The sequence below is a fragment of the Strix aluco genome, chromosome 6 (genome assembly GCF_031877795.1).
Source record: "Strix aluco isolate bStrAlu1 chromosome 6, bStrAlu1.hap1, whole genome shotgun sequence".
Taxonomy (NCBI): Eukaryota; Metazoa; Chordata; class Aves; order Strigiformes; family Strigidae; genus Strix; species Strix aluco.
In genome coordinates this window covers 36,800,900-36,945,078 of record NC_133936.1, presented here as the reverse complement: position 1 = coordinate 36,945,078, position 144,179 = coordinate 36,800,900, and the positions used below count along the sequence as shown (strand labels likewise).

General features: G+C 39.1%; 4 protein-coding genes across 6 annotated transcripts; 3 read left to right on the top strand and 1 right to left on the bottom strand.

Moving 5' to 3' along the window:
• The first annotated feature begins 1,699 nt into the window (after positions 1–1,699).
• Positions 1,700–14,211, top strand: ZC3H15 (zinc finger CCCH-type containing 15). Of its 2 annotated transcripts, none has more exons than XM_074829661.1 (10): positions 1,700–2,001; positions 4,270–4,371; positions 6,833–6,944; positions 8,682–8,834; positions 9,912–10,003; positions 11,053–11,235; positions 11,929–12,075; positions 12,238–12,342; positions 12,560–12,683; positions 13,411–14,211. In XM_074829661.1, exons 1-10 carry the CDS (start codon positions 1,924–1,926, stop codon positions 13,602–13,604), a joined length of 1,290 nt encoding a protein of 429 aa, XP_074685762.1. In that variant the 5' UTR covers positions 1,700–1,923; the 3' UTR covers positions 13,605–14,211. The 2 variants fall into 2 exon arrangements, with proteins under 2 accessions (XP_074685762.1, XP_074685760.1); XM_074829659.1 differs by lacking the exon at positions 1,700–2,001 and adding an exon at positions 2,174–2,497.
• A 13,727-nt stretch (positions 14,212–27,938) lies between these two features.
• ITGAV (integrin subunit alpha V) lies at positions 27,939–79,528 on the top strand. Its single transcript, XM_074829658.1, has 30 exons — positions 27,939–28,329; positions 32,528–32,655; positions 44,396–44,487; positions 44,991–45,105; positions 46,386–46,447; positions 48,052–48,097; positions 49,621–49,746; positions 50,453–50,497; positions 50,687–50,730; positions 50,818–50,874; positions 51,326–51,378; positions 51,797–51,999; positions 55,469–55,660; positions 55,774–55,819; positions 56,412–56,513; positions 57,233–57,291; positions 58,284–58,438; positions 60,463–60,600; positions 61,325–61,392; positions 62,579–62,726; positions 63,856–63,948; positions 64,979–65,058; positions 67,221–67,301; positions 68,349–68,454; positions 69,375–69,533; positions 70,489–70,602; positions 72,176–72,289; positions 72,382–72,489; positions 73,521–73,643; positions 74,017–79,528. The coding sequence occupies exons 1-30, from the start codon at positions 28,166–28,168 to the stop codon at positions 74,110–74,112; spliced, it is 3,117 nt and encodes a 1,038-aa protein (XP_074685759.1). The 5' UTR covers positions 27,939–28,165; the 3' UTR covers positions 74,113–79,528.
• Positions 79,529–81,717: 2,189 nt separating this feature from the next.
• FAM171B (family with sequence similarity 171 member B) lies at positions 81,718–130,108 on the top strand. Of its 2 annotated transcripts, none has more exons than XM_074829656.1 (8): positions 81,718–81,948; positions 105,730–105,963; positions 106,672–106,764; positions 107,063–107,221; positions 109,064–109,231; positions 112,076–112,192; positions 113,013–113,136; positions 113,410–130,108. In XM_074829656.1, the coding sequence occupies exons 1-8, from the start codon at positions 81,780–81,782 to the stop codon at positions 114,731–114,733; spliced, it is 2,388 nt and encodes a 795-aa protein (XP_074685757.1). In that variant the 5' UTR covers positions 81,718–81,779; the 3' UTR covers positions 114,734–130,108. The 2 variants fall into 2 exon arrangements, with proteins under 2 accessions (XP_074685757.1, XP_074685758.1); XM_074829657.1 differs by lacking the exon at positions 81,718–81,948 and adding an exon at positions 92,387–92,473.
• Positions 130,109–132,183: 2,075 nt separating this feature from the next.
• ZSWIM2 (zinc finger SWIM-type containing 2) lies at positions 132,184–140,939 on the bottom strand. Its single transcript, XM_074829973.1, is given in 14 exon segments — positions 132,184–132,232; positions 132,234–132,426; positions 132,429–132,511; positions 132,513–132,867; positions 132,870–132,879; positions 134,435–134,490; positions 134,493–134,679; positions 136,429–136,513; positions 136,859–136,904; positions 136,907–137,141; positions 137,369–137,604; positions 139,497–139,537; positions 140,166–140,831; positions 140,917–140,939. Coding segments are annotated over 14 exon segments (2,265 nt in total).
• Between the last annotated feature and the right edge of the window lie 3,240 nt (positions 140,940–144,179).

The window sequence follows — 144,179 nt, the reverse complement described above, 5'->3', positions numbered from 1 at the left end:
GCACAGAGAAAGACTGCTTATGTGCAAGGGATGGTTTATTAGCAGAGTTGCCCTGGGCAGTAGGTACCTAATGTTCAAACATTTGAGCTCTCTGCAGTACCAGAGTCTCTCCTGTTAATCCTTAGCGAGCGTGTGTCTATGCACCCAACACAAAGTTCAGCACTGGGGTTGTTTTTTGGAGGCAGTCTTTAAAGAAAAAACATATCCCGTGTGGGCCAACAGTGATTCAGCACTGGGGTGCTCCCTGAAGACAAGGTGGGTGCTGGTTGTTGCCCCACATCTAGTTGCTCTGAAATCCACTGGCAGGCTGCTCCCCTCAGGCCTTCTGAGCGCTGTGCCGTGGCACTGATGAGGGGGCCTGACTCCCTAAGGCTGGCCCTTGTCCTGAGCCTTTCCTTGCACCTCTGCAGGTAACACAAATATGTACCCAACCACATTCTGCATCCATTTAGGCAGTCATTATGCTTCTTGCTGCTTTCCAGATTGCTGCCAGTCAGAGAGGGACCTGGGGGTGTTGATTGACAGCCGGCTGAACATGAGCCAGCAGTGTGCCCAGGTGGCCAAGAAGGCCAATGGCATCCTGGCTTGTATCAGCAATAGCGTGGCCAGCAGGGACAGGGAAGGGATCTTACCCCTGTACTCGGCACTGGTGAGGCCGCACCTCGATGACTGTGTTCAGTTTTGGGCCCCTCACTCCAAAAAGGACATTGAATTACTGGAGCGTGTCCAGAGAAGGGCAACAAAGCTGGTGAAGGGTCTGGAGCACATGTCGTACGAGGAGCAGCTGAGGGAACTGGGGGTGTTTAGTCTGGAGAAGAGGAGGCTGAGGGGAGACCTCATTGCCCTCTACAACTACCTGAAAGGAGGCTGCAGAGAGCTGGGGATGAGTCTCTTTAACCAAGTAACAAGCGATAGGACAAGAGGTAATGGCCTCAAGTTGCGCCAGGGAAGGTTTAGACTAGATATTGGGAAGTATTTCTTTACAGAACGGGTTGTTAGGCGTTGGAATGGGCTGCCCAGGGAGGTGGTGGAGTCCCCATCCCTGGAGGTGTTTAAGAGTCGGGCTGACATAGCGCTGAGGGATATGGTGTAGTTGGGAACTGTCAGTGTTAGGTTAATGGTCGGACTAGATGATCTTCAAGGTCTTTTCCAACCTAGACGATTCTGTGATTCCTTGAGGCCCTGACGCTGGCAGAGGCAAGAGCTGGCTGCCTACAGGGCCTGCCGGTGTTTAGCCGGGTCCAGGCTCTTCACGGCAGCAAGTTCAAGAGGCTGCTCTCTGACAGGTCGCTGTCTCTGAAGGCGGTGGCAGGAAGCGCGTCTCCATCCAGCCACCGCTCATGACGGGAACAGGGTACCGTTCCCACTGGGGAACCGCTCCCTGACCCCCAGAAGGCGGCGTTCCTCGTGCTGGGCAGGGATTCGGTCGGGGGGCTGCCATCGCCCCGGCCGATCAGGCGTGACCAAGCAGACGGCTCGGGGAGTCCGCGCCCGTTACTGCCAACGGCCCCTTCGCCAGGCCCAGAGTAGGCGGCGGCGGGAAGGCGCCTCGGGGACACACGCGGCGACCGACGCCACAGACCGTGGCCCGGCCTCCCGCCGCGGGGCGGGGCGGGACAGCGCGGGCGGCGGGGGGCCCGCCCCACCGTGACGTCAGGCGGAGCGCCCGGCCGTCGCCCCGCTGCGCGCTGCCTGCCGGGAGGTGACCGGGCCCTCGCGCGCTGCCCAGCTTTCAGCGCGCGGCGCGCCCCGCGCTGCTTTCCCAGCGTGCTCCGCGGCCGCCGGTGTTGCGAGCGGCCTCGGTTGCGCCTCCCCGGCGGCGGCGCCGTCCTGTCCCGTCCCACTCCGCCCCGCTCCGCTCCGCCCTCCCCGCGGCCCTGAGAGCCCCCGAGCGAGAGCCGCGGCCGCTCCGCCCTCCCCGCCATGCCCCCCAAGAAGCAGCAGCAGCCGGCGGGGGGCAGCAAGAAGGCGGACCAGAAAAAGAAGGAGAAGATCATCGAGGTGAGGCGAGCAGGGCCGCGCCGGGCCCGGGGGGCCGCGGCCGGCACCGGGCGGGCCGCTCCCGCGCCGCGGCCCTCTCCCTGCCTTGCTGGGGCCTGCCTCTTCCTGCCCCTGCCCCTGCGACGCGGACAGCTCTCTGCTGGCCGCCTGGCTGCGGGAGCAGGGATGCGGCTGCCGGCGGCAGCCGCCCTCCCCGAGAGCCCGCTGTCGGGGCCCGCGGGCAGCCGGGCCCGCAGGCCGGCTCTGAGCTGAAGCGGCCAAGGAGATGGCTGTAAAGCCAACAACTTGGCCCGCAGAGTCGATGGGTGTCGTAGCCCAGCCCAGCAGCACCGCGCCGGGGGATGCTGGTTCCTTTCGCGGCCCCGGCGCTGCCCACATCTGTCAAGTCACTGACTGTCGTCGCCCTTTAAGTTGTGCTGGTGGCTGCTGCGCTTCTGGGCCTGGGGTTTGGGTTCGCAGCCTGGACGTTTTCAGGCCAGAGCTGTCTGGACTGAAGGTGATCTGACAAGAGTGCTCTTCGTTTTTTTCTTTCTTGCCCTTTCACTTCTCTTATCTCTATATGTTTGTCTGCATCGGAGTCCAGCTCTCTGAAGCGTAGGTTTGCATTTCTCACTCAGTTTAAAACACGTGTGGTTTGTTTTGGGTTTTCTTGATACAGTTTGACCTGTGTGGCCAAGGAGGCATTTCCTGGAATAACAGTTTAGTAAGTCTTGCGTAGAAGTTGAATGCAAACCGATTTGAAGATTAATCAGTAATATCTTATACTCTAATCAAACTTCTGATGCTCAATTCCATGGTAAAACCAGATTTTTTAAAAGCTGCTAGAGGTGTGTGTTAGTTATTAGGATAGTTAGGCAAATCTTATGCTACCCAAAAAAAAAGTTGAGAGTACAAGAAGAAAGCAGTAATAGAAAATTAAATGTTTGCGTGCATCTGTTGGCATGAAAGTTAGTAGTTGCTCAGCTGTTTAGGCAGAACATCCGTGTAATGCCAGTGTTCTTTTAAATCTAGCACTGCAGAATATTATTTCCATGTTCTCTGGAAATGTTAGGTTAGAGTGGTTGTTCTTGCTCTCTGTTGGCTACATAGGAACATTCTGCTTTTTTTACCAAAAAATGCAGTTGAAAGGGGAAAAAGTTGCATTGATTATTAAAAATAATTTATTACATAATTCAAATACACAAGGATTACATACCCCATGTGGCATTTGCCACAGAAATCAAGTGTGTGAATGATCTATTCTTTCTCAACTAGTTATTTTGATAAATTACAGACTTTTTAAGTTAGCATAATGTAACAGAGGACTAGCTGCTGTTGATAGAGGATACATTGTAAATGAAAACAAGGTGATTCTGGAGACTTGGAACTGTTTGTTCTATAATCCTTTTATAATATATTTTTGGATTGTTAGGGTTTCCAAAAGCATGTTTGAACAGAGGTATTGCCACTGGATGAACATACTGCTTGTTTCTGGAAGGAAAAAAAATGTTGGTATCAAGTGAAAGGCATGGATAGGTTTTTAGTGTAGGTATCTCAGTTATAAAAAATAACTTCTGCTTCAGATACTTGTGTGAGAGTGAGCTGTCTTTTTTTTTTTTTCTGAAATTTTTAAGAGGTTTGGTATAGAAACCTGTCTCTTACAATAAAACTGGAGATGCAGAGGAAGATTTGGTTCAGGCAGTAAACAGAAACTTCTTGCAGTGGAGTTTAGGAAGTACAACCACCTGTGTTGACTTGACATAGGGGAAGGGCTTATCTTCAGATTAGTACAGTTAGAAAATGAAAAGCTTAAAATACTTGAAAATAGAAAGTAATATGTTACATATGGCAATATTAATCTGCATAACAAATATATAACATTTATGTATGAATACTTGAAGATAAAAGTGATAAGGTGATTTTTAGGTAGATAGGTGGAAAAAAGCAGTATTTATGGTTATACAGTCTTCATATTGTCCTCAGATGTCACTAGGGTAGTCACCAAACACTGTACATATTCACCCTAATGCTTGGACTCAAGTAGGTCTGGTGATGAAAGCAGTAACTCTCAGAAAAGTAGCATATAGTTGGTTCTTTTGAAAAGCAAATTTTAAAGTTGATGTGAGGGCTCTAAATATTGTCTGTACTGTTTCTTGGATTGCTTGTGTTGCTAGAGGAAATAGTCTGTTGAACTGAAAACCTGAGAGGAGTGGCAAGTCTTTTTTTTTTTTTTTTGTAACAACTTCAACTTGTTTCAATTAATGTGGCTGTATTTATCTCTTGATTTAGGACAAAACATTTGGTCTAAAGAATAAAAAAGGTGCAAAACAACAGAAATTTATTAAGGCTGTGACTCACCAGGTTAAATTTGGTCAGCAAAATCCACGTCAGGTAAGCATTTATTCTGCAATGTTTTCCCACTGTGTAGGCAAATCATCTTTCAATATAAAGTAGATCATCATATAATGCTGAAGTAGTGAAAATTTGAGATGTTACTTGCCTAATGTATTGTGACTAGCACAGTTTTAACTAATAGTCTTCTTGCAAAACTTGTCTAGCTGAGAATTATGTACTTATGTAAAGGTAGTACAGAGTGTGGGGTTTTGCAGGTTTAAAAAATACAAAATTAAAACACAACCCCCACAAACTCAACTAACAAGGGTTTTTTTTTGTTTACATAGTATTCTAATAGTGACGTAATGAAGTTTAAGGTATACCTGAAATAAAATTGTAGAAACTGGCCATCAGCAAAATACAGTTGCACATTATTTCATTTTTTTCTGTTTAATTCCCACCTAATCTAAGAAACAGTGAACACTTACAAATAACAATAGTTATTACTAATACTAAAACTGTAATTGGGGGAAGATTAAAAAAAAGTATAAGCCCATATGTGCTTGTGTTCTACTTCTGGAAGTATTTATTATAACTTCAAGTGGAAGCAAATATGACAAGTCTGCATCTATTTGGTGAACTGATCAAACAAACTGAAATTTTGAACCAGTGTCTACTACTGTGCTGCTCTTTTGTATGATGAAGTAAAACGTGATGTCACTGAGATACAATGTTTAGATTATGCTGAATCAGAAAGCACGGATTTCGTGAAAATATTATTATCCTGAAAGTGAGCCAGGTTTCTTATTTGTGTAGTGCTAGGGAAGCTAGTTGTTAAGTATTTACACAGCTTCCTGTTCTATGAATAAGCATGTAAAATAATTGCATTTGTGTCAGCTAAATTCATGATGGCATAATTTATGTTAAATTCCTTACATAACATAAGGATTAACTAACAAATGTCAAGTACAACTTTAAAAGTAAAGTTGATATTTGGGTCACCAGATCTAATAATTTCTTGTAGTGGAAAGGACTACTTGATGTCACATCAAAAATATTGGCGTTACGCAGACTGTTGTGAAATTTCTATATGAAATCCCTGAATCTGTAGCATGTGTAGGATTACCAATATGTAAATTAGCCAACCTAAAATAATTTGTTTCTCAAATGCTTGTAGCTATTGACTGATGGATGTCAGAGCCACTGTCTACCACTCTGCTCTTCTTTTGTATGATGAAGTAAATCATAGAAAAGTAAATATAATTTTTAGACCTGATTATACCTTTCTTACCTTGTAAAATAGTTTTCACTTAGGGCTGTCCCTGAGAAAGACAGAATGCTTTAAAGCAATTTTTCTTGTGTCCTGAGATACAAATGTAAATGCTGTCAAGGTTTTGTTGTGTGTTTTGGGTTTTTTTGCTGTGTTTTTTTTTTATTTAAAAAGCAAGCTTTATCTTGATGCTTTTAGAACACTAGGGTAAAACAAAAGCATTCGTAAAGTACTGCTTTTTGTAGTTGGCATATGGGGGTCTGCATGTTATAAAATAGGATTCGTGAACTTACAGTACAAAAACTGACCAAACTAATTCCCTTTTAAAACAATTTGGTGTGTTTTTTTGTCAAAATCACCAGAACAAAGCTCCTTTTTTAATATTACACTGTATTTTACCGATGAAGTACCCCATATATTTGTATAGTGGCCTTAGTCTCACTTCGCTTCCCTTAAGGATAAGAGTCAAGTAATCTAATGTTTTTGCTCTGTCCTCTTTCATCTGTCTTCATCCCTCTCTACCACTCTGGTATTGATAAGGGTCTTTTCTGCCTTATCCAAAAAGAGTAAGGCAGAGTCAGTTTTTTTTTCTTATACACAAACTTTGCATTTCCTAGGTGAGCTTGTTTTTCAGTACTTGGCCTCTAGTGCCTATGAAGTAAATGTTCTTGTCTTAAAAGCCACTGGTTATCTATGAAACATTCATATGCTGAATTGATATAAGTTCAGACAAATGGTGTTCTAAAAGCAGTTCCCAACTTCTACAGACAGAGTTCCTGGAATTGCCACTGGTATACGTGAAGAGAAAGAGCAGAGCAGCTCGTAGGGGACTAAAGATGGGCTTTTTGCACAGATCCTGAAGCAGCTGCATTGAACAGTTGCACTGCTAAAGTATCGCAAAGGAGCACCTAACTTTTCCTCTCCCGGTCTCAATATCTTTCACTTGATTTCCTAGCCTATAAAGGTGGAATAGAGGTAACTGTGTCCTCTAATGGTACCAACCAGCATCTCACATCTCTGACAAAATGCATTTGAAATCTCTTCTGTTGGAAAGGTCAGTACCACTAGATGGCACTGGCCATGCATGCAAGGGCAGGAATTCTGAGAAATTCAGCAATCACAGGTTCTTGCCCTTCTTCCCTTGTAAACTAACTTAGAATGATTTGCTATTTTAATGTACAGTTCATGTGATGTGAGTAATGTCATTCTAATTTTATACTAATAACTTCAAATTTGGGGTCGTTACAGGCTGCTCAAACAGAAAGCGAGAAGAAATTAAAGAAAGAGGATAAGAAAAAAGAATTACAAGAATTAAATGAACTCTTCAAGCCTGTGGTTGCTGCACAGAAAATTAGCAAAGGTATGAGTAATTAAATTCTCTCCATTTATGTTCTCTTATTCATATATCTACTTCAGGTAAAACAACCCTTTAAAAATGCCAGTTTGTTTTTTTATAAAGTAGGTATGTTTGTTTCCTTTTCTATCTAGTGTACCAAGTAGTTTGTCAGTAATGATTTGACTTTTTTTTTTTTTTTAGGAAGTCATCTGGGGTTACTAGATCATTAGAATATCAAAAGCTACTTTGATATCAGCAGAGCGGCTGTAGATAATTTGCTGTATTCAGGTTCATTAATTAGATGTCTCTGAGTGGCATGATTTTTTTGTGTGTGTGATGGTATTTAAGGCAGCCTATCTCCGCAGGGAAATGTGAATATCCAGGTATTACAAGGAATATGATAACTATTGTCTTCACAGAAAACTTGGATTCAATTAGGACAGTAAAATTTTTCCAGTTACTTCTGTCCCACTTCACACGCAACAGTGGGACTTGATTTTGGAAGCGTGGTCTTACTTGAGCTCAGTTATGGAACAAACTCGTTTTGTGATGAAATGTAAGTTCAGGAGTGTTTGATGCTTTTAGGAAACTCTACAGTTGGCTGCCATGTGGGAGAAAAAAAAAATAAAGCATACTTTTCGGAATAAACCAAATGTTATCAGCTCTCTGCTTTATTTATCTTCTGGAACTAAGGAAACTATGCACAATAATTTTTGATTAAAGAAGTGTGATTTCCATATATGTTTTTAAAGCAAACCTGATATTTGCGCGTTGTGGCACTTAGTACCAACAAAGGCCAATTTTCTGTTTATGATGTGCAGTGTTCAGCTTTCTCCAAATAAAGGAGCACTTAGACTTCAGAAGACTAACACTGTCCTAATTAAAGCTTTGGCTTTCTATTGAGATAGTTCTCCTTGTTGGTAATATTACCTGAAGTTCTTTTATGGATCCGCTCAGTGTTTAAAACTAGATTTTTAGATAAGATTTTAACAGGTGTTGCTGTACATACTTAAGTCACTGGTGACTTGCACCAAATGTAAAATCAGCAAGTGAAAAACTTGAGCTTAAAATCTTACATGAGCACTTAAAGAATATTACAAGTAAAGCATTTCTGATTTAGTCATGTTCAATAAATACATTTCTACTTGCTTGCTTTCTTTTTCTCACCTCTTAGTCAAATTATTCGTTTAGTGGGACAATATTCACTTAAACTGTAGTTAGGTTGATTGAATAGTTCATATTATAACAACAGTTGCTTATTTTGGGGGCTGTGAGCAGCTGTCTTATTTCTATTATGAGAGAAAGTAAGTGGTCTGAATGAGTGCAGGTTAGATTATTATAATTTATTCTAGTATGTTGTTGATCTGCTAAGGAAAGGCCGGCAGCCAGAAGATACTTTATTGTGTATTAGAGGCAAAAATAGCTTATTGTATAGCAAAGAAGTTGCACAGAGTGATATTTCATATGTATTTTATTATATGAATGAATAATTCACTCAGGCACTACTATCCATATTTCTTCGAGTCAAGTGCCAGCTTTGATACTGAATGTAAATATCCTGCTATACAAAGTAAATATGATGTGTTCAGGACATGGAGTATTTACTTGTGGTGAACTTCACATTAAATAACTTTCATTTTTAAAAACATGTTTCTCTACAGACCCTAAAGATTGTATGATCCTAGACCTTGTTCTCAGAACTTGTAATATACAGCTTTTGCCTAAAAATAGTATTAAAATATAAAAACTTTGTCTACTCAGGTGCTGACCCCAAATCTGTAGTTTGTGCTTTCTTCAAGCAAGGACAATGCACTAAAGGGGACAAGTGCAAGTTTTCTCATGATTTGTCTTTGGAAAGGAAGTGTGAAAAACGAAGTGTCTACATTGATGCAAGAGATGAAGACCTGGAAAAAGGTATAATACTTCTAGGAAATGGTTACTAAACTATTCTGAATCCATAAAAAATGGGTTTTTAAGGTCAAGAGTCATGTGTTGTGATTATGATCCTGAAGAGCCTGGTCAATGACAAAGGCAACCCATACCACTATGTTCAGAATTATGAACGACAGTGAAACTTGCTTTAAACAGCGTGCTCACAAGTATTCTTTAGACTTTGTTTAGAAAAAGAAGTATGACCTAGTGATACTGGATGGTAGTTTTTTTAATTCTGCTGTGTAACATATTGTACATACAACTAACAAGTTGTACAGTATTTGGTTTGTCTTATAGTTGCTAGTTTCCAGGTTCTATAAAACAGAAGTGCAAAAGGAGGAAGGGTGATAGGCAACTATAGCTGACTTCCAGAGTATTATTAGTGTTTGCCCAAATGTGCACACTTCTAGAATTCAGGATACTTAGGAATTTTTTCTGTGACTATCTCCTTTCCCCAGACCTTAGCCAACAAACTTAGCCAGTTTGTTGGCTGAGTACTCTGGATTTTACTTTTACTTAGCAGGGGCTAGAGGTTTTATAGTCAAAATAATTTTTTTTTTGTTTTTCCACAATTCATCATGTCCCAGTCTTTATTTAAATTTTAGCCTCTGTCATCCTAAATGAATATGATAGGATCCCAGAGTTTCACTACTACTGTTACCACAGAAAACTTGATACTGTCTCTTTTGATCCTTAAGCTATGTTACCTGCATTTCTGGACATTAGCCTCTAAATTCAGCCTCTCTTATTCAGTCATCTTCCTTTTCTTTTCCCTTGTCCGCGCTCAGTAGTGTACAGATAGAAGGACACATTTTTTAGTCTTTAACTGAAACACACTTTATGCACATCAAAATCTAATTTTCTAAGGCTTTTGAGGAAGTTGTCTTGTGAGCAGCATAGGAGAGTTTGAAGACTATTATAGAAGCCTGAATTTATTTTCCATTCTATAAGCTAAAATATAAGAATTGCATATTAAAACTGTTATTAGGGAGAAAAGCAGCTTGACAGCATTGTTCAGTATTTGCAATTTTTGTGAAACCATCTGTTATCTTTTTATAGATACAATGGATAACTGGGATGAGAAGAAGCTGGAAGAAGTGGTGAACAAGAAGCATGGTGAGGCGGAAAAGAAAAAACCCAAAACTCAAATAGTATGTCTTTTCTTTTTATTGAGCTGTAGTAGAGCAAATTAACTGCAGACTGGTATCAGATATGTTTATTGAAAGATTTTGAATAGACTATTATAACCATATTCTGAATATACAGTTGGGCTGATAGTATTTCTAGTAACGTATTTTAAAAAGACAAACCCACCCCAAAGCTCTCGGAGTCATAAGGTCTTTCCTCATGTAAAATATAAGATGAAGTGCTTTCAAAATAGAAATGCCAAAGGAATCAGTAATGTATCTAATGCGTCCTATCTGCTTAGAAGATTCAAGTATTGTGGTTAGTTAGGTCTGTCATCTCATTCCAGCAACTGCCATATATATCGGCTTATTTATGTACTGGGTGATGCATAAGCATGTAAGTTTAGATACTCTCCTGTAGGCTGAAATTTACTGATTGAGTCATTTTTTAGTTCCTGACCTCTAACTTCAAAAATATTCTTTAGTTTGTGCACTAAATGGTATAATATCTTAATCTCTTTTTCATTCTTCAGAACTATTTCTCCTTGTTTTCAGTACCAAATAATTAAATGTTCTATTGATACTGCCTAAACTTGAAAAGGCTAAACTTTTTTATGGCTAAGTGTGAACTATGATTTGCTTGTTAAAAGTTCCAGAATGGTATCTTTACCTCAGGATCATGAGCTGGAAGGCTTAACATCTGAGGCAGAGTCATTTTATTTTGATTAAAATAACACTGATGTTGGTGAGCAGGAAGAGACAGACTGTCAACATGCTTTTGCATGTGCTGCTGGGTTCACAGCAGTACACAGCTGCCAGTCTCCTGAGTCATTCTGTCTTTTTAAATTGGCAGTATATTAAGGGGAAAAAGCTGCTGACTACATGTGTTTTAGATAATTAGTTGTACTTCTTTTGTCTACTTGATTAGTAGCGATGCATTTCACATGTTTCTTCAGTTTTGAGCACAACCAGCTTTGAATTACTGTACTTCTGACATGTAGTAGCTATACATGTAGTGTAAATTGCTGGGGATGAAAAGAGAACACAGTGCTAACAACCATTGTTTTATACAGGTCTGCAAATACTTCCTTGATGCTATTGAAAACAACAAATATGGATGGTTTTGGGTGTGTCCAGGCGGAGGAGACAACTGCATGTATCGCCATGCTCTCCCTCCAGGTTTTGTATTAAAAAAAGACAAAAAGAAGGAGGAGAAGCAAGATGAAATTTCTTTAGAAGATCTAATAGAAAAAGAGGTAAAGTTGTCAGACAGGTACCTTTTGGTGGTATTTGTTTTTGTTACTCTGCAGAGACAGTTGTAAATAACTTCCTAAATAATAATTAACAAGTATAAAATGTTTTTATAGCTGTATGAGCTAGGATGAAGGATATGGAGTATTTTATTCATGTTTTTGTTCAGAAACTATTACCTAGTGAATAGACTAAACTATAGCTGCATACTTAATGCAGGTGTTGCTAATCCATTTTTAGGAGGCTTCTATTTCTTACTGCTATGTTTCCTTTATTACAACTGTTTCTATGGGCCCGTCTCATCCCCAGCTCACTGCCTCCTTGGTTCTCGCATAACTCTGTAGTGAGGAAGCAACACCAAGAGAGCGGGGCCTTCTGAAGGCGTTACCTTGCTGCTCTGCTTATTTCTGTCACTATTGCCTGACAGTGTCAAATTGAGGAGAACCTGAGATGCTATTGTTGGTTTCTTTCCTCTTCCACTTACATGTTAACTTTCATGTTGACTCATCTCACTAACTGGAAAATTGTGTGTTGAGTCAAATTTTAAGTTGGTGGTGCATGTTAAACAGTGGTGAGAGTGAAGAAGGAATTAGAAAGAAATGTTTTCAATTAGTTTCTGGAGAAGACTAATTAAATCTCTAATTTGTTATACCCTTTGGAAACAATTCCTAGTATTAATCAATCTCTTTACTTGACAGCGTGCTGCCTTAGGACCAAATGTTACCAAAATTACTCTAGAGTGTTTTATTGCATGGAAGAGAAGAAAAAGACAAGAAAAAATTGATAAGGCTGAGCAAGACATGGAGAGGAGGAAAGCAGATTTTAAAGCTGGCAAAGCATTGGTGGTATGTTCTACAGTCCAATTCTTAATGTAAGAAGAAAGTAAATAAGTTTCTGTAATAAGGTAGCTGGCCTGGAATTGCTTTGCTTTTTCTTTTCTTTCTTCTTTTTTTACAGCAGTCTAAATTTTATGAAGTGATAAATTAAGATTCTTTTTCTGTGACTAGATTAGTGGACGTGAAGTATTTGAGTTCCGACCAGAGTTGGTTGATGCAGATGATGAAGAAGCAGATGATACCCATTATATTCAAGGAACAGGAGAAGATGATGAGGTAAAGAACAGTATTAACTCAAATAATAGTTCAAGTTACATTTAAGTTTGAAAACTTTTAATTTGATAGCTCTTACAGTGCAATTAATAAGCTTGGTTCTTAATTAAACACTACTACAGAGTATATTTTATCAAAATCTTGGTGTCAAAAGGAAGATGAAAAAAATCTGTAGAAATCCTGCAGAAATTCATGCAGAGCATCTTGTTTTATTTTTCAGATGGAAGACCCTGTGTGCATAAATGATGTGGATTTGAACCTGTATGTCCCAAAGGCTGTAGATGAGATTGGTATTACTGTGGCTAGTCCTGAGCGATTCAGCACATACACAGTAGAAAAAGATGGTAAGTTCATTATTTAGGCATCACTAATATGGGATTGAATTGTTAGGAGCTTCCCAAAAGGTAGATAGAAATGAATTATTGATCTGCTGAAAAGAAGTATTTGTTTAAAAAGGGCAGGGGAGTGAAATTACTATCAATGATACGTGTAGTTACTCAAGAAAAAGCTTGTAGGAAATGCTATGCATGTCGGTTCTTAAATTCAAGTTTAAATAAAAGGTGTTTATGGCCATCTCAAGTAAATCCTTAAGATGCTTGTCTTAGCAGTTTCCCTTTTTTTTTTTTTTCAGATTTAGCAAATGATTGAATAAATTGTGTAAACAAAAATCCAAGCTTTTCTTCGTATTTTCTAGCTAGCTTAAGTTAACTTGGAATTTCTTAGAGGAAAGTCCTGATCTTGGTGTGCTTGTGGAATGCATATGATGAGTCTTGTAAGTGGAGACATTGAGTAGGAGCAGCTCATTAAGTTTGACCCAGTTATGAAAATAGAAGTTTGAGGAGTTAGGAGTTTGAGGTTTGTTTCTTTTTTTTTAACCTGTTTTAATAATCGATGATTCCAACCTGCATATTGATCAGGTACATGCAATTTAACCAGTGTATGTCTACATAAATTTCAAATAGAGTAACTTCTTTATAGTTTCAAAACTTTAAAGCCTGTTTAGTAGGATTGTGAATTAGTGATTAAGAAACTTGTGACAGTGAAATGTGTAAGAATTATTTTTATTTTCAGATAATAAATTAAGTGAAGCTTCTGGTGGTGATATAAACAGCAGTGAGCAAAATGATTTAGAGGAAGATAATGATGGAGATGGGGAGTTGGAAAATGGAGTAATTGATGCAGTTCCAGTTGATGAAAATCTTTTTACTGGAGAGGACTTGGATGAACTAGAAGAAGAACTAAACACTCTTGATTTAGAAGAATGAATTAAAAACCTCAAGTGAGGAGTTAAATCTGTGACAAAGTGAAAACTGACTACGTTTTTTTTCTCCTTTTTGAATAGATTTCTTAAACAGAATGTTTATGGTTACCCAGCTGATTCTGATGGGCACATCATATACCAGGAATGTTTTCCTTCAATCTGGTTTACTTCAGTCTTGACTATGCTCACAGTAAAATGTTCAGAGTAGTTCAGAATTACCTGACAACTGAATTTGCAGAAAATGAGATTATGACTTTCAACTAAAAGTAGGAAGTGTAACTGCTTTGCCATTATGCAAGTATAAGTGGGCAATTCGATACCAGGTACAGTATAAAAATCAAAGTATACATTCTTCACTAGAACGGCATTTTTATTAGTGATTGTGTTGATTTAGAAACTGCCTGAAGTGGCTTTAGGCGGTATACTCTAATGGAGCTGATGCAGATTATGCTTCCTTAAGTGGTGATTAGCTTTATTTGATCAGCTGGATACTGAAGATTGTGAACTGATACATCATACAATACAATATAGTGCCCTCTGTTTAAAATGTTTTAAAGTTTCCCACTGCCTTTTGCCAACAAAACTGTAAATAAAAACTATCAACTTTAAAATACCTGTGTTGATTTTTCTCTGTTAAGTGAGGATATCATACCAAACTGTTGGTAACTTCATTTTCTAATACAGTGATAAATATTTTTCTCTACAGCCCTGATACAGAAGTGATGATGTTGGCTTCAGTTAAATTAGGGCTAACTGCAGTTACAATTTTTTTTTTCTACACATCATCATGCAGTGTAAAATTCAGCAGCTGACTTTTTTTCCCTTACTGTTTGTGGCTCCAACCCATCCATTAACTGATTTAATATATACTATAGATCACTCATTGCTATTTGAGTCTCATTCTTTCCCCACTGTGTTTTGTATGTTAGCAAAGACTTCCAGCTCAGCAGAGCAGGGATGTTATGGTCTAAAAAATGCCTGTCATATCTTTGGTGTTCTATAAATAACACAAAGTTACGCAGTAGTAAGTTGCCTCAGAGCGAAGCAGTGTTGTACCCTGCAGGGGGCACTTACTGTCAGGCTGAAATGAAGTCAACGTGTCCTTTGAAAATTCACTGAATCCCTGCCATAAAGACTTCTCAGTAGTGGTGCTTTTTCAAGGGGGCTGTAGGTTATGCCCCCTTGCCATACTACTAATAGTATCCGCAACAGTATTGCTGTACTAATGATACCATTTGTATCGATTTTTTTCTAAAGCTTTTAGATTACTACTTAAAGACCATTAAGATTTGTGGCATTGTTAGTGAGCGTTCTCAAACTGCTTTTGGGTGGTAATATTGCTTTAATGGTTATTTCTGACACTGCTAAATTGACTCTTGTATCTTGAATGCTATTTCTAAAATAGCTGACTTAGACATTTTTTGCCCTTTTTGGGATCTTTGTGGAATTTGTTTTCTCCTATAGGAACAAGAAGCAGTGTTTGGGAGAAAGAGGCCTACTGAAATTGACTTCTAAATGTAAGTGTTTAAGGAAAAACAGCAGTATCAGATATAAATATTTATTTATGGAGTTTTTTCTCCCCTGGCCATAAATAGTGTTGACAGATTATTGTATTATACTGGCTAGCAATAGGATACCTGGATATCAGGACACTTAAGAATGCAATTCATATTTGAATGTATGATGCATAATTTTTCAAAGTTGTATATTTTAAATGGGAATAAAAGTAATATAATCGTTATCAAGGATGAAAATGGCTTTCTATATTTTGTGTGTTAGAGGCTGGTACGTTGTATATAATACTCATCTGTTTCACTGATCTAAATAGGTTAAATCTTTGCCATGGTTGATTATTTGCATTTCACAGTGGAGGAGTGACAGGGTAGCTCATGCTGATTTCAACTAATAAAACACCAAGATGGGCAGAGAGGGAGTGCGTGTGCACTCTTCTGGGTTTAAAGGGCTTAGTTGTGGTGCATAACTCGTTTGTGCATGTGTCATTTAAACATTAGGACAGTCGTGTTGCATACTATTTAAATATGTTGACTATCTCTAAGTTAGTTGAAGAAAAACTTATTTTCATAGGCAGTAGTTATCGACAGATTACTTCACGTGGCCAGGAAACAATAGTTTGCTATCCCTTTTTGGTTTTCACTCTTTCCTCTCAACTTATTCTAGCAGTTCTCCTGACTGGACTTGTTCTGGCCTCTTGGCTTGGTCTGTCTACATTTCTAACCATGAAAGCAGGGTGACTGGTTTTAAAGAAGACTTTGTTAATGCAGCATTCAGGCATACTTTGAAGGATTAGTAGCAATATGCTGCTACTTGTTCCTTCTGCTTGAAGATAGGCTTGAATATCACCTAGTAAAAGTTCTTAATCTTGTGAGTTACAGAAGCCTAAATTTACAGCCGATGGGGAGTTTCAGTCAATATATGCTCAATTAAAAATGAATGCAAAGGCCTTACAGTAGATGAATTATGTTTTGGAAATGAGCGCTGTGATAGGATGGAGTCCACCTGAATGTGATTTACCAGTGAGTTATTCCTATTGATGCAAGTTTCCTGAAATTAATCTGATGTGAAGTGGATGAGTCACTTGTGGAAAAGTGCCAGCAGTATCTTCACTTCAGTGACCATCCATCCAGTTTGTATGGGTCAAAAATACAAGTATTTCACTGCTACAGAGCAGGAAGGCTCGGTCCAAGGCACTTACTAGATTAAGGTCAGGCTGTAAAGGGTCATAAGCCAGGGAAGAAACGCCTCTGCAAGAAACTTCATCCCTAAACCTTGCAGCCTGCACCACCGATTGCATCATCTTGTTTTTCTCGTAAATGAGTAATATGTGAGAAGTGTAATGTAGCCATGGCTTTTAACATTTTCAGGAAATATGCTAGTGTACCACTCTGTCTTCACAGCACCTTTGTTACTGGACACCTGTTTAGACAAAACCAATTTAAAAAAATGCTGCAGGAAACCCATGCCTTTCCTTCCTGGTGTTTGCTATTGTGGGAGTAGAGCATTGGTTGGCTTTAGATATTGATGTTTGTTAAAATCCCATTTCCATCGCATGCAAAAACTGCCTGAACTGCTTAAACTGGCTAGCTTTAAATTCTCATAGGATTTTTTTTGAGACCTGTGCAATTTGAATTTTATGCTTGCCACTGCTTTGTTACTCAGAGCTCCCTACTTGTTTTATTATAAATGCTGTCGATGAAGGCCTGGAAAAAAATTGGAGAAAAATTAAATGTGAAGACTGACCTTAACTATTACACTATCTACTTATTTGTAACAGAAAGTTTGCCATTTCTTAATGGACAGCACTCGCCAACTGCTTTTTATCCAGGGGAGGCTTTACTATTGATAAACTTTGGGCAAAGCTCTGGTACTTTTCTTGGCAATTCAGTATTGTCATAATAGATTGTGTTTGTTTAGCAAATAGATTGTACAGGAAGAACTTACACATACAAATTAGTATGTTTTTATGAATATTTTCTTTCACAGTTCTTTAGTCAGATATATGGAATAACAAGAGCCAAAAAAGTAGTCTTGGACATTCTGAATGCTGATTTCTAGTTATCTTGCAATGTTTATGCCCCTTCTTAAAAACTACCTGAATGTGATAAGCAACACAGACTTAAATACTTTGTAAGCTTATATATCTTTAAAATACCATCCTTGGAAGTTTCATAAACGGTGTTTGTTATTCTTGCTCCATATGCTGCTTTTTCATAACTTACTGAAACTGTGGAGTGATTATAAATGACTAAACTAAAAATCTTACAAGGTTAGATCTTTTTCCCTCATAGTGAAATTGTTACAGTCCAGATTTGAGGGAATGAGATTGCTCTCATATGCAAATATTTTTCATGTATATTCACCTGAAGTATCTCAGGAGAAATAACCCCTGAATAACATCAATAAAAATAGGAAGAGAATTGGAAAAAGGAGATCTGGGAAGGCCAGAGGAACCACAGAAAAAGCTAACAGCAGTTGCTAACATCAGACCAAGAGAAAATTTATCACACTCTAAAAACCAGACACATGGGGAAGAAATAGGTAAGAAAAGGACAAGGTCCTGTACTTCTCAGGAGCGCTTGTCAGATGTAACGTCCAACAATTTTTAATCTACAAGATTTCCTCTACTAGATGTAGCCAGTGATGGCTTTCTCTTCCAAGTACGTTCCCTGTTTCTCCCTTGAATCCCTATACATTTTTAGCATCTTTTGGAAACCAAACAGTTCCACAGCTCTGTCTTGTTTTGAACATGACTCCTAGCTTGTAATATTAGATCTCTAAGGAAAAGTACTTAGAGGAAGTGATACCCTATGTCTTCCTTTGCTTTGACTTGATGCCAAGTAGAGAAAGTGGATATAAAAAAAGGAGTTGATGTATTCCAGTTCTGAAGAACACAATCTCTTGATATATTTCAGTGCTAGAAACATTATTTTGCACCATTAGAAGCTTTCTCAAGGTGTTTGATTCTTTGCTATGAATGGGCCTTAATCAGCAAAATCCTTAATGAAGCAAATAGTCTTTGTTCCCAGTTATGTATTGGGTGTATTTTATGTAGCTGTGATCACCTTAAGTGCTTTTACAGTGATATCTGCAAATGACCCTTATCTTTTTCCCTCATGCTAGTATTAGAGGTTTAGACGTGACCTTGGCTTTGTCTGTCACTTTTAGTTCTTTCCTTTCAATAGATGCTCTGTCTTTTTACAGAGAGTGGCTGTTGCTGGTATTAGGAATAAGGCTGAGATGTTTTATTCATTTATGATGTTACAGCCCTAATATGTGGCCACAATAGGCTCCTTCATAGCACAGTATTGAAATGAATGGCAAAAATAATCAGTTCTTTCGATCATAAAATAGCAGCATTTCATTTGTGTTTAGTGAAAGAGACCTCAGAGTAATCTCTTTATTTTACATTTGTGATTGAAAGTGGTTGCGGAGGTGTTGTAATACATTTGGACACAAATTTGAGCAAGTCTGGCTTAAAACTGAAGCGATGTTCCCAAAGTATACCCAATCAGACTTCAAAAATGAGATGGGCTCCTAAACTGAAGCAAGATACAATGGAAAAGAAAGCATCACAGCTTTCCTTGAAAAAAAACGCATGGACAGAAGTAGAAGCATTCCTGAGGGGAAGCAAGGTGCAAATTATTATAGAAGGTTCCCAAGGCAAAACAATATTCTTTGTGCAGTCAGCCATTAAGGAAACATGTTCTGTGGATGCTGCATCCTTGGACCTGTGTTGGAATGAAACTGTCTTGTCAGCATGTGATATGGGCGTAGCGCATCTTTTGTAGTTGTAGGAAGTCAGCTAAAACCTTACATTTCTCAGGCCTCTCATAAATTTTAACAGGCTTGCTATTCTAGGAGACCTTTTGTCCTGTTAATGTTTCATCTTTATTCCTGTTTTATTCCTTGGTTTACCTTCTGACACTGAGGCTGTCAGTCTTGTGCTCTGACCACTGCATGTAAAGATGGAAGACATCATGGTAGTTCAGTCTCTGCGATAATACGAATCCGTTGCAAGCTCTCAATCAGTGTTTTCTACCAATCTTCATAATGTCTGACACATCAAGTGATTTAGTTGTCATGGTTTGGGAACAGTAGACTACTTAAGAAAAAGATGAATTGACCTCCGCTTTCAAAACTCTATAGCTGCACCTTAATGCCTCCTTAAAATCAGGTAACAGCAAAGTTTCTAGTCAAGAAACCTTTAATCTTCACTCTTCATCACTTTCTTCTGTTGTCTTCTCTCTCTTCCAAGTATAAACACTATGTAAGGGAGGCTCCTCTGACTGATCTCTCTAATCTGTATCATAAGTAATTGTCGTGGAAGCAGCTGGCTGCCTTCCCCCTTTGGGCTCCCTCCCAGGCACAGGGTGAAGCACCGTATTGCCTGCAGTGTGGTCTCCTAATGTGGCTCTAAACGCTCTACGGGTTTGTTTATAAAATGGAGAGAAGCATTAGGAAAGTTGGTCAAAAAGGCCATAGCAAAGATGTTATTTCTTCAAATGGCTGTCAGACTAGAGTCAAAATAAGAGAGGCATCAAGAGGAGTTTAACTTCTGTTGTCTCACCTTTGTGAACTTTTTCCTTGAATAAGAACCTAGTAGGTGTCAGAACTATACTTTGTCAGTAGTATCAGCCTTACACCACAAGCTCTTTGGTCTTTTTCTTGTCAATACAAAAAGTCTGTGTTCTATAAATAGTGATTCTAGATTTTGTGTCCCACACAGTATCTTCCACACAGAAATAGGAAGTTACAGTTCTTCAGAATAATTGCTATACATAAATAATTGCCCATTCTTTGTATGTATGGGGAGGCAGGGATAAGTGGAATGAGGAATCTTCTAGCAAAAAGGAAAAGGCTTTTAAATGTGCTCTTTATTCAAAATGCAGAAGTGTCTGCAATTTCTCTCACTGATAACTATTGTCAGCATTAACTGGCAGACTTCTTTTTGATAGATGCAAAAAAAAGTTCCTTCCCCAGCAGCACCCAAGTGGGAGTCTATCGGAACACAACCTCCTTAGCAGTTGCGGGCTAATGTCTTAGAAGCAAACAATAAAAATTTTTAAAACAAAACAAACTCACACCAAACAGCACCCCCTTGGCCAAAGCCTCTGTTAGAATGGTTAAAGACCTGATCCTGTATTGATCCATTTTCTTTAGCTTTATTCCTTGATATAAACGTTTATTCTTTAGCCCAGCAAAGACATAGTCACCAGTATAATGGTTTGTAGATAACGATGTGCTTTGATTTAATATTAATGCCAGACAGGACAGTATTCCTTGGATACAGAGGATCACGATATAATGGCTGTCAAAGTGAGGGTGAGTTGAGGTTTGTTTTGGTAGAAAGGGGATTTTTGCATGGGGAAGAGGGAGGACATTTGGGGCATTCTGTAAGATGGTAACGTGTCTTCTCAAGTCAAGAGGTTAGAGCTGATGACTGAGCTGGTTTCAAGGCCCAGGATGCCTGGGCTCAAACACTTGAAACCCTTTTTGAGAGAGAGGGGGAGGGAAATATCTTTTTCCATGTCAGCTTCTTTTATTGCAATCTTACAGTGCTTTCGTATTTGAGTGTAAAAGAACATTCAGAGCATCGGGTAGAAAAGGGGCTTGACTCTACTGCATTGCCTTTCAATCCTATTTGGTCTGCATCCTATTATTATTTTGCAGTGTAATTCTTCAACGTGTTCAAAGTCTGAACTCATTACTAAGCATAGAGCAGTCTGAAGAATTTTTTTTTCCTATTGCTAACCAGTGAATTCTTGGTAAGTTTTAAACTTGGTTTTGTTCCAAATCCTTTAGCAGGAACATAGAAGTGTGACTGTAGTACGGGAGCACTAGAGGACAGATGCTTCAAGGCAAGATATGGCGTGATGTTTCTGGAATAGTAAATTGAAAAGCAAAGATGGCTGTTCTTTGAGCTTTATTAGATTACTCTGAAAATGCACGATGAAAAAAATCGTCGAAAAAGATCAGTGAAAAATTCTCAAAAACTAGGGAGTAGAAAGTAAGTTGTACATAACAAACTGTCACACTCTTAGTAAGTAGAAGATTATTTCCACTAAAGACAGGAATGTCAATATCACTGTAACAGGAAGCAGTGATCGCCAGTATTTCTGTGTAACCAGAGCAGGCAAGAATGTAAGAGAACTAGAAAATGCCTCTTGTCTTCTGGAAATTCTCCATAAATGGAAGTCTCCTAGAAAATGAGCCCTGTCTTCTAGGCTTGTAGGTCCTGGCTGCAAGGAAGTGTTCTGTGTCGCTCCTCCTGGCATAATACTGTTTCACAAGTATTTCTGCCAGACATAGTCACTTCCACTTTCTAAATAAAAACTTTGTTTTCCAGTAATGTGTTCTGTGTGCACTTGCTCTGGCCGATGGTCTCGTCGGAAAGGACGGTACTTAAAACTGTATGAAAACAGTGACAGGCAAGAGAAGGGAAAGGTTCTTAGGAGAGAAATTTAGATGCAACTAAGAAGATGATGACGAGGAATAATGATTTCTTCCTCACCTTTGGGGAACTGCATAAAAGCAGTGGGTTCTCAAGGATCTTTTGTGAACGGAAAAAGAGTTAAATTCATGGCATACAGCAAGCAATTAACCTTTTCTGGAAAGGAAATAAAAGGAGGAGTGAGTGGTGAAGAGATACTAGGGCTGACTCCTTAATCAAGTGTAATATTAGCACTCTTGTATTAATTGTGCCTGCTGTGTATTTACTAGCCCTGCAGGATAAAACCAGAAGGGCAGCTTAAGAAGCACGGGTCTAAGCGCAGATGGAACCAGCCTATGAAGGAGCTGCCACTGTAGTAGTAACTCAAGTAGGGAGCTGGAGCTTTTTCATCAGGTGGGCTACACAGATGCTATGCAGTGTCAGCAGGTTCAGTAGGATAGGAGAAGCATAAATACAGAAACACCTTCTGTGCCCAATAGGCATATTCCATGCGAGATGAAAGAACAAAGAAAGCCTGTGATTTCCCTGTTTCCTCACCTGTTTTGTTCTCCTACTCTAGAAACAGAAAGCCAACTCCCTTACGCTCTCTAGATTAGCAAATTCTCCCCATCCCTTTCTAGAAAGCTCTGCTGAGACCTTTCCCACCAGAAGACATGAGATCCCTGTCTCTCCCTGCCTGTCTCCTGAAGGCTCCTTCGCCACGGTGAGCTGAGGGCGCCGCGCAGATCTGGAGGTAGGTGTGTGACTTCCCAGGCTCTCCCCTCTGGCTGATGTGCTCCCACACCCCAGCCCTTAACGGAGTAGGGTGCTATTTAACTTCTTGTCTCTCTATTACATCTTGTATATGCATGAATATTATGAAAACTCTTCTACTGAGATTGTGTGGAGAATATTACAGAGGTGGTTGCTGGTTTTTTTTTCTGATCCGTTTCTCCTTATTACATTATTTCCTGTCAATCCTTTTCTCTAGAGCAAAAATACTGTTTAAAAATATCTTTTAAAAATATTGAAGACTTTGGGGGTGTTACTGCGCAACATAAGTATGTGTTTGTTAGATCTGCAGAAGTGCTCTGTAAAGCAAAAACTGAGACAAACACGTGATTTATAATGAATAATTTTATTAGACTGAAGAAATATGAATCCTTTTGTAAATCAAGCAAAGCTGTCTCTGAATTTAATGGTATGAAATCCTAATATAAAGCAAGGCCTGGTGAGTAAAAAGCATTCTGTAAAACACAAAAAGGGGTTTGTGGAGAGACATTGACTAATGTTGAAGCAATATAGCTATCGGTACTGAACATATCGGGGTGGGGGGGGAACTCCTGGTACAACTCAGTTCCTTTTGAAATGGAAGATTTCAAACTCTACACTGAGAATTGTCCACCAGCTAGAAGCTGATTTTTAAAAACATAGTCATACCTTCATTGTTCTAAAGAAAGCATTGCCCTGTGGCCTTCGGCTAAGAACAGTTTTTGCGTAACAACTGAATGAGATTTTGCTGATGTGGTGAATTGCTCGTAGGAGCAATAAGGCAAATTAAGCTTACAACATCGCTGTAGTGGTTTCCTTGTGCTTCTTGCCCAATAATGCTTCCATAATTTTCAGATTTAATGTTTTTTTTTCAAGAAAATGAACATTAAACAAAGAAACAAAAAGCATCAACTGACCAAAACAAAATAAGTCGAAAACAAAAGTCTAGCTTTTTGGTTAAGTTAGACTTGCTTTCTACTGCCTTGTTAGAAACTGACTTATTTCTTAAAAGATCTGTCCCAGGCAGCTAAGCTGCTTTATGGGTCCAAGTGTCTGGATGGCACAAGAGCAAAATATATAGTAAAGCTCTCAAGTCAATAAAGGCTTTTTTGGGAGACTAATAGTAATATCGATAAACAAATTAGTGGTAATCCTTTCTTTGCTCCAGATGTATTGATACTACTGATTCTGTGAAGCGCTAGATCTGGTGAGAGACTGAAACTTATCACTTACGTACGGGACATCTTGCTGAGCCTTTTCAGTAGGACTATGGTGGCTGGCACATTTGCAGTTTCTACCAAATAGTAGGACTCTGTCCATTTCTTGCTGATGTCATGTCATGAGGAGAAGACATACTTGAAAAGGAAAAATAGCTTAAAATACTCTGTCAGTGTTACAGGCTGGAGATTCAGGAGTAGCAAAAAAAAAAAGAGCGTACCTGTCTGCCAAAACTGCTTTGCATCTTGCAAAATTTTATTCAGCTGTGTTAATAACTAGTTGTAGAAGTAAAAACTAATAAGACTAACAACTTGTAACAGGAAGTTAGTTTTATCTATTGAATAATGGAAAGCAGTTATTAAGACTACAAAGAAATCAAAAATAATTTTATTCCATTATAAATACAGATAAAAATTTCAGTGTCTTGTTAAATGGAATTCCAGTTCTTCTGCCCACTTCTTAGTGGTTAATTTTCACCACTGAATAGCTTAGTAGCCTGTAAATGGATATCTAGAGATAACAGGAGAGTAAATATAGAAACATATAATTCATTTGTTTACCTTCTGTAATATGATCTCAGTAGCTATTGTTTATCTCTGTTAGTCATGCTGAGAACAAAACAGGCTAGTAAAGAGAAATCGCGTCTTCACTGGAAGGGTGTTTCCTGCTTTACATGAACAGCAAAGTCTGTTTCAGGCTTTCATTCCTTTGACTGTGATTCTGTCAGACCTAGTAGCTCAATGCAAGCAATGGAATCAATCACTTGGTCTCTTCTGCAACAGAAAATACTTTCCTTCATTTACAGTAAGCTTGGCTTTGATTACAAGTATAATGCCAAGCCTGTACGCTTCATTTTCTTTTTTTTTTTTTTTCCCATATTGAGGCTGGAGGGGTATAATGCCGTATAGGGAGATGTGGCTAAGCTCTCGGGCTGTCTAGACTGATTGACTCTGATTGTATTCTGAATTAAGGCCAGACAGCAGCGACGCCACCGCTTCCGCTTGCAGCTGGTGACTACATGTGGTGGGAGTGGAGCAGGGCGCTCAGCGCTGAGTCAGGAAAAGGCGGCTTCACCTTTCTTTGCCCAAATGATGGGAGAAAGCAGATATGCACGCGACAGCTGTTGAAAAAGCAATTAGCTTCTTGAAGAAAGGAAACAGTTTGAAAAAAGACTTCCCTAGGGATGAGTAACCTCTGACACTCAAGTCTGAGTTACTCCTCTGACCTGTCTTTCAGCGATCCACTAACAAGCAGTAGTGCTGCGCAGCCAATCCTTAGGAAGCCAAAATTTATCATTTGATAAAACAATTCTAATATCTTAATAACTTATTCTTCACTGTTTGTGTAATGTGAAGTTATACAAACAAGTAGAGAAAATAAATCCTCCTTTTCCCTAAGCTACTGATTTACTGATCAAAGTACACATAAGCCAATCTCTTATTTTAGTTTTTTGCCCTATTTGCTAACTTTTGGGAACTTACTAACTCATCTGCAGTTTTGTTTTGATCAGGTCTGTAGTACAACAGCTGTGAGAGGTTTGTAAATAACAATAAAAGTTAATGGTTTTACCTATTAAGAGGCAGCAAAGTTAGGAAAACTAGCAACAAGGATCAAGTCTAGATATAGGAACTCTCCTCCTTTTCTTGATAGAATAAGAATTTTTGAGTTGCATTCCTTAAGGAATTATTATTATCACTTGGCAGCAGAAACAAGTGACTGGCACACAGGATTACCTGGTGGCTCTTTCTGGCTCTGTCATGGATTTACTTGAACAAGCCACTTATCTTCCGTGTGCTGCTGTTTGTCGAGCTGCGATACACTTTACTGCAGACAGGGCAGTTGTGAGAATGACTAAATGGAAATGTTTGGAGGGGTCTTCCTTTGTAGACCACGGGACTGGTGAAAAACCTACATTTAAAATATACTTTTTTGAAGTATCAATATGAAAAATATGTATAATTTGCTACTTACAGTGGAGCAACAGTGCCACAGGGTTGCACAAGTGTCAAGGCACTGGAATATATTTCTAGATGGCAGGAAACTGTTCAGACGTAAAGCATTTATAAAATAGAAAACTCTTAACTCGCAACCCCTTTTCAATGAAAACAATTTATTGTGAAATCCTCTCTCACTTTCTGTTCTTGTTTTCTTTTTCCCCTTGTAGTGGTAATTTTTCCAAATGAACTTGCAAAAAAATGTTAACAGTAGCTAAGTAGCAGTAGGCTTGTCAAGAATCCATGATGTGCAACACAGCTCACTTATTTTACAGCCAGCTTTTAAAGGGTTGCCATTACTCTGCCTCTTTCTCTTAGTCTGTTGTATTTTCTGTTGGCTTCAAGACAATTTAGTTTGCATGTTAACATAAAATCTGACTGTATTAAGATACAACAATATCGAAGTTTTTAATTTAAAGCAACTCTATTCATTTAGTCAGAAATTGAAATGATCACCCAATATCAATGTTCAGTTCTTCTCCTTGGAATCCTTTACGTATTACAGCTTTTCTTGTAAGCCTAAATACCATGGTATGGGTGAATGAATGTAGGCTGATTGGGCATTACTGAAGAAAAACAAACCAAACCAGTGACTGTAAATTTGCACTCCAAGGGAAAACAGGAAACTGATACTGAGATGATTCATTAATTGGTGATGAAGAAAGCACTTTTTTTTTTTTTTGAAAGGTCCTTGGGTTCTTCGAAAGAATAATTCATTAAAAGGAAAATACATTAAATGGACCTTTTATATACTACTTTTGTACACTGAATTAAGTCAATTGCATCAAAACTTCGGGAATGCTTAATGATTATTAAATGATGTCTCTGGACAGTAGGTTAACTAGCAGTTCTGTTACTCAATACAGTCAGAAGCATAATGTTTGGAAGCTGCCTACCGGTATTTCTGATGATTTTAATTATTTTAATCCATAATGATTTTTCTCCATTGAAAACATTCTCAGTAATCAGCTTCTCATTTTGCTCACTCAGAATCTTGTTAGCTCTACCTGATGCACCTGACTTTTTAGAATTGAGCCTTCAAAGGTCTACTTTGAGTCAATTGAAGATTTCAAAGTAAAATGATCTCTTGTAGAATCTAAGTCAAAAGTTTCACCAGTGGTTCCCATATCCAGCTCAAAAGTTTGAGGGGAATTAGACCAGTATTTTAGAAAGACGAACTGATGTCATTTCCATTCTTTAAATTAAACAAGCTCTTTAAGGTAGGATTTTCAACTTCTTGTTGCAGCTATTGTTGTACTAGAATTCATCACTTCTGTTAGGCCTCAGCATAATCCCTCCACGTGTTTTCTGAGGTTTTTTCCTGTATAGCTTTGTGTTTTCATATTCTTATTTTGTACTTTTATTTTACTTCAGGATGCCCTTAACTCTGGCTCTGTCCCTTGGTAAATATGTATCGGATATTTTTAACTTGTACTTAGATCTTGAAACATCATTATTGAAACATTCTATTACTTTATCATGCTCACATACGAAAAGCAAATCTGAAAGTTTAGACTTCAGGTGGCAAGAGTGTGAAACTGATTACATGGTAATAATATTGGGGTTTATGTATTAATGTTCTGAATTAATATGATTAATTCCACTTTATAGGTGTTCCAGCATGTTTTCTTTTTCCTGAAACACTGCTATGGTGAGCAGATGTGGAACTCTGCTGCAGGCTGATGCAGACAAGGCTATGAGGGGTTCGACATCAGCCTACGAGCACCTGAGCTCCCATGGTGATGGGGCTAAGGTGACAAATGATACAAGGGCCACAAACGGCGACTGAAGAGGTTCAGTCCGGATGCCGGGCAGTGGCGGGTCGGGCAGTGCTAGAACAGGCGTGGAGATGTCCCTCGGGGAGGCTTTACAGACCCAGCTCTTCACAGCCCTGCACCTGCTGCTCGGCCTGTCCACCGCTGGTGGAGGTGCTGCAGGGCGCTGCTGTGACCCCGGCATTTTAAATTACTTCATTTAATATTCTATCGTTGGCTTTTTTCCCCTCCAGGGATGGGTCCACACTGGTACTTGCTTCACTCTTTGCTTGTGTTAACAAGCTCTCCTGAAACAGGCTCTCTCTGAGACTTGGTAAGGAAGGATTTTCTGAGAAAGTCTTACCAAGAAAGATTTTTCTAAGGCAAAGTGTGGATGTGTCCCCATCTCTTTATTGCCAGCGCTTCTCAGTAGCACTTGCCCTCTGGAAGCCTTCGGCTCCAGCAGTAACAGTTGTGAGACCGGTCAGAGGGCACGTACCCCCCTGCCTCACGCCGCCGCTGCCGTGGAACCTCCGCGGAGCTCCCGCCCCGGCCGCAGGGGGGGCCGCGCTCCCCACCGGGGCCCGCCCGCTGCCGGCGGAAGGTCGAGGCGGGCGGGGGGCGGCCCCGCGGCCGGGCGCGGAGCGGCGCGGAGCGGCGCGGGGCAGGGCCCGCCTCCGGCGACACCACATGATGCCGCATCTCCTTCCTGCCGGCCCCGTCCCGCGGAGAGAGGGGAGCTGGGCGCAGGGCGGGAGGAAGTGACTCCGCTCCCCGCCCCGCCGCCGCCCGCGGGAAACGCGCGGCCCCTCCGCCCCGTTCCCCCCCGGCCGAGCTGCGCGGCTGTGCGCCCCCCGCGGAGGCGGCGCGGGGCCGGGCCATGGCGCGGCTGTGGCGGTGGCTGCTGGCGCTGGTGCTGGGCGGCGCAGCGCTGGCCCCGGGCAGCGCCTTCAACCTGGACGCGGAGCGCCCGGCCGTCTACTCGGGCCCCGAGGGCAGCTACTTCGGCTTCGCCGTGGACTTCTTCGCTCCCGACCCGTCCTCGTAAGTGCCCCGGGGAGGAGGAGGAGGAGGAGGAGGAGGAGGGGGGCGGCGGCCGCCCGGGCAGAGCCGCGGTCAGGGCAGCGTTCGCTTGCCGGGAGCCCGTTGCCCAGGCCCGGGCGGGACGGGCCGAGGCGGACCCGCGGCGCCAGGCCCACACGGAGGGCGGGTCTCCGCAGCGGGACCCCGCGCAGGCGGCGGCGGGCCGGGCTGCGCCCCCTCCCCGGCCCGGGCGTTCCCGGCTGCCCGGAGCCGGCCGGCGGGAGGCCCAGCGGGGCTGCGTGCGGCAGCGGCCGGGCGGGCACCGGCGGGTGCTCCGGGCAGCCTCGGCAGCGCAGGTAGCGGCGGTACCGGGGACGGGTGAAGGGGCGGTGTTCGCTTCCCGGCGCCTCGCACCTGAGGCTTCGCCCCGTGAAATTTCCGAAGTTCTGCTGCTCTTTTTTGCCTGCTCTTGGCAGAAGGGCCGCGTTTGAGTTGTGCTGCATCTGCACGGGTCACAGAGCTGCTGAGGGCTCTGGAGCAGACATCTGCTTCCCGAACGGCTCTCCTTTCGTGTCAGACGAAAATCAGGCGATGGGCAGTAGCTGGTGTGTTTCAGAGTTCCGAACAGTCGTGTCACCAACTTCAAACTTGTGGTATTGCTGTAATGAATTAGTCTGTATTTCTCAAGCACGGGCTACATTAAGATCTTAAAGCTTTTGCCGTTTTTTTCCCCTCCTTTCCCATCTTAAGGAAGGGTTGTCAAGCTGGAAAAGCTGCTGTATTCCATCATGCTGAGGGGATTTTTTTCTCTCTCTCTCTTGATCCTTAGCTCATAAAACTTCATAAACAAATTCTATAGCTATTGAGCAAGTCTTTTTGCAGTACATCAACTAGCCTTGTTTGCATTTCTTTATTGCCTACAAATATTAAAAGTCATCCTGTCTTGACTCGCATGTGTTGCAACATCTTTCTGTGCTATCTTAATCCTGTAAATCTTAATACTAAAAGAAAAAAAGGTTCTATTTGTGTTCCTCCCTTTATTTTTAAGTCAGCATGTGTGGCTGCAAAGTTACCAGGAGACTTGTAAATGCATGTAGTAAACTTTCTTCCTTGCTTTCCACTAAGGAATTATGTGACCCAGCTCTCACTGAAATCACTATTTGGAACCTTTCCATTATTTTTATAATAATTGTTGACCTCAAAGTGCATGGCTGTAAAAGAAAACAATGTTGGCTTTTGGGTTTTTTTTAAAAAAACTTTGAACACTAGTGATTTTCAGACAGCGTGGAAGACTCCATATTTTTACGGAAATTTTCTGGATTTTTTTGGTGTGACTAGAAGTTAGTCTGTATCTGCAAAGCTAAATCCTGGTACTGGCCTAAATTTAAGCTCATAATTGAAACAAAGTAGCTGTGTAACTTTTACAGGAACAGGTCCTAATGGTGTTAAATTTTGAGTTTGTGCCTATGGAGACTGATATTTTACCTCTTGAAATAGCCAGAAATACTTGTATCCAGCATCCTCCAGACATAGGCCTGTGTTGTCCCACTCGTTCAAGAAGGATCAACACACACACATCAGGCAGACAGGAATGCCTGCAGATTCCCTCAAGCTGTTGGAGGGGAAAGAAACGTAGTGATGAACAGCAAGCTCAGAGATATCTGCAGTTAAATGTGAGGTAGAAAACTGAGTAAAGTGTTTCCACATGATTAGCAAAAGGTGTTTAGTAAAATGAGCCTTGTTATATGGTTTCTATTGAGTGTCATGTGTGTCATGTGTTTCCTACACCTTTGCTGTTGCTTAGAATTTTGATTTCTCACCTGTTCTTTACATGACTACTAGAGATTAAGTAAATTTAGTTGAGCTAAAACTATTTGGATTGACTAGCCTCACACAAAGGAGCGTTATTAGTTCTTGAATGCTCAAGCTGCTGTTTCATAGTCTATTTTGACCTGCTGGATACCAAAATAAAGCATATTTAGAAGTCCAGTATGAAAGACCTATTCTCGGAATCAAAGCAGTAGTCTTGTATCAGGGTGCTGTGTGGTGCCTGACAGAGGGCATAACTATAATACCAAGCAACTGAACATAACTTTATAAAAACTGAAAAAGGTTTCTCGTACATGCTGTGTTTTAGAAGAATTGCATTTGATAGTCTTCCAGCATACAAGTGTGTGGAAATACTGGTTGCTCTTTATTGGCCCCTGGAAAAGCACCGGTGAGGGCTCATTCCTGGAAGTACACCTAGCAAAGCTGAGCTGTGGAGGATGTCCGTATGCTCCCAGCCTTGTCCACAGCATTATGTTGGGGCAGATGGTTGCATCATGTAGGAGACAGGCATATCAAAGCATAGCTGGCGTATTCCCGTGGGAATAACGGTTTTCCCTCTATTCCCCCTTTCCCAAAGTATATGGACTAGAGACTTCTTTGTATTTAGGTAATTTGTATGTTATTATAAGACCTGTGACAAAATCTACTCGTTTGGTCTATGATGACAAAAATGCTTTTTTTTTTTTTCTTTTGCTTTAGGAAAAGAGGTGACTAAACCTTTGTGGAGTCCCCTAATGATTCCTTTATTGGTAATCTTGTTAATAAACTTAATCACAAAGATTATTTTAAAGATTTAAAATACATGATTAGAACAGGAATGATTTATTTTCTAAACAAGTATTTAATTTGTGGGGCATCTCAAAAGCTAGTGATACAAGAGTAAAGTGGGAGGCAAGCTACCACTTGTTTAATAGATTGTAATTATAGTAATTAATGTGATTCTTGGCATTATGATGTTTATTTTTAAGCATTTCTGTTATGCCCAGAGAGAACTTTTTAAGTCGATTAAAGCATTTCAAATTCTTGTTCTTGGAATCTAGAGGGTCTATGAATGGCAACTAAGGAAAACAAATGAATTGCCAACTAGTCTGGATTTTCTATCAGGGTCCGCACCAGGAAACTTTTAAGGTTCTGAAAATTCACCCAGTTTTCAACCTGTAGCTTGTGTTGGTCTTCATATGAATTGAGCTTTGATGAGGTGCTACATGTTTATACCTGGTATTTACATGTTAAAAAATATAAACTTAGCTCTATTCTAAAGTGAAGTCTGGAAGATGACTCTGAAAACCAGAGCAAGTTTGATAAGTCTGGATCTGCCTATCTGTAGGCATTCTCTTCAACCAGTCTTGCAGCTTGTTCAGCTAACCCAATTTCAAAACTAGACAATAATGCCTGATACAGGATGATAAGACTTGCTCTTGCAAGCTATATTCTTTCTTGAACAGTCTAAACCAATACAACAGAGCAGATTCTGATGAAAGGAAACATTTATTTTATGTCTTGTATACGTCTTGCCTATATTTCAAATTGACTTCATTGGAAAAGTGCTGATGAGTCAAGTGTGCCTCAGAGGTGTTGGAGTTCCTGGAAGATGTTAATAACCTTGTTGGAAGATGCTAAGCACCTTACTTGGTCTGCCTTTTTATTCAGTCTGTTTCTTACTCAGCGACTTCTGAATTTTATCACCTGCACAGGCATAATCTTGTAGCAGTTCCTGCTCAGAGTGTGTTTAACATGTTCATATAAGCAGAGATTTGTAAAAGCACAACAGATCTTAATAAGAAAATGATTACTGTGTAATGAATTTCAGTAAAGAATCATTAATGTACAAACCTGTGGTTGAGTCACTGGGGTACTTGGAGATTCTTTTTAAAAAAGCATTTGCTAATACTAGGCCGACTCACCACTTAGTACCTTCTGAGCTCAGAGGCACTACTGCTTTGTTTATATATTGTTTCCATTTTTGACTGACTTCCTTGAATTACTCTTATGTACAAAATTAACCAGAAATGATGCCGGCTGATGACTTTCTTAAATTACAGAAGTACATTTCCTGTTCTGCTGCATACATACATATTTTTGAAAGGAAGAGTATATAAGGTGTTTATCTCAATTTAAATATAATTTTAAGTAGGACAGAACAGTTTAATTTTCTCTTATCATCTTTTGTGTCTTCTTTTTGGTAAATGTGGTTTTTTGCCTGCTTTTGCTTGCAGAAAATAGGGACCCAGGACCTAAAACCTAATATGAATTTCTCTGAAACGCAAAGTAGTGCAGATTTAGATTTGAATGGGCAAGGCTTTTGCTTTATTTACTCTTCAGATGTCATAAAGTAACGATGTCTGTGCCTTAGGTGTTGAAACTTTTGTTTTATCTCTTTTTACTGCAGGATATTTCTTCTGGTGGGAGCTCCAAAAGCAAACACTACCCAGCACAACATTGTGGAAGGAGGCCAGGTGCTCAAATGTAACTGGAATTCAAACAGAAACTGCCAGCCAATTATATTTGACTCCACAGGTAACATGTAGTTCACTGTGAGGGGAGATGGGGGAGGTCTCTGCTCTAATCCTCATGTGAGAAAGCAGAAGGGATTCAGGTTCACATGGGGTTTCTTGATGGTCGATGTGAATGCAGCCAGTTTTGGACTGGCAACTAGTCAAGGCTTGGTTTTTCTCTTTTTTTTTTTTTTTTTTTTCCCTCTCCTCTTCTAGGTTTCCGTTGTCCTTGGTATTTGCTGAAAGCCTGAGTGACCATACATTATTCTTCTTTTGTTTTAACCTATTTACATTTCTCCTCTGTAATTTCCAGCAATCCTAAAGCATTTGGCAACCTAATTCCTAATAAACCCCAAGGGGTTTATTAAGGACCCCAAGATCCTATTAAGAACATGGCATCCGAGGAAAGATACTTTTTAATATCAGCAATATACTCAGAAGTTTAATCTGAAACTGGAAGTATAAACATCAATCAGTGGAAAAAAAATCTTTTTTTTTTTTTAATTTTTCCCCTTGGAGGTAGCTTCATAGTATTTGTGACATGATAGCAGCACTCAGAGTGCCTCAGGTCAGAGGCATTACTTATCCATTTCTGATGTATACTAAAGCTGAGCAGCAACAATGCTGACATTAAACACTTTGCTTGGTCTTCATGCTCTGGTACTCATAGTGATTTCCACAAGCTGTGGCAGGTCATATGAGAACACACTGCATGTGCTTTTCTGTTTGAGCCAGTCAGTGTTGAATCCTGTTTTCCACAGCATGTTTCAGGCCAGTGGAAAAACCTTTTCATGTCATAGGAGTAGATTAGCAAGACCCATGTGGTAGGGCAGAGGAAACACCTGTGCTTTTAAGGTCTACTTGGTTATAATTCATTCTTGCCTCTGCTGGTATTTTGACTTGGCAGTCTAAAGGCTATTAGATTTATACAGCCTTTGTAAATCATGTATGATACAGTGGAGAAGCTCCTCTTCCAATTCCATTGTCAAGGTATACCACAAAATATTGGTGTCCTACATGTATTTTTCTCAAAACTATTACGTTACCAGTTCTCTTGCAAAAAATCCAAAACGTAGTACATAATGGTGCACAAAAACCCCAAGTCATTATCAGTCTCTTTACTTCACTCTACCCAAACGTTTCTGCCAGGTTACTTAAGATCTCTAATAAGCTACAAAGTGTGACATTTTATCTGCACCAGTGTAAGACAGCAAAAATTGTGTTTAAATTTTTTTTTTTTTATTTTGGACTTATTGTTTACTAGAATACAAATATGTGTTTTGTTTTTTTTTTAAAAAAAGAATCTGGATGTCTTTAATGAATAATCACCATTAATACAACAGCCAAAAAACTTACGGTAGGGAGAGAAGAGCCACCGGGGTGGTTTTAGATGCATCTTTCAATGGGAATTGCAGTGCATTTATCTCTTCATACTGTGAACATTTGCAATAGGCTTTTCTGTATGCCACACAGAGTAAATAGATATAGAGGCTACGCTCCTTTGTTGTGTGTCTGTGCTCAAGGTATATCCTACTGGGCAAGCAAGTAATGGGCGTGTTAATCGCTTGAAATTTAAAAATAGCAGGTCGTAATGGTTTAAGAGGACTTGTTTCAGGCACATTTTAACTCATTCCAGCTTTGTGGCAATGAGTTGGGAAATAACGCATTTGTCAATTATTCTCTGGGTGAAAAGGGGCATTGTATTTCAGCATAATAAAATAATAAATTGGTGGAGACAAAATAAAATGTCTTTTTCTTTGTGCATAATACAATGGTTGATTCCCTGCGTTACGATGACAGTGTCTTACTGCCAACACAGTGTAAGCCCCCATTCTGGCCAGCCCCTACCTCATAAGGTAACAGGGGTTAGGGATGACTTCGCAGGATTCACTTCGCAGGAAATAGGAAACAGATGACTTGACCACTGACTTGTGGTGCTAATGCGAAGGTGGTTTTTGTAGATGACAACGCAACCTCTGCAAGAATTCAGGTTCATCCATCACTGTTTCAACAATTGTGTAATATGATTTGCTGAGCACTGCAATACAAGGCAAATTTTTATCTCTCCCCCCCATTATTGAGCTGTTTTGTTAATGGAAAAGGCAGCAGAGGTTCTGCATAATTCATTAGATGGGTTTCTTCAGAGTTCTTTTCTAATTCTTCACAGCTAGTGAGAAATCTGATCAGTGAAAATAGCGAGAACATTAGTACTTGTGGCTTCTTTCTCTTTACCTGTCATTGCCAAACTCCATATGTGGAGTTGCAGAATTATAATGACTAGACAGCATGCCCCTATTCATCCTCCTGCTTCCTTGTGCCAGATAGCATAGCTGGCACATCCCAGAGCAGGCCAAGCCGCCACATCTTGCACGCAGCATCTGAGAGCAAGGGCAAGGTCATGTCTCTGCACTGTGAAGGGAGCAAGGGATTGGAGGTAAGAGTGAGTCTTGTTCTGACTGTGTGCGGTTGTGTTTGTCTGTTTGTCTTGTGTTTGTGTCACAAATAAACATGAGTAGTTTTTTTCTCTATTATTATTATTTTTTCCCAAACATTCTGTGATTTTTTTCTAATAAAGTTTTCCTCCATCTTTATGGGTCTTTTGATTTTCCCCATCCATATAGAGGCCATACTGAGCTCAGCTGCACGGCAGTGGCTGCACAGAATTGAGTTTTATTTTCTACACTTGCTTTTGGCTTTAATATCGTATTAGCACAGAAGCATGGTCATTAACATGAGACAAATGCAACAGCTATTACGTAGCCCAAGAGAGAAGGTACTACTACCTGCTTTATGTTAATTGTTGGAGGAGTTGTTCAAGCCCTTACCTTAAAGCAGTGTTGCTTGTTACTTGCATTTACCCTTATCCCAGCTACTCTGGAGGAAAGCGATAAGTCATTCAGCTGGTAGTTCCTGGTAGCACCAGATTTACTATTTGTTTGTTCCTTCCTGTGTGTGACAGCTCGGCTCTTTCAGGACAGGAGCCGAGCAGTAGGAGTCCATTCGTGGAACTCGCATAGCTCTCATGCTGAAAATATATGTATTTCCCTCTCTTTCATGGTATTCCCACTAGCCTGTGACATAGAAAGCCCCTCATTAAAGTGTGTATTACTATTTTTAAACTGCTGGCCAAAAAAGGTGTTCTTTCACTGTTCCTACACAGTGTATTTCTCATCTGAAACAGCAGTATATTTGTAGAGGGGAAGGGGGATCTCCCCTTGTCATAAGTCTCCTAGCACAATGGCTACATTTATGTAAAAATACACTAGAGAGTATTCTGTATATATGTCTGTGTGCGTGTGTTTCTGTGCATATTATACTAATTGCCTTTGACATTCTGGTATACATGGTGGCTTTGGAAGGCAAAATGTTTATATCACACATTAACACTTCCCAAATGTAAAGATGCTTCGCTGTGGGGCTTCTGAGCATTTTAGCATTGACATCAGTTGGCTTTGATTTAACATAGTTATGACTATGTGAAAATTGCATAACAAACATGTGTGGTAGAAAATGCCCTCAAATTCAGGGGTGCATATAGCTGTGCTACATGTGCTTGTCTGTACATGGCCAAAAAGTTAATTTTTTTTTTTTTAAAGGCTTTTAAGTATCATTAGGCATACATTCCAGGCTGGCTTTTGCTTTTAGAAGCACATAAAGGTTAAAGTGATAAAGGAACCATCCACCAGAGCAAGTTTCCTCACATGCACGCTTTCATTGATACTATTGCAGAAGTGAAATATGAAGCAGTGCTTTTATCTGTTACTTTAACAGGTTACCTTGCAAATCCAGATAGAAATGGATCTGATGAAAAAGTGCTATGTAAGCGCTGAACTTTTGCCTTGTTCCTGTTTACTTCATTAATTCAGTAGCTAAATATGCCACTGTCACAAAACTGAAGTTTCTGGTATTTGTACTCTTGTGTATTTTGACTTCTTACTATAATTGCCACAGCATTACCACAATTTCAATTGAATTGTTATGTAAAATACTTGGGATTTTCCCCTCTGTCTCAGGTAACTTTCAGAGTTTCAGAATGTGTAGGAGGCTGGTTTTTTTTTTCAGGACAAGCACCATGGGGAAATTTAGGTTCTCAAGATGATATATTCTTCAAAGCTCTTATAAGCATAAAAAATATTGCTAAATCCTTTCCTTTGCAAGATGCTTTACATTTCACATTCAAATTACCAAAATTCACAGATTATAGGTCAGGGTGGGTTAATATTTGTCTTCATTCTTATCTGTTCTCCACACCAGATAATTTTGTGACCGAAAACTTAGTTTCTTTTTTGTTTTAATGCATAGGGGAATGTTCTGAATCTTATAAAGAAGAAAGAATCTGGGAAGGAAAATGGTGGAGAACCTGCTCTTACAGCTTGCTGAGCCCTAGTACTACTCTTTCTACAAGACTGACTGGAGAGGTGATTCCTCTCTTAGAAAGCTTAAGGGCTTCATCTGCCAGCTGCTTAGCAGCTTTTTCCAGGAAAAACATATTTCTTGTGGGTAAATTGTAAAAGGAATGCTTTTAATATAGCAGTCCATTTTCTGTTCCTGATCAGTTTTGAGACAAAGGTCCAAACCCAGTTGTTTTAAAGACACATCTGTTCTCCTTCCCTTTTTCTCCTTCCTCAGCCTTCATGGACTAGCACAGCACAGGTTGCATAGATAGTACCAAATATTAATGAAGGTATGTCCATAATCTTGCTCAGAGAAAAGATTCTTGAAAAATTAAAGGTGTTTCTGTGAGTTAAACTTATTTTATATATTTGTCCATTTTTTGTGTATAAAACTAAATGTGTTTTTTCTGTGCAAGAGGACGATCAAAAGCTCACTGAACCGGACAACAAAACCAGTGAGCAGAGCGGTGGTCAAATGTGCTTTTTAGGAAAATCAGCAAGTCATCTTTATGTTTTTATTTATGCATTTTACAGTTTGGCATACATGGAATATCAGGGTGGATACACTTAGCTAATTGTCTGGCCTCTAGATAAATACCGCCATTATTTGGCCATGGAGTTTTAGAGAGCAGGGTCACTCTGAATTTTCCTTCTGACAAACAAACAAAAAATTCTTCAGAGACCCATGTAACCAGTTGGAGTTAATCAGACTATACACATGTGAGCAATATGTGGCAAATTAATGTAAACCAAATGAGTTTCCTATGTGCTTGTTTTCGAAAAGGAAACAATCTTTGTAATTAGTGATTATATTTTACTTTTTGTCTTTGGGGTCCTAGCTCTTCATCAGACAAGAATAGTAGGAAGTGGGTTGGTAGAAATAGCATTTCTTCATGCTCCCATAACTTTTCATAAAAATAAAACCAAATGGTTTTGTGATGATAAGGTTCCTCTTGCAAAAACCTGCCAGTTTTTAAAAGAAAACTTTTGAGAAATGTACCTGCTCCAGTACAGGATGCTTGAAAGCTCAGCTCTGTCAGCATTAAAAAGTGCAGTACTGGGGCTGTTTCAAGAGCTTCTGCATTTAGAATAATCTGATGAAATGCAGACAGCTCTACGAACTGCTACAAAGGAAAATATGCTCATAAAACAACTTTGAACTTCTATGCTAATGAATTGCAGATTTCTTGAGCAGATTTCGTTTTTAGCACAGAAAGATCAGCTTGCTCAGACAATGTATTGTTTTGCTCTTCTGAAACACATAGTATAACAGATCAATGCACTGCTAAACTGTCATTCCTTCTTTTGGTAAAAGCTTTTCCTACTGCTTTAGTTCTCTATATCAGATCTCAGTATTCAGGATTGTGGAAATTTACAGAAGCTGTTGAATACTAAAAACTAAGAGCATCTCAAATATTTTCAGCTATGTGTGGTGTGCTTTTAATGCTTTGGGAAAAGAATTCAGTGTAGCCTCTGGCTGCATAAAATTTTATCACTTTGACAGTTGTACTGTCCCCCCCCCTCCCCCCCCAATGTGTTTTGACACACCAGAGTAATTTTAGAGAAATGGTTTATTCTTAAATATTTTTGGATTAAGTTCTTTTAAGACTGGTTATTTTGATCTGTGCTAAAAGAAGAGAAAGAAGCTTTTGAAAAGGGAAATGCTTATAAAAACTCTCCTGATTCCTCCTTATGTTTCCACATTTGCTTTTTGGTTGTTGTTTTTTTTTTTTTTCTATTCCCAAGTGGGTGATTCTAGACAATAGGAGCCTTTGTTTGGAAGTCTAAACCACCAGTTTGGCATGGCTGTATCTATCTGTGACCTATTTAGTTTGAAGTGGGTATTTTAACTGCCTTGCACAGCTTTGTGCTGTAGCATTGCACAGCATAAGCTCTGATGTTGAGAAGTTATGAGCTTATATTTGCCTGCTGGAGATATTGATCATTTTTGCAAATGAGTCAGTTGTTCATAACTCCATCCTTTCCACTTACGAAATAAGGAGATGGATAAGGAAGCGTGGGATGGGTCGGTATTCTGTGAAAATAGTATGCTTTAACAAAGTACTGTTTTATTTTTAGCTGATTGTTTTATTCATATTAGGGTACAATCTCTACGGGGATTTCAATCTCAAAGGCTGTTGATTTAGTCAACAATAAAGCAATAAATCTTGTGAAGACCATTCATCTGTAGTAAAATGGATTGATTTTTATCTCGCTACATCTATCTTTACCTCAGTCCTATTAAAGTTTGGTTGTTATCCTTATCGTGTGTGCTGGCATAACTGAAGTCTGTGTTGGGCTCTGGGTTCTTACTGCTCTGAATACAAAAGAAGGCGGCAGAATGTGTAAAACCTCCTCCACATGTTGTTATAGCTGACAGTGGGGAAAATGCTCATGCTTCTCTGATTAGGTAAACTCCTGTGTATGAATACTGCTGGCTCTCTGCATGTGTAGTTGGATCTCAACTATATGACTGGTCTGGAAAAAAAAAAAGTGTCTCATATTAGGCAAAGGGAAAAGATGCTTTTGTTCCAGCACTGCCTGAGGAAAGAAGCAGGATTCATACCTCAGAAGAGGGAAGGGGAGTAGTGGGAAGCTCTCTATTCCCGTCTCCCTGAGTCATTAAGAAAACACTGTGGCTAAACCAAGGTTGCTAAACCATCAGCTGCCTCACAGCATGGGGAGTTTCAAGTAAAGATAAGCTTGTACTCACTCGCTCTTGCCTCATTAACTAAGGTTGAAATCGCTGAGGTTTTGGGTGGAAGATAACTAGCTTCGTACCATGTAAAGTTCTTGTACTGTGAAAATAGTGCTCTTGTATATTTTGTAAGTTTCTCTTTCTTTTGGCTATTTGCAGAAAGTTTCCTTTTATGTAGAAGGGGCAACATCATCTACTCTGAATTGGCATAGTTACAAAGAGGTTTATTTTAATGGAAATTCCATGAATTGGGTGACTACTTAAATTTTACAATTTCTTAAGTATTCATAGTATAATGACACTGAACCAGGCTTCCTCAGTTCATTGCCTCTTGACTCATGATTATCTTGGTTAAGTCTGGCACTCAAGATCAGGGGCAAATGTTTTAGTTCAGTTTTCTCATTGCCATGCAAACAGGCGGGCTGCAAGTTACAACTCATCCACTCACTCAACTGCAGTCATTTTGTAGTAATACCATTGTTTCTGTAACTGATAACATTTACATTGGAAAAAGAAGGCGCCAACTATCCAAAGCTGATAGCCAAAAGAAATCCAGCACTGAAAGAACTTTTGATCTTTTTATTATACTTGGAAGATGGCTTAGACTAGTTTTTTTTTCCTTTTTCTGCAATTTCTACTTGGCATCTCTCCACATTAGTTTCCATTTATAAATTTAAATCCTATGTAATGCAATAAAGTGACAATGTTCCATTGGTCCTGCAGCAACAATGCACCCATGTAATGGATTTTTAAAGCAGTTCTGTTCCTGCCTTGACAACCCCATCACCCACCTGGAAAGTACTTTGTGAGACAAAGCACTGTTGACTTGGCATGTCAGCCCTTTTTCCCTAATGAAAGAGTTATGTAAAATCATCATGTGACGTCTATTACAGTGAGAAGGAGCAAAGGAAAAACCAGGGCATAAGCTGCCTTTACAGATACAAAGTAATACCCTATGGTCAGATGACATAATCCTGGAATTAATGACCCATCAAGTAGAAGTCGCTGTAATGGCTCCATTTTAGTCTGACAAATACCAAAACTCCAAATGTTTTCTTGAATAAATCTAGTCAGAACATAGTTTGTATTGCCTGGATTGCCTTTCAATGCCTGTTTAAAGATATTTCTTCTTGGGAGACTCTAGAAGAATTTAAAAATACAAGAAAACCAGCAGTGGCTGTAAGAACTGGTATAGTAGTAAGAATGACTGTAATATATAAAAACAATGGTATGGATTTATAAATCCCTGTATGTAAATCCTAGCTGTATTACAGGTTTTTTTCATGTAATGTAGCTACTGTTTTTAAAGGGTGTGGGGGAAAGCGATTTTTTTTTTTTGTTATAACTACCACTGAAAAGTTATACCATGATAATAGTGAAGTCAGGCTCTTTGTTTATACTAAAACATAGAAATGCTGAAGTCAGTACTGTATCTTCCCATGACAAATCTACTTTACAGTATAGCTAAAACACCTTGTTTAACTCTGATTGCTTCAGTGAGGCCTCTACCTTTAAGTGTTCTTTATGTTTGTTTTTCCCAGTCAAGAAGAGAAACCCAAATGGTCTCATTTAAAGCAAGGGGGTTTCTGATGACAGGGTGTTTTCCAGATTTCCTCTTAAAATTAGTTTCTCTTCTGGACGTGAAGGAAGGGCTCATATTCTATTTGCACAGGGTTTTCCTGGGGAGAATTTTGAATGAGTGGGCAAATAAAGGTTACTTTTCTTCTTTAATGAGAGTTAACATCAGATTTGGTCTGTATTTAATGTTTGCAATTTTTCTATCTGAAAAGTTCATGTTTCCAATGTATGTACTTTCTACTTGGAGCTAGTTTTTGTGTCTTAACGCACTTTCCTGTGTTACATCCAGTCTCAAGCTGAACAGCAACCCACTCTCCTCAAGACTCCCCACTTAGTTTTAGAGAACCTGAAGAAGCTTTGATTACGGGATAAACTCAATGTAAGGCATCTTAACTTTGTAGCAGATGTTGTGTTATCTGTATCTGCACTGACATAACACAATTTGAGTAAGATGTTTGCAAAATATTTTTACAATAGTAGCATACTTTAAATAAACAAATTTATTTAGCCAAATTGCCCAGTGGAGCACATTTTACTGTGTGATGGGGGTTTCTTTAAGCATAAGAATTCCTAATTTGTTATTTAGGCCTTCAGAAATTATGATGCTGGCTTCTGAAGTCATGACATTTGGAACATAATAAACTTGGGGTTGTGTTTATTTGCAGATTCTAGTTTTTTATATGCCAGTTGACTCAAAGATCTCAAAGCCTAGATGTTTATCTATTAAAATAAAATTGGAGAGAGGGTTCTAGCATTATCCTCAATTTAGAGCTGAATCAGGGCTTTTTCAGTACTGTAGAAAAAATCATTTTGTCCCCTAAAGACTCAGGGCGAGAAGTTTTTGTAGCTGCTGTCCTAGATATTGATTCTTCCTTGGTGGGTGGGCAGCACCTGTGGCTCAAGAACGCACAGAGGGGCTGTTTTGGCAGCATGTGCATGTTAAACTACTGGTTCCCCTCTTCTCCAGTGCAGTCAACATAGGCTATGGTTAGATGGCACTAGTAACCAGTACTCTGTCTTCTTTTAAATTTTTTTTATTTTTATTGCTTTATGCTGTCTCAGCTGATGCATTCAGCTGAAACTTGAAGGAACTAATTTCCTTAACACTGTGATAAAATCAGATTGCTGATAATGCCGAATGGCTGCTTATCTGCTGTTGCAACAAGACCATTCCTTCTACTTGCTGCCTATTGTTTTAAACTTAAATGGGAAGTTGGCATCCTAGACACTCTTATAGTACCTAGCACAATAGGATTCTGCTTTACATTATAAAATCGCTATACTATCTTTCATTTTAGTCATAGGTAAATAGCGTTGTATAAGTATCCAACAGGAGAGAAAGGTGTAAAATGCCATGCCATAACTATTCTCAGGTTTTATATTGTTTAAAGCTTTGTTTGGCAAGTAAAGCAGAGAGATTCCTTTGCATTCAAGAGTAGCTGGACAAATAGAGGGGAAGCCAAATCTGTCTTTCAAGGCTGTGTAACCTTGGGTGTGGTTACAAGCAGAATAAACCAATTTTAAGTCCCTGATGCTGCCAAAAAGGATATAGTTCCCAGCCATATGTTTGTCTCTACCCAGCAGGCTAGCACTGCTTCACTCCCCGTGTAGTCAGCTGGGTTGGTCCCTGATCCAGTTGAGTATTTTTTTAGTAGCATTCATTCTTAGGTGGTTCATGCTGTGACTGTGCGACCGGAAGGTAGCAGTGCCAAGATGGAGTCAGGCAGTAGGAACATATGGACAGGAGGATATGGGAACTGCAGCCCCTTTTGGTGGCAGTTTCATCTGAAAAAAGGATGCAATTGCATCATTTAGGCAAAATTGTCCTTGGGTGGATTTTCATGAATCAAGGCCTTCCATGTTTTTAGCACCTGTTCAAGAAGAGAGTGGAGGAGAGGGTGACAGAAGGGTTTTTTAAACTACTTTTGATGAAATTAGAAAAAAACACAATAGTTCCTTGTGAAGCTATGTGCTTGGCATTGATTTCTATGTAGTTCTAATCTTAAGAGCAAAAGTAGTCCAGATACTTGCTGGTTTTGGCTGACTGCAGATTAGAATCACTTTTGTCATCCTTTTCATGGGATTTTCCTAATGAAGTAACACAGTCTCAGGAGACAAAGCATTCTATATAAGGTGTAAAACAAGCAAGGAAGTTTTGATTCAAGTGGTCACAGGTCTCTGATTCATAGCGGGTTGGGCTTGGGGATTCCCCCCAGCAGTCTGTAGAAGTGATTTATGTATGGCTGTTGACCTCATTGACTCCTTCAGCTTTAGGCACTGTAAACGAGCTATTTAGGTGACCTTTTTAAAAGATATGTTTTCCAGAGTGCTACATCCATTTTCTTATAAAGCTGGCAAAGTTTCCATTGTTGTTCCAATGAAAGTACATAAGAAACATTAAATGATTTAAAGACTTTTAATATTCACACTGCAGAAATACCACTCATTAAGTTGCTTCAACCAACTTTCATCACCGAGCAGTTAGGATACAGACACCAGTACAAATTGCCCCTTATTTAACTTGTTCTTCTGTATGGAAAACTCTTAACGTTTTTGTTACTGAATACCCTTTCCTTCACTTTACTCATAGCTTGTAAGCACGCTGGTTGCTGTGCTTTGTACACTGCAGTGACATTCAGAATAGAGATGTACTGGTAGCATAGTAGAAGAATTTCTGTCCCGATTCTAGCCAAAGGCAAATCTCATCTAATTTAATCAGGGCAATATTTATTCTAGAGGTATTAGTCCTAATTTAGATTTGGCACTGATTCTTGAGCAGTGCTGTAATCTGACTTGTAAGTCAAATATCTCAAGTATGAGGTATTTACTGTGTTGCTGTTCAAAGATACTATAAACTTGGTGCTTGAACAAAAAATTAGTGTTTGTATGTAAAAATAGCTGTATTTGGCCCTAGATGTAAAAATTAATAATAAATCTTCCTTAAAGCATATTGCCATGAAAGGGTGATATCTTCCAATGTTAATGGTTTTTGCTTTTCTCTGTATGCATCAAAACCAAGACTTAGCTTTTTTTTTTTATTCTTACTGTACAGTTTCCTGTAAAATTTTGCTTCTTTTTCATTTTCTTTGTAGGCAACAGAGATTTTGCACCTGATGATCCACTGGAATTTAAATCTCATCAGTGGTTTGGAGCCTCTGTGAGATCCAAAAATGATAAAATTCTGGTAGGTTTTTGATGCCCTCCATATGGCTTGGTACTGCGATATTGTAGTGAAAAAAAATGTGAAAAGATCTGGATAACTCAGAATTTAAACAAAATCGCACTAATCAGTATGGCTTGTCTTTTTCAGAATTTACTGGGTAGCCTTTTTTTAACTCTTTATAAATTAAAGGGTTTAGAATTTTTTTCTGGTACGGAGGAAAGTAGTAGAATTAGTTTTCCTGAAGTTAAAACGTGTTATAAATTCTTGATGAACTCTTTACCACTGTTGCTTTAAGAAATTATTATTTCTAAAATTCTTGTGATAAATCAGCTATTTCTAAAAATACAAACTGATGATACTTCTGCCCCAGCACTGATAATATAAATCTTCTCTCATAACACATGGTACATACGCCAAAATTTTTTTTGTACTGTTCTGTAGAAAATTAGAATTCCATTGTATTATTCTATACCCCCCAGCATTTTGAAGAATTTGTTTCCTCACTGCTGTATTTTCTTCCTTAGGCTTGTGCCCCATTGTACCACTGGAGGACTGAAACAAAACAAGAGAGAGAGCCTGTAGGAACTTGTTACCTGCTTGCTGGATCTAAATCTGTAGAATATGCACCCTGCAGGTCAAGTAAGTGTAGAACACTTTGTTGCTTTTCTGTTTGGAATTTCTCTTGTGTTATATTTTGTGCGCATCAGAAGCAGGATGTTTTACAGGTATTTCCTCCTTCCATGTATAGCCTCATAGCAGTCAGGGAAAAAAACTAAGCTAGATCCAGACATCCTCCAGTTGATGTTCAGGATGCAGACCTCACTTTCTCTACTGTAGGCCAGAGGAAAATCTTAGATCCAAGTATCATTGGACTTGAGGACTTCAGTTCTTGAAAGGACCACTTCTGTAGTAATCACTTGAGCAAAATTAGGTAGCAAGTGCTTTTTCAAAGACCAACTCTAGAATTTCCTGAAGCTTAACAATTATTCAAGTAATTTAAAGAGAAAGCTCATTTTAGAAGACAAGGTTTTGTACAAGTAGGTTCTGATTTCTGTGTATGCATGCATATGTAGCAATGCACTGTTTTAATTACATTCATTGTTGAACATTTTGAGTCTTATTTTCCAAACGCTTTGCATCTATATCATGTAGTTGAGTTGGTAGATTATTCAGATGCTTATAACGTTTTTTAAAATATAGAAGTCCAAAAGTTGAATCTTAAGCTACAATTTCTTTTTTTAATTTGCTGAAAATCATTGGTAAGCAGCAAGGAATGAAATCCAGTGTGGTCCAACATAAAAAGAAGTTAAGCATATATTAAACTAAATCATGCTAGTTAAGTAGTCACGCTTCCAGATAAGGGAGTCTCAGCATTTCTGCTCTGGAGCTGTATAATTGTAAAATTATCTCAGCCATAACAATTCTTACTGGGATGAGTCTCAGATTGTAGAGATTTTTTCAGCCAGGTGTGCTTTTTGTTTGTTTGTTTTAAGCCATTACTTTAAACAACTTATGTATCTTTCACTATGGTATGGATTTTTATTCCATACAAAAAACCCCAACTTACTCCCTATTTTGCAAATGCCTTATTTCCTGAATAAAAATGTTTTTTCCCAAAACTTTTGAAGACTAAATGCAGAGAAATATGGAGTTGCTGTTTACTTTGACTGTATTAGGCTAGAACGTATGTTAAAGTTATATGTATGTTAGGCCAGCCCTGAAGTTGTTACAGCATTTGGTTGTGAGTTGTTGATAAAGGGAAAATACTGATTTAGGAGAAAAAAAAATTCCAAGGTTCAAGTTCAGAAGTGCAAGGTTACTTATGAAGAGGCGTCGGAAAGTATCGACAGAATCATCTGATCTAGTACTGATAATATTTATTTATTTTTCTCTTTTTTCTATTCATTCTTTTTTTATAGCTACTATCGATGCAGATGGACAGGGATTTTGTCAAGGTGGATTTAGTATTGACTTTACAAAGGTATGTGATTCTTTCTCAATTCCTACCAGTCAGCAGACAGTTGCAAGTTAACAATATCCCTGATACAGAACACATACAAGCACAGCTATTATGAAACTAAATGTAAACTATTGTTCCTGGGGGGAAAAACCACAACCAAACACATCCTTGTAAATAAACAAAAATAGTTTCAAACCACTCTGGTATTACAAACATGTTTCTCCCTACATCTTCACAGCAGCACGCTTTCACCTCCTGTAGGAATCATGTACATTCCTGAACAGATAATCCAGTTTTCCAGCCTTATGCCATAAAACTCTGCTGCAGCTAGTCCTCACATGAAATAAACTGTAGTATTCAGGTTTTTTGAGACACTTATTTTGAAGGGACCAGTGCATAGCTAGTGTTACTTCTTGAAGGAAGAATAACTTACTGCTAAAAGGAACTGATAAACAATGTTCTTCTGAATTATGTTTTGTTTTTCTCATCAGCTAGCAGAAGTGGACTTTTTCTTTTTTTGCCATCTGCCTTGTGTTTCTTCTACTTTTATGTTCTCCCTGCCTTTTATAGTTCGTTGTTTTTTTTTTTTTTTTAAGTCCAAGCACAATAAAGCTGTGCACAAATCTGAGAACTAACTATAGTTTTTTATATTGTACAGTTAAATTGTTTAGCATAGTCTGGACATGTTGAGACCACACAAGTCCTATTTGTGATGTGGCAATTTTTTGTGGTCTTTACATCTTATGATTGGGTCATATCCCTTCACTCTTTGCCCGAGGACACCCTTGTTTTTCCTCCAGAGGAAACTGCAAAGTGCAGTATAGGACTGTGTTTGAGTTATTTTGCATGCACCCCGCAGGTTTATTGTACAGACACTAGCCCCAGTTAAAACCGACCTCGGGCTCTAATCCAAAACCCTAGATGAGTGAGCAAGCCTGAGTATAAGGTATCTCCAGATCTCTGACCTAGATTTTTCAAAGTGGTGAATATGGGAGTTTTTAAGATTAAAACCTGAGTAAGTGGCTTAATTATGCAGCAAAGCCTATGGCCCAATTCCGTACTTATGGAGGAAATTCCCAGCACTGGGATAGCTAATGTCGTTAAAGTTCCGTAAAATAGTTTGTGGATTGCATTTGTACCAAGGATACGGAGTGGGAGAACTACATCACAGCTTTTCTGAATTAAACTTTTCTAAAGATAAGTTACAGAAAGTGGCAGGGGCAGAAGGTGAAAGAAGTTTTGTGTGCTGACGTAAAAACGTGTTATGATTGCCTTGTAGCAGTCTTAAAGTTTTCTCCTAATTGTGTTTCTGTTGTCTTAGATTTATGTGGGTAGAGGGGTCTATTACAATAAAAGCGGAATTCTGCATACAGTTGTAAATGGGTAAAATAGAGAAGCAAGTCACTGAAGGCATATTGTTTGTTGTCTTAGGATTTTACAAGATGAATTTTTAATTAAACATTCCTTCAAAAAATAAAATGTATTGGGGTCAGTGAAGCTACAGTGATAGACATGCATGGGATTACTTCCCATAAACACAGGACATGTTCTCTTGTCTTTAGATGTGCTGAATGTGTTTTTTCTTTTTATCTTTTTCTTTCTTTTTTTTTTTTTCCCCCTCCAAGGGAGACAGAGTGCTACTTGGAGGACCTGGAAGCTTTTACTGGCAAGGTGAGATATATCACTTAAGTCACAGAGAAGTTAACCTCTTTGATTTTTCTCTTTATCCTCTTAGTCATTTGTATCCACACTCCTCCAACCGCTGTCAAAGTCTCCATCAGTAAGAAAACTAACAGAAATAATTTTTCTTCATCCTTCAAAATATTTCCTGAATAATTAGGGCAACCACAGATTAAAGCTGAAGTAATAATTGTATAGATATGTCTTTTGTCTTTTAAATAACTCTGTGATTGTTTTAAAGGCATTGTCCCAGGGATGTGGAATTTGTTTCCACCAGCAGGATGAGTTTCCTTTAGGATATTTTGCTTGCTGTTTCAAAATCTACATGTTTTGTAATTTCTGACACACATATGAAGCATGTATTTTCAATGAGAAATGTAGAGACCTATTGTTATTTTTTCTTCGATGGAAAAGATGTACTGCATTTGTTTATATTGATCTGTTTGTGCCATGGTGCACATTACCTCTAACTGTGCTGCTTACACAGAACGTTACCTATATATTTTGCTAATGTGGGCTTCAGTCAGTATTTGTTTGCAGGATCATTCAGCGTTTAACTATAACTATCTGTGTAAAAGATGATGCTGCTACAATCAGGACATAGCTGCCAAACTCTTGTGTAAATATGAAAGTTTATGAAAGATTTTCTGTATCATGCCAGCCTACATGTAGATGCTGCAGCATAGGAGGCTTGTTTCCAGCCCTATGTTTTAAATTCTGAACAAAATGGAATAATTGAAACTAAACTGCAGATACAGTATGATATAGATCATGTTTGTGTATTCATTTTATTGCTTTTTGGAAAAAGTGACATCTCATCTGCCAAAACCACCTGATTATCTTCTACTAAAAAAGAAAAAAAATCTCAGCTCTGAATAGAAGACAATAGTATACTTCTAAAACGTAGATTTTTCACCCCAAATTTTGATTCCACATTCTGAGATGCTGGAGGAGTAGTTTTCCCTTTACTTCATACATGTATGAATACATATGTGAAGTAAGTGCTCTTCTGAAAAAAAATTTTTGTGATTCCAGATGTAAACTCGAAGAAAAGAATGTAATGAAGTCACCATCTAGTGGCTGGTGAAGTGTCAGGAGGCGGTGGCCATACGCTGTGCTCACCCTGTCAGCTTCTTGTCTGCCATGTTAAGCTCGCATATGATGGTACTTAGACAAGGGGCAATGACTCAGTTCTGCAATACCATAAGCATATGCTTACTGTTACCTAACTGAGCAGTCACATTTAAGTCCTGGCTTACATGTAGGAGCGGCTTCTATTTTCAGTGAGCTCTCTGTGTGCTTTTGATTAAAGATGTGCATAAATCTTTGCTGAAGTAGGATCCAAATTTTCACTTACATCCTTTCTAGTGCTGCTGCTATTGGCTGTTTTCTGGTTGGTATTTCATAAGAGTTGTTGCTTTAGAAGCAAGCATTCTGTAAATGAGTCCTGTTGCTTAATGAATGAGTGCACACATATTTTATTTGTGGTTTCAAACTGTTTTCTTTCTCTTTAGGCCAACTTATTTCTGATCGAGTGACGGAGATTGTGGCTAAATATGACTCCAAAGTCTACAGTACAAAGTATGATGACCAGTTAGCAACCAGACCTGCCAGTGCTGCTTTTGATGACAGCTATTTGGGTGCGTAGTTTGGAAAGAAAACCTAGCTTGCCTTGAAAAACTCCCTTGCGCTGTTCATATTTTAGTCTAAATCACGCTACTATTAATCCAATATTTGACAGAAAACTAAAGGGCTACATACCTGAAAATGCAGTAGTTTATGTATGACAGAAGCTTAGTTATCTTGCCATAGGCTTGATTCAAAAAGCACCTGATGACAAAATAAATGGAAATATTTCCATGAATTTTTGTGCTCTGTGATTCAGTCTGAATTTGGGAATGGCTGAGGTATGATTTTTATGTGAGGAGTTCGTCACATACCTATTTTTTTAGAAGAGCAACTGTTTCTAAATAATCTACCAAAACTAAATAAAAATGTGGAAGAATCATGTTTGGGAAGAAAAATAATGAAGAGAGTTCTTTAGAGGAGTAGGAAGTCATCATTTAGATTCATATATGTCTAACTGAGTTCAGGAAGAGGCAAAGATAGACCAAGACAGTTCCCAGGATGATAAATTCAAAATTTTTATCTTCTGATCTCAAATTCATGGATGCTGATGAATTCGAGTCTACTCATGTAGCTGTTCATAGTCTAAGCTACTTAGAGGCAATAGTTATTCCACTGCATTTTAAGATGAATCGAGAGAACTGTGCATAGAGACCTACGAAGAGTGTAAAGAGAGATGAAAGGTTTTAAAGTAATTTACTAATTTTGTCTGTTGAACAGGTTATTCTGTGGCTGTTGGAGACTTCAGTGGTGATGGCATAGAAGGTAAGACCCTTGCTTCAGTAAAAAAATCGTGTTAATAGGCTGGGCAAGTCTTTCACATAAATAGTGTAGAACAAACAATACAGTGCACAGGAAAATGCATAAGTCACTAGGAATGAGCTACTCAGATCAAGCAAATTCATTGCGCTTTGGGACCTGAATGTTATCTAGGTGTCTTGCTTTGTATTTCAGACTTTGTATCAGGAGTCCCAAGAGCAGCAAGAACTCTGGGCATGGTAGGAAATTTGAAACATTAAACTTTACAATAAATAGAAAAGCTGAATATTGTTGATATGCTGTAATGTGCGTTTCTTCATGTGCAGGTGTCTATTTACAATGGGAAGAACATGTCTTCCATGTACAACTTCACTGGAGAGCAGGTATGTAGCTTTATTTAGTGTGGTGGGTGGCCGGGAGGCTATTCCTGTAGAAAGATGACATGTTGAGATGGCATTTAGGGTACATGTAACATTCCATATGTTATTAGCTTATGTGCCAAAGAAGAATTTTATAAAGTCTGTAGGAATTGTAAAAATACATGTTCTGTGAGTTCCTGTTTCGCAGTACTACTTAGAAGAACAATCTTATTTGAATGAAGGAAATGCTGACTGTTTTGAGAATTGGGAAAGAGGACTAGATCAGGAAAGGGGAAGGTAACTGAAAGTTTACTTTCTGCAGAGAAAGAAAAGGAGAATATAAGGAGAAGCGAGACAAAAATGTTGTGATATATATTATCATCTCCTTAATATCTCTTTGTACATCTTTGTATAAACTTGTTTGTGTGTTTATATCACTATAACTCACAAGTTCAGTTTGAATTTTGTTTTCCAGATGGCTGCCTATTTTGGGTATTCCGTGGCTGCCACGGATATCAATGGGGACAAGTAAGTGCCCTCTTCTCTCCACTGTTACCCAACTTGCTTCTGGAAAGAAAAAAAGAAGCTTTTAATAAAAAGTCTTTCCTACAACATAGATTTCTGTCTTCATTACTGGATTAATGTGTATCTACGCAACGCAGTTTCTTGCTAGCACTCAACACTTGTTTTAACAGTTGTAGATTTGTTTTTGTATTTATCTGCATAAATACATATGTGTACATTCACATGCTTTAAATGCATTAAATTCTGCTTTATTTGTGCTTATTTTGTTAATAAATATTTGCCTTTGGTTGCAATTCAAAGATAGGTAACTTTCATCTTAATATTGACTTCAGTGCTGAGTTAGTGCTACTAACAGATGCTTAAGAGAATGAAACTGAATTTTGATGCTGTTACTGAAGAACCTTGTCTTCCTTTGGTCCAGTTATACAGATCTGTTTATTGGAGCCCCTCTTTTTATGGATCGAGGTTCTGATGGGAAACTTCAAGAGGTCGGCCAAGTTTCCATTTGCCTTCAACGAGCTTCTGGAGGGTTTCAGATCACAAAGCTGAATGGTTTTGAAATATTTGCAAGATTCAGCAGTTCTATTGCACCTCTGGGGGATCTAGATCAGGATGGCTTCAATGGTAGGACATCACTTATTGATCAGTATTTTTTGTTCGTAGATGAAATCTAGACATCACACTGAATGTGGATTCTGCGCACAAACATTAGGCAGTCTAACCATGACTGAATGTTGGACACTAAGGTCTAGACTCCTTTCGATGCTTGTATGCTACTCCCAAGAATGCTAACAGGAGTTACATGTATGCATCGAGCAGAGACTATACCATTTAAACTACAGCATGGATTATTTTAGCTTTTACACTGATCAGTTGATTACTTTAAGTGATAAGTGCAGTAGAAACTTTGATGAAATATCTGACTCCACTATGACTTGTAGGACATCTTCGATACAATTTTCCTGTTTCCACTGCTTAAAGCCAATTTTCCTCTCCAGAAACACAATGATGACTGAAAAGAAGGTTTGTTTCAGAGAGCTGGTTAAAAATGTTCTGACAGAAGAGATTTTCCTGATAAAGGTCTAGATTTTTATTTCAAAATGGAAGAGCCTGGTGAAAATATCCCATAACAACTACAGTCAACTGTACCAAGAGCTGAGTGTCTTGAGCAAGTATCTGGATGAGAAGTCTGAATCTGATACAACTGAGGCCGTGGACTCTGAAATCTGTTGCCAGTGCTTCTTGTTACTTTCACGTAGGAATGGAGAGCAATGAAGCAGACAAGATTCTCATAGTTTTGGGATGGAGACTTCCCGGAATCCTAGGGAGAACACTTTGTTTTGCAAGTCATACTCCAGTGTTTCCTAAAGAGTTGTAGGAACCTATATATAAGAAGGGTCGGAAGGGTGATCCAGGAAATTACAGGCCTGTCAGCTTGACTTCGGTGCCTGGGAAGCTGATGGAGCAGCTCATCCTGAGTACCATCACACAACACATGCGGGACAACCAGATGATCAGGCCCAGTCAGCATGGGTTTATGAAAGGCAGGTCCTGACAAACCTTATCTCCTTCTACGACAGGGTGACCTGCTTATTGGATGAGGGAAAGGCTGTGGATGTTGTCTACCTTGACTTTAGTAAGGCCTTTGACACTGTTTCCCACAGCATTCTCCTGGCGAAACTGGCTGCTTGCGGCTTGGATGGGCACACGCTTCACTGGGTAAAAAACTGGCTGGATGGCCGGGCCCAGAGAGTTGTGGTGAAGGGAGTTAAATCTGGTTGGCGGCCGGTCACGAGTGGTGTCCCCCAGGGCTCGGTTTTGGGGCCACTCCTGTTTAACATCTTTATTGATGATCTAGACGAGGGGATCGAGTGCACCCTCAGCAAGTTTGCAGATGACACCAAATTGGGTGGGAGTGTTGATCTGCTCGAGGGTAGGGAGGCTCTGCAGAGGGATCTGGACAGGCTGGAGCGATGGGCTAAGGCCAACTGTAGGAGTTTCAATAAGGCCAAATGCCGGGTGCTGCACTTGGGTCACAACAACCCCCAGCAGCGCTACAGGCTTGGGGAGGAGTGGCTGGAGAGCTGCCAGTCAGAGAGGGACCTGGGGGTGTTGATTGACAGCTGGCTGAACATGAGCCAGCAGTGTGCCCAGGTGGCCAAGAAGGCCAGTGGCGTCCTGGCTTGTATCAGCAATAGCGTGGCCAGCAGGGACAGGGAAGGGATCTTACCCCTGTACTCGGCACTGGTGAGGCTGCACCTTGATGACTGTGTTCAGTTTTGGGCCCCTCACTACAAAAAGGACATTGAATGACTCGAGCGTGTCCAGAGAAGGGCAACGAAGCTGGTGAAGCGTCTGGAGCACATGTTGTACGAGAAGCAGCTGAGGGAACTGGGGGGGGTTTAGTCTGGAGAAGAGGAGGCTGAGGGGAGACCTCATGGCCCTCTACAACTCCCTGAAAGGAGGTTGCAGAGAGCTGGGGATGAGTCTCTTTAACCAAGTAATAAGCCATAGGACAAGAGGTAATGGCCTCAAGTTGCGCCAGGGAAGGTTTAGACTAGATATTGGGAAGCATTTCTTTACAGAACGGGTTGTCAGGCGTTGGAATGGGCTGCCCAGGGAGGTGGTGGAGTCCCCATCCCTGGAGGTGTTTAAGAGTAGGGTCAACATAGCGCTGAGGGATATGGTGTAGTTGGGAACTGTTAATGGTGGGTTAATGGTTGGACTGGATGATCTTCAAAGTCTTTTCCAACCTAGACAATTCTGTGAATTTGACTTTGCAAAAAATGCTCATTTTTGGTTTTTCCATTCTGCTTGCAAGCTAAGGATTTTCTGAAAGATCTGAAATTATAATTGTCTAATATTTCAATTCCCAGGTAGCTCTAATATATTTTTGTAATGAAATCATAGAATCATAGAATAGTTTGGGTTGGAAGGGACATTTTTAGTTGCTAATAGTATACAGAACTAGTGAGAAAATGGAATATCGCTGCAACTATTTGTAGAAGACATTGGAAAGGTTACAGCTGATAGCCAAAAATCTGGTCACTTCATGACATTATCCAAAAAATATTTGGTTTTATGATATTTCAATCTGAAATACACTGTAGGTGAGAAAATCATAGCAGCAGCTGCCTCTTTTTAATTACCTTGCCATTATTTAGTCTGGTTTTTTGTCTTTTCCTGCTCTGTTTCATTTTAGGAGTGTTAATTAAAATGTTTTCCATCACAGTATGGTGCAAGATTGGAATTTGTACTGTTTTCATAAAGTTTGTAAAAACGAGTCAAAAATACAAAATGGTAAACCTTTGAGTCCTTGATCTTGTCATGAAACTTTCTCAAATTTAAGGAAAGAGGAGGGAATAATGTAATTGCTCTGTATAGTGTTTCATGTTTGGTCTTTGAACTGACTGTGGAAATGTTGAAATTAGCTCATGTGTCTGAAGCTGTCCTTACAGATAGCCCAATTAGCATTTTGTTTATTACTGTTTATGAGCCATTGATAATGAGTACTCTCAAATAAGTTAAGCCTTAAGAGAGAGCATAATTGCGCTAACTGAAAGTTCTCCATAAAACATTTTGCCAAGCTATGATCAGGATAGACTGGAATTTGATATTTACCATTGTTTTAGGCTGATTTAAATTTTTGAGAATTATTAAAGTGCCACACCCTTTGGAGGAACATGAGTGTGTTAATGAAATGAGCAGATAGCCTCACTTAGTTTTGTCATTTGGTGCCAACAGTGACTAACTCTGGGTGTTTAATACTCTCAAAAGCATCTCAAATCCATATGATTTGGCTGTAAGTCAGTTACTGAAGTGCAGACGTGTTTGCAGAACTATTCCTTTCTCTCCTCCCCCCCATACAAGTCTATGATGTATGTTCTTGTTAAATATTTATACTTTCCAGAAAAAACAGCATCCAATGAAAAGAAAAAAATGTAGTTGATGAGCATTTTAAAGGCCAGTTGCATTTTCTCCCTACTGACACACATTGAAACTGTAATATCAGAAACTGTTGATCGATGCAAGCGCAAATGTGTTCTCCTAGTCTGTGCCTGGAGATGTTGACGATGGTTCGTTTGGTTTACAGATATTGCAGTTGCTGCACCATATGGTGGAGAGGACAAGAGAGGACTTGTCTATATCTACAATGGAAGAGCAAATGGTTTGAATGCAGTCCCGTCTCAAATTCTTGAAGGGCAGTGGGCCGCTCGCACCATGCCACCCAGTTTTGGGTACTCACTGAAAGGAGCCACAGATGTGGACAGAAATGGATATCCAGGTCCTTTGCTCTAAGTGTCACTTTAGAATAACTTAATAGTAGCCCCACCTCTGACTAACAGCGTATTTTAAAAAAATAAATTGTAATGTGTAATATTTCTTCTTTCTTCCTAGACTTGATTGTTGGAGCCTTTGGTGTTGACACAGCTGTTCTGTATAGGTAAGTATCCCTCTGTGCTTTTACACAAGTGCCGGCAGAATGAAAGCTCAGCAGCATTCTTGAGATACAATAGAAAGCAGGATCAGCGAAGTCTGAAATTCTGCCACTCCACCTTCCAAACTGCTGGAGTTAAAAAAAGTTATACTGCTGTTTTCACTGAGTAAATCTACAGTCTGCTATCTATTATTTATCCTTCTCAAAAATCTATAGTTAAGAGAAAATATAAATAAGTTGTCTTATGCTGAGTGACAGTTTTCTAGATTCTGACATACACAGGGTGCTGCTCGCTATTACACTGCAATCCTGATATTCTCATCCAAACTTGCTCATTTTGGGGAAAATACCTTATTTATCTGTGCTAGAAATAGATGAGACTCCCTCTTAACACAACTGTTCATGTCCTCTGACTGATGGTAATGAAAGGGCACAGAGAAACTTCCTGCTTTTCCTTAATCTACTCAGTGATTATTTGTTATTCTTGCAGTTTCACTAAATATTGTGTAAGTGTCTATGTGTATATTGCACAATTTGATGGGGAGGGTATTGTCTAACATGCTGTTGAATGCTGTTCAAGAGGATGTTTTCTTTGCAGAGCTAGACCAGTTATTAGAGTAAATGCTGCCCTGGAAGTTAATCCAACCATTCTAAATCCAGAAAACAAAGCCTGTTCGCTGTCAGATGTAAAAGTTTCTTGGTAAGCAGAGTATCTTTGTTTTCCTTTGAGGGGAAGGCCTTTTTTTGGTTTTTATTTTCATAAGGATTCAGGAAGTCTAGTCAGCGAATTAAAAAGACAGTCAAACACAGATTTTTCTGAAAGAACAGACAATATAAAATAAGAACTCTTGAACAACAGTGGAAGGACTAGCATTATCTTCAACAGATGCTAGACTGACTCCTAAATTACATCCTACCTGCGGAGATTGACAGTTGCCTACTGAGCAGAGTAAGATCTTCCCAAGATCACAAATTTTCCAGTGGTTTTACCCATTAACTTACTTTTTAGGTGGGCTTTTGGAAAACACTTGGGAAATTATCTGCTCTGTAAACTGGTTTTGGTTCTTGTTCCTGGACTGTTATCCAAACCCACTGTTCCTTTCTAGTGCTAACTTCCTTTTCAGCTCAGTATGCCAGTTCCTTCTAGCTTTAAAAATAAATAAGCCATATTTGATTTCAGGAAACAACACTCTGGCTTGCAGGTGACTGTTCCTACATGAATCAAGGTTCCAAAGCCTTGCATTGCTGTCTACTTATTAATAGGTTATAGTTTCTCTTCCACCAATAGAAAATAGCTGTTGGGAGTGAGCTAGAGTCTCAAAAGAAAATACCTTTGAACTGAGAAAAACAGTAAAGAATTTTAGAAGAAAATGAGAGTGATAGTGTGTGAAATTAATATTTTCTTTTCCTCCAAAACAGCTTCAAAGTAAAGTTCTGCTTAAAAGCGGATGGCAAAGGAAAGCTCCCTAATTCACTCAGTAAGTTCTGCTAGTTTAAAAACTTTAGTCTTATGTGGTTTGCAGACATGAGCACTGGTCATTGTCCTTCTTCATTACTGAAACAGCTGGTTACCCTTCACAACACAATCCTACCAGTTCAGTAACCATATACATCTATATGACTGTCTTGTGCAGTTTTTTTGCTGAAGTTGTGTTGAAGTCAATGGGATTGAGCATACTTGGGACGTTAAGCAAATGTTTAACCACTTGGTGGAACTAGTCTTGGAAAGTCCTTTGTATTTTACAGAATTGAGATCAACTCTTGTTGAGGGGAATTTTAGACAAGAATGTTCAAGTATGTGCATTGTTAAGCCTGAAAAATACAGTCAAGCCACAAGGGACTTCTCACCTTTCTGTTGAAATCATGATTGATATCACTGATTTTTTTTCATCAGATTCTCTGGATCAGAATCAGGAAAAGATTGTTTCAAACATGTTTCTAAGTTGTCTCTAAGACATTTTGTAGTGTGGCAGACAACCTGCTACAATCAGGTTTTGTCTACTGATTATAAAAGCTTTTCCTTATTTTCTGTATGGCATGTATAGAGGTGGTATGATCTGGGAAGATTCATATCAATAGCTGTTATATCAAATATTTGAAGTAATTAGATTAGCAATACAGTTAAATAATATATGCAAGATTGCTTTAACATTTTTGGGGAGAAAAATTTTAACTTTTGTTCTTGCAGTTCTATAGAAATTATTACAAATGTATCAGTGCTCTTATATATTTCCAATTTTTAAGGAAAAAAGCAGAGTCCAATTTAGGACAACAGCAGTGCTTGTTAGTTACTATTTTGAGAACTAATGTAGTAACAGTTTTTATATTGAAAGAACTAGAAATTTTAAAAGTTCCAAGTACTAGGTTTTCATTGTAGCTGAAATCAGTGTTCAGCTCCATTTCTGATGGGAATCTGCACTGTGTTTAATTGAATAAAATATCCCTAACCTAAATGCTTTGGATTGGACAGATTTCCAGGTGGAGCTGCTGTTGGATAAACTTAAGCAGAAAGGAGCTATAAGGAGAGCTCTCTTCCTCCACAGCAAACAGCCTAGCCACTCTAAGAACATGACTATTACAAAGGGGGGCAAAATGAATTGTGAAGAACTTGATGCCTTTTTGAGGGTAAGTAGCCATTTACGTTTTAGGCAAGTAGTTTTTGGTGTGTTGTCTATTACAAGTTCCGTGTATTAGGTAATGTGTGAGCCAACACAAGCAGGATGCAGGAACAACCACAAAATCACAGATGAAATGCAAAGAGTAAATTTATTCTTGTTACCTCGTGACCTGGGGGATCTCTGCAGCAGCACCCAGGCAGAGGCATGCAAGTGGAGATGCCGACACCACAGAGCTTGGTCCTTGCTAGCCAGAAAGAGGAGAAGAAAGAAAAGATCTCAACCCTGCTGCTTTTGCCTGTTTATATCGGGGATTTTTGCAGGCATAGTTTTCCACAGTGCTTTGCTCTTTCCCACAGCAGGGCAAGAATCTCAAGGATGTTCCATAAGGTGCCTCTGAGTCTCTCACAGGCCTGTGTTACCTAAACACAGACGTTCTACCCATCAAACCCCCAAACCTAAACAAAAATCAGTATGATATGTGTGTTTTTCAACACCCCAGCTGCAAGTCACTTGAGCATGTTTACAATCCTTGTCAATTTTCTGTTGTATTCCTGCAGATGTTTAAAAAAAAAAAAAAAAAAAGAAAAAAGAAATGCTAGAGAAACTTCATGCCCAATGGATAGACCTCAAATTGCTAAAACCATATGTGTCTCCTGGTGTATCACTACTGCCAGAGGATGAATGGTGGATATTATTGTGACTACGGTCCTGGTCACTAAATGGACTGGAAATTCAATTCTGATCTTTATTATGGACTTCTTAGACAAGTCATCTAGGGACAAAATTAGTTACAATTTCCAAGGCACATGAAAGTCAATAAGCGGAGGCTGCGCTTCTCCTTTGGAGGCAAAAGAATAAAGAAAAATATGAATGTGCAACTAAAAAGCAGAGAACAGCAAATAACAGAGGAGACAGAAGGTTGAAATATTAAGTTTGCTTTTTCTCGGTCTTTTTGTTTTAGTCCCCACAAGTGTGGACAGGTGCTAACAATTAAAAAGTGTAATCCAGTAGAAGAAACACTGGCTGAAATAAGGAAAGACACCTGAAAGTGTAGCTATGTAAGTTAGATGCAGCTCAGATTTATCTCTGAGTACTTATAAATCAAACATAAACAATACTTACCTCTCAAAAAAACCCCACAATAAAAATACTAGTAATCATTAAGGATTCATGGGGGATAGGTAGTATGTTTCTTTGACTGGCCTTTTGAGTGGGATATATATATGGAAATAGACATCCCAGATCTCAGTGTTAGTAAAGCTTTAACACTTCCACCTCATGTTCTGATAAAGAATTGACACGAGCTAGATGAAATTACCTTAAATGGCATGCAAACCCAGTTGAAAACTGTAAGTTTCTGCCCATAGAAGAGAGCTTCTGAAATAAGGTCTTGCAATGAGCTGTTCTAGATTCAGTAATTTTCATTCTCAGGAATGAGAACAATGAAGCAGAGTTTACACTAATAAAATGTGTGGCTAACGTAAAGCTAAGACATGGTTTGTAAGTTCTGTGAAAGGCAGGATCAGCGTTTGATAAACAGAGTGATTTGGAATGAACAGGATGAAAGTCAGCAAGTCTAAGTGCTAAGTAATAATTTTAGGAAGGAGAAATCACAAGTCCAAAGATTGATATGTTTGAGGGGACTTCGAAGCATACTGAATTTTATCTGACAGGAAAGAGTGGCATTGTATAGCCCTTTAGGCTCCTTGCTGTTATAGTTCTATGACTTAATACTTCTGTATGCTCCAGTTTTCCATTTGTTAAACAGGCATTTTACTACTAAAATCGACCATCTTCAAAGCTTACACAGCAGGTTTTCTGACAAGAGACTTTCTAGTTTGGAAAGAGCTCTAAAGTTTTAATGTTGTTTTGGCTTCCTCATTCCTACTACAACATGAACAATAAATAAAAATACTGCTCAGTATTGCTCTTGGGATGGCTGCTTGTTGCCTATAGAGACTTTTAAAGGGTATTTTTGTTGTTGTTTAGTTCACATGTTTTAATTGTAATTCAAATGTTTGGTTTCCTCAGGATGAATCAGAATTTAGAGACAAACTAACTCCCATTACAATTTTTATGGAATATCGTCTGGATTACAGAACAGCTGCAGATGCAACAGGATTGCACCCTATCCTCAACCAGTTCACTCCTGCTAATATGAGCAGACAGGTATACTTACACAATCTGTGATGAGAGAACCCAGCACATATTTTCAGCTTTCAGTACTTAATACTTAGGTTCATCTTAGGACTTCTGAAAAATTAAGATACCAAAATACGCGTGTAGGATTTAGCCTTTGAATTACGGAAATATTCATGGGTTTTGTATGTATGTTTGTCTTTTTTTCCTTCTCTCTGTGTCAAATTTCTTTTTTGACATGTTATTCCTTAGTGCTGGACTTCCTTTTTATGCATACTAATTAATAGTTTTCTGGAAAAAAGCAGTTAGGGTAGTATTGAAGGTGTTAATCTTGAAGGTTTGTAATGTTTCATCCATTGCTCATACTATGCTGCTCTGTATATTCTTTTTATCCCTGTAGTTCTCTTAAGGTAATAAACATAGTTCTTCTATTTCTGCCCTTTATACAAATATTTACACTTGTTTGTAAAGAGGGTAGTGGAAATGCAAGTCAAAATGAACAGATAATTCAAAGTCTGGAAAGACAGTGAAGGTGTGTAGACATCAGTCCTAGAATTACAGTGTGTCGGATGAGGCACAGTGCCCCCTATACCTAAAACCTCATTTGATCTCTTCTGAGAGTAATGAGATGAAAATATCTCATAACCAGCTATTTAGAAATTTTTTTAATTTGGTGGTGAAACAGTATTATTGGAAATGTATGTTAGAACAGATACAGGAATTATTCAATGCTATTCATTTGATTTTTGTGCAGGCACATATTCTGCTGGATTGTGGTGATGATAATATCTGCAAACCAAAGCTGGAGGTTTCTGTAGAAAGGTAAATACATTGAGAAAATAATACAGGGAAAACTAGCTTCCCTACTTGAATTCTGAACTTCAAGAGCTTGTAATACATTTCTTAAAAGGATGTGTGGAAATAAGTAGGACTCCTCAGTGTATACAATCTAAACTGCTACTTATTTGTTTTAAGGAAAATCCATTATCTGCTTTGTAACCTAATGTCTTTAGCATGTAATATAGGGAGAGCACACATTCCCACCCCGGCCCCCACTGTAAGTACACAGTATTTATTTGTATATTTGCTAAGATGGACATGCATAGCAAGCATAAACCAGTGTTAGCTGCAATTGTACCACTGTTCTGTTATTTAATGCTAGACAGACACATGAAGACGTGAACAGGCATGATTTTATCCAGGTGGAGTAGGGCTGTGTTGTCACACATATGAAAAAAAAATGTTGATATTGGTAATACCTTTTATTAAACCTGGGAAAAAGAAACAAGTTTTAACTCAGTTTCATGAGTCTGGGCTTTTTGTGCTTTGTATGCCTGAAAGCCATTCTTAGTGTATTATCTCTACTCATAAATGTCAGCTGGTTTTTTGTTTTTTTTTTTTTTAATACCCTTAGTGCAGAGCTATAGCATATGCCCATGGATGTAGGTAGTACAGTTCACAAGCATACCAATTTGTGCAAATGCTTTAGAAACATTTTACATCAGTGCAGGTACAGTTAGGTTTCCTTGTAGTTGGTGAAATGAAAATACATTGTTTGGAAAGATATTCTTTTTGTATCTGAAACAAACGTATTACGGAGGTCTTAGCTGTATTCTGTAGCTTAGCCTTTCGTCAAGTTTTTTTATAAATGTGTGCTTGTGCCTCTGCTAAGTAGGCATGTAATTCAAAATGTACACAGTGATTTAGCTGCTCATAATTGTCCTTTGTTAAAAAAAGTGTTGGTGGTTTTGCAGTTTATTTTAAATTTTATAAAAAAGATTCTTACAAAACAGCATGTAATATTTGCTCCATTTTTGTAATTATAGACACATTTTTATTTTAAACGTAGTGTAGAGTTCTCCTGATACTCCTGAAGTATGGCTACTGCCTCCAGATTTCTCTAATGTCTGTGCGATTTCAGAACGTCTTTAGTTTCTATAAGTTCGACCAGTTCAATACACTTTGAAACCTGAATGCGGAGCTCGTTTTTACACTTGTTTTTTTGTAGTGATCAGAAGCAGATCTATATTGGTGATGACAATCCCTTGACACTAATTGTCAGTGCGCAGAATCAAGGGGAAGGAGCCTATGAAGCAGAACTCTTTGTCATCGTTCCGCCCGAAGCAGATTTCATTGGTGTTGTTCGTAACAATGAGGTAAAATTCCAACTATTTTTCTTCTTTGAGTAGTCATATTTCCGGTGCTGCTGTGGAAGTCTGTGGGAGAGGGTCTGTCAGTGGTGGGTTTTATGCTTCAATCTGAAAGTAAAGCACCAAAAAAATGATAAGGTTCTTCCAAGCCCCAAGGCTACAGAACAGCTGGCTGGATGGGTCCAATTCAAGAGCCTACTGCTAGCAATGAAGGAGAATCATCTGTGTGATGGAGCTTGACACAGATGATTTATCTGCTACAAGTCTTTATTTGAACAGTGCCCTTGTTAATTTATTTAAATTTCGATTTAACATGTCATGTGCTAGGTAAAGAGCTGGGCACCTGTGAGGCAAAAAGGGATGTTGGGTATTGCTATTCTTCTCCACCAAAGTATGTAGAAAGTATTGGGTGTCAGTTATCCTGACTTCACAGAATATTAAAACTTATTCCCTGACTTTCCTTTTATAGCCCATTATACCTATATATAAGTAATATACTTTCTGATTTTCTTCATCCTTGTTTTTATTCACTGTAAGCTATGATCAGTCAATGTGTCTGTAAAGTTGCAGAATGTTAAGGGGAAAACTATTTTCCCTCTATATCAAAGGATTCCAACTTTGATACCACATCCTTGCTATATGTGGCATATGCCTTGGCTTGGTTCTCCAGTTTGCCTCTGCTACTCTAGAGCTTTGTGATCTGGCTTTATCCAAAATCTGATATCTCCTCTAAAACCTCTTTTTAAGTAAGTTAGTAAGTATTCATGTTATTTTGCCTTCCAATCTTTATTTTTCTATGGAGAATTTGCCTGATTGTCAAAGTTTATGTAGGTTTTAACGAATCACGTGAAGAAATGCTTTAGGTCACAAAAATCATCAGTGCTACCCAATATAAGAGTGTTGAATTTATCTTTTTATAACCTTGGAAAGAGCATCTATGTCCTATCAAAAATATTTGTCTCCATGGAGACTTTCATAATCAAGGTTTTATTTAATTTTAGTGCTTGACTGTGTTAGGACTGAGCAATTATATTAAAATTAACGCAGCGTATCTAGAACTTTTCTCCAGGCTTTCACACAGGTGTCCAGATGTAAGGAATAACGTTCCTTAATAGTTCTTTCTCGTTTAATGCAGGCTTTAGCAAGACTGTCATGTGCATTTAAAACAGAGAATCAAACTCGCATGGTAGTTTGTGACCTAGGAAATCCCATGAAAGCAGGAACCAAGGTAAGGTTTGGTCAAACAGGTGTCCAGTAGCTCAAACTGGAGTGCATTTTTCTTAATTGGGCAGGATGTTTACACATAGGATTAAATTTAGCTGACATTTAGATGCCCACATGTTTAATTAGTTCAGTGGTAATTGGTTTCAACTTTTCAGCTAAATTAAAGGCTGAAAGAAGTGTTCATGAGTTTTATGATGCAACTCAAAAGGAGTAGTTCATTAAACAGTGGAATTGAAGTACTCTGGTCCCTCATGAGTTTGTCTTTAGATTTATCCGATACATATTTTTTAGCATATAATAAAGAGCTAGTTTGTAACATGCCTTTCTCTTAGTGGAAACCTAATAGTGCTTCTCTCTTCTGCCTAGTTTTGTGAAGTTTGAGACAGAGTTTGGTTTAGTTGAGACCTTGGCCCTTTCACCAAATGTAGCTGAAATAGGAGGAATTAAAAAACTATCAGTAGGACCTGGCAGATATTAAGATGATATGACATAATGTCTTATTTTCTGAGGAAATAAAGTTAAATCAGTCACAATTGTGAACTTTGATGGTGCTTTTCTTCCAAGAGACATTTTGTATAGATGAATAAATGCTATTTCCCAAGCCTTTCAAAGTATATCAAGCTGAACTGTACAGATGTTGCAGCAACTATCATGCACTGGCTTAGAACAAACCTTGGGAACTGAATTTAGAATCATTAAAGTGTGCAATGTTCTTTAGACTACAGTACTCTTCGCAACATGTAGGGAGGCTCAGTTACGTGTAAAAATGGCTGAAGCAAGGGAGGTGGGCATGATGTAAACCTTACATTTCCATTTTGTGGCAGTGATGCATTGGCTGAAATCTACAGAAACCATGGTACATTTGTAGTCTTGATGAACTGGACAAGTTTTATTTGCCAGTTTTCTGTGTGTGTTCTCTTATGACCGCAAGCCTCAAGCAATTTCGTTGTAGTATAATAGTATTAAGAAGCTTTTATTGTATATTTTATTGTGCTTCCACTGAACCACAGTGATTTTTTTTTTTTTTTGTGAAGCTATTGGCTGGCCTGCGTTTCAGCGTGCACCAGCAGTCTGAAATGGATACCTCTGTGAAGTTTGACTTGCAAATCCGAAGGTATGGAAATCTAAGAGTGTGTACCTCACCTGGTAGAGAACATGCTAAATAAACAGACTGTGAACTACTCAGTTTCAGTCTGGACTAATTCTCTGGTCTTTGCCTTGTAACTATTTAAAAAATAAACATCTTTGTAATGAATTACATTTTCTAAAATAGAGGAAAAAACATAAGAAAACACAGCTTTCTGTTGGAATACAGTTTTTTTTGCTTACAGCTTTCAGATAGGCCATGCCACAAGTGAAATACTAATAATGAGGAACAAAACTATTTAAAGTGTTTCAAGAAGCACCTGCGTACTATTGTGATCTCCTGATACTTGCATAGTGCCACAGAATGACTTGTGTCTTTGGGTTTCTAGCCCTGTTTTAAAACTGATGTTTGAACTTTGAATTCCTTCTGATGTAAAGCCAGAATTTCAAATTTTATGTATTTTGAGGATGAGAGATAGAAGTCTTTCAGAAAAGTCAATGCATGTGATGGTCTGAACAGAAGCAGCATGCAGTGTTCCATTTTAAGTGTTTTACAGTAGCCAGCATAGGAGTCTAAAAATTAAATGGAACGAAACAGTAGTGTTCCTGTTAATTGTAAGATAAGCATGGCACTTTCATATAAATATGATATATAAATTTGAATTTATACCTACTGGAGATAATATTTAAGATTTGAGATGTGATCAATAGGAATCTCTCTACCCAATACACTTTTATGTTGCTTAATGGACAGTGCAAATAAAGCTGCTTTTTCTTCCCCATGGTGGACCGAAAGATTTTTTTTCCATTTAAGGACTTCATTTTTCTTTAATATACTGAATAAATTATTCTCATCCACAAATGCTTATTTCATCTACAAGAGTTAAATAAGTTTAAACCTGCCATTCTATTTTAATGTTATAGCAGTTTGCCATAGTGATCAAAGGCCTTGGCAGCATTAAATATCTCTTTGATCTCACAATGCTGTCTGTTCAATTTGTTTCTCTCCTCTCTATCAGCTAGTAAACTGTGCCAGTGGCATGTGACTCCAGTTCTTTGCAAAGAAAGCGCAGGATCTTCTCTGGGGTGTCTGTCATCTTCCTTGGGCTGACAGCGGTCGGTCACTAACTAGCTTTCACTGGGAGAAAAAGCAGTCAGTGATGTTTGTTAAGTCATGCTCTTCTGATGGAAGAGAAAGGACATTCCTGTAACATTTTACAGCTTTTATGGAAGGACTTCTGAATGCAAGAACAGTGATGCAATCGAACATGGTACTCACAGTTCATAGTGGTAGGCATTATCAAGGTATTATCTTGAAGGGGTTTTAAAGATCACATTAGTTGTCTTAAACTCACAAAGCTAGATTTCCGAAGCTGACACGATTCCTAGCAGAACGACTTCAGTCTCTGGAAGAAAAAGGTATTTACAGGTCGGGAAGAAAACACTGTTGAATGTCTTTTTTGATTACAGTAGCAGTGAGGAATTGTTAGAGGATTTAAGAAGAACTTTCTAAAAGAAATTGTTTGGTTACGTAGACAGAATAATCACATGTGTCTAAAGAGACCAGGATTCTGTTCCTGGCTCCACTCTGAGGGGAATAGGAGTGTTCTCTATTTCTTTTTCTCTGTTTACAAAGGAAGTCCAAAGAAATTTTATCTATGAAAGACTCTACATGCCTTAATATCTATCATCTCTTGGTCTATCTGAAGTATAGAAATCAGATACTAACTGTATTCACTTACTGGTTTAAACACTGTGAAGAGGGGTAGGCAGAAGTAGTCCTAGCATACTTTTCTGCCCTGGGACTAGTTTGAGGCCAACAAGTCCCTGAGCAAAACAGATGCCCTAAAGTGGAACTTACGGTCCTGCTAGCTATATAGTTGATGTTACCCCACAGCACTGGCATTTGAATTTTCTTATGTGTGGCAGCTCAGGAACAGAGGCAGCATTAGCTTTGTGTCCTTTATCGACTTCTCCCTGCTGAGAGACCTCCAAACTGCACTGGGGGTGGGACTGTCATGCATTTAAGTGAGAACTCGCTGGAATCTGCTCCTTGGTTTTTAGTAAATGTGCTTTCCTACAGTGGCTCGAGAATCATGTTATGATGTTACATACAATTATGTTAAAGTTGGGGTTTTTTTAATACTTAGCTTATTTCATTTAAGAAACTAACTTTGATTTTCTCTGCAGTTCCAACCTTTATGACAATCTAAGTCCAGTAGCATTCTATCAGGCTGACCTTGCTATTTTAGCAGCTGTTGAAATTAGAGGGTAAGCATTGATACTATTTTGATAAACATCTTTCTTAAATTAGCTTTGTATGTTTGCTTCTTCATATTCAATGAACTTTCAGGTCTGCATAAGCTTTCAGGAAGCCTTGGGGAATTTTTAATCATAAAGAAAATATGGTTCTCTCTAGCCACCCTTTGGACTTTCGGATTTTAAATAATTCCAAATAGTTACAAAATTAATTCCAAAAAGCAATATTGTGCCTCTGTTACTAGAGGTTTTTTTAGAAGAAGAAAAAAAAAAAAGCCCCTCATTTTTGCAGTTGCACACATTTTTCCAGGTCACTTTCCTCCTCCACAAACTGACTGTGTTTTTACCCAAAAACCCCTGATGCATTTTCTAAAAGACAAGTTGAAAATCCTATTGAAGATAAATTTGCAGTGCCTTCACCTTCTTCAGTCTTAAGCATAATATTAATATTGTAGTGACTCCATTACCTCCATTACTTCTGCTTATCAGAAATCTATACTTCACACGTAAAAGTTATACAGTCCTCTTGCTTAGCCAGTTAACTCAGATTCCCGACTCAAAATTTTTTAAAATTTCCGCTACATTGATTATTGTGATCTAACTTTGTTAACATCTGAGACGTGCAGGGATGACACAGCTGAAAAGCATTATTGCTAGCTTCGATGTTTTCAGTGCATGCTGAATTATTCTTATGACTGTGCTGATAAGTCTCTACATCATCAATATTTCTCATTATCGAAGTATTTCACACTCTGTATTTTTTGGATGACATGTACATATCTTGATTCTATTAATAGTTTACTGGATGTTGTAGGATGAATCCAAAGTTTAGGACAGGAAAAAAATGTTTCTAAATACAAAGTTCATCTTTTCATATAGAGAAGAAAACTGAACATTTAATATACAAGCCACTCAACCTCTGTTCTTTCTGGTTTTATATACAGAGGATGAAAAACTGGAGATTGTATTTTAAGCGTGTTGATTTTTTTTAAACGTTCTAGAGAATTACATTTATCATTTCGTACTTTAAAATAACGACTTGTTTGCTCTGCCGTTTAGTGTGTCGTCTCCTGATCACATATTCCTTCCTATTGCAAACTGGCAGCCAAAGGAGAATCCTGAAACAGAAGATGATATTGGGCCTCTAGTTCAGCATATCTATGAGGTATGCAATTACTGCTAATTTCAATTACACAGTTCTGTGATAAAGGAAATCTTTTGGTGTAGCTTTCTCTGGAGTAAATTAAAATTTTTTTCTTCATTTTGTTCTTTCATGGGAATAAAGATTTTTTTTTTATTTTTTTTTTTTTTTTAAATGCTGGGTCAATAATTGTTATCTGCAAGAAGGGATGGAATGCCTGCAATTAGTGTAGCAGGAGTGGCCACATAAAGAGGATGATTTTTTACATCATTACATGTATTTTATTTTCTAGCCCTTTGAAATCTAGATAAAACATTTGAAGTAACTTGAACTCAGAAAATTACTTACAGCTGTAAATTTTTCAGTATCCTCATCTGTATTCCAACTGTTCTGAATCATTATTGTAAAATTTTTTGCCTTGAAACTTTTTAACTATTTAAAATGTCCTTAAAAGAATGATCACAGCTTTCATCTAGATTGTTTAATTAAACAAAATTTACTGAGAGCGCTGTGTGAATAATAGTTAAAAGTTGTTCTGGAACTTAAGGGACCATTTATCTAACGAAACTTATGGGTGTATGTATCTGTGCTCAGAGTATCTTGACTGAGACGTGTACAGTGGCTGTGATTCATCCAATAGGCTAGAAAAAGAATACATCTTTTCACAGAAAAAAATTGCATTTCTTCAAGGCAAAAAACGTAATGCCATATAGTTTTCCTTTGAAGTAATTTTTATCAAATTACAGAAGTAATTTTAAGTTTTGTCTGTTGGGGGACTGAAGTTTAGGTACCACTTTTAGGTAAAGTTGTCGATGCTATTGTCGTAAGTGGTTGGGGGTAGCAGCAGTATCATTTATGGCTCAAATATAAAATAACTATATTCACATTAACAAAGAAGGTGGCATTGTTTTTTTTACATCTATTAACTTTATTTTTGTAATCAGCTGAGAAACAACGGTCCAAGTGCATTCAGCAAGGTGATGATGACTGTGCAGTGGCCTTACAAATATAAAAACTACACCCTGTTGTATATTGTTCAGTATGAAATTGATGGTCCCATGAACTGCACTTCCGATATGGAAATCAATCCATTGAAAATTAAGGTAAGCAGGACTTTCCTTATGTTTGCATGGAATGAAGTATGTTTGTTTGTTTTGGAAACACACTCAGAATACCCAAATCCCTGGGAATATCTAACACTGAGTTAAGTTTTCATCTGTTTCTGAGGAACAAGACTGCACTGTTTATAGCACTTCTCAATGTATATAGTAGGTGAAAGAAAAAAAAAAAGGTAGATTGTCAACTCAAAGATAAATTTGTCTTGTTTTAGTTGTGGTGGTTTTGGTTTTTTCTTTTTCTTGAAGACTGTACTGTATGAGTTCTAAGTCGAAAGCAATGGAATTATATTGACTGTGAACAAAAACATTCCAGATGCTTCTGGGCTGTTTATGTAAATTTTCTGGGGTTTATTTCTTGGAAAAAAATGGCATTATTTTTTCTATTACTAGTTTATTTATCTAGGTCCTCATCCAAATGCCTTAGAGGTCAACAAGGGTGTTTCAGTAGGGCTTAAAAGTATGCTATCACTGCCAGCAAAACATGCAGTTTGCAGAGCACAGAGCAGAAGAAACTTCTTCTTTCTAGGTTGGACTAGACAAAGAAACACAAAAACCAGCAAGTTTGAGAGTAGAGAGCTGAATTCTAAGACAATTTAGAACAAGTAGTAAAAATCAATATATTAGTTCTAGAAGAATTGAAGCAAACATATGTATAAAAAGACTAAGGGAGGCTATTCAATGTATAGAACAACAAAGAACACTTGTGTATGTTTGATAATCAGAAAGCAACTTTAGTGAATATATAAATACAAATTTCCTCTAGAAAAGGCAGGAATAACATTTTAATTACAGCTGTAGGTAAAGCCAGGTTCTGAAGAAAAGCTGGGACAGAAGGAGAGAAACCTGATCAGTTATATCTTTTCTTGACCTTGACTTTCAAGTCTACAAATATCTAAATGTAAGAATTACTTATTGTTTGGGCTTTCTTGGTGTATCCTAGATTTCTGCTTCTAAAGATGATGATAAGAATGAAACACTTAGCAGGGAAGATAATCGTGATCATCGTATCAGTCAAAGGGATGTAACTGCCGTCGAAGGAGATGTGCATACTTTGGTAAGCTCTCAGCATTAATGTGTTGATCATATTTTCATTTTTTTAAAAATGAAGATGGAGATGAAAGCTTCATGAGATGAAGAATCATTTCAGAAAATCCATGTTCTGTATTTAAATGATTAACAGACAAAAAAGTCTTATGCTCTGGAGCTGTTTTGTTGGGGTTTTTTTTTCCAATGTGCATCACTTTTCCTCGGGATAGTCAGCCAGTGAGCCATAAGCCTACAGTTTTGTGCTGTTGGAAGTCCTTAAAAACACAGGTCAAGTTGGGCACTTCATGCAGTGTCAGTCTTCTATATTGTGTTATTCTCTGAAATGGAAAATCAGTACTTCATAGGAAGAAGGCTGGTAAAATAGGGTAACTGAAAGGAAGCAGGTGAGTGCTGCAGTCATCATCTTTGCTACAAATTACAGTTGATTTCAAAACATGTGTTTCCTAGCTGATCAGTGGATATTCTGCAGTCAGACACATGGAGGACCATCAACAAGATGAGCAATAATCTGTAATACAAAGTAAATATATTTTCGTATCAGTGTTTTTGTTAACTGCGCTTGCGGACGTGAACCTATCGCTGCTTTGGGCAAGGCAGGACACGCGGGCAGCTGAGAGAAATGCTTGGGAGTTTAGGGGGGACCAGCAGGGCTACGGCAGTACAACCCTGATTCCAGAAACATTTAGGCTTTGGGAGAGGATAAAAAAAGGGTTGAGCAAAGAAAGTGAAAATAGGAATTAATTTCTTATTTCATGGTGAGAAAAGTTGTTTTTTTGAGATATAAATTGCAAATGCTCTTCAATATATATAAATGCAGTTCTAAAGTTTTGTTGTTTGGGGGTTTTTTTAAGGGCTTGGTTTTTGCCAGACCTTCCCAATGACTTAGCAGGATTTCATCCCAGAGACTAATACCCAGTATTCATAATAATTTAACTGAGTTGTACTTACACAGGCAGATGTTCCTACACTTTACAGTGCTTTTATCTGTAGTATAGCTAAAATCACAATTATAAAATGAAGCCTTGTTTTGCTCTGCTTTCTTCTTGAAATACTGATCATTTAGCATCAATATTATCTGATGGATTTTAATGGAAATGTGGTTGAGGAAGGCCAGTTGAACTGCTGTAGTCCTAAGTATGGCTTATAGATAAAGTCAGTTTAAATTTAAAGACTTCCATTGAATGCAACAAAGCATGTTTTGTTGGCACCAAGTGCAGTTAATTGCTGTGCGTTTTCCTATCAAAAAACATGTGGAGGATGGTAATGTGAATTGACCAGAAACCGCCCCCTACCCTCCAACATTTTTTCCTACTTACGTAGATAAAGTACATACCTTAAAGCTACTGTCAGCTGTTTCACCTTTGGGATCCAAGTGGCTTACATAATATTTTTCTGAATGCAAGCTTATGGGACACCATAAGTAATTATTCAATATTGTGGGTTATTTAATATATTTGAGTAGTTTATGGTGCTTTGCCAGGAAGAGAGGACAATAAAGTAAGTATACGAGTAAAGTAATGCCATTAATGACTTCTCAAATATTTTTGTATTTGTAATATCATTCCTGTTTTTATATGCAGGGCTGCGGAACTGCTGATTGTTTAAAGATAGTCTGTCAAGTTGGCCACCTGGAAAGGGGAAAGAGTGCAATATTGTATTTAAAATCACGCCTTTGGACCCAAACTTTCATGAATGTGAGTGACTGAATATTCTGTCCCTGCTTCTGAAACATAAAAAGTGATTTTTGTATCCATATGCAATACTAATTCTGGTTTTTCTTACACAGAAAGAAAATCAGAATCACTCCTATTCTCTCAAATCATCTGCTTCTTTCAATGTTATAGAGTTCCCCTATAAGAACCTTTCCTTTGAAGATATCCACAATTCTACAGTAGTAAGTCATTTACATACATCTTGAGTTACCATACATTGAAATTAATACAAAAATATTTTGAAATTAATACAAAAACAATGATTGTTGAGTAGCTTTTTTTGTGGCTTGGTATAATTGTAATTTTATCAAATAATTGATCCATATATTAATTTCAGTTAGACACATACAGTTGAGGGTAAAACAAAAATTTTTGTCCTAAAACTAGAGTTAACAATATTTGTACCTTTAAAGACTTAACTGAAAAATGAAAAGAATTATGAATAATCCTAATGTTCTTGTTAATGCCATTGTTGAGAAATATATTACTTGAAAATTCTCTCCTACTGTAGTAGCACTTAGAGCTTGAATAATGGAGCTTTATTATATTATATGAAGTACTATGTGAATGTGGAACAGTAAGACCATCTGTGCCCTAGAGGGTTTCAAAGAGAAAGGAGACAGGGTGCAAACAGAAAGGAAGATACAGGCCATTTATTTGGGCTGCCAAATTAAAAGTTTTTGGTAGGCGCTATAGTATAAAAGATCTTAAAGTGGTTGAAAAGGATTGTGATTGATTTCTTCTTGAATATGGTCTCTAATGACTGTTATTAACTGTTTTGTCTCTCCTAAGCCTTGTAGAGTTGATTTTTGTTTCAAGGAATACTGCCCTTTTAGAAAAAAAGGAAAAGCCCTGAATTATTTTTCTCTTAATTCCCAAATATTTCCAGATTCGTACAGTTTTAATGAAAATCATCAAGCATTACAGAATACATGTAGCCATGATATCACTGATTGAAAAAACAAACAAACAAACAAACCAAAACCCCCAAACCCCTGTTTTTATTTAATTTTACAATTCTATTAAATTTGGGTCAGTGAAGCTTTTATGTCACTATTAATCTATAGCTGTTTACTCACATTGGAGAGAACAGGTAATTTATGATGGATTATTTTAAACACTATAGAATAAAGATATACAAGACTTAAACTGCATGAATGAACTCAGCATGTCACTCCTGTGCAAAGTGTGATTTATTTTGTTTTTCTATTAGGTTACTACAAATATTACATGGGGCATTCAACCACAGCCTATGCCTGTGCCAGTGTGGGTTATAATTTTGGCTGTCCTAGCAGGATTATTGCTCTTGGCTGTTCTAGTGTTTGTTATGTACAGGGTAAGTCCTGTATTTGGGTTTTCTGTATTGTTTTCTTTTCCCTACTGGTGATGTATTACTTCAAATAGTACCAGCAGCTTCCAGAAATACCTTTGTCCTCTAATCATCTGAATCAGTTAAGTTTTTGGATAACTGTAAAAATTTTTCACTTTGTCCAGAAAAAGTTAAATAAAAGAGGATGTCTGTGATTGTGCCAAATTAGTTTAATTTTTCAGATGGTATTTATTGGCTTTGGAGGTCCAAAATAAGAAAAAAGAGTAGGAGGGAAAAAAATCAATTAATCAGTTAAGATCTGATCAAGAAGGAAAGAGAAAGTATGCGTGTACGTTTTGAAAATCACACTGCAATTTCTTTATTCTTCTCTGAATCACAGATGGGCTTTTTCAAACGTGTAAGACCACCTCAGGAAGAACAAGAAAGAGAACAGCTGCAACCGCATGAGAATGGGGAAGGCACATCAGAAGCTTAAGCAGAGTTTTATCTGTGAGACGTTCTGAAATCTTAAAATGCCGACATCTTGGTTACAAATATTGCTTTCCTCCTTAAGGAAAGAAACACTCATGACTGCAAAGCTGCTGGTCTCAGAAGGGATCAGCACATAAAAAATAAATTCCCCTTTTTGTATTAATTATGTTCATACTTGTGACTAATGCATCTGCACTGATCTGTGTGTGAAAAAATCAAGTAATATGTAGTGCTTTGATTTTGCTTATTGGGATGTAGGAGACTCATCTTCTTTGCTTCACGGACCAACTTTACATGAATTGCTACGCAGATTCTGCATTTGCTCTTGAAGCCAACAGCTTCCATAGATACTTGCTGGATTACACGTTTAGTTTTGATTAATTTTTGTTGGAGTACGCTACATTTCATTTCCTAGCTCTTGAAAGCTAGTTGCACAAAAAAAATGAACATAGCTTGTTTGACAAAACTGAAGAATATTCTTTGACTCATTAACTCTGCTGATGATTTTCCTCCTGCTCAAAAAATATGAAAGAGATTTTTCAGTGGAATCATTCACAGCTGATACTTACTCTACATGCCTGTTCCTCTTCCTGTTGAGTCATCTGTCTTGTGGTTTCCCTCTAGACTTTATAAATATTGTTCTCCAGGTCCTGGGTCTCTTACTGTAGGGATTGAGCCTACAGAAACAGAAGTGAGCGGTAGAAAGCTGGGGATGATGTACTTTCTATGGGACCTAGTAAAAAGATTCAGGGTGAGATTCAAAGACTGCTGTGTATTTCCATGGAGCAGGGTCCAGGTGTTCCACGGAAGTCTTGGCAGCATGGATCCATTCAGGTACTGCCAGGGACAAGATGTTGGACTGTCGCTGCCAAAAGACGTGTCTGATGAGAAAACCCATAGCCTATGTGTTCCCAGGTCAAACCTCCACAGGGTTTGAGCCTAAGTCTGTATATTATGTGGGCTGAATTTCAGTTTCTGATAAAACAATGGAGGGAATACTTTGTGACAAGTTACCTGATGCACTGCAAGGAAGCTGTTGTTAATTCTCACATTCTGTGGTTGACCGTGTCCAAGTGCAGGATGCAGTAATATAGAGACTGTTTATACTAGACTATCTGCCAGCCAAATGTATCTAGATTACATCAGTACTTTAAGCCACACTCATGCCTGCCTTGCCACCGGCCCCAAGAGAACAGCGAGCTTGCCGAATGAAGCAGAGTATAGGTGGCAATGCAAAAGGGTTTGAAAAGAGAAGGTTGGTTTGGCTTGTTCCATTTCAGTCGGTCATTGTTTCATTCATTGTACATTTCATTGCACAAAAGACATTTCATTGCACAAGACATTTCATTATGTTCAATACATTTCATTACCGGAAAAGACACTAAATTTTTTGTTTCATTGTTGTTTTTTAAACATACCAAAAGTTCAGTACATTGTCTATATGCATTTCAGTAGACATGTAATTGCAAATTAGGAGGTTGGTTGGCTTGCAACCACGTGTAGCTGTGTTGCACAAATCTTAAGAGTGGACATACTTAAACTATTACAAAGGTGCCTTATGAGATTTGTTTATTCCCTATTCCAAAAAGGGAATAAATTACATTATAAACTCCCTGTATGCAGCCACATACAGAAAGGACAACTCCTACTATAATTATACCAGTAACATTTCTATGTAGACAAGATCTTAAAAGGACAGAAACTCTGGTTTGGTTTGGTTTTGTACCTTGGGGGTCCTGTTCAAAGCTGCATCTCCCCCGTAAATACTGCAATGCCCAGTAAACCCAGAATTACCTGAAATGAACGGTTTGATTCAACTCTCATTTCTGCATCCTTTCTGAGATTTAAAATCTCAGATTTTAAAAAATTTTAAAATTTAAGAAGTTTTAAAATTTAAAATGGCTTTCGTTAAGTCCATTCTTATTCATAGAACTATGATGGCATTTGAGTCATTAAGAGAGACAGCACAAAGTCTGCGGGGGCCAGTACGTGTATCATACACACGTTTGCATATTTATCCATTTACATGTTCTTGTTTTAGACAATTTGTTTAGATGTAATTAGTTTATATGAGAGGGTATAGGGCATAATTCCGCTTTCACTGGACTTTCAAGGTCTTCAGTGTGGCCAATGTTTTTTGTCTTTACTTCTAGTATTGTTACTAGTAATATAGTAAAGAATCAGGAGTCAGGCTTTGATCCTGGCCTCAAACTGTGACTTTTATAAAACGCAATTTCAGTTACTTACATGGGCTTCTAGTTCACACATTTTGTCAGCTGATTATTGATATGCACACAGATTGTTTTTACCCAGTCTTAATCTTAGTAGGTTAAGAGGTTTAAGAGTCCATCAGACAGATTCTAGCTCTGATTCTTAACACGTGTGCTTTCATTACATGTGCACACCATGTTGACTTGAAATTTATTAGGCTACTTGCATGTCTAGACGTTATAAGGAGATGAAAATTTAAAAAAAAAAAAAAAAGCACGATCAAGATCTCTTCAGCTCACATGGAAGGGGTACCGTAGCATTGTTAGTGTCAGTAGTAACTGCATCTTAAATTTACTGTGGCAACTGGAAACTCTAATTTTGCTGATCTGCAGGATAGAAAGGTACATTTTTTTGGTACAACTACAGTAGCTATGGAAAGTTTCTTCCATTTATTGAAGTTACATAAAGCCAAGATTATTTAAGTGATTTCTGTTTTCTTGCATGCTACTGGAGAATAAAAGCAAACAGTTGTTTCTCCCATGTCCATTAATTTCCAGTTTGGTTATAAAAAACCCCCAGTAGCATATGTAAATGGAGTATACAGCTGACTTAGCATAGATATACCACCCCAAATTCAGTTTAAAGTAACATTTGTGTTTCAGGAAGATTCTGAGCAGGATGTTTTCCTGAATGGGGGTGTAGGAAACATTTGATATCACATTCTAGATGCAGCAGTAAGATTACAGACTATCTATGTACTTGCGTCAGAATAAATTTCCTACTGACTTACAGGCATTGATGTATTATTGTAGAATGATGTTAAAAGCTTTAAAGAAACTTAAAAAATGTATTTTTGAATGAAATTAATGCCCTTGAGTCAAAGTTGATGTGCATAAGTTGCATACTGCAAGCATTAAAAAAATACAAGTACAGTAACAGAGAATTAGTACTCTTTTGAGTTATGTTTCAGAAATATAATTTTTATGAATATAAAATGAACAGCTATGTAAATATTTAGACAAATTATTTTAAGAGCTACATCTTTTATAATGAAATAAGAAATTCTGTATGTACTCCAGTTTGCAGTTATTGCAGCATCTCATCATCAATATTAAAAAGTGATTTATATTACAAAATGCATACTATCTATTGAGAATATTCAGAAAACGTGAAGCCAGGAACCTAATTTTTTATAGGCTTACATTTCTTTCAAGAAACTACCAAATTGCGGAGATAGCTTTTGTTTGACTGCAAAGTCAAATATGGGCTACATTTATCAATGTACGTTGGAATCTTAGAGGAAATGTTCACAGATATCAGTATCAAGTTTATAATTTTATTTGTCCCATTCTTCTGTTTTAAATTTTGATTTACACATTGATCTTTGATTCGTATAACGCATGTGGAAACTTTAAGAAAGTTTATTATATATACTCTTCCTTTATAACACATTTATTCCAAGCGAAGATTTTTAATATTTAGTTGTTTCTAAACTTGTGTCCATGCTTAAATAGTCTTTAAGGTAAACTCGCACGGGTATTTTGAAAATACTTCATCTATAATCAGCATGTTCTTGTGATTTGAAGGATTCACGTTGCACCTGGATTTTTACAACATTTGTGTTTGCCCTGGCATAGGCCCTGCAGTATTTTTTCCCACACCCTGACAAATAGTCCCAAGGCAGCAATTACCCTGGTGAAAATCTAGTCAGTTTTTGTCTTCGGTCCAGACTAAGACCTGTTCCACAGTCTCATGAAGTCACAGAAAACCTTACATTCATTACAGCTGGCTTTGAATGTGACCCTTTGTGTTCAATGCTGTTGGCTGTTAATGAGGGGGGAAGAAAAAAAGCATTTTATGAAAGGAAAATGGAAATCCAAAAAGTAAAAACGTGGTGGCAGACCACAGATGAGGCTTGCAGCAAAGAGATGATTTTGTTTGTTTTGTCTCTTTCTGAGATGGGAAGAACCCATTAGTTGTCTGTTGGCAGTGGTCTCCTATCACAAACAAATCCCACAGTTTGGATCATGTTTATATGCTGAGCTCTAATCACTCTCATTGACTTTAGTGGGATCTGAACTCCTTGGTACTGAATCTTGAGCTTTTAATTCCCAAGTGCAATATAACATGATCTGATCTAGTTCACTGCCAAGTCATCTGTTCACCTAAGAAGTGATGTAGCATTTGTTGACTTGCAGTGGTCAATATTTTTAAGGATATTAACAACACCAGTGTGTTAAATTGAGGTCATAAATGAATGGTATTGAAGGTTTTTTGATCACCCACATTGGGTGAAACGTGATGTATATTCTAAAGTGTATCCATTACTAACTCTTGAGTTACAGAGAACTGGTACAATATTCTTTAAGTCCAGTGTGGAAAATTTGACTAGAGACTATACAATAATGGGTTTGAGTCTGTAGTGCTACTACTGTTTCATGTGATTATGGTATTTAGTATTTCGGTCTATTTTTTTCCAGTGTGTAGAATTTTTATATTAACACAGGAAATCTAACCTTTTATGTAATGACCTTCTCCAAATATGCTGCATTAAGGTTGAAAAACTTGACCCTTGGCTTTTGCAAAGTAACTGAAGATTTAATGTAGCGTCTGAATCTTCAAAAAACTTTTACAGGTTTAGGTGGCCCTTTCTAGTCCATGAAGGAAACCTGTATTTGCTATGATACAAATATGTTGAAAATGTAACATTTTATTTCTTTGTCATAGAACTTTTTTCACCTTTTTTTGGTTTTGCTCGTGCATTAAATCAGTAGAGCATTGTTTGCACAAGCAGAAAATTAACATACTAATGAGTGCGCTGCATTTTGAGTTTCTTAGTCATGTAATAAATACTTGTAATATAAATGGGAATAGTTTCAGTAGCTACGAACTTGTTTCAAAGGTCTTCGGTACATTTAAGGAGAGCAATACATATTTGAAGTCACCTTATTTTTATTAAATTATAAAACTTGCAAAAAAAGTGCATATTGTGGCACAGTAATTTTGTACTGGTATCAAATAGCTATTAAGCTATGGTTTTCTTTCAACTCGTTCTTTTCAACCTAATTCAAATTTGATTGATTTTGTTAGGTTGTATTTTTATATCTATGTATACAATTTCAAAGTGTTATGATTGGATAAACTGAAAAATGTAAGTATTGAGTTCATTCTGATATTTAGAATTTTGGAATAAAATACCTCTTAATTAACAGGAATTCTGGTTTTCTTTTTATCCTAGATGTATTTTTTTAAAATGCATTTAATTCACCTGAAAGTATTTCATAGTATATGTTTGTAAACCACAGTTACGTACTAAATATGAAAAGGCGACATTTACAGAACTTTTACATTCTCATCTAAAACATCTCGTTAAAACACTGCAGCTGCCACGTTTGTTCAACTACTCCTCCCCAAATAAACTTTATATCTTTCTAAAAGCCCAAGAGTACAAACATTTGGAAATGAACATGTGATCCACGCTTTGCCAATACCACATACAAATTCATTACCAAAGGAAGCAAACTGCTCAAAGCATTGGCTGGCTTTCTGTAGATGCCTTTCTTCCACCGTGAGAACACACGACCTTGCAGGGATTCCAAAATGAATTCAACTCTAACAGAGGCTGTGCCGCAGCAGCCTCTTTTTCTTTGCAGTGCTCAGATAAGAGGTTGAAATAGGAAGCTGAGTGAGAGAGGATGTTAACTAGGCAAGTAGGCACTGAGCAAAGGTTTTTCTAAACAAAAGGGAGAATCTCTCCTCCTTGTGAGCTGCTGGAGGAGAGTTCCACATCAAGTAAATGATTGTTTGATTTGTCTGGGCTTTGTGCGCTTTTGCTTACTTAAAGGTCCTGTCAAATGAAATAATGTTTTCAGGGCACAGGTTTTTTGGTGCTGATGAAGAAAAGAGAAACTATTCTAAAGAAAAGCATTGAAGAACACCTGCTGAGGAGGGTGTACGTTCCCTAATGCAGCATTACTCTGCTGGCAGCGATTGTTCATAATGCACTAGTGGGTGAAGTCAGTCCGTTCTTCTGCAGTCCCAAAAGGGGCAACAACCTCAGCAACTGCGATAAAAGTAAAGTGTACTTTCTATGCCAATCCCAACTCTCCCTGAAGTCATTGTTAATGGCAAGGACTTTATTACAGTGTACTGTATAGAATGAGATTAACTCGGAAGGAAAAATATTTTTTTATTTTCTTTAGATTTTTATAAGAGATCTGTTGAAAATATATACTGTAACCTGGGAGTTCCTCCTTTCAGTATAGCAAAATTTCTACTCCTTTGTAACTGCTCCCCTTTTTCCCCTGCATTGAAGAAATTTTCTGAGATCTGGAAACTATAGAATTTGACCTAATATTATGTCACAAACAAAGACTTTTCCTTGGCTCATCTTTATTAAAAGGCAAATAAAGGGATTTTATCCTTTTCAAGTAAATTTATATTCACTGCTCAAGCATACATTGAAAATGTAGTATCATCCAGTTCTCGAAGTCCTTATTGTAAATGTTTGCCTCACCGAAATCATGGCACAGGCACACTGTGAAATTCATTATGAAGTGGTCCCAGTATGTGTTTAGCTCCCAACCACGGAGATGGCTGTATATGCTGTGGGTGAGTTTGGTTTGTTATTGAACAATTTAAGTAAGTTTTCCACGATGCCACCCTAGGTTGTGTCTATACATGCCTTCCTATTTTACCTATGTTAATGTGTATCGTTCATTCTAAAGGATGTGTGATGTTTGCTATCGGGACTGTTAATGTGAATAAATGTGTAAATAAGGTAAAGACATGCCTGTGTGTAGAATCAAAGCTTTAGGAGATACTACTAAGAGTTAGGATGACTGCCCCAAGGACCGCTGCTTACCAGCGCTTTTCGAGTTGACACAAGGCACTGCTAAGGGCCTGCCCCGCTGCCAAATGCACCTGAACACCCTCCCCAACAAGTCTTCGAACGCTGCCAGTTCGGAGGGCCCAAAGAAAGCGAGCACGGCGCGGTTTCATTTCCTCGGTAACTCGGTTGAAGGCCGCAGCACCGGCAGGCCCCGCGTTCTCCTTGTCTCCCCTCAGCGGCCCGGCTCTCCCCTCAGCCAGGCGGCCGGCGGAGCGCGGCACACCTCCGCCGCTACCGGCGAGGCTCCTCGGCAGAGCCGCCGGCCCGCACCTCCCCAGAGGGCCTCGGGCCGGCCCGGGGCCGCGGCGTCCGCTCACGGCGGGCCGGGCCGGGGGCAGCGGGCGGCGAGGCGAGGCGAGGGGGCCGGGCCCCCTCGCCTCGCTTCGCCGCCCGCTGCCCCCGGCCCGGCCCGCGCCATCGCGGCCCCGCCCCGCCCCGCCCGTTACGCGCGGGGGGCGGGGCGGCCCCTCGCCGCCGCAGTCCCGCCGCTGCCGCCGGAGCCGCCGGTCCCGGCCTCCCGCCCGCGTCCTCGCCCGCAATATGCCTCCGCTGCCCTCGGGCTGCCCGCCATGCCGGGGACCTGCGGGCGCCTTTCTTCCCTGCTCCTGGGGCTGGCGGCCGCGCTGCTGCTGCTGATAACGGGGCGGCCGCCTCCCGTCGACGCCGCCGCTGCCGCTCGCCCGCAGCAGCAGCGGGCGGCGCTGCCGGGGGTCGCCCCCGCCGCCGCCGCGGCCTCAGGTACCGATTCCCCCCGCGTTCCCGCCTTCCCTGTGGCGATCTCTTCTCTCTCCTCCCCGGGGCCGCGCAGTCGGGGCCCCCGCCGCGTCCCTCCCCGCCCGGGCTGCAGCGGGACGCGTCGGTGCCGATCGGTGAAACCGTGGGGGGGGCCGTGGTGCCCTGCGAGGGGCGGGCGGGCGGCATCCCCGGAGCGGACAAAAATCCGAGCCGCGACGTTTTTAAGGAAGCAGGTAGTGGGGCCGAGGCGGCTGCTCCGGGGCGAGCGGGATCCATCTTTTATATGCCCAGATATCTGTAGGCAGCGGCGGCAGCGCGTCACCGGCGGGCTGGGAAATACAGCCCGGTAACCGGGTAGCCTGTTCCTGACCGAGCGGGGGATGCTCCCTCAGGTGCCAGGCAACTGGTCCCGGGGGGATGCCTGGCTCCATGAATTGCGATTTGCTGGCAGGAGTCACCAGAGCAAGATACGTGTACCTATATAAAAACCCCATATTTAAAATATGCCTATACTTATTTCTGTATCTACTTGTATCAGTATAAAAATAAATTAAAACCAGCTGATAGATGTGCAGTGCGTTAGCCTGTCAAGTGAGTGATGGGGCTGGTGAGCTCGTTAGTTTTTGCATCTCTGCAGAATGAGGAAATACGTAGTTTATCCAGCAGCTGAGAGTATGAAAATAATGTGCTTATTTCAGTACTAGGCCTTGGTATTTAGGTCAAAGGTGTGAGGTTAGCCCTTTGCGGAACTGGGGCAAGTGATAAGGTCTTGGTTCTATTGTCTAGTTTAAAAAATAAGTGTATATTCTGAAGTCTTAGTGACTTAAATTAGGATAAAGCCAGCATTTTTCTTGATATATTGCCTTTCACCAAAGAATTTCAAAATGGTTTCAAACATGAATTATTTAAGACCTTTTAGCACTAAGGCTCTGTTTGGACATATCACTAGAGCATATGTTTCATTTTTAACATATATGCATGTTTCTATTTCCAATTGACTTCAAGAAGCTATAAAATGTTCCTCGTTTCAGGCATATGGTTAATATTTTGCTGAAGTGAAGCCAATTTATAAAGCTGCCAAAGTATGTGTGTTAATTAGGAAATATAAGCAAAGATCTTGAATTAGGGTCTTTACTTGTAACTTCTTAAAGATGTAAAGCAAGAAACTAGATTTTGTAGAGTATGTATACACTCTTAAATTCTCCTGATGCACTCCTAAAATGCTTTGATTTACTTTTTTGGTTTCTTTCTTGTGTGGGTTTGGTTTTTACTGGGTTTTGTTTGCTTGGTTGTTTTTTTGTTTTGTTTTTTCCAAATGTTTAAACTGTAGGACTTTAAAGAAGGGTATTTGATGAACAGCTTGGTTCTGGTTTTTTTCTTTTGAACTGGTGATTTTTCATTATTTTGTTTCTTACCAGGCTTTTAGAGGAATATACCATTAATCACCAGCAAACCCCACTTAAAAGATATTGGCAGCATTTCTAACTTGTGCAGTGAACATTTTGCTCATTAAAAATTGAGTGCAAAAAAAAAAAAGGGGGGGGGACACTTTTTGTAATGCAATGATCCTCTTTGGTTTCAGGTATTGATTTCTTTCCAAGAAGCTTATCGCCTTCAGCACTGGCAAGAATCTTTGTTGGTACCAAACAATTTGATCCACATGCTACCGGTTTGCTATCGTTGCTGTGGCAGACCCACGAGCCTAGTTGCTGTTGCTTTCTTTTATTTGCTTATTATGGTTTTTATTATGCTTATTATTAGATTTTGAGGTATGAGAGTCCTCGAAGTTTTATATTACGCAGCTTTCATGATTAATCCCAGTTTATGAATATTAAACATTATCATTTGAACTGATCCTCAGCATTTGTTTATGTTATGTTTAAATACAGTTAAAGCTTTATTTTACTTGTTGGCTAGCTTTCTAATTGATCTTGATTAATTTTTTCTTTCATCAAAAAATGAAGAAAGCCAATGCTGATTACCCTTTTAAGAAGACAAGCTAATCACTGCTAAGAAACTTTCATTATTCTGAAGAAGCTGCTAAGCACCTTTGGTTTTTGTGAGGTATTTCCTTTCAGTAAAGCGTGTAAGTAATTTTTGCTATATCAACATCTTTGAAATTTTAAAAAAGAAGAGCCTGATTCCAGATTTATTTTTATCAGATACTAATGTCTTTTTCATGAAATTATCTTTTGATGGTTTACAGCTGAAAGGTAGGCAGGATAAATGGCTCTTGCCTTCCCAGCAGAAGACTGGCAGCAGAGTAATCCCTAAGGGGCATGCTCTGAAGAGGCCACTCCTGCCGCAGCTGCGGGTCCTGTGCTGGGAACTGCCAGGCAGGCAGTGGTTTCTGGAAGTGAGGAGGAGTCTGGCTGAATTTGGATTTATGCTCTGTGTTTGTGACCCCAGTGTTGCTAGAGCAAAGGAGCCTTATCTTGTAACATAGGGAAGGTGCAGAGCTAAGGTTGGAGTTTGCAACCTTTTCTCTTTTGACGTTCCTGTATCAACGTCCCCGTTCTCTCTAAGCTAATTATCCAGTTCTACAGATCAATTCCCCTCTGGATTAACAGACTTCTGCCAGTGTAATTATTCTGCTGTCTGAGAAGAGATGCTAAAGTCAGCACAGCTGTGTGCGAAGGCTTGGGGTGCAGACTCTACTGCTGACATGCTGAAATGCAACAGAGAGAAGGTAGTTGCACATCATGGCTGAATAGGAGGGTTTTTTTGTTCATCTCTTCTTTCTTCCTTAATAACAACAATAAACTTACCACTGCCAAAAGAAATAAGTAAATTCTAAAGACGAGGCACAGAAGACATGCACAAGAGGGGCTCGGCTCATACAGTTACTCTGACTTGTGGTACCCAATGGGTAGCTATTCTTTCAAATTTTATTAAAAAAATATTTGGGAAGAGAGGGCCGGGCCTCTCTGGTCAGGGTGGTGATTGCTGAAGTGGAGAACCTGTCTTGATTCCTTGTTATTCATAGTGAGTTTTTCCATTTTTGTGGCAGTTTAGAAATCTGGACTCTGGTGTGCAGAAGCAATTGAAGAGAGGTTTCTGGGAGCTTTGAATACTCAGCATTGAGGTCAGCAGGCTTGAGCACAGAATTCAGTAAATTATAGTCCTGGCTTTGATCCAGCAAATCTGTTTCTGTTTTCCTTGTTCCCTTTTGTTTATTTTTATTGACATGCATCCTTTACAGGAGATAGGAGTTGTGTTCTTTAACATTCATGGTGCTTGGAATATTCTGGATGTGGTGCAGTGTTATTCTCTTTATAATGCAGATATTGTGCAATAAACACAGCAGAGACCACTAATTCAATGAGTGATACTTAACTGCATCAGTTCCATGGCAGATCTGATGTGTACTGAATGAACAAGATTCTTTTGGAAAAAACAGCAGTTGTGTAAATAGAAGCTGTCACATTATGTATAGACAGCACATAGGATGACATACACCATCTTAATGTTGGAAATTTTTTTCCACGTTGAGACCTTAAATTAGACTTGAAGTATGTTTTAAAATTGGTGTTATTTCTTCAAGTTTCTGTCATATAACTGTATGTTCTATGCTGTGGATACTCTCCATACCTTTTGTAATCCCAGCATGAACAAGAAAAGACTTGCCATCGTATTTGTTATAGACCATTCTCCATCTGCCTCGCATTCTAGAATTCAGGGAAAAAGAAATTTATATTGCTTTTTAGGCAGGTAGCTTTGCATACGATGGGAAGATTAGCTTGATTTTTGTAGGGTGAAATTAAAAAGCAGTAGCAACTAACAGTGGTTCTGAACAAAGGAAAGGAGAGAATTAGAAATGCTGTGTATATTTATGCACTTAGTTCTGTTTGTTGAGGCTGATGAGATGAACGTGTGATTGTTGGCAAACCCAGAAGAAAATAAGAGATTACTTTTGTACCTGTTGGAGATAAATACGCTGTCTGGATGCTGGTATTTGATTCTGTGCCCGTTTCTCAATGTCATCTGTTTGCATGTGATGATGAGTTGCTATCTAATGCAAAGCAGTGCTCTAGACAAGGGATTTCTGTTTAAGAATTTTCTAAACTTTTGTATGTTGTCTTATTCTTTCTGATCATTCAAGGAGGAAACAACTTTCTTGTGCTTTGTTTTTGAGATACTTGAATAGAAATATCTCTCTGACACACCCTTGTGTGACTTACTGCTTTTCTAAACTTGTTTTCAGTGTTTCTAGTTGTGAAATATTTTTCCTAATGACTTGTATATTGGTGTGTAGGTGGTATTTAGAGGAGCATTTGGTTTTGATAGCTTGTTTTGTTAATTTGGGTTTGAATTTGAGTGATAACACATAATGATGAACTTTAAAAAAGAAATGTAGTGCTGTGTGACTGTTTTGTTTGTTGTTTGATGGAACAAAGTTTGTGGTTTACTTTCTCTGTAGTGTCTGGATAGGGGATTAGCACAGCAGCAGTAAATTCAGTTCTGTTTTGGAGCTTCTGTCACAATCAGATACAGACCCTGAGAAAATGAGTGGGGAATTAAAAGCTGTATAGGAGATGCTGTAGCATTCCTATAAAGAAGGAAATTCAGTAATTTTCATCACTGGGTGATTATGTAGGATACAGTTCCTGCTCAAGAAATCAGGGCTGTCTAAGGACTCCTGATCAGCTCTGGGGTTAATTAATTTATGTAACCAGCAACACAACCTTCTTATCTAGTAGGCATTGGAATATAATCGGTGTCAGGGAAAAGGTTTATTTTTAAATTGTCAAAGCTTATGGATTAAATTAAGGTAGTTTTATATTTGGACAGGGAGAAGGTGGTTTGCAGTCTTCAAAATAAGACTTTTGATTTGGTTTAGATATATCCAATGTAAACATTTGTTAGGAATCTATGTGTTTCTTATATGAAGAATCTTAATGAAACTTTGGAAAGCTGACTTTCGATCTGGTGAAAAAGAATTCTTTCATTATGAAATAGAACTCCAAAAGTATTACATGCGCACCCCAGCAAAATGGTATAATGCAAGCAGCTAACTCCACCTATGGAAATAAGCTCAGAAAACGTCCCTTGATTTGCTGTTTGGTTTCTCAGCATTCTCAACCTCTGGGATTTACAGTAATGGTTTCTCAACTAGGTGGGAAAGTAGAGAGAGAATGTAAGACTTAGACTTGTCCTGATTTATTGGAGCTGATGTTCTTAAGTGACTTAGCTTTCTGCACTGACCTAAGGCTTAATAGTGCAGCAAAATATCAGGAAGGGCATTGGGACACTGAGAGGTGATAAAGCATCTGCAGTTTGAGAGAGAAATGAATAATGAAAAAGAAATATTCACAGATAATTTATGTGTCCATGTGATACATGATTTAGGTCACTCAGTTGCTAATACAAGAAAAAGAGGAGTTTGGGGGTTTTCATGGGACTGCACAAATTAGAAAATAGGTACTTTTTTATTTTTCGGGAAAAGAATTGATATAAACAAAAAGGTACTGAGGAGTTCTGAAGAGATGGGTAGCTCTCCAGAAAGCCTGAAAGCTTGCTTTTTGTCCTGGTTTTGGCTGGCATAGTTAATTTTTCTTCTTAGTAGCTAGAATAGTGCTGTGCTTTGGATTCAGTAGGGGATTTGGTATGAGAAGAATGCTGGTAATACACTGATGATTTCAGTCATTGCTAAGAGATCAAGGACTCTCCAACTCCCTGTGTCCTGTCCCTGCACAGGTGTACGAAAAGCTGGGAGGGAGCAGAGCCAGAGCACAGTACCCGAAGTGGACAATGAAATACGCCATATCATGTAACGTCATGCTGAGTGTATAGAGGAGAGTCGGCCAGGAAGGAGGGGGTTCTCTCACCCTTCTGGCATTGCAGTTTCGGGATCGCTAGTCGGGAATGGGCTGGGTACCAGTCGGTGGGTGGTGAGCAATCGCGTTGTGTGTTACCCGTTTGTACTTTCTGTTATTGTTTTATTTCAATTGCTAAACTGTTTTTATCTCAATCGATGAGTCTCCCTTTACCGCTCCAATTCTTTACCCCATTCCCTGGGCTGGGGAGGGTGAGCGAGCAGCTGCGTGGTGTTTGTCTGCTGGCTGGGTTTAAACCATGACACTTTTATTGAAGTCTGTAATAATACTATACAACATCATGCTCTATACTTCAGAAAACCTGATTTCAAGAAGCTTAATATTAGCTTTCATTATAAAGAACTGAGAGAGAAGGGTAGAAATGTGTTTTAGCATTCACAGAAACGAGACCCAGTTACACAGCGAGAAGTGGCAGGAAGCAAGAATAATCAGTGACGGCAGGAAGCTACCTATTGCAAGGTGGCAATTTTTGCAGTTCTTATTAGTTTTGTTAAAGTTTCATTACATTGTCAGTCTGTTGACAGACGGTACATCATCAAAGGCCAATTGATATGTAAAAACATTCACAGAATTGCTGTCAGGCTAAGAAAAAGACAGTTTCAGGATTTGGAATGCAACTGCTATCTGGGTCACTGGGGATCTATAGCATGCTTTCTCTGTGAACTAGCTTAGTAGACAAAGTCTTTGAAGACAGAGGCAAAGATCTGAGAGGAAAGCTTATGCAAAGTAAACTTAATTTTTGGTATGTCCAACTTAGAAAAATAGCGCAGGTTATTTTGTGGTCTTGAAAGTTGCATATTTTTATATTCTCTATATCCTTCTGTAATGGATGGGGATTTGAGGCACAATGTGACAGAGTAAGTCAGTCCTCTGTATTACTCTTCATATACTGCTTTTAATTCCTGATTCATAGATGTAGCAATCTGCTGTGCTGTAGGAGCACCCAGATCCCGTGATCAAGAATTTCCATTGCACCATAGGGGTTAGTGTACTCTGGAATAATGCTTCTGTGTTCAGTAGCTTGAAACTACCAGATATAGATCCTCCTACCTAGTCCTAGCATGCCAGAGGTGTTCCAGCACACTTCATGTGTGCTCCTAAACTGCCATCTTCCACACATGTGGAAGCTGTATTCAGCAGGCTGCAAAGCAACTATTGCATTTCTTGCTTTGCTTTTCTGGCACTAGCTGTAGAGAAGACGAGGTTTGAAAGTGATTTTCATGCTAGCACATGCTGGAGGGGAAGATGTGAGTGTGCACAGCTTTACAATGAGCAGTATGAAAGTGTATTTGCTGTAACAGCCTGTGCTAGGGAACTTAAGGTTTAAACCTGTGTTGTGATTTAAACCCGGCCAGCAGACAAACGCCACGCAGCTGCTCGCTCACCCTCCCCAGCCCAGGGGATGGGGTAAAGAATTGGAGCGGTAAAGGGAGACTCATCGATTGAGATAAAAACAGTTTAGCAATTGAAATAACAGAAAGTACAGACGGGTAACACACAACGCGATTGCTCACCACCCACCGACTGGTACCCAGCCCATTCCCGACTAGCGATCCTGAAACTGCAATGCCAGAAGGGTGAGAGAACCCCCTCCTTCCTGGCCGACTCTCCTCTATACACTCAGCATGACGTTACATGATATGGCGTATTTCATTGTCCACTTCGGGTATTGTGCTCTGGCTCTGCTCCCTCCCAGCTTTTCGTACACCTGTGCAGGGGCAGGACACAGGGAGTTGGAGAGTCCTTGATCTCTTAGCAACGACTGAAATCATCAGTGTATTACCAGCATTCTTCTCATACCAAATCCCCTACTGAATCCAAAGCACAGCACTATTCTAGCTACTAAGAAAAATTAACTATGCCAGCCAAAACCAGGACAAAAAGCATAAAAGAATTAATCTTTAGGAGTGCCCTCTGTCCCTAAACCAGGTGTTTAGTAGGGGAGATTTCATTTGAGCTGTAACTCATCTTTTCTGTTGGAATAGACACTCCAGATCCATCTAGCGGAAGATCTGGCTCCCTGGGAAAGGGCAGTCCTTCCGAACCACGTCTGAGGTGCAGCACAGATATAGCATGTGCTGGTAGAGCTGTACCACATCTCCCTTTCACATGTACAGAAGAGGCAGTCTGTACAGAAGGTCACCTGTGGTGAAAGTATTGCTCTGTCATTTTGGGAGGGATGTAGATCAGGAAGGGATGATGCTTAGACCTTCCATATGAGAATGCACACATATACTATAGCGTGAGCAGGTTCTTGTGACTAGGAGATAAATATCAACAGGTGTAGTCCAGTGTGTGTGGAGGACACTCCAAAGCACCTGTTACCTCAAACGCAGCTTCTCAGGCAGAACACAGGACTAACGTGTGGCACCAGCAGTTCTGTCCAGTAAAAAATGTATCATATGCTATGAATTGCATGAGCAGTTGTCAGCTGTCTGTAGACGATGTGAAGAAAATCTCCTTTTCCCATCTCAGTTGGACCAGCTGCTGTAACTTTCTAAGTGATTCTGCTTGCCCTCTGACTGTAATCATATTATGCATTCTTGTAAACAAAATGCTATCAGGTCTGCAGTTTACAGTACATGCATGGCATGACCCTGGTGATGTGTGTTCTTGTCTGATGTGGCTTCTGGGAGCCATCCTCTGTGACCTGCTGGGACTGACAGGGCTAGGGAGGGATGTTCTCTCCCGTCTGGGTATGTATAAGCCCCCTGCGGCTCACCCAGTGCAGGCATTAATCCTGTCAGGTTTCCATGCTATCCTTATTCTTTCCCCCTCAATTTCTTGTCCTCCTTTCTCTTCTCTGAGGTTGTGATTATGTTTCATCATGTGGGCTTGAAGAGAGTCTCCACTGAATGAAAGACTTAAGTCAGACATCAGGGCACAGTTGTTACCCTTCACAATGTGGAAATGAGACAGTTGAAGGAAATGCATTACAGGGTCAGATCCTTGTGCTGGACTTTCCACATGACTCTTCTCACTTCAGCATTCTGCATTCACTGATGATAGTGCCAGGTACCGAAGACAGTGCAGTCCTACCGGTGGAAGAGGCAAGAGGTGGCCTCTCATTGGGATTACATGGAAATAAATTGTGGCTCTTGGTGGGTTGGAGAGTAGAAAACCTCTTGGCTCTCTACTGTCTCGATTTTCCTTGTCCCATTGTGAAAAATTTGATGGTTTTGGTGTGGGTCTTATTTGAACTACTGGCAGCTGTAGCAGATTAGCCTGCAAATGGTGGCCAAATAGCTGTGGTGGGGAGTGTGATTTTTGTGTTGAATATGGTGCAGTGGTTATAAGGTATGAGTACAAGGCACATATTGAGCCATGTGCATTAAGAGGTCATGAAGCAGCGAGATACAAAGAATCTCAGGACCACTTCAACATGTCCCCAGCCTACTCCTGTTGAAATGCATTATTGACATGACCACTGCACCCCAAAAGCACTCTTAAGGTCTGTACAGTGTCATTCGATTAATGAGTGCTTTAGCCTGTACAACTGTTTGCTTGAGCGCTTTTACTAAACAGAGTGTAGTGTAGAGCCAGATAAATTGGAGCACTGACCTGTTATCATGCAGTTTATTTTAGATGAAAGAGTTGAATTCAGTTTGTTTTATTTTTACTTTCTAGGTGGTCATTAATAGTCCATCTACCTCTTCTGAAATGTTTTCTTCTAGTCAACATACTTTTATTTCTTTATTTCTCATCAGTCTTTTACCTGTATTCAATGATTGAGCTTTCCCAGTGGAGTGTGCATGTAGCTTTCAGGTTTCATGTTGTAGGTCCGAGAAACCCTTTCAGTAGTCAAACTGATTTTACTTTCAGAATCATCAGTATTTCTGTTTTGATTGACTGCAAGCATTACCAAGTAAGGTCATGCAAGGTAAAGCATATCTTTTCATGCCATTTCCTTAATAAAGCGTAGAATTTGTATCAGGTTGTGAGTCCCAAATAGTCATAGGATGCTGTACTCCTACTGAAACATCCACCCAGATTTGCTAAGTGTATTGAAATTATCTGAAATAAACCACAATCAGGTGAAGATTATGTTTGTTCTTCGTGGGTTTTTCTTTCAGTGTTTTCTGTGACTTGGAAGCAACTATGAGGATCTGGAGTTGCGGAGGTATTCAGGATGGAGAGGGTATCAGGAGCGCTGTAGTCTAACCTGCTTAAAGCAGGGTTGACGCTGAATTCAGATCTGGGAGCTCTTTCCTGTCAGGCTGTGAAAGCCTCCAAGAATGGATAACCTCACTGGACAACCTCTTCCAATCATCGTTTATCCTCAGAGAGAAAAAAAAAATCCTCATATCCAGTCAGATCCTTCCCTGTAATTTGTGACTGTTGCCTTTTGTTATCCTGCCATGCATCTCAACAGAGAACTTGGCTCTGTCTTCTTGGTAAGCTCATGGGTATTGCAAGGCTGTTGTTTAGGTCCCGCAGAGCCTTTCCTTTGCAAGGTTAAACAAGGCTCATTTCTTTCTGTGGGTCCAAAACTGAATACCCTTGCCAGATGCAGTCTAGCGAGTGCTAAGTGAGAGGGATTAGTTGCTTCTCTTGCTCCGTTTGCTGTTTGTCTTCATTGCTTCCAGGGTGCACTCCTGACATATTTAGCTTCTTGCTCACCAGGACTCCCTGATGTTTTCAGCAGAGCTACTGCCCTGACAGTCAGTCTCTTGCAAGTGCTACCGGAAGAGGTCAGATGCATCATTTTGTATTTGTCCCTGTTGAATTTCATGAGGTTCTTGTTGGCCTGTATCTCTGTCTAGGTCCCTTGGAGCATATTGACTGCATCCTCGGCTTGATACCATCTACAGACTTTGAGGGTACGTTTTGTGCCCTCCTCAAATCACAGACTTGGACTTGTACATGACTGTGGGGTGTGTCAGCTGCTAGTGTTTCTCTTGAAACTTCTGCATTTCATTTTGGGTAATTATTTTCCTCTGATGCATGTAAATTAGAAGAAAGTGTAGTTATATCCTCTGCTTCATATTTGGGGCTGGTTTATAAGTATCATGTATGCAGTTGGCTTCAGTCTGAAATTGATACTAGTGCGTGGCATGGGCTCTTATTCATGAAATTTGGCAACATGCTAAATTTATTTATTATTAATAACTTTATATGGGCAAGGCTCCTAAGTGAAACTGATTGCAACATTCTTGTATAAGTTATCTCCTATGAGGTAGCAAATACAGTTGATAATTTGTCTGTGCTAATGTAAGCTAAACTAGAAGAAAGGTCAATGATGTCAAGATATTTGAAAATATAGACCGTTTTGCTGGAATGAGTAAGGAGGTGCTTGCCAATTCCAAATGTTACAGACACTAATGGAATTATAAAAAGTTTTTTTGGGTCATTGTGGAAAATATTTTTCCTCTGTTCTGAAGGCTTTCTTAAGTGGCTAAAGAGGAGAAATGAGTAGTTCTATTTTGGGTAAATGCAGGACATCAGTAGAGTGTCTGTTTGGAATGACAGAAGCTGTTAATAATGCTAATTATGTGATAAATATCACAGGAGCTTATTTCATTGTTTGTGAGAACAGGAGAGAAAACTTACTCTCACTGGGCTGAAGGAGAGATTTTCTTTGGATTATGGACCACTAATGTTGAGAAAATCCTCTAATTAGCTTGGCTTAACAGCAGAACATTTGTGAGATACTGTATAGTTTTGGGGCTGTGTTGGGCAAAAGAATCTGTCAGGGCTGTTTGCCTCTCATTTAGTTGTCAGGTTCCTTTTCCTTCCCCCCTTTTGTTTGTTGTTTTGTTGGGTTTCCCCCCACCCCCCCCCCCCCCCAAGGGCAGTGTAGAAAACAAGTCACTCTACAACTCTGTCTCCTGGATTCTTCAGTGTTTCATGAAACAGATTGTCTCAGAAATAGTTAAGTGGATTTGTTTCTCCCCAGTCCAGTTGGCACAATATCAGAGGTACTGAATGAATCTGAGTATTTTTTGGGGAAAAAAAGTGTTTACTGTCCCATTTTTAGTCTTTGTGTCAACAAAAATATTTCCATCATCCTAGAAAGGTTTCCATGGTTCCAAGTTGTTTTCCAATTATTCCCTACAGGAATTTGGCCACTTGCTGCGAAGAGAGAACTTGTGTATGTCTCTGGTGGTGGTGTTTGTGTTGGAGACACAGTTGACAGGCAGCACGTTCATCTCTAATAACTGTCCTTTAGCTGGATCCTGGAGCACTTTATCCTGTGCTGAGCTGTAGAGAGGCAATAATGGTTCATTAATATATTCAGTATTGCCACTTACCTCGATGGCATCCATGTATGCAGAACTTACTTTATTGTGGGGGCAGTCTTGGTTCAATTGTTTTGCTTTATCCTGTGATCTGATTTGACAGATCCTTCTCTTTTTTCTTAATTAGAATTAGTAGGAATCTGCAATAATTTTTTCTAAAAACTAATGTCATTTATTGTTGTTTTGTGATTCTTTGATCATTCACTTCATGAAACTGAACTAATAAAAATTTGTATATGAAAGAGACGGTAGCTTGTTGGGTGCTCTTGTTTTGTTGCTGCAGTATGGATTTCCTAACTAGTGAATTAGAAAATTCCCATCCTGCATGTACAGGACTACAGTTAGGAAATTATGGCCTGCAAACTTTCAATTGTATTTTCTCCATACATGTCTTTACACACTGGCCTTCTTCCAAGGGATTAGAGGATCTTTTCCTATAAGTGAAAGGTAAACATTACTAGAACATTGCAAATATCTTTCTTTAAATAGTAGTATGAGATTTTGCAGCTTTTGGGGAAGAAAAATGTTTTCAGCAAAGAATAGTGACCAGCATGTTACTGAATAATGTCAGGGAATGCATCAGTAGTTTTTCTTTGTGATTAGTGAGTGATATGTGCTGACGTTTGAATTACTATTTTGCAGGTTATATTATGCCACTGTGAGTTCACAGGGGCACATCTGTCTTAAGGTTAAAACCTTCAGGGCATTAAATGTCATGTTTGAAGAAGGTACTACTTTGTTTTCCTGTGAGGTGGGTTTTTTTTTTCACTCTGCCAAATTAAGGGGATGTTTGAACTTGCACAGATTTTTTTCAGCTAATTCCACTCACTAGCCACCACTAAGAATTGCATGTGACAAATCCTGTACCTAACCCATTAGGTTAAAAATAGGTGATTTGTGCTACAGGGTTACTGGAGTATTCTTCCTCTGTCCAAGTACATTGACCATTAAAGGGTAGGTTTGACAAATCATTAGAAATTCTCTATAAGAAGTGGTCTTATTTTGTCAAGGAGATGATGCTGACTCTTTTTTTTTTTTTTTCGGTTTATATAATGAAGGTTTGATTGTAAAGTTCATGAGTGGGAAATGCATGTTGTTTGCTTATCACCTAATAGGGACTTGTCCATTTTTCTTGAGGATGTGTAATATAACATGGGTTAGAGTATTATGCAGATTTTGATGTTTCCCTTCTGTACTTTTTTCCCAGTATTCTATAACAAAGTGTCAATTTTTAATATTAATTTTTTCATTCCCTCAACTCTGATGCAAGCTAGAATGATACAGGCAGTCATTTAAAAAAATGAAAAAGCAGCATTTCAGGTTTAGTATTAGCCAGTGAGTAAGCTGAGATGAAGAAAAAAAAAAAAATCTTATAATGGTCTCTGCAATGCCTGGGCAAAGGTGTTCTATTTAGTAGGCTTCAGGAGCTCTATTACTGGTATTTACTTGCTCATTTAAATATCTTTCACTTGCAAATTTATCTTTATTTGATATATAAGTATTATTTAAGAGTTTTGGTCTTGTAAATATTAATCATTTATCTCACTTAGCTAAGGTTATGGAAGATGATATTTAAAACAAATGAATCCTAAATAAGTGAAGCTCTGCAGACCACAGCATTTTGTCTTGTCTGCTGCCTGTCTCCCTTGCCCTAGGAAGGTGAATTTTTCAGCTTCCATCTTCCATACTAACCAGAGTTCTGAGAACCAGGCTGGCTGGTGTAACAAAATAGCAGCAAATAAAAATGCAGAGTTGCTATGGTAATTGTAATTGTCATAGCTTCATTAGCGGGTGTTGATTTTTAATTTTATTGAAATTCTTATTATTTATGCCAATATAGAGCAAGACATGTGAAATATAATTCTGTAATCAAAATTCTGGTTTACTGTATCCTGTGAGTTCTCATGTTCCGTTCTGGATGGTGAAACATTCTGATTTTAATATGTGAGTTGAATGAGCAAGGCATCTAATGGTGAAAAAACATCATGCAACTACTTACTAAATGAGTACCTTCAGCCATACATGGTACACACTTAAAAATATTCCAGTGGATGTTTTTTAATAACGTATGTATACTACACAGTGTTAAAAGAATACAGGGCAAAAAATCCCATCTAAATTTCTTCACTGTTTTCATGTCTAAATTTCATAGCTCTTGCTTAGGTAGCCCATAAAAATATTTAAAGGGAAATGCTTGTTTGTTTTCTATTTTATATATATCTTACTAGGTGCACTTGAAAGTGTCTGGGGCTATGTTCCCCCTGGATGGGTGAGTTGTTAGCAGCTTTATGGATTAGCTTGATGACGTTCTTGTGTAGTACATACAAGCATGATCATACCAGGAAGGTGTTTATTGATTATGCAGTAGTAATCATGAAGGGTACAGCCTATAATGATCTGTTTCATTTTATTGATTTTGCAGGACCTTAATTTTGTCAATATTTGGCTCGTGTCAACATTTGTGGGATGAATATCACTCTTAATCAGTTTCTTTATACATCTGGTTTGAGACTTAAAATGATATTGCTCAGCTGTTGGTTGGAGAATAGGGTTGTTTTATTAGTTGTTTTTACTTATTTATTTAAATAACTCATTAAATCAGTCCAGTCTTATTAACAACAGATCTTAAAATTGAAAAAGCTGAAATGTTAATCTACCTATGTAATAGTACAGATTTCAAACTCTGAGGCTGTCCAGATCATAAAATAATCCAAATCCAGTAAAATAATTACAAGCACTAAAAGTTTGCATGTTCGAAGTGTGGTAATTTTCTTTAAAAAAGTGAACTCAAGATAGTGCTGTAGTCTGTATCTGTTACAAGTGTGTCATGGAAGTAGATAGCTGGACTGTTATGTAATGTCTATTTGAAAAATACTAGGAGTTTCTAAACTCTTTCACTTCTCTGAAGAGTTAGCTTGTGCTAGGCAAGTACATCCTCTACCAAAATGTGATAGCTAAAGTTTGTCAGTGTTGAATGTTGGCCATATTTAATCCTGATTAAATTTAATCTTTTTTTTAACTTGCTTCTGAATCTGGAGGAACCGATTTGAAAAGTTGTGGGGAAGTTGACTGATTTACACTGACCTAATGACTTTTCACCACTTTAGTACTTCGGCACTGAAATAATTTCTAATGAGGCATAAATTTAAATTAATATTTGAGGGCAAGATTTCTGTTAAAGATGTTTTGTAATTTTCTTCACCTCTTTCTTTAAAAAACAAACCTCCCTTTCCTCTTGTTGTTTGCTTAAGATTTGTGTTTATGTATGCACACAAAGAAAATATAAAACCCTGAAAGGTGTTGGTATAAAAGAAAAATAATTATTCTGTTTAAGCAAAACAAAATTGTAAGTAAATAAATTCAATGAACAACTTTTTTGTAAAAGCATCAGCAAAAATTCAGTGTTAATTCTGTGTAAAGAAATAGTGCTAAGCCTATAAATATGTTCCTGGGAAAAAAACCCTAGAATGTATGACTGAGAAAAACAAGCTTTTTCTAAAGTAGTGCGATTTCTTTTTTTTTATTTATTTACTTCTCTTCACTACCAAAATCCCTTTTAAAAGGGAAAGAGGCCTTGTTCTTACCTGTAAAATATTTGACACTTTTTCCAGTATTTCAGTAGATGGTCAGCTTCTCCTTACTGTCTGATACAGTTTTATTATAACATGAAACTGGATTTTGGGTCTGTTTTGAACTAATACTTAGTCTTTGACCTACTAATTTACTTAGAACCTTCAAGTTTGCTCTAGATCATGTGCTAATTTGCCACAGGCAATCCCCTGTAGTTTTTCAGTCTGCTAGATTTGAAGTCTCCATTTAAAGTGCACATCCTGATGGGTTTGAATCAACGCATTTATGTAATGCATTTATAACTCTTTTTAGTTTATGAAGCTTGCAAAAAACCTCACCTTTAGAAAAGTGTTGATCTTTCTTCGTGATCAGCTAAAATATTACAGGGAGTCCTCATCAGAGATTGCTCCAGGATGGGAGGAAGGAGACTGAGCAGAGCTCCGTCAAGGAAAGAGGACAGTGTGAAAAGCATGGAGAAATAGGAACTGGAAAAGTTAGTTTTCAGAAAACAATGAATGAGCAGAAAGCAATGGGAGCAAGGATGAGGTGTTTTTATTGGAGATTACAGTAGATTTTTGGGTTTACATCTTTCCTATATTTCTGTTTTGTTCAGCTGTTAAAAGCAAACGTATCCAGTTGTTTCAAGAGATGCAGCCTAGCCTTGCCTTGGAACGGAGGAATCAGGATAGTGTGTGAAATGCTTTCTGAAGTACTATCTTTGTTTTTTCCAGTAAGGTGGGAAGAAGGGCCACCTGAAAACTCTAGTGTGTGCTGGAATAATGCATGTATCAACATGAATGAGCTTCTAGTAAATAGTTTCTGCTTTTTTTCTTACCAGTGTGCAGATGTTTAAGGACTCTGGTGCTGTAGTCTGCATGTGCCTATCACAGCATATGCTACTGAAGTAAGGAAGTGTTTCTTTGTATCTGAAATAATGCTTTGTTTGAAGCAAATGTAAAAGAAAATGTTTGAAAAGCTCTTGGAATTAGAATTATTTTTTCCCAGCAAAAACTCATCAGAGTAGCATGATGGGTGACAAATCCCCCTCTTACGTAAGTGTCTACAAATTTTTTTCTAATTTCTAATCTGTTACAGTTTCTGTTTACTGTGAAGCAAGTGCTTGCTGGAGACACCTAGATTTGACAAGATTGGGTTAAAGTGTCTCCTGCAAAACAGCCTTTCTCTGTGTAAAAGGCACTGCTTGTCCCCCCCAGGACCTAGCCTTAGCTCCTTCGTAATTGGGATTTTGTTGATTTGCTTCTGTGGAAATTGGTTGACCAGAAATAGGGCGATGGAGATACTGTGCTGTCCTACTTTCTCAGACCCTGTTTTGTTGCTTTGTCCCTGAAAGTTAGTAATGTATTCTGCGCCACTGCAGAAATTTTTGTTAAAGCTGTTCTTTTAAACGTACACCTTAATGTTCAATTTCGCATTAAAGTATTTGAAGGGAGTGTTAAGCTACAGAACTGTACCATAAAGATTATGTGGTGGTATTACCTCCATAGGATTGGCTGTTCATGTGCAAATAGGGCAAACGTTGATTAGCTCTAGCCTCCAATTTATTTAATATTTATTTTTTTCCACTATCTTTGCACTGCCTGAAAGCAGTTCTCTGTAAGTCTATGTAGTTGAACACTGTTGAACAGCACCCCTGATACATGGCAGTAAAATGTCAATATCTTCTTTTTCCAAAGTGCATTTCAAGGAGCAGTCTATTTGCTTTACTTGCTTTAAAAGTCTACTTGCTTTAAAATTAGAGTAATCATGCTGCCATTTTGCTTAAAGATCAACCTAAACAAGGACAAGTTTTAGCTGTCACTGTAAACTGGGCCTGTCCTTATGAGGCCATGTTCTTTGCTGGTCACTTCATGGTTATAGTTAGTTACATGGTTGCTTGCTAACTAGATGAATGTTTTAACTCCCAGAGTGATTGTGGAGAGGGGTGGTACAACTTCTAACCTTGTATTAAGTGCAAGAATGAATGTGTCAAGTAAAGTGTTTTGTTTCTTTTCAGCCAGGTAAATTGATTATATTTGTTATCTTATGTGTGTGTTGTTCTTATCTAAGTCTAATATTCTCTTTTCCAGAGAAATAATTTTACAGCTGTTTGAATTTCCTCAGACCTTCTGTGAACTGTGTGAGGTTTTTGCTTCTTAGTTCAGTTACAATGTGTTGAAAGTAAAATGTGTACAATGTATTTATAACTAATAAAGACAAAATTAAAATTGCACAGGGTGAAACATTTGCAGTGTGTTTTTGTATTTTAGAAGTATTCTGGTGTCATTTTAGGGAGGAAAAATAATTTTCTGCATTATTTTATGCTATTATTTTAAATCAGAGGAGCAGCATATAAATAGCATCTAAACATCTATTATCACATAATTATTTTTTAAATGAAATATTTTGTTACCAATTTGGAGTATATAGAGTTAGAACCATAGACTGGTTTGGGTTGGAAGGGACCTTAAAGATCATCTAGTTCCCACCCCCCTGCCATGGGCAGGGACACCTTCCACTAGACCAGGTTGCTCAAAGCCCCGTCCAACCTGGCCTTGAACACTGCCAGGGAGGGGGCAGCCACAGCTTCTCTGGGCAACCTGTGCCAGTGCCTCACCACCCTCACAGGGAAGAATTTCTTCCTTGTATCTAATCTAAATCTACCCTCTTCCACTTCAAAGCCGCTATCCCCTGTCCTATTGCTACACGCCCTTGTAAAATTATTTGTGTAGTCAGAAATGTCTTATACGTGAACATGCTTGTCTGTATGTAGGGTCTATCAATGACTGCGTGGAGTAACTCAGCATAAAAGGACAGTGATAGCTAGCAAATGAAGACTACGTTAGGATGTAGGGGTTATTAATGAGATTTGCAGGTTATTTGATAGCCCTAAGAAACATAATTGAAAACTGGTCAGAGTGCTTATCCTAGTATCTGACAATAACTGTCAGAATATAGCCATAAAATAATTACTAGAGTTTAAGGGTCACCTATTATGTCATTTTAATGCACTATGCAAGGCAGAAAAATCTGTACTGTGTCAGTGCATTGTACCTTAATAAAGAACAAAAGGTAACCACAGACTGATGTGGTGCTGTGGTGAGGAGGGCTTACTTCAGCATTAAATCATTCCCGTGACAGTTAGTTGCTGCCACAACTCACCTTCACGTACATGGATTTTTAATGGTCTTTAAATGTATAATAGGCTTTTACTTTTTATAGATATGCTTTTGTAGTTTGGCATTACTGTAGTTTTAAGAAATTTTGAAGAAGTAATGATTGGGATTTGTGGGCAGGAGGATTGCTTCTGTATGACCTTTTTTTACTAAAGCCAGATGTGTGTTGACTGTGTAGATTATATATTTCATTGATTTTTTCCCCCACCCCCAATGGTGAAATCTATTGCAATACAGCATGTGTAGTAAAACCCAATGTTCCTAGAACATGTGATTTCTTCTTTACAGATCAGTGCACCTTTCATATCCCTAATTATATTAAGCCCAAAAATACGGTGTTCTATGAATGTAAAAGCTGGAAAAAGGATTGTCTGGTCAGCTAAGACCAAGCAAATTGCACAGCATGCATTTTATCTGTCCGGTTAGCTGGCAGCATGGTAATACAGTGTAGGCAGTTTCCATAAAACACATGTAAGCATGTGGCTTTTCTGGCATGGGTTTAAACACCTCTACGCAAGGATGAGGAAAGTCTCCTCTGAAGGAAGGAACTAATGAATAATTTAATTGTAGTTGCGGTTCCTTCCACTCTCTAAGATAATTGCTTAACTGGGTAGTTGTGTTTGAGAAGAGTAACTGTCTCCTTTGAGGTGTAGAACCTCTTTTTCTATATGGCCTAGGTGATAAATAGGGAAAGGGACTTATGACTGGGTTGCAGAATGTGTAAGAATACTTACACACATACACGCATGTGTGTTCATTGCTGTATCTCACAGTTAATGATACGTGTCGTTTGGAATGTATTGGTGCCTGTAAGGTCTCTGGCCTTGACCATGTTAATTAAATCTCAGATAAATATGGTAATCAGATGACATGCTTATCTGCAGGTAAAGAATTAAGAACAAATTGCATAGGTGTATTATAAAGAGAGGTGGGTTTTTTGTTTTTGTTTGTTTTTTTGTCACTGTTATGTTTTGTGCCTGGCTTGCAATTCCAAGCAGTTGTTTGTAATATGACTGTGATATGATTTCTGAGTTAGGACAGTGATGTAAAGCCAAATTCCAGGCATTAGGTGTTGTTGCTGGAAGAAATGAGGTGTCATTTTACTGGCTGTGACATTTCTGAAGTAATAAATGTGGTAGAAGGCCTTGTTTCCCTCTGTCTAGATAACTGCTGCATTCGTATGAACATTTATCAGCAAATGTTTAAATGTCGTAGAAGCTGGCATTTCCAGTGGGCTTGCCAAGAGACAAATCTCCCCTCCTCTGAGGCAGCACAAATGAAATTAGCTAAGACTGAGTTCTTTCTTCTAATTGTAAGAGTTCTGTCAAATCTGTTTAATAGCTGGAGATACAGCTGACCCACTTCTGTTAGCGACCAGAAAAAAAGCACAGTTTTCATATATTTTTGTAACTTATTAGCTTTGGTTTTGTTAAAACAGTTAACAGTTCATTTTTGCATCTGAAATCTTTTTCAGTACATTTTATTATGATTAAAAAATCCTACCACAGTCCTCATCATATTTGAGACTTAAAAGTGTCCTTAAGGAGTTGTGTCTTCAGATCTCTATAAAAAGAAAAAAGCAGGATTTTCTTTGCAAGATAGATGTCGTGAGTGTTAGTATGATATTGTTAATAACTCAATGCCATTAAAATATGTCTGATAAATTTGCACATTAAATGAATGTGAGGCACATGAGGGCGTTGGTTTGAAGAGGGAGTTGGTCAAGGGATATCAAGTTTGGAAAGATACAGGTTGGTCACACATGTTGGACCACCACTGCACGCACAGTCTGAGCTCTTAGGACCTTAGGATTGCTTTCATTTTAACTAGGCTGTTATGGCTGGCCTGCTGTAGGATGCTCTGGTACACTCTGTTTTATATAAAACAGTAGTGAAACATGACTGTGGAGGAGGAAAATTGTTGCTACTGTTAGATTCTGGCTTTTTTAACTGGGATTTCTTTACATATTGTCCTTTCACTAGCTGTTGGATTCAGAAGCGTAATCTTGTGTGCTCGTGTCTTCTTCACTGTTAGTGTTGAAGAATGGAAAGTTTTGTTTTTTTTTTTTTTTAAAAGTCTTTCCAAAATCATTGCATACAAACTTCAGATGACTTGTTGGCAGAGTATATTCTGGTTGATATTAGAAAATCTAAATGATTTTCTCATATATATTACTTGCCGGGAGGGAACTGCTCCCAGCCCATTGGCATACTTTCTCTTGTCAGGAAGACTCTTGTGTTAGCACAAAAGATAGGTCCAATGAGAGCTAGGGAGGGAGTCTCCTTTAATCTTTGTCTTAATATTAGTGTGCGTGAAGTGAGCATTTTTCACTTGAGTAACTGCGACTTACATATGACAGTAATACACAGGTAATTACACATTCAGAGCTTGCATTGTATAAGACTGTTTTCACACAGGAGACCTTTGTCTTGGTAACCTCCCAGGATTTCAGTCTGCATTTACAACCGCACTTCTGCATCTTCTCAACGCTGTTTCAGGCAGAGTATCAGTTCTGAAAAATGCTGTGGCAATTTCTGAACCCATAGGAGAAAAAAGTAATGGAAGTTGAATGTGGCCACAAGCCGCCAATGATACTTTTCAGTTCACTATGAGAAAGAGTGAAAATAATATAGTTTCCTACATTTTTGCAGTCTATTTTATTTTTTTCAACCAAAAGCTTGTAAAAAAGTGGGTTTTAATATGGCTGTAGCTGAAGGAGATGAGAGGAAGAAATATTTTTGCACAAAATAACCTTTGAATTTGCTAACAGCTGGAGGAGGAATGTAGTGATTTCCCCACCCCTGTGTTTTCATTATACTTTTTGTTAGCAGGAAATGGGAAAACACACATTACAAGTGTGAAACGATTGAAAGAAAGTGTGTTTCTGAGTACATTCTAGGTTTTAATTTTTTTATGACTTATTTCAGCTGTTAATACTAGGCTCTCTTTCTCCTGACTTGATTCCAACTGTTAAAATACTAGTTTATACCAAGCATTTCTGGTATTGGTTCCCACTGGCACGAGCTCGAATTTTTTACTACTGAGTGTCTTATTTTTGAAATACCATTTCATGAGATAATCACTTGGAAGCCAGGAGTACAGGATCAGAATATTGTACACAGTCTGGTTTCCCTATTTAGTAGCCTTTTAAATAGTCATTGGCCAAGGGCAAATGACCTGTCTTCCAGGTTTTAGAAACCACTGTAATCATGGTAGTATATATGTAACTGGATCAAATGCCTGGAAGATCTATGTAGTAGCCATACTTTGCTTAAATGACATAATTTATTTTTTTTTTAATCATTACGTGATTTAAAACCCCTCTAGCAATAGTAATTTAAAAGCAATTTTTTCCTTGAAACATCGTGCATAAGGAAAAAGGACAGATTGTTCTAAGACTATTGTGCATTTTCTGTTTAATTTAGTCAAATATGCTTGAGTACTACTGGGATCTTTTATCTTTTTTTTGAAAGTATATATTAATTTGCACGAGGAGATGTAGAGTTCTACTATAATGCTTTAGAGAATCAAACTGGCACAGCTGGTAGGTTTTTGCTCTATGTGTAAATAATAGCAATAAATTGAGGCCAGCGTAGCTTTTGGTGTGTGCAGGTCATTTTTTGCTTGAATATATGGTATGTTCCATGCATACAGTAGATATAAAAAAAATACTTATTTCAGAGACGCCTAACTTGGATGTCTTCACTAAGTACTGTATTTCTTGATGGATTGCACTTGGCTTCTCAAGGCCTTTTCATTTAAATCAAGGACAATGGTAGTAATCCCTTGGTGCAATGTCAATCTGAATTATAGAGGAGATAACATAATAAAATTGAACTATGATTTTATGTAGATAAATTTCAAACAAACTTAGCCTGACATTTGACCTGAATAGAAAAGCATATTCGTAATTAACATATTTGAAAATATTTGGGTATAAAGTAATGTAATGGTGTTGAATAGTAGTATATCTGTAACCAAAATACTGGGAAATTGATGTTATTTAAAATATTTTTAACAGTGGTCCTGAGATATTTTAATTTATGATAACAACTTAATTTCATACTGGAAAGAAATAACATGGAATTCTGTCCATTTTCATGTATCTGCTGTCTATGATAAGACTCCCTAATAGTTTTTATACAATCAAGGTGGGAGAGAAATTGAATATTATTCAGAGCATCTCAAGACTGTTCAAGTGGACTTACTATTTTCAGCATATTGCTCAGTCACTGTAATTATGATCTCTGCAAGACACTAGGTATTGTAAAGGAATGTCAGATCCTCAAATTAGCAGTAGACAAATGCTATTTAGAAGTTGCAATACAGAAAGATGAAAACTAGACCAGAAGTGTAAATGTGGTGGGAGATGATAGATTAAAACAGTCAAAGTGTCTGGATGCATTTAGTTACTTTGTAATAGTTTTACACATATAAAAATAAATGTGTTTATCCCACAGTCTGTAGACATTAGGTTCTCTGGTTTTAGAAACTCAAGGTTCATCTTTAAATGTGTGACCCAAGCCAAGGGTTGCACTTGTATAACAAGACCATCAGTATTATCAGTGTGATACTGCAGAGCACTTGCAACCTTACATTGTCACAGATGCATTGTTCAAGTTTGAAGGAAAAGGGGAAGATTTGCTTTGTAATTTTGGTTTTGTTTGTGTTTTTTTAATTGGTTAGGTATTATACTAGTTGATGAACAGTTCTGATAAACTATTACAAAAAGGAAACACTTTTTGGCATCTTTGCACCCCATCTCAAGGTTTCTTGCTCCTCCTTCTCTGTGGTATATAGTTGTATGATTACCCCTCCCTTTGGCCAGAGCTTACTCTCTGTTGACATGGGGACCCACCATAAAGTGGATGAATAGCTAAGGCATAAACTCTAGGACTTCTTTACATATTTATGGTCCTTAGTTATGATGTGTTATGACCTCCTGTTTTTTCTTTCTGTTAATAGGATCTGTTTTTACCCTAAAAGTTCAAGTAAATGACATCATCAGTCATCAGTACCTGCAACAAGCGGTTGTAGAAGTGTTTGTTAACTACACAAAGACAAATTCTACTCTTACTGGAAGCAACGGAGCAGTATTAATAAAAGTTCCCTACAAATTAGGATTAAGCTTAACTATCGTATCCTACAAGGATGGCTACATGTTAACACCTTTGCCTTGGAAAACTGGGAGGATGCCAAGTACGTAAGCGTCTTACAGTCCTATTATTAAACTGTATCTGTCAGTAATTAAATTTCTGTCTGCCTCAGCAGTCTGGGTAGTTACTGTCAACTGAAAATGACTTAATGAAGTCAAGTCAAGGGAGGTGGCACCTGTCATTGCAGATGCAAGGGTGAATGATCTGTTAGACTTGTCGAAATTCTTAATATTGTAAACCAGAAAATAGCCCTTTTTAAATAGATTATATTGTGATACCATGACTATATTCTGCGAAGTTGTTCACCAAGACTTAGCAAAGGGCTGGTAATGAGTTGTGACAAAAATCATATCTTGGTGATACTTGGAGTGCCAGTGCTTTAAGTCCTGTATAACATGAATAACCTGTTGTTACAGCTTTCAGCAGTGTTCCCTCAGGAGTTTTCCTGTTTAACTATTGCATGCTTTTAAAAAGTTATATGTTGTTTTTTTTTTTTTTTTTAAAGAGATGGACTCTTAAGAATTTTAGCCACTTGTTTATCCATAGAAGGCATAAGATGTAGCAAACTTACAACAGAGGTCTTCCTGCCTAACCAGTAAAATTCCTGCGCCGGAAAACAGAAGTAAATTATTTATCCAGTCTTCATACACTCTCTTTTTCTAACTGCTCTATTCACTGTTCCTTCAGAATCACAGATCTTACAGGATTTTTCTCAGTTGCACAGTATAACAGATATTATCACTTTCCACAGTATATTCATCTGTGACGCTTTCATTATTCCCACAACGTCAAGCTAATATATGGCTCTTTGAAGATATTGTCTTAATTACTGGAAAACTGTCTGGTAAGTTCAGTGTATGCAGACCATATTCTTACCACTTTGTGATAACCATCTGTACACATGCAAAGAACAAAAATTAACCATGTTCATATTCTCATATAATACCTATCTACTCAAAGCCAGATTTTCAGTTAATTGTGTAGCTGTGTGTGTGGCTGTGACAAGTGCTAGACTAGAAATACACAAACCAGGGAGAAAATGGGTGAAAACAGGTGGTTATGCTAAATGGTTTTCTGAACAGCAATAAAAACATTGTTTGTGTGTTTTACCATTGCTAAGACAAAATACTACTCTTTTACAGATGCCAAATCTCAACCAAGTGTTCAGTTTCCAAAATTTTTAATAAAGCTTCCAACAAATCACCATATTACAAATGTTACAGCCTATCTGACAGTGCCAGAGCAATTTTTGAAAGTGGACAGCTTTCTCTATACAACAGGAATTCTTCTAAATAAATCGGGTATGTAAATATGTTGTTTAAGAATTTTTCTGAAAAGAAGAAATCTTCAAATTATAATGCATATGACTGCACAGTGTTTCAGAAAAACATACACTTAAATGAAAAGGGCCTTACCTGCTTGCATTGCATTACAGAGCTTTGTTCTATAGCAGTAAGCTTGTAAACACATCAGGTAAGTAAGATATGTCACTCCATCTTGTTTCATGTAGTATGAAAACATGTCTTACTACACTGAAATACTTCTTCAGAGTCTGCTTTATATATATATATATATATATGTCTGTGTGTGTGTGTATGTATATGTTCAGGATTTCATGAGACTGTGGAACTGCTTTAGTAAATAGTTTAAAAGTTATGGCCAGAGTGTAAACCAGGTGAACCTAAAGAAATCAGTGAAACCGCAGCAGCTGTCTTCAGCTGTGGGGTTTTCTGCATTTTCACTAGAATGGCTGCCTCAAGGAGCTTTACACCTAGTGTAAAGATTGTATGGAAGCTCTGGTTTGGATTGCAGACAGTTAATCTGCACAGGCTTGTTAGAAACTAAGTAGTCACTATGAATACAGAGCATACCTGTAATGTTTTCTGTATATCTGTTTCACTGGAGGAGCGATAAGTGGTTTCATGAGTTATTATAACTGCTCATGTGCAGTTGGATCTTCTAGTATTTGTCATTCTATAAGATTTTTTTTTTATTTGCATAAATACTGTAATCTCTGGTAGACTGTACTGTGTGCAGTTCCATCTTTCTTTTGTTCTTTTCTTTCTATTCCCAGTGGACCTGAAGCCATGAGGCTCTTAAATTCATTGCAGTGCATGAGGAGGCCACTACATGGCCTATTTGAATTTGTCATGCTCTCTTCTTTAATTTTCACTGAATTAAAATCATCATATGTATTGCTATCTTGACTTACATATTTTAAAGCCTTTCTTATCTATATTTCACCTCTTTAAATGTAAAGCATAGGAGAATAAGCAGTGTTTCTCCCCTTCAAGTTTTCCTTTCAATCTGTCTGGCATGTGTTTTAAATTATTCATATACTCCTAAAGCAATAGGCTTCCTTTTAGGGCAGGTGGAAGATAATTGGTATTTGATGTACCAGGAACTTTCTCACAACCAGCTTCTAACAGCTTGCATAGATTTAACATTATTCTGGTGCTTACTAATTCTGTTTCAGCTTCTTTCACCATCCTGTCATAGTGTGCATGCTGAAGTATTTACAAGTTAGTGTAAGGAAAGCGAAGGAAACAAACTTTCAGGCTGCATTGTAATGCTTTGTATATGCAACATTTCCTTTGAGTGCCTTGACAGGCCTCATGATTAACTATTCAGTTAATTATAACTGCCTAATTAGAAAGTTAATCCTTACAGGAAAGTTTAAGAGGACTGTTCAACTAAGGAGAAATACAGCAGTCATATATTGGCATATGTCTTCAGTGTTATGTATGTTGCAGTTATACAACAAATCTTACCATATTTCACATAGGTTAGCTCTCTTGTAAACAAATTATCTGAGGGGAAAGATCCTTCTTCCCCCACCCCCAAGCCAAGTTTTGCCTACTCATTGGTTCTATGGTCAGCATTGAACCTGTATGTCAAAAGTCTGTTTCTCTTTTACAGATTTGGCATAGATATGACTGATTTTTATTTTAATCACAAGATTTTAACAGTCTAGAAGAGAAGGAATGTGGATTTTTATTTGACCAAGTTGGCGACAGCAGACTATGTAGCTGGATGTGAATGAGGACTTGCCTTTAGTTGTAACGAGGATAGATTCTTAATTCTAAATTTTTTTAAAAAAACACTATGAATGGAGAATTACAGACAAGATATTTCTCATCCAGGTTTCAAAAGCATGGAATTAGCTCCTCTTGCTGCAATATGCGTAAATGTTCTTTTGACTGGGAAAGAACTGAAAGTAAATGGTCCCATTCAGATTACACTTCCTCTTCCCTCAAGTACTGTAAAACCAGGAGCTGCTGTACCTGCATGGACATTTGATATGAAAACTGGTAAGTGGGCTAAGTTATTTGTTACTCTGCCTTTTAGCACATGTATATAGTTTTGGGCACATGATACTGTATGTCATGGAGCAGTGATGGCACTACTATATGAGGTGGTGACAAATAGTGACAGATTTTATTAGGGGTTCTATATTGGTTTTTTGACTGACTAGCTTGAATTGTTCAAAGGAATTTCCCTGCTTTCATTAGTTCAAAAAGCTCTGGTAAAATTCATTAGCATTCCTACAGAACAAATTTTTAACATAATGGATTTTTATTTTCATGGGGAGGCTAAGGATTCAGGGAATGTACATTTTAAGTGATGTTAAATTTTAAGCCTGGTAATTTTGTGAATGCTTTCTTAGAACAAATCAGAATTGAAGATTTGGGTGCTTTGTTTCCTTGAGTATAGCTTTAAAGATCCTTTGATACTAAAACTGGAATAGATATTACTTCAGTTAACAAAAGCAATTCAGAAAGTGAAATGAAGGGGAAATAAGAGTTATCAAAAGAAGCAACATAGTTCTTATGCATGGGAAGAGGAGGCTGAGGATTAGGTGTTCTAAACTTTTTGTCATCTGTTCATGTCTAATTGTAGTCAAGAGTGAGCAATGAACTACGTACACTTACCCCATTTAGATGTTCTGCATTATATATGTGTGCATGGGTGTACTGATTGTCTTACGTTGTACCTTATACTTTCCATCATGTTTCATCTTGAAATATGCAAGTGAGTGAAGAAGAGTTGTCTGACTCCTTGTGAGGCAAAAAGCTGTTACGCAACTGTTGGAAGTACAGCAGAGGGCACCAACTTGTGTTGACATTTCAAGAAATAAACTGATCATCTTAATGAAGAACAACGAAAGAACATCAATTGGAATTAAGAACATGCTAATAAAAAAATGGCTAGGTTGTGTCTTGGGAAAAGAATGAATAGAATAAATTTTGGCATAGAAGATTAAGTCTGTCTATACACCTAGAAGACTAACTGATGATGAGAGATAGTCATAATGGTAATCAGAGCTTCCATGTCAGTACTGATAGTGGTAAGAAAAGAGATCTGTGTTTGACATTGTGTAGGCTGATCCATATGCACCAGAAAAAAAGATAGAAACTGCTTTCACGTGTCTGCTTGTGCATTGTTCCCTGGGGTTACTCAAAGTATTGAGACTGTTCCTGGAAAATGAGCTTTTGTAATTATATTCCAGCTGCTGTAAATGTAGAATTTGTTGACATATATTGAATGTGGCTTCCTTCTAACTAAATATTTTGCTTCATTAGTACCAAAAGTACTTTGTGGATTTTAATACAATTACAAAAAAAAAAAAGCTTGCATTGCAACATTAAATTGAGAATGATATCCTTCTGTTTGAATGGCAGTAAATCATAGAGAGTATGTGCTTACTCATAAATCACATTTTAATGTTTTTCTTAATACGTACTATTTTCTGTGGACTATATTGGGGGGTAGATATCATTTACTGAAGAGGACAGCAAAGATTATATGGCTTCTTATAGATTTGTTCAGTCAAGGTAAAACTTCTAGAGACCTAGAAATTTTTTTGCCTTTTATGTGTGGTGTTTTGTGTTGGGTTTTATCTGCCTGTACATAGCCCCCCTGTTAATACTTGTAAAACTTGTAGTTTTGCAGTATAGTGACATTTGCCTTAGAGGTGACAGGACAGAATCTGAGGATCTGTTGTTGCCTTCATATGAGAGTTAGGATAGAAGACTCTTCCAGCTGTTCTTGCTCCTGAGTCTGGACAAGAGGTTTTCCAGGAAACTGAGAAACTACCTCTTTCAGGGCTCTAGGTGGCTGCTGCTGCTGTTCCCCTCTGCCAGCTATCACATGTACCAGGAGAAGGCTGCAAGTTTTACGGCCGAATGATGTTTTGTGTGCATCTGTGCGTGCATGTGGCATGTGTCAGTTCTCATCTTTACCTCCTGTTTGGCAGATATTTCCTTTTGTTTTGCTGAAAGACGGGTTCTGGAGAAAAATTGAAATTATAGGACTTACATGAATTATACTTTTCGCATGCTTTGGTTATTGTTGTTTTAAAAAAGCTGGTGGTTCTCTCTTCTCAGTATTAGCAGTTTGAAAATGTAAGGTGGTTTATATGAGATTGTTTTCTGTCCTTACAATTTCACAGATGGCCCACAATAAATGTGTTCAAGCGCGTTAAGTATAATCCTGTCTCTTCTACTGCATGCTTTATTAATTGTAGAAGTTGGCATACCGTAATACCCATCCTTTGCATTGCCAAACAGATGACGTGGAATCTGTGTGCTAACAATAGACCTTCCTTGGGCTAACTGAACTGTTAGTGCCATGGGACAAGGAGGAGGAGAGAAACATTTAAGACAAACATTGTTTATCCTATTGTAGTTTATTAGTTTAAAATGCTTCCCCACCAAGTGCTACTAGCTAATGTTAAACTTGTATTCATATCCTAAAATTACCTGCTCCTTGATTTTTTTTTTTGTCTTGATCTTTATACATACTTAAGCTCATATAATAAGATTTTTCAAATGATTTGTGTGCGTATCTATGGAAGACATTTGTTAAAGAAAAATGAATTACATTAATTCCAGTAAGCAATGGTGTTGCTTTGTTTCAAAGTAAATGTCCACACAGGGATATTTGCAATGAAATTGTCAAGAGAGAAAGTTTGCATGTTTAGCTAAAGCTGTGTAATAAATAGTGTATAGGTCAGAAGTTTGTTTTTCTTGTGACCTTGTGTATTTTTCATAATAGCTTAAGATTAATTGCTAATGGTTTGGCTATAGAAGAATCCTGCATGGCATGTGCAATATTCTGTCCTTTTTTCCATTTTTTTTTGGTTTTTTTTTTAGGTGCTTGGGTAAGCCGTGGGCTGGGAATGGTGAAGGAAGCAGATGGTCAGTTAGTATGGACGTACACTGCTCAACACTTAGGGTACTGGATAGCAGCTCCACTGCCTGGAACAAGAGGTATTGCAACAACCGGCAAAGAGATTACTGAGTAACTCGAGTACTAATGTGTTGTAAGGCTCTCGGTTTGATTGCTTTATTTAACAAAAGAAAGGGAAAAACGGCATGCAATTTCAACTGTTGGATGACTTTTATTTGAATCCTGATAGTGTGCCTTGGTGCATATTACTATTTCCTAGAACTTCAAATGCTACAGGGGAAAAAGTCCAGACTGTATTTGAACTTAGATGTTTACACTATCGCCATCTTTTGGAAGAAGCCTGCAAGGGAACTGTGACTATGGAGATCTAAAAATCAGCAGGACTGTATCCCTTACTGTTGGGCATTATGTATGACAAGAGGAAATACAACAAGAAAATTATTGTTGGGTGAAATGGTGCCAGTGGATTCTGTTTTATGTAGACTTCTTGCATGTTTTGCAAAATCATTCGAAGGGATTCTTACAGGAAAAATACGATGTTAGTATTTAAAAACAGATAGCACTTTCTGTCAGAAGCACTAAATAGAAAATGTAGACCATGTTTCTAGGTCAGTTTGGACAACTAATACAAGTGTAATTTGACTGGAAGTGAGTAGATGTCATGGTAAGGCTTTAGTACTTGAGGTGAACCTTTGAAGATCCGTTATATTGTAACCACTCTTTGTATATTTTGTAGTTTGCTGAAACAGCAAGGTGAGAAGGGAAGGATGAACATAGTGCCGTAGGAACACAAAATCACTGGAAAAGTACAGTTTCATTTATTAGCTACAGATCTGCATATCAAAACCAAATAATTCTGCTTGAGAACTAATTCTTGTCTGTTTTTGTTTGACAATCTAGAATCCATTATTAGTGCGGTTTCCAAGGACATAACAGCCTATCACACAGTGTTCCTTACGGCCATACTGGGAGGTACTGTTGTCATTATCATTGGATTTTTTGCTGTTCTTCTTTGTTACTGCAGGTAAGCAAAAAGAGAGGCTCTAATAAGCTCAGCATGAATGGAATTTAAGGTTGATAAAATAGTCTTTTGAAGTTGAGACTTGTTTCCTTAGCTGAGCTCTAATGTGTAGCCTAATACTTTTTCAAAAATTAGTTACTACAGAGCTTCATTTTAAGTTTGTGATGCCACATTACAGTATAACTTCTTAACCAGACTCTAATCTTCAGCTCTGGTAGTCAACAGTCTAGTATTTCTTAGTATGCTCTACAGTCACCTTGCATCTCTTTTGCATAGGGATAAATGTGGTCGGACACAAAAGAAGGAAAAAAATACAACTAAGCTGGAGGTCATAAAAAAAGACCAGACAACATCAACAACTCACATGAATCACATCAATGCTGTCAAAGGGTCTTTAAAGCTGGAGGATAAGTCACAGTTATACACACCGAAGATTTCTTCATACAGCCCTCAAAGAAGGATGTCTGTAGACACAGAAGATGGAAAATCACGAGACAATTTTAAAATCTACACAGAGGATGCTTCTTATCAGTCATCCTGTCAGGCAAGAAATTCATCCCATTCATTAGAGCCTACTGCTGGCGTTCGGCATTTACAGCAGCCGAAGCACAGTAACAGTACTCTTTCCCAGGCTCCTAGGGACATTCAAGACCAAAACAGATACCTTTCACTGAAAGAGGAGATGTATGGGCTTCCCCATATCCCAGAACACTTAATGCATATTTACAATCAACCTATAGCTATTCTTCAAACCTCTGATCTTTTCCACTCACCAGAACAATTGCATCCTGCTAAATCAGCAACTTTGCCAAGAAAAGGGCAGTTAGTATATAGCCCCATGATGGAACCCATGAATCGCGACGGTTACATGCAGACCTTACCAAAAATGCCAGTGCACTCTCATCCACAGCCTTCTGTCTGCAGAGATGAAAACAATACACTAGCTAGCGAAGAGGGTTTACCTTCTCAAGCGTCAAACTGGGGCCGGTACACTAATAGCTTACTGGAATCTGTCTCTGTTCCCGGGACATTGAATGAAGCAGTTGTAATGACTCCGTTTTCATCTGAACTTCAAGGTATTTCAGAACAAACATTATTGGAACTCTCTAAAGGAAAACCATCTCCACATCCTCGAGCATGGTTTGTGTCCCTGGATGGAAAGCCGATTGCTCAAGTGAGGCATTCTTTCATAGATCTGAAAAAGGGCAGAAAAACAGAGAGTAATGATACCAGTCTGGATTCGGGTGTGGACATGAATGAGCATCATCCTAGTAGGAAACTGGAGAGAGAGAAAACTTTCATCAAAAATATGCCGCATTCTAAGATCCTTTACTTGGAAGATCTGGATCTGAGTAGCAGTGAAAGTGGGACTACTGTTTGCACTCCAGAGGACCAGGCTGTGAGGCACATTCTGGATGGAGGGAATGGGCAAGTCGCAGAACAGCATGATGAAGGTCTAAGAAGAAAAACTGTATCAGGAAGTCATGAATCTGGTATCCCTTCTGCTAAAAGAAGGGATAGACCATCTATCATGAAAAGAGATAGCAAAACCAATATCTGGAAGAAAAGAGAGGAGAGGCCGCTTATTCCTATAAATTAAAACACAATGTGCTTTGTGTTGCTCTCCCTGCTGGTTATTGACCTCTTGGCTGCTTCTGTAATTCTGCAGTGTTGGGTTTACAAGGGAAATGATGTTTTCTAGTATCAAGAAAAGGTTACGTTTGTTTTTAATATATCGATTGGGTTACTAAACTTCAACTGGGCAATTGATATTCAGTGTGAATTGAAAACAGGGAAGTGCTACTATTAAAATTTTCCAGTTCCTAATTTTGCTGGCAGTATAGGGAAGGCCCACATTTAATTAGCCTGTCATTCTTGGACACACCTCTGGGAATGCACAGTGAGAAATGTAGGCACATGTTTTAATTTTTTCATACTTGTTGCTATGCATTGGTAGACTAGTTAAAGCCATTCCTAAGCCTTGTTCCTAATCATTGTGACCATCTGTACAGTATTTTATATGTGAACTTTTCTATGGATCTGTTATACTTCTTTGTATAATGTAAAATGTTTCATCAGTTAGTCCCATGACACCAGCAGATAAGCTCTGTTGGATTTATCAGCAGAGCTCTATAGCATTACTGCCCTCCCTGTATGCAAAATCCATGTGCAAAAGGTTGCCATTCCGTATAGCAGTGGCAGAAGGGGGAAGTGTACAAGCTCCGTGGCTGCTGCAGTTCATGCTCCCCACTGTCTTAAGATGTTGCCCATCTTGCTTTGTTTTAATCTGGTTTATGAACTGTGAACACTGAAGACTGACATCTGCTATGAAGTGTCCACATCCAGCAGAAAAGGACTGATTCTGGTAGCGTTCGAAGCTGCTGCTACTACTGATCCCTGATCTTGTTTGGCTTCATAGTCAGTTAAAATCTTCTCTTCTGCATGCTGTTGGGCCACTTGGGCTCCACAACATAGCCTTGAATCCCTGCATATTTATAAGTTAGAGTTTGACCCATAATGAAAAAGTATGCAAGTCTAGACAAATTACACCTTTGAAAGAGTTTCCTTTAGCAGGAGAGTTTGATACTGTTGCTTTTTATGTTTAAAGAAATGGAAGATCATCAGAGGTTTATATGCCTACATTTTGCCAGCCTGAGCTGCTTTTGTCTAGGTTGTGCATTGCAGAGGGGTTAAACAGGCTTTAAAAGTTGGGGGGTTTTATGAGCATGAGAGAGCAGATCACAAAATTTGGTCTATAATGCAATATAAATACTATTTATGACTCATCTTAGAGTTAAATTTACCAAAAGTCATGAATGCATGAAATGTAACTAAGATACTTATAGAGAAAGGAAAAGGCCATCAGAATATTCTTTATTTTTAATGTTCATCTTGTCAAAGTGATCGTTTCAACTTTGGCTAACAGAAGAGTAGATGCATCCTTAATGTGCTTCATATAGTGTATAGAATATCTTTCTGTGGCTTTGAAGCTGTTTCCCTGATGAAATAAGTTCCAGCATTTTGGCTTTGGCAGTTTGATTACAAATAATCCTAAAAAAGCTTTATATATATTTCCCTTAGAGCTTGGTTAAGGTTCTATACCAAGACCCAAACATACAATGTCTATATACAATCCTGATGGGATGGGGAGGTGTCACATCCCAATTTCTCAGGACAATGACTCAGGTTCACCGCTTCCCAGGTCAGGATTAAGGTGAAATGGCACCAAGGATTCTTCAGTTCACAAAACTCAACCTTTTATTTGCTCACAACAAATATTGTCATGAAAATTTGTCAGTAAACCTTGCAACCTCTGCTAACCATATGCCAACAAGTGGTAGATCCTATAAAATACACTGATAAGCCGTAAGTCATGCAGGGATATAAGGATAGAGAATGGGAGAGAAAAGGAGGGAGAGAGAGAAAGAGAGCTAGAGAGAAAAAGAGAGACTGAAAAGAGAGAAAGATTTCCCCTGGGTCCAGTGTTGGTCCAACAAATCTCGATGTCCAGTTCCAGAGGGGTGTGCTGCTCGGGGCTTCGATTTGTGTCCTTTTAGAATTCCTTGCCCCTCCTCCGGTCGGGCACTTGGACTCATTAGGCTAATTAGGTGTCATGCGCAGTCTGTGCTTCTAGAATCCTCTTGGCTTTGGTGCATGCCTAGTTTGTACCTTCAGAGTTTTCTGGAAATGGGTTGGTGTGTTTTGGGGTCGTCGTGGAGTTATTCCCCCCTCCCTGCAGGAATGGCAGTTGTCTGACCATTCTCGGCACATACGTCATGAAAACAGCTTCTCTGTTGGCTCCTTACAGAGTCACTCAAGGTAGGGAATTTCAGCCTCAAAAAAGTGTGGTCTCACCTCCATGAGACCCTCTCTTCTCACCGCATCTCCCTGTTGTTGTTTGAGCAACCCTAGCGTTTCCACAGAGCCTATCTCCTTTACCAGAGTTCTTTATTGGATGTTTGAGGCATTAACTATGATTTCACCGGACTGTCACACCACCCTGTGGCTCAGACGTTCAGCTGGACTGAGTTATTATGGAGATCTTCTTCCATGGTAATTATCTTCACATACTGGACAGTAGGAGAGAAAAGAGAAGAAGTAGAGGAGAGCAAGTGGGTAATCATACATTGCATAATTGCAAGGCCTATAATTAAGAACAAGAATCCACATAACAACCTAAGTCTAATGTTAACAAGCCAATTTCCTCACCCCATGAGTCCCAAGGACTTTAGGAGAGAGGTCAGCCACGATCCTCTGTCAGACTGGTCTCCTGGTTGCATCATTTGGAAAAGTTCTCCGGTTTTGTCTGCAACTTCTCTCATTGGCTTGGGCTGCTTCAATTGAAGTGGGGTCATTATCAGTAGTTATACAACTTTCCCTGTCAGTTAGATTCAATATCCCACATACCCCATGTTCCTTCAACAACCACATGTCCAATGCTAATCGGTTTTGAAGGATCATTTTCGACGCTTGTTGAACCTGGGTGTTAAGTTCTTTAAATGCACGGTGTGTCCAATTGGACAAAACATGCATTTGCCAAGTTATATTTTCCAGGACAAATTGGTGTCTTTTGAGGGTGACATACGGGGTAAATATATTTTTCTAACATCAGGGATACATTCGTTCCCGAGGTATAATAATCAGGTATTGCGACTCCACGTATTGCCCACTTGGGTCGCACTTTAGGACCATCCCAGTGCCTTTGATCCTGTGGGGCTGCTGAGTAATTAAACACCTTGTGCGGACACGTTAGAATGCCAGTTCCACACTTCAGACCAGCATGTCTTTGGATATTTATATGGGAATACATTTTGCTATTTGAACATCCCCAAAGGTACCGTAAGGGGCTAGGTGCTGGGTATTCTGACATGTAGCCTTATCATTAGTGTTATACAAACTGGTGTCTAATCCAGGCGCGGGGTATCCCCAGCAAGCACTCACATCGCTAATGAGGATTCTTATTTCTCGAACAAGCCAAGTTTCCAATGGGTTACCTGCACCATTGGTGCAATTTAATTGGGTTATACACTTAAGAAAAGGAAGCACACTGTGTTCAGGTATCCTTTTAAAATCTTCCTTGCTCCACTGCCATTCCCAGACCCACTGACTGAGGTTGGGTTTTTTGGGAAAAGTTGTATCTTTTCATCTGGAATTAAAGCCCCAAGGTTTGAATTCTGTATGGTAGTCAAGTTCAAATGGAGTTTGGGGTTCAAGTTGCGTTAGTGATGGCCACCAGGGGACCCAAGTACGCTTGGTACCGTTAGACGCTATTGCCTTTGAACATCTATATTCTTGGGTGGACCATGCTTCATTTATGCCTGTGTCCCTTAAAAAATTCTATATACTTCAGGATTCCCAATAGAATTTTTCTCGAGTAAAATTACAAGCACTACCTGGGTTCCACCCATTTTTCCATTCCCAACATTCACTTTTCCATGTGTGACAAGATTCAAGGTTTACTCCTCAGGGAAGACAATAAATCTTTAAATCGTCAGAAGGAGTTTCTAGAGCCATGAAAGGTGCCTTGGAGGTGTTGTTCCAGGAGCAATTTGATCTACATGAAATATTACCAGAGGCAAGAATCCTTTTCACAAGGTTGGTGATGTTTAGATTAATGAGGCTGAATTGAATTCCTTTGTCAACAGGTTTTGGTAACACTATACAAACGTGTTGATTGATGTTATTCCAGATGTGCATAAAACCTTGAATCAAATTCCATGCTAAATTTGGGGAATCTTTTCCCTGTCCTTCAGTGGAAAAGATGAGGACAAGGAAGAAAGCTCTCCAAAGCATCTTTCCTTATAACAACAGACAAAAATTAACAAACAACAATAGACCAATAGCACAAGTAACAATTAATATAGCTGGGGCTAGTGTGAATCCCTCGCCATCCTTCTTTGGTTTTCTCTATTTCTACAAAGCACAAATACACATTTTAACTTACGTATGCTTTGTATTATCCGTTACGTGTGGATTCAATGGTCTAATTGTAGATTCTACTCCCTTACTGTTTCTCACTGCGCAACTTCTGTAGGAGGAGGGGTTCCAGCTAATGCCGGTTTCAAGACCTTGAAGGGCCCTCTTAAGATGATTGGCTGCCGCCGTATGATTCTTTCAGCTTCCTGAAAAGCTAGGCTAACCATGAAAAGGTCTTTCTCTCAAAGTGAGTACCATTTTTGTGCATCTTTGAAGCTGCACAAATAGAACCCGATAGGTCGGATTGGACCCTCTGGTCTGTGTTGCCGCATATGTATGGACAGTCCATAAATTGCAAAACCCCACTCGATGTGGAGTCGATTTGTTGGGTGTATTGGCCCTAAGGCCTGATATACCCCAGCCTCAAAAATTAACAACTTCAAAGCTTCTTTGTGAATGGGGGTACAGTCCCCAACAGCCCTTTTACAGGTTAGGTTGTAGAGGGCGCAGGCTATGTTCGAAAAATCGGGAATGTGTTTCCTCCAAAATACTAGCAAATCTAGGGTCTGTTGTAGTTCCTTCTTTTTTCCAGGCATTTTAACTGGCTCGAGGGTAGTTAAGGTTTCAGGGGGAATGCACACTGTTCCTCCCCTCTACCAGATACCCAGGAAGGTCACTTGGGAGGATGGGAGTTGTATCTTTTCATCTGGAGTTAGAGCCCCAAGCTTTCTAGATGAGTAATTATTTCTGTTTGAGTCTGGCCCAATACTGTGGTATGAGGGCCACATGTATTCATCATCAGTATATTGGTATATCTTAACCCCTTTTCCAGGAGTGATTTTGGCGAGCTCTTGAGCCAATGGATAGTGAGCAATTGTCAGTGAGTGCTAATACCCCTGGAGGAGATGTGTAAAGGTGAATTGCATGCTTTCCCATGTGAAAGCAAAGTGATTCCTGTTTGCTTCCTGCAGAGGGACCATAAAGAATGTATCTTTTACGTTGATAGTTGCTAAAATTTGATGGGCTTGCTCTTGTATGGTTGCAATTAGCTCAGCTATGATAGTCGCTGCACCTGTTAAAGGGCCCATGTTGGCATTCAGATGCCAATAGTCAGTGGATTTATGGACTGGCCACACTGGGGAATTATAGGGTGAGTGCAGGGGATTGGTTATCCCTTGCTCCCATAATTCAGCTGTCACCAAAGTGATCCCTCCTCTTGCCTGTAAGGGGAGCGGGTAAGGTTTGACATTAATGATCTTACAAGGGGGCAGGTCAGGTGCAGGCTGTAATAGCTGCACAGATGCACGGGGGAGACCAAACACCCGCTCTCTTCCTCTCGAGTCATGTCAGCTCATTCTTTCAGCAAATCTAGTCCCAAAATGTTAGTTGGTAGCAGTACCAATATCATTATGGTTTCTGTTGTGGTCTCATGTCCTGGCAAACAGCATTTGACCCAAGCAGTTGCCTGGGGTTGAGATTTTCCAAATACATTGGTTACCCAAATCTGCTTCTTACCAGCAACTATGCAACTGTGGTCAGCAACATCCCGTCGAAGTGCTGACATTTGAGCCCTAGTGTCTACTAAAAAGGTGACTGGTGTTTTAAGGGGACCAAGGGGGAAAGTAATCATTAAATCCCCTCAGCTGTTTTCTGTGAGCCTCCTTAAATGGATCCACCTGTTGTCCCCTGGCTCACTTAGTGGGGACAGCATGTCTTGTTTCCTGACTCCAAGTTGATCAGATCTCCCTCTGGGGCTCAGGGAGTGTTTGTCTGCAGGGTCACTTTAGGTTCTACTCTAATGATACCTTGAGCAGGCAGTCCTTCTTTCATGAGTACTTTCCGCCTGCTCCTCTGTGCACAGACAAGCTTTTCCAGTGCCATGGTGGGCATTCCTTCCATCAAATCTCGGGGAATTCCCCTCTCAATCCCTTTGACCCATAATATTCCTTCTGACTTCCTGATTTCTTGGGAAGCAGGGGCAGTGGTGGTGAATGTTCTTTTGGTTCTATCCTCTGTACCATTGCCCATTGTTTACCAGCTCCTCCAATTACTCCCATTTTCCTTCCATAATTAATTCCTGAGTGACCTCCCCTCAGGTTAGGGCTCTGCCCATTCTTGATCTGGCAGGACATCCCTTAATCGGTCTTGCAACTGAATTACATATAATTTTAGGGAGTCCGGCAAGCCCCTTATAAGCAGGGGTCATTTGGTCGGGATCAGCAGCCAATAGCATCGGGGATGGCTGCCTCGAGATTAATCGTCTATGATGCGTAAGTTGGAGGCAGGCAGTTTTTTCAATGCTTTCAGTTAAGTGATCAATATTGGAGGTATCAGTACTTACCGGATCTCCTCTTCCTAGGGAGTCTAGACCTCCTGCCCAATAATCCACCCTTTGGGTCAGTGACCAGGCTTCTCTGGGGTTGTCTACTGTAAGAAACACCCCTGGCCCCCAGTATCCTTGGGCTTCATCCTCTGATAGCCTGATTCAGTTGCCACCTGTTAGTTACATGTTACTCCACACATATTCAGTCTCTCTCCCTCACTAAGCAACTAAACTTTTCCTGAAGCTTAGACAAATCCAAGGCTGAATAAGGTATTTGTTTTGTCACAGCCTCTGCATTTTCCTCCCCAGCACCTATTATTTCAGTTTTTATCAAAGGGCACAATACCACTTTATTTTCCAGATCCTCTAAAGGGTCAAGTGGTTTGGGATTTTGGGATTCCGCCCTCTTTGCTAGAGACGAAAAAACAAGCCTTGCTTTTGGAATTGGAGTCACCAGCTCTACTCCAATCCTTAAGCGCCTCACACAGCATCTTCTCCCTGTCTTGTAAGTCTAGTTCAGTACTAAGTTGGCGATTTGCCTCACGCTGCCTATCTAGCAGGGTCTCGGCTCTTTCCCTTATAGTCCTTTCTTCCACCAACTGATTTTGCAGTTCTCTCACTAAGTCTTGGAGAGATTTTATGTTTTCTCTCTTGGCAGATTTGTGTACACTCCTATACTGGTGGGCTGCCATCAGAGCCATTGTGGTAGTGATCGGTACCCGTTGTTCTTCAGCCATCAGCAGCCCACAACAGAAGCGTTCTCCGAGAGACCAGGTAAGGTGGACAGCTGTTTAATTTCCTCTGTCTGCAAAGCAGCTATACCAAAGGCCCACTGGTACCCTTTTGGGTCCTTGAAATACCCTCTTCTGAGATAGTCTGTGCCAATGATGTATGGGGCTTCTGGGCCAGTCACAGTGGGGTGCTTTTGCCACTCATTCCTAGTTAGGCTCACCTCGGTTTCCAGTACAGTTAGCTGTTGGGATTCCCGTGTCGCTCCAGAAATACAGATGGGTTCCGCCCCTTAATAGCTTGATGGTATTAGAGTACACAGTGCATCCGTGTCTACGAGGGCCTTGTACTCCTGTGGGTCTGACTTGCCAGGCTATTGTAAACCTGGTGGTTCCTCTCTGTTCAAAGAAGAAACAGAATGACCAGGCATGGATATCTCTAGGTTTGCTTTATTAACAACTCAGAGTTGGGCCAATACCGCAGTGAATGGCCAATGTCCGAAGGACTCGTGCAGTTTATATACTATTTCTAAATCTATTACCTAAGTCCAAAGTCTTTATAAGTTTCCACTCAACCTTTTAGTTCTTGATTCTCATCATTTATTAAAGTTCACTGCAATCCCCTGTCTCAGCTGAATTCTTCTCTTCTGGTTCCAATCCTTGTCTCAGTTTCAGGGTGATCTTTCAGGTCACCATCTTATGCATCTTTCTTCCACTAACTTTCATCTTGTACAATTCTGAGAAAGACTTCAAGATGTTCTCATAACAGCTTAGGTAGAGCAAGCAGTTAAGTAGATTTTCCATCTCTTCCTCATGTCCTCTCCGTGGTCCCACAGATAAAACCACAGGGTAGCCTGTGGTCTGTACCCTCCATATCCTCTCTCTTGAGCAGAAGAACACTTACTCTTAAAGCTGAGATTCCATACAGGTGAGGAGTAGGACCTATCTCCTCTTTGAGTTGCTGGAACTCCTGGAACAGTTTTTTGCATTTCTCAGACAAGTTTTTCCACAGCTGAAATGCAGGCCCATAGAGGGAGAAAGATTTTGTTCATATAGCCAGAGTTGGTGAGCCACTTCATCCACCGTCGGTGCCTCTTCATCTTTCCAGGTCATTAATGCCAGCGAATTGCCATACGATGATGGCATGTTCCCTACAAACTTCCACCGCATGGGCTGTGTGCATTGGACTTCATCAGGATCTGTGGGTAACTGACCTGTTACCGGGCCATAATAAATCATCTCTAGCACAGCTAATTCCCTCAGGTACTGGATACCTCTCTCCATGGTGATCCACTTGCCTGGGTGACTTACAACATCTTCCTCAAAGGGGTACCTTTCCTTCACACTTGACAGGAGTCATCTCCAGAGGCTGAGGGCTTATGTCCCTTTTCCAATAGCCTTGCCAATGCTCCTTCCCTAGAAAGTGATCCCATCTGGTTGGCTTCCTTATACTCCGATTCCAGGTTACTAGGCCTGTTAACCCAGCATCAGAGCAGCCAGGTGATAATGTGCTTACCTGGACAACAGCTGAAATCTTTTCACGTATCCTGCAGCTCACTCAGGGATAGGGATTGAGTGGTTACCTCCTCTTGTCCTGCCTCTTCCTCGTGTTCTCGTGATGGCCCTGCTTTGTCCTTCTTTACTAAACAAGCTGGCTTTTGTGTCCATTTCTTGCATATAAGAGCGAATGATACTGGCACTGGTTGATTCTCTGGTTCAGTTGCATCACCCATCGTCAGGGTTTGAGTAACCACAGTGCCTGTTGTCAGGATCTGAGTAGTTGCAGTGCCTCTGTCACATCCCAATTTCTCGGGACAACAACTTGGATTTGCTGATTCCCAGGTCAGGATTAAGGTGAAATGACACCAGGCATTCTTCAATTCACAAAACTTGACTTTTATTTGTTAACAGATACCGGCATGAAACTGTCAGTAAGCCTTGCAACCTCTGCAACAAGTGATAAACCTTGTAACATGCACTGACAAGCCGTAAACCTTATAACATGACAAAAACCCGCAGATCTTGCAACACATACCAACAAGCCATAAACATGTCCTGACAAGCTTTGCCTTATATGCAGGGATGCAGGTATAGAGAATGAAAGAGAAAGAGAGAAAAACAGAGCGAGAGAGGCAGGGAGGGAGAGAGAAAGACAAAAAAGAAATATTTCACAAGTCACGGGTCCAGCACTGGTCCAGCCAATCTCGATGTCCAGTTCTGGAGGGGTGTACCACCCGGGGCTTTGATTCGTGTCCTTTTAGAATTCCTTGCCCCTCCTCCGGACAGGCACTTGGACTCATTAGACTAATTAGGTGTCATGCGCAGTCTGTTCTTCTAGAATCCTCTTGGCTTTGATGCATGCATAGTTTGTACCTTCAGAGTTTTCTGGAAATGGGTTGGTGTGTTTGGGGGATGTCGTGGAAATATTCCCCCCTCCCTGCAGGTATGACTATTGTCTGACCATTCTTCTTGGTGCATGCGTCATGAAAACGGTTTCTCTGTTGGCTGCTTATGGAGTCACTCAAGGTAGGGCAGTTCAGCCTCAGAAGAGTGTGGTCTCATCGCCGTGGGACCCTCTCTTCTCACTGTATGATCCTGCCATTACCTGCACAACCCCAGTGTTTCCACAGAGACTGTCTCCTTTACCAAAATTCTTTATTGGATGTGTGAGACCTTAACTATGGTTTCATTAGACTGTCATGCTGTCGTGGGGGTTGGAGTAGGTGCAGTGGCTGTCACTGAGGTGGATGTCTGGGTGGTATTCTTAAATGGTTGTTTAACCCCAGACCAGACCTGAACCACATTCAGGAACATACTGGTTCCTAGCAGTAGGAGCATGCTGGTTTGAACATCCCAAGGATATTAAAAATTTTCAAAGTTCTCAAATACTATTGTATTTAGCCTGGCAGAGAAGGGGAAGATGTGACAAGGTGTCTCCTCCATACCTTGGCTCCCAGAGGAGAAAATGTAACAATTGTAATTATTAATGATCTCCAGGAGATGGCACCCAAAGTAAGGAGATGATGGCAGTGCCGATGATTGGCCTTACGACAAGCGATTTTGTCATATCATAAACCAGTATTATGAAGCACAACAAAATGATAACCTTAATCCAGCCCCCAGAGGTGATATATAGCACAACAGGGAACATATACAGCAAGTAAAGTAGTACATAACACAGCTCTTGCAACAACTCTGCGAGTAAATAAATCAATGTTGTGACCAGTGACTGTTAAACTAATACAATGAACAATTATAACAAATTTGTTTTAACATGCTCTGGTCAGATCTGTCATTATCTCAACACTTCATGTCCCATGTTGGTTGCCAAAAAAGACGGTTGTGATTTAACCCCAGCTGGCAACTTGGCACTATGCAGCCACTCACTTGCTCCACCTGCCCCTGGTGGGATGGGGAGGAGAATCGGAAACAAAATTGAAACTTGTGGGATGAGATGAGAACAGTTTAATAATTGAAATTAATAATAATAATTAGTAATGAGAAGGAAGATAACAAAAAGAGAAATAAAACCCAAGAAACAAGAAGTGATGCACAGTGTGGTTGCTCATCACCTGCTGACCGATGCCCAGTCAGTCCCTGAGCAGTGATCTGTTCCCTGGCCAACTCCCCCCTGTTTCTACAGGGAGCATGATGTCCTGTGGTATGGAATAGCCCTTTGGCTAGTTCGGGTCAGCTGTCCTGGCCATGCTCCCTCCCAGCTTCTGGTGCACCTCCTGGCTGGCAGAGCACGGGAAACTGGAAAGTCCTTGACTTAGGATAAGCACTGCCCAGCAGCAACTAAAATATCGGTGTGATTCAACATTTTTCTCATACTAAATCCAAAACACAGCACTGTGCCAGCTACTAGGAAGAAAATTAACTCTGTCCCAGCCAAAACCAGAACATGTGCAAATGAGTATAGTTAAATTGGCCAAAAGAATCTGGCTTCATTATATGATTCATCTGCTTCAGAGGTGAAGATGGCTTGTCATATTAGCATGCCTTTGGTACTCTTTTAGGTAACTAATTCAATTTTCCTATACCAAATACATTTTCACAGTACTTTTTTCTATATGCAGTTCCACTGAATTTTGTGTATGACTAACTCTAACCCCAAATACTGATATTTTAATCCTTTGCTTTGTTATATACATTAGTAGGAATCAATTTATATATTTTCTGTAGATGCACATTTCTTCTGAAAGCTGCTTTGACTTTTGAGGTTTAGTATCACCATGTTCTTATGGTTGCATCAGTTCTGATGGCTCCCGTTTCAAAAAGAGAGTATTATATATTCTGTTGAACATAACAGAAAATCCCTGACACGCTAGTGGCTTTGAGGTGTTAATATTAAATTGATCTGTATCTACTTGAAATTTTGTTCACCCACAATAACTTTAATATATTGCAGATTTTTTCCAACACGTTTTTTCATTGTATATACCAAAAAAGATCTAATTCCTCAAATTTACTTGTATCATTAAAAAATATAGACTACTGTCAGTGGCTTTATTCATGTGAGTTCAAAGGAACTCCAGCATTCTTGTTCTGCATCAGAGTAGGTATCTGGTCAGCAAAGAAAAAGGATAAGAAATGTTGAAAAGATCAGTTATAACTTTGGGACTTCAAAGTAATGCTGCCAAGAGATGTACTGATGTAGTGCATATTCCCATCTGCTCTGCTAGCTGATCAAGAGCAGAGAGTGGAGTTTGGTTCTGTACCATCATTCTGAAGGAGCTTTTGGCTGTCTGGTTTAGTCACAGTTTTACCCTGCACATACGGTAGTGCAAAATGGCCCCTGTAAAGGCTGAACATCAGTGGTGCACTTCAGCTTTTAGCCAACGACGCAAGTCATAGTGGAACAGATCTTGCAAGAGTTTCTTGCTGCTGGGCTTCTCAGTGGTAGGAAGAAAGGTAGAACAAAATTTTCTGAAAGATAGGCATCTCATCATATGTAGGATTGGTGTGTCTACTAGATAGTAGCTCCTCCCTTTCTTACTGAGGGTGTGGACGTTTCTTTTAGTGGAGTATTTAAATTCTTTTCTGGAGTGCGCATGCTGCAGTTCTGGTGATACCGTTTTCAAGGTCGTCTTCAGCTGTTGCTTCTATCCAGGCCAGTCAAGCAACAGCTATCTTTGCTTGCTTTGTGGATCCCATGTGCCAGCTTTTCTGCGTGTAACTTGAGTTTATCACATAATATCTTATGCTACAGGTTACGCTTGAAAAGGCTTTTCTAAAGTCGAGTTTCATATTAAAAATAAATACATAACTGTGTCAGAATATGAGAAAACTATTCTGTAGAGAGAAATTATTGCTGCAGTTGTATCTGCAAAGATAATGCTACAAGAAAACAGCTGCTGCCTCTAAGCACACAATGACAGGATTCTTCCTGGGCCTTATCATGAGCATTAAATCTCATGTGGGTCCCTCCCACGAGTTGCAATCCTCCCAGTGTCGAACTACAACAGCGGGGGCTTCCCACAGAGTCCCAGCCTTCTTCGGGCACAGTCATCTGCTCCATCGTGGGGTCCTCCACGGGCTGCAGGTGAACCTCTGCTCCCCCAGTGACCTCCACGGGTGGCGCGGGGCAGCCCTGCCCTCTCACCTTGGGATACAAGGGGAGTGTCTGCTCCGGCATACCTCCTCCCCTTCCTCCTCTGTTCTTCCACTGGCCTCAGTGGTCACAGAGTGTTCTCCTCACAACTCCCCTCCTGCTCTCAGGTTCCCCTTCTTAAATATGTTATCACACATCACTGATTGGCTCAGCCTTGGCCAGAGGCAGGTCCAACTTAGAGCTGGGGGAGCTTTGAGAAGCTTCTCACAGGGGCCACTGCTGTAGCCCCTTTCCCCGCTACCAAAAACCGCGCCACACACCCACAAACCCAGCACAAAACTTCAGGACAGTTTCCCCGCCATGGTTGCAATACTTTGATGTTGAGATTCTTCCTGCAGAAGGGTACACCAGTTCCAGGTCTGACCTGTCTTTGATAAGGTTAATGGAGTTAGCCAAGGCTTGTTTCTGCAGATGTGTGTTAGGTCAGTACTTTGATGCATCATAAATTAAGGAAAATGATCAGGCTAAATAGTATGCAGCCGTATGCACATTTATCTGGATATGTTACCTAGAATAAGCTAATTGACAGCAATTTTCAGATTGTTACCAAATGCCACGTATTATAGAAATCTAGAAAAAAAAAAAAGGGGGGGAACCACTTAAAAAATTCCATTTGATTAACAGGAAAAATCTTTATAGTACTGTCAGAAGATAGAAGAACTCTGGTATCTTACAAACCTGAAAGCAAAGCTGATTTGATGATTAGGGACATTATTTACCAATGTAGAGCTAGAGATGATGCACAAAAAATAATGCAGGATGTCGGAGTGATTAGTTGTCTGCTTTTGCAGTAATTTGTACCAAAGAGCATGAAATGAATGGGCACCGGTCTAAATTCTTCTCATTAGTTAGTCAAAAGTGAAACCGGTTAATAGTATTACTGATCTAGCACTGTGCAAATTAAAAGGCAGTACACTACATCTGTTGTCTAGTACTGCATATTAGCTAAATCTGAAGATAAATTAGCCTGCTGAAGTGCCTTATTTTATCAGTGGGACACCTGACTATCTGAAAAGCACATTATGGTTCTTTTTCTGTTAGCCAAAAAACCCCTCAATTTATACTTACAGTTACGTAGCTTTTATAATATTTTAAAAGGCAGATCTCGTGTTTTTTATGTTAGAATACTGACTCCTGCATGTTGGTGATGATGGTAATTGTTGTAAACCCTGGGTTTTTGTATTTTATGTTTGAAAAGAAATTAAAAATATATGTCTTTAGCAATCTGAACAATAGTATCTTTCAAAAATGCGCATGTGGGATCTGATTCAACTTCATAAGTCAAGAGTAAGCGTCTTGAAGTCACTGGATTTACAGGTATGAAACTGACTGGGATTTTAACTTCAAAAATGAAATTAATATATGTTTATATATAAAAACTATTATAATGATAAAAATCCTTTTTTTAGCTGCTAACTTTCCTTGCCAGTAGAAGCAGAAAGTGTATGGAGATAGGTACTTAATTCTTATTTTCTAGAACGAATTTTTATCTCAATTTGGCTCCTAACCTGCATTATTTACATAACACAAGTTTCTGCTTTTAAAATGTTTTTTTAATATGGTGAAATTACACAAAACACAGTACTACGCCTACAGAGTTAAAAATGAGCGTTCTTTTGTAGCAGTTTGCACTAATTTGTGCCACACTTCTAACAGTAGGCTGCTACATTTCTGTTAAAGAATTTATATGAAAGGTGGCTGAAATTATTTTAATTTGAGCTTCATTTTCTTTTAAAAGCAGTATTGAGTGTGTTCTGATTACCAAAAAAAAATGGCTTCAGATTTTTTTTTTTTAAGACTGGCAGGGGAAAACTGTGTCATTATTTTTAGTGTTGGCACTCTGAGCTTGAGAATTATTTTACCAAATGATTTTTTTTCAGTTTAAGACTTACTGAACACTCTTATGTTCCCCCTCCCCAAAATGTACTGGTGCTTTTTTCCCCGGTTAACTGGTTCAGTTCCTCTGAAGCACTTGTTGCACTTCAGTCCATGTTAGAACAGTAATATTTTTACAACATTTTACCATGTAGAAAGGCACTTTTTAGTGCTCATTAGAGGATGGAGTTCATAAAAAGCCTGGTTTTGAGATGCTGAAAGGCAGGTGAACTGATGGCACTGACTGCTCACCACCTTGCACGTTGGAGCCTTATATTCAACAAACACTTCATTACCTTGGCAATCATTTTCAGAAACACTGTAGTATGGCTGTTGTTCATGTAAAACATTCTTGATATTCAGTATCCTGGTTTTAAGTATTTCTACCTTTTTATATTTTGTCAGAGGTGTCTTTTCATCTCTATTTACTACAGTATCAGTGTATCTGTTGCTGAAAATGTAACTAAGATTTGTAAAATGTTATAGCTTATGCAATATAATAAAAATTTTAAAAAGTCATCAGTGCCTTAACTTTTATTTGAATGTCTTTGAAGTCATTGTTTAGGAACATATCTCTCTCTCACTTAACACTTTTTTGCTAAGTATCACTAAAAATGTGTATTTCTGTCATCATAATTCCAATGACAGAAGAATGTTAATATCCTTAAGTTTGCCAATTCTAATTCAGTCACATTCTCTGTTCCATTTCTACTGAAGAAAGACTTCTATATCCACATTAAATCTGATTCCTGTTTCTTGGTTAGTGCAGCTAAGATTATCCCTTGTATAAATTGATTTTGTTGCAATTGGAAAGGGTTACCCAGAGTATTATTTCAGGTTTTGTTCTTATGTCTAATCTCTGTCTTCTCCATTCTTCCCTTGAGAGACTTTTTGTGGCTCCCATAACAAATAAAAGATTATTTCTGTATGTCTGCACAGTCATAAGACAGAGGCATTGATTCCAGCTATGAATAAGCTCAAAGTACTTTAATCCAGGTAGAAGAACAAGACAATATTGTGAAGAGCTTAAGCTAAACTTCAGGGTGTAATGTCCTATTCTTAATTGTATCTAACACTAGTATTTCTCAAGCCTTTTTCTTTTCTAAGCTTCACAAAAGCCACATTTCAGTATTTTCACCATTGTGCAGAAACCCTGCAAGTCTGCAGACAAGCACATTGCAAAGGTTTTCCTACCATGGGGGACACTTGCATGTGTTCTATGATCACTCCTATAATGCTCTGAGAAGCTACAGTCTTCTCATGAACTACTGGTTGTCTTCTTACTCTCACAGAATAACTTTTTATTTTTAACCTTGCTGAGAAGTTAGTTGTTTTAATTATTGCAAATCCATTAGATACTTTAAAACAGAGTCAACTTTCTCTCTACAAGAAGCTAAAGAAATCTCAGGAATTTTATTTCCAATTCAACAGAAAAGAACAGTATTTTCTATTGTATTTCACTTCTGTGTAAAAATTGGGTATCTGAGTCATCAGCTGATCTGTAAATACAAATACTTATATCAAAATTGACTGAGTTTCAGCTTGTTCTGTGTCATCATAGAAAACACAAAATACAAACTCTACATATTACTCATTTAAGTAAGAGTTAAAGTATGTGTGAGTAGATGATATTGTTTTGTTTCTTCTAAATAAGTTGTTAGACGTGCTCTCATATTTGGATTTTAAAACAGAGAAAGATAGTTGGAAAAAGTCAAGTCATAAGTCTGGCTAAGCTTCAACAAAATGTTCCCATTTTTCTTAGATTCTCAGAATAAAACTTCAAAAATGGGAGGTTCTTATTGCATATCTCTTTTTGTTCTGTTTAACCAGCAACTGAGTTGAAAGAAAAGTATTTCTGATTCAGTTGGGCTTTATATTTACATTTATTGCAGGTATTGAGGTTTAAATCTTTGTTATACTTATTGGGAATCTAGACCTTAACATTAAAATTACTAAAATTCAAATTTATTTATTATATTACCACTTAGGAAATAATTGTTAGACTCAGGAATTCTTTGGCTTGGCCATCTGTGCATGACTGAAAATGGCTAAGTGGGTGGTTCCTATATACTATTTGGAGGCTTAGCTCCTCTTTTCAGCATGAACTATCAGGAAACCATAGCAGATCTTACAGAATGTACCTGATACTGTAAACAGGGTTTTTTCCATCTTGGTTTTACTACTGCGCATTTGAAAATAGCACATTTGATATAATTTCTTTCATCAATAATGTTAAAATGAGTCCGGCTTAATTTGCCAGTTACCTAACTGCTCTTTCAAGAATGTGAAAGCTTTCTGCATTTTACGTTTGAGTAATTTACTTGATTGAAGGTTAAAAACTTGCGAATAAGAAATAGTGACAATTTTACAAGTATATGGCTATTTTCTGAAATACATCTCAGCCAGATCAGTTCCTTTGTTTATTTGAGATTTAATACAACATTTCTCACAGCATTGAGCAGCACTGAGTTAACTTTTGTGGTACTTACAGTTCATGACATCTGATTATTCACTTATTGTTTCTTAGTCTCTAAGAAATCCTGTGTATGGAGTGTAAAAGTAAGAATATAGCTATGTTATCCCAAACAAGACAATCATGAGCTGGTATGCAGTGGAATTCCTTCCAATAATCTATTTTTCTTAAAAGTTCAGATGATTTTGTTTAGGTGGTGGTCTCATTAGGAGCCTCTGTTGATGGCTGGCATTTTCCACATCCTTATTGTGCTTTCTTGAGGAATGATTTGCAGTGCACAAATCGATTTCAAAATTCAACTCCATGAGATATCTTAGAATTGTGGAATTATTACAGCCATCTTTTTAAAAAGGAACTACTTTGTATTGCCACAGTCAAACTGATGCTAGCTTCTCGAAGCATTATGAATGTCATCCTTTCTAATGGTACTGGACTTCCCAGAAAATGCTTAGAGAGTAATCCTTACTATGCCTGGAAAAATCACATAGATTCTGATCAGATTCTCCTAAATGGAGGCTGCTAAATCTTACATCCTTTCAGGACTTTGGCACATCTTTGTTAGGTTTTCTGAAGCTACTTTAAGAACTTTCAGATGCATGTTCAGATGGTATTTGCTTGAGAAATAATCCATTTCCAGATACACAAATTTCTGGTTCCACTTGCTTTGCAAGTTTGCTAGGATTTGCATGAGAGCCTGTTGGGCTGTTTCCATGTTTGGCTGGCATATCCTGCCAAGTCAGAGGATTGTATACAACATAGTCATCAATAGGATGTGTGTTTCTTTGCTGCAGTAGCCAACTGTCAATTCCCTATGAAACTTAAAAGATTGGAAGGTCAGCTGTTGCGTAATATTTCTTAGCTAAATATGGACTAATCAATTGTTCTTGCATATAACAGTAATTCAGAGAGGCCTCTTCTCCGATGTTATGAGTGCAAACCCACAGGAACTTTACTGATCGCCACAGGGCTTATGTATAGAATGAATAGATTCTAAGTTTTGGGCACTGGCAAGCTAAAGAAAGTTAGTTAAAATTTTACTGACTGCTGTAAACTGGATATTTAAATCCCATTTTTAGAGGTGCTGCAAATATCAAGTTACTTAACTGTAACACGTAATATAATTACACATATATTTGCTATTATAAGGAATCAGTGATGACTCTGCTAGCCTTCCCTTTCAGCTTAATTTCCCTTTTGATTCTGTTCCGTATTGATTCTGGACTTAAAGGGCAGTAACTACTGAGATTGTAACCAAGATTCTACAAGTGAGCAAGGAGTTTGAATTTATGTTACTACTGTTGTGTCATCAGTGAAGAAATACTGCTGGTCAGGTAAGCCAGTTTGAGTTACATAAATCTGGAAAGCGCTATCTTCTATGAACTTGGTTAAGGGTGCTGGTACAAACTAGCAAAGATTAACTTCACAGGTTGGCTGAGTATATTTCCAAATAACAAAACTTGCTGCAGGCTCGTAAAAGGCTTCCCAACTTTCAGGCAAACTTGGCTTCTCTTTGCAAAAAGTACACTGAGATGGATCAAAGCTCCACTGCTAAGTTTTTGAAATTATAAACTGCTCAGAAGATGTAAATGTGCCTCTCAAATACTGGGAAGGTGCTAACTGCCACCGATTTAAGAAGCACAGAAAGAATCTGATTTTTGTGGCTTCAGCTGATAAACTAGCAAACCTGAAAGGCAGTGTTTCAGCATTTTAATATCCCAGAGGATCTAAATCTTTGCAAAGTAATCTGGTTTAATTTTTTAAAAATTTTAAGTTTGTTCAAGGTGATCTGCTCAGAGAGATGCTGCTGAGTTCTTGCAGAATGTATCAGAACTGAAAGAATATGAATAGTGGACCAGGCTCCTAAAGAAAGTACCATATTATTCAGGAGTAAACATCAGTAATAGTAGATAATAGAGTATTTAAATTGTCACTAATGGCCATAAAACATACATATCCCTGATTCAACTTTTGTTTCTAATATTACTTACCTTGTCCGAGCTCCAAGAATAAGAATGCAGACTATAGGAACAATCTGATTCATTACTAGCAGAGAATTTCGTATTAGACCATTTCATTATGCTGCTTCTTGCTCCTGGTTTGTAAAAAATTAGTTAATTATTTTAGCTGCATTTCTAACCATTACGCTTCCTGTGCCTTAAAGCAGATGTTAAGACTGAGGCATACAGTTCAGCAAGGATGCGAGCTTTCAGACTAGTGACATGAATACTTAGCCGTGGTGCCTTAAGGGTTCGGGTACACCATGTGCTGGAGGGTGTCAGCATCAGAAAGTCCAATGTGCTACAAGTTAACAGGCTATATGAAGATTTGGCTCTTCAACGTTCAGAACACTTTTTTTTTTTTTTTTCTCTTACCTTGTGATTACATGATAGGAGTCTTAGATGCTGACCAAGTTGAAAGCTCTTCAAAGTCTCCACTGAATACCCAGGGCAAGTGAGTTACTATCTTTACTACTTAAAATGATGGGTAAAGATTTTACAGTGTTCTTTGGGGTACAACTAGTCCTAAAAGCAAACAAAGAAAACCCAATAAATATGGAGAAACAGCAACTAAAGCTGAATACTTCAGAACGATAAGGTTTTTTCTGACAGAAGTTTCTCTTCAATAGTACCTTAAATTACTGGATGGGCTAACCAGTCTGTTAAACCAGAGCTGCTGTGAAAGTTGTTCCAGTGATGTTGATCTTACTGTGACAGTCATGAACAGATACACACCCCTCCCAGAAAAATAAGCTAGTATGTTCATTTAGCCTGAAGAGTTGCATAATGTAAGCCATTGAATTTTATGCAACAATTTTTACATCAGTTTCTCTGAATAAAAGCTACAAATGTTTTCATGACCTTTTGAAACTCAAGCTCAGAAATCATAACCCAAATATTGTGATCTTTTGCAAAGCTACCTTAGTTTTGAAGTTATGGGGGATCATATGTTGCTCTATCTTGGATAGGACTCTAAACCTAATCCTGTAGTCTGGTTTGGGTAGGAACTGGTACTTTTCTAGTTTTTAATTAGAAGTGATTAATGTTTGATCAAAGTATCTCAGTCATTCTTTTCAGTAGCTTTTCCTTTTTTCTTTTTTTTTTTTTTTTTTTTGATAAAAGCATAAAGTAAGGATAAAAGCCTGATCAGCTTATAGTGGTGATGTTTTTATATGGTATAGAAGAATGACTACCTTAACATTATCTGTATTATAAACAGATGTTCATGGTACATGGGTACAGAAATATCTTCAGCCTTTGCTTTGTACCAGTTCATTTCAGAGGTGATCCTGGAATATGAACCTCTATTCCTTTCTGAAAGTTTTTAAAATATTGATCTTTTATGCATCCAGTACTACATCAGGTAGGACTGTTTTTCTGACGAGAATCCTTGTGCACTGATGTGGCAGATATAAAGATGAGCAAAAGCTTTTGTTTCTCTTTGTATCATCTCTTTCATTTCTGTACAATAAAGCCTGGAACAAAGACTGTCTACTTGAAGTCTTCAGCTAGGACTTGGAGATATTCTCATTGTTTCAAAGACAGCTCTCTCAAACTTGAAATGCTGATATTTCTGGAGATCCAGAGACAAAGTGGCAGCAAAATTAGCTTCTGAGACATAAGTATATCTATTTATGGTTGTTGCAGTAATCTGAATTCACTGATTATTTTTTTTTTCCTACTGCTTGGATTCTACATAGTGAATTAATGGTATAAAACAACGAGTTATCCGTGGAACTGCACATACTCATTTTCACAGCTCCTTAATTTTGTGGTTTCTGTGCTCTAGTTCTAGGCCTGGACTCTTAGCGAATTTCTTGTAGCACTTACTTGGAAAAAAAACATGCTGACAGAACTTTCCCCAGCCTTTAATAGTCTCAGGTACCCCTCTTACAGAAGGTGATTACTGTCCTGGGTGATATAATTGGGAAGATAATAAGGTGCAGTTAGATTTAACCAGGGAGGATTCTGGCACTGATGTGTTACGCCTATGCCCTGGACAAGCACAGTTCAAAGAACCTCCAAAGTCTTCCCATTTTATGTCAGTTACTGTGGCCCTTTTTTTGCATCACATTGTCAACTGCAAGGGCTTATCAACACAAAGAAATGAGAAAGGGTTAAGGAAGCTAGGATGTATTTGCATCTGCTGTCCCTGTGAGGGTGCCATGGTGCACCGTATACAAGCAGAGGACGACCAAGCTCTCTTGGTGTTATTTTTGCTTATCTCAGTATCTTTCTGTAGCTACTTAGCTTGTAGTTAAGTAAGTCTAATTCGATGCAAGGTCTGCATGATTTGTATAAGGGGAACTGAGATCAATTAATATTATATAGGTCAGGGTAGGATGTAAGAAAGAAAACCTTTCTGGTACCTGTCTAAAAACAAAACCACGTAGAGAATGGCAAAAGCCAGTGAAACATTCATGACATAGGTGATACTCAATGCTTGCGGTACACCTAAAAGGAAAAACCAAAACACATCAACAGAATAAGGAGCTAGGTTAACAAGCAGTTAACGCTTTATCATAAAATAGTAGCTAAATTTTTTATTTGAAAAAGGACAATTCCAAATACATGCTACAGAATTGTTTGGAGATGTACTCCACTAAAAGCAAGTTTAAAAACAAAAACCTCTGCTTTGCTTACCATGGATGTTTCCATGGATGTTTATTTGTTTACAAAGCACATATTGTCTACCCTGTAGGTGAAATCAGTTACTTATAATAAAGGCAGAGAAATAACCGACAAGCTAGAAAATATGCTCAAAGACATGGCACTGTCAAAATGTTGGTTTAAAAATACTTGTAGCACTTCCCTACAATAGGAAATACTCTGCAGTTATTCAGCAGATTCCAAGGTGCCTATCCAGTCGTGTTTTATCTCTTGCACTTATAAGTTGTTTAGAGTTTCTGGATTCTTCTAAAATGAGCCTTAGAGGTGCAAATTTTTCTCTGCAAAGTGGACACTTCACTACAGAGTCATTCTCCATTTCATCTTGGTGGTCAGCCCAAATTTTCATACATTTTATGTTAATGTTGTTACCATAGCTGTATTTATAGAAAATCAATACCAATTTCTGTAATCTCTCCAGAAACATGTAAAAAAAATCACATAGCAATACTAAGTAGTCATCCCTTTTCTTTTCCTCCTTCCCTTCCACCCACATTTTAACTTGCAGGATTACTTAATTTTCCAGATTGGAAAAGGGCTGTAACACCTGTCAGGTGTTTTTCCTTGTGTAGTGAAGCTAAGTATATTGTAATGTTTATTCTATAATGAGATATGTAGCAAGACAAAGAACAAATTGTACACACAGTAAGTGATGAGAAGCATTTTCTTTAATAACTCCTTTAGTAACTTTAATAACTCCTCCTGACAAATGGGACAAACATCCTCTTCATCAATTTCTTTATGATCAATGCATCTATCATTCTCCTGGTGTAATGTTTGTGAGAAGAGAGTTTCCTCTGGATTTTGTGTTTGTTCTTGATGCAATTGCTGAAGCACATCCTCAATTTCTCTTTCCCGAAGACCCAACGTAAAAGCATCTAGCAAAAGTAAACACAAAAATAAACACAAAAATTAAAAGTGTTTTGGCACTGTCTCACTTACAAGAGTTCTCCATCTGTGAAATGCGGTAGGTACTCGCTTTCAAACATATGCAGTACATTTCAGCCAAAAAAATGTTGTAAATTGTTTTTTATAACTTGCACAGTAACTGTTAACAATATTGCTTATGCAAGTTCTTATCTAAAATGGTGTCCAACGCAAAAATGAATCAAAAATGTTTCTAAACTGAGAAGTTTTCAGTATTTTTTCAGTAAGTTAAATTTGGTTTACTAAATTTATTGATCAAAGCAGCGTTTTGTTCCAAAAGGCCTTTATAGATATGTTTAAGTCAGAGTAAAAAAAGTTTTTACTTCTAAATACTGGAAATGAACAACTACGGAGGATTTTCTAGAAATACTATTTCCTGGAAATCTTCCCTCTAGTGAGCTGTGTTTAAAAAAAAAAAACCAAACTTTTCAGATCCCAAGGAATTGAGCTTTGCACTATCTTTTGAAACATGGAATAATAAAGAAGGAAACATGATTTCCATAGTATAGTTCATGGTGCTTGTGAACTGAATGTATTTTGCTTCTCGTTCAAGATTCAAGAGGCTAGTCTCATAACGAAATGCTGACACTTCAGTAAAACACTGAAGGGACTTCCTTGAAGTTTCCTTATTTTCAGAAGGAGAAAATGATGCAAGGTAGGAAATTCCTGTGCTAACAGCCAGCTTTGGCAAAATGATCTGTTCTCTGAAACTCAGTCTGGGTACAGTTCTGATACCCCATGTCACTATATCCACAGCCAGAAGCTAGTTACAAATTCTAGTGATGAGTTAAGATGAAAACCAGCTCACTGCTTTCTACTGAAGTTATTTTGCCTGTACAAAACTTCAGAAAGTAAAATGTTCTAAAAGCTAGTTCAGATGAAAAAATGCAAGCTAGGTTCTGACTATGTACAAGATGTTTGCTTTTGTATGTAAATATTTTTTAAGAAGTAACTTCTTGAATGGTGGCCATTCTTTAAAGTTGTTTTGTATTTAGCTGCTTTGTTACTACTTAGAAAAAGATCTTTAGACTAATTATTTTGTGGGATGTTTTCACTATTTGTATTATTTGAGTTCCTAAAGTTCTAAGTAAGGAAATCTAACAAAGCAGTTGAGATTCTGGCTCATAATAGCCTAAAGCCCTGACTCATGTCAGAAAGCTAACCTGGCTATACAGATTATATCCTTTGGATGAAAAAGCTTTGTGGTTTTGGTGACAGAGAGCCACAAGTGTCAAAATCAGTAAAGGATTACATTTTGCACAGCTTACTTTTTTCATATACCTATAAGTTTGAGGGGGAATCTCCAAGACATTGGCAGCATTCATGAAATACTAATGATGTGAAAGTAAAAATGTCACCCTAAACTAGAAAAGTCACTGCAGCTAGTTTATGCTGAAGGGCTTGCTACGAAAAAGTGGTACAAGATGAACTGTAGTTCTATAGTTAATTTCTTATTAAATGAGGCATCAAATTTGTGTCTACCCACTAACCACATCTTGAAAGCACTAGATTAACTTCAGTACAAGATGTTTTAAAATATTAAATATTATATAAATATATAAATTTTAAATATTTTAAATTGTTGCTTTTTTTGCATTTTCATTTTTCTTGAAACTGCAGTTGTAATCAATGATATAACACAAAGTGTTCTGTATCAGAAATAGGAAACAAATTGTAAAATGCCTGAGAGCACTAAACTTTTTTTTTTTAAGTGGAAGAGGGAGAGGAGGAGCAAGACCCTGATCTATAAAGAAATCTTATCAAAACTCTGGAGGACATTGCTTCATGCATTTAAAATCTGTAAGTTCTACATGCCAGCCATAAACGAGAGGCTAATACTTCCATTCATGATCTCTTGGTAATTGAGACTTTTTCAGCAGTATCCTACAATTCATAACCAAAATATCTAATACGTATAAACATCAGTGTAAAGTAAGGTAGACGTTAGTTTGACAATTTAAATGGAGCAGCCTTGTAAGAGTCCTACACAATCTTACAGAGAAAGTATTAACGGTGTGATTAGATGAGAGAAGCTGAATAATCTTATTGTAGTGGATATATTAGTAAATTTTAAAAATTGATTTAAAAGTAATTTAAATCAAGGGTGTAGTCCTACTCCTGGCTTATTTTGCTGTCACTGATTTCTTCAGTGACTTGGTTCTACTCTCTAGACGGCCAAAACAACTTAGCCTAGCCAAAAATAGTAATTTTCTGTTTAGTGGGCTTTGATTCAGCCTATTGAATCCTGAGACAAGTAATATATCCTTATCAGCAAAGAGAGAATGGGACAACTGCTGTGGCTGCAGGAAACCATTTCACCGCTTTCTGCGTGACGCTTCGCGCTAGGGCAGTGGATTGTGGCTCCGTTCAGGGTGCACCAGGGCCTCTGGGGGAAGCGACGTGGGCTTCTTCTGAAGTCTGAAATGGATCTTGTGTGGCTGTTTTTGACACCAGGTTTATCTTTGCTCCAACGTAAACACACCTGCGCTGATACATAAAAACATGTACTTACCGCCCCCCCACCCCCCCGGCACTAAAGCCAAGCCAACAGCTCCCTGTAGGGCGCAGCTCTGAGGGAGCAGCTGGTGCCCTCACACGCTGCCCCGCGGCCCGGCTCGGTCTCCTCTGCAGCGGTAACTGCTGCGCCTCACACCGAGGTGGGGCCGTGCACGGGGGCGCTGCGGCCTCCGGCCCCGACCGCCGCCCTCCAGCCGGCGGGGACACGGGGGCACCTCGGGGCGGCGGCGGGCGCAGGGCCCGGCCCTGCCGGGAGGGCGGCGCGGGCGCGGCGCTGCCCCCGGCACCTGCCACAGACGGGCGGGAAGCGCCCGGGGAAAGACGAAGCGGCGCCGCCCAGCTCCGGCGCGACGCGCACGCTGCTGCCCGGTGCCGCCGCCGCCACCGCCTCAGCTCGGCGCTGCCGGGCACCCACCGGCCGCCGCCATGGCCAGAAGCGCCTCCGCGGGCCCCGCAGGCCGAGCTCCGCGGAGTGCCGCCCGCCTCGGGGGTGCAGCCGGCGGGCTGCGGGCACGGCCGGCCGGGGCGGCGGCCCTGAGGGGGGCCCTGCCCAGCCCAGGCTCCCGCGGGCTTCGGGGTTGCAGCCGCCGGCTGCCGGTGGATCTTTTCAGGAGAAGGGAAGGGTCGCCTCCTCACCCACTTTCGATCCCTTCCCTCGGCACTCCTCAGTTATTTTTTAACGCACTCGAAATACGCCTGTTTTATTCCGTGCTCTTTGTAAGGCAAACGATTCAGAAAACGTTTACCAGAAAGGTGGGCGGGCTTCCATTTTGTGTCGCAGTCGCTAGGGGGAACTGTTGCACTCCCTGTAGTCTGTAAAAACGTGTTTATTTTCACTTTGTTAAATATTTGTGTCGATTCTTCAAACAATTGATAGTTACGAGTCTTTTGATAATATAAAAGTAGTTTGTGTAGTTTTTACTGGAATATAAACACATACAACGTGGTAATGGGGTCCTAAATCCCATTTATGGTTTTTTTGCCCTGTGCTAAACCTCTTTGAAGTGCTCCCAGAAAAGCAGGAGGAGTCAGCAGAGGGGCCCCCGCGGATGCCAGAGGAGTTGAGGTTATGGGAATGCAGCAGGAATCTGGGGCCTGGCGCCGTGCCACGTCAAAATGGATGCCCCCCGTGCCAGGTGGTGGAGGAAGAGTGTTGATGAAGAAAAGCTGATCTAGCTTCAGGACCCTGGTACAGATCAGTGCAGAGCTGAGAACAGGGTCAGACAGGTTGTTCTGAACGCTAGGTTCATGAAAGAAACAGCTGGGGCCCCTGGTGCCTGAGTTGGAAAGAACTGTGGAGTAGTGTGGAAGGCACTAACTACACAGGGACTTGATAGAGTGACATGATACAGTGACTCAGGTGAGTTGGTCACAAGTGTGACCTGAGTCAGCTCAAGTGGACAAGTCAACCTGCAAGGATTGAAGTGGCTGGTTTTTCGCTTAAGTGGTGCATCAAATAATCCTCAGAGTTTTTTCTTTCAACCGATTCATAAGACCCCTGCCAGGAGGCTGAGGCTGAAGGGTGGGAGTTGGAAGAGGATTAATAGACAAAGTCCCTTGGTGCAACATTCTTAAGCAAAGTCCTCAGGGTGTAATTTTTCACTAGATATCACAGACTTTTTGCAAAATCTCCTGGACCAGCTTGTTTATGTCCTTTTCCTTGACTTTACTACTGTGTCATCTCTCCTGAATGATGTTTTAGGAGATAAAAAATTGGAGAGACAAGGATTTGATGGATGGACCACTCAGTGGATAAGGAATTGGCTGAATAGTTGTGCTCAAAAAGTTGTGGTCAATGGAGAGCAGTGACAAGTGGTGTTCCTCGGGGGTCCGTGTTGGGACTGGTGCTATTTAATGTCTTTGTCAGCAACACAGACAGTGGAACTGAGTGCAAGTTCTCCAACGACTCCAAGCTGTGTGGTGCGGTCAATACACTGGAGGGAAGGGATGTGCCATCCAGAGGGACCTGGACAGGCTGGAGAGGTGGGCCCGGGCAAACCTCATGGAGTTCAACAAGACCAAGTGCAAGGTCCTGCACATGGGTTGGGGCAATCCCAAGCACAGATACAGGCTGAGAGATGAGTGGATTGACAGCAGCCCCGAGGAGAAGGACTTGGGGGTACTGGTGGAGGGAAAACTGCCTATGAGCCAGCAATGTGCGCTCACAGCCCAGAAAGCCAACCGTGTCCTGGGCTGCATCAAGAGAAGTGTGGCCAGCAGGTCGAGGGAGGGGATTCTCCCCCTCTACTCCAGTCTCATGAGACCCCACCTGCAGTGCTGTGTCCAGCTCTGGGGGCACCAACATGAGAGGAACATGGACCTGCTCGAGCGGGTCCAGAAGAGGCCATGAAGATGGTCAGGGGGCTGGAGCACCTCCCCTGTGAGGACAGACTGAGAGAGTTGGGGGTGTTCAGCCTGGAGAAGAGAAGGCTCCAGGGAGACCTTATAGCGGCCTTCCAGTGCTGAAAGGGGCTACAGGAAAGATGGGGAGGGACTCTGCATCAGGGAGGGTAGGGATAGGATGAGGGGTAATGCTTTTAAACTGACAGAGGGTAGATTTAAATTAGATCTAAGGAAGAAATTCTTCACTGTGAGGGTAATGAGGCACTGGCACAGGTTGCCCAGAGAAGCTGTGGCTGCCCCCTCCCTGGCAGTGTTCAAGGCCAGGTTGGACGGGGCTTTGAGCAACCTGGTCTAGTGGAAGGTGTCCCTGCCCATGGCAGGGGGGTTGGAGCTAGATGATCTTTAAGGTCCCTTCCAACCCAAACCGTTCTATGATTCTGTATTCCACTTTTTTCTTTTTTCTTCCCCACTAGACATAAGATGTCATAGCATTAACAGCCATACAGGAATGTACAGTGTCTGCTCTGAGGGAAGAAGAATTTTAAGAATAAGTAAGACCAATCGATGCTCTTGTGATTTATACAATTCTCAGGGATGGATTTGAGAAAGATACATAGCAATGCATGTACCTTGCTGAACTTTTGAAGGATAGAATTATAAACATATATAAAGCACTAAATTTTAGATTTTGTTGAACTTCTTCAGAGAAATAGCTTCAGAAAAGAAACTGCTGCAGTAAATGTTACAGATTAACAGCTACATTGTGCATATTTTGGACCCACAGTTTTCCCAAGTCATGGCATAGGGAGTCCTTCTAGTGAGGGAATGGGGAATATTGTTATATTTGGTTATTATATATAACACATGACAGACTGTTTCCATTTGCAGCTACAAACTGTTCCATGACATGACACAAGATGTATCATTTTGCTCTTACAAATTGCCTTTTGAACTGACTGGTCTGGTATTTATTTACCTTTCATTCTGTCTGGTTTACTAGCCTCCAAGTACAAGCATTTTTAATCCTCATCCTCTTGAAATGTTACAGAATGCAAAATGACACTATTTTCCTCACCATCAAAGCAGATCAGCCAGTACAGATCTTTGCCTGCATGCCTAGCAGCTTGAATTGCATATTCCTAGTATGAGAACCCTCACGCTATGTGGCAGGATCCAGCTCTATTAATGGTCTTTAGAAATAACTGTTGTGTAATAGTGCATTTTTTCTAATGTTCTTTGAGATAGCATGTGCCTCTTGATTTGTTTTCTTGTATTTTAAGACAATGAAAGCTTCATCTTTAACATCAGTGCATAAAAGCTTCTTGAAATCCTAAATTTTGTTGAGTTTGTAAGTGGTACAGTAGGTGGCATCATCTGTCTTAATCTCTCTAAACTGTTACCGTGAAGTGTCCAGACAACAGTGGATTATTTCATCCTTATTGGATGCAATTTTGAGTACTGCTGAAACCCAGTTCTGAATTTAATTTTGAAGTGGAATGTTGAAGAAAATTTCAGTTCCCACATCTGTGGAAGGTCAAATCTCCATTTTCTGTCTACTTGGGAAGTTTCTGATTTCCAGAATTTAAGCTATGTGAATTCATACAGGAAAGGGAACTCTGCCCCTCTCTTCTTGAAATTGTGCTTTTGTAAGTCCAGATTTATTGGG

Excerpts from the sequence above, each read along its gene's own strand:
- ITGAV (XM_074829658.1), top strand. The coding sequence starts at position 28,166 with ATGGCGCGGCTGTGGCGGTGGCTGCTGGCGCTGGTGCTGGGCGGCGCA. Across the intron at positions 32,656-44,395 it reads AATTATATTTGACTCCACAG|GCAACAGAGATTTTGCACCT; the intron begins GTAACATGTAGT and ends TTTTCTTTGTAG. Across the intron at positions 49,747-50,452 it reads TTTTGATGACAGCTATTTGG|GTTATTCTGTGGCTGTTGGA; the intron begins GTGCGTAGTTTG and ends TCTGTTGAACAG.
- ZC3H15 (XM_074829659.1), top strand. The coding sequence starts at position 2,267 with ATGGCTGTAAAGCCAACAACTTGGCCCGCAGAGTCGATGGGTGTCGTA. Across the intron at positions 2,498-4,269 it reads CAGAGCTGTCTGGACTGAAG|GACAAAACATTTGGTCTAAA; the intron begins GTGATCTGACAA and ends CTCTTGATTTAG. Across the intron at positions 12,076-12,237 it reads AAGCTGGCAAAGCATTGGTG|ATTAGTGGACGTGAAGTATT; the intron begins GTATGTTCTACA and ends TTCTGTGACTAG.
- FAM171B (XM_074829656.1), top strand. The coding sequence starts at position 81,780 with ATGCCGGGGACCTGCGGGCGCCTTTCTTCCCTGCTCCTGGGGCTGGCG. Across the intron at positions 112,193-113,012 it reads TCCACTGCCTGGAACAAGAG|AATCCATTATTAGTGCGGTT; the intron begins GTATTGCAACAA and ends TTGACAATCTAG. Across the intron at positions 113,137-113,409 it reads GTTCTTCTTTGTTACTGCAG|GGATAAATGTGGTCGGACAC; the intron begins GTAAGCAAAAAG and ends TCTTTTGCATAG.